Raw genomic sequence first — 144179 nt, 5'->3', positions numbered from 1 at the left:
TATGCATCGCAAAGCGCTGTGTTACTGGTGTCTCGATTAATCTGTGTCTGAAAAAGCTATTTATTGGGATCTGATTTATTGAATGCACCTCCCACAAACAGCTCAATTCCACCAGCAGCAGTAATTTTCTGCTCAAAGGCTTCACACTCGGCCTGCAGGTTGCTGGCGTTGCCGTCCAGTATATGGGTGTTCTGGGGTTCGATGTCAACGTGCTTAAAGAAGTTATTCCACATGTAGGAGTGATAGCTCTCGGGATGCTCCCTGGGCAGACCTGAAGATGAAGACAAATGTAGAAAGAAATTATGATGCAGCTTTTAATTATTACAGTATGTTCTACTCTAACACAGTCGTAAATACTGCATTCATTTAATGAGAATCACCACTGAGAATAATGTGAATTCTAAATAAATAAAAAAAAGTAAACAAACTAGATTCATTACAATGAGAGTTTGATGGAAAACATGCTTCTTTTTTTTTTTAAATGTCACAATGCAACTATAATGTTTATTAAATGTTTTCTGAACTAGACTAGAAAGGGATGAGGATGAAGGGGCAGTGTGTAAATGCTCTTTAGCATTGTTTTGTGTGTTATGCGTTGTTTTATACTGACTTGTCTCGTTCTGCAGTGTTTTGAGAGAGTTTGTGGAGATCTTGCGTACTCAGCACTTTTGTGAGAACCGATCTGTGCAGTTCACACTCACCCACATACTCATCCATGTTAAAGGTCTTCACGTATTTGAAGGACAGGTCTCCATTCTTGTGGTATTCGATCAGTTTTCTATAGCAGCCGAGGGGTGTGCTACCTGCAAACAATCAGATTAATCTTCCTGATATACAGAATTGCCAGATTCTGATGTATAAACAGGATATTTAACAAGAAAGACATACATAGGGCAGGACTGGATTTTATACATTGGGAAACTTTTAGTTCACCTGTTGGAAGTCCTAAAGTGAAGTAGCGGTCAGCAGTGGGTTTGAAGTGGATGATCCGGTTGCAGATGTACTTTGCAGCCCATTCGCTGGCCAGATCATAGTCGTCCAGAATCACAAGTCTCATGACTTCTCACAGATAACAGGTCACCTTAAGACTCTAACAAATAAAGACAGATCAATACTTTATTGACCGACACTGAACAATTCAGATGACCAATCAAAGCCCAGTCCAATGAGGAGAAAAACAACCATTTTCTTTAATAAATATGATCGAATGACAACGTGTAATCAGCATGGCAATATATAACGTTAATCATAACACTGCATATGTTTGCTTTTGAACTTATATTAATAACATCAAATCCTCTAGCATTATTTTACAGCCAGCTGCGTTTTAAGTGTCGTTAGTTGTCGAATGGTTATGGCTATATGATAGGTAATAAAGTGTTTTACTTACAGTGATAAAGCGCAGGATCTCAGCCGCGTCCGTGTGAATGGATCCAAGTTTTCTTTGAAAACACTGATCATGTGATCGAGTTCCGGTCATGTGCGCCGACGACACACTTCCGGGTTGGAGCACCTGCCCATGTATGGAGAACGACGAGGCTACTCGGTGGTTTTCAAACTTGTTCCTGGGACCCACAATCTGCACATTTTGCATGTCTCCCTAATTTACACACCTGATTCAGATCATCAGCTCATTAGGAAAAGCACCATGGACTCAAATGAGTGTGTCAGATAAGGGAGACATGCAAAATGTGCAGAGCAGCTCTAGAATATGAAATAAGCAATGAATGAAATGATATCGTTTAAATCTGAAAATATGTGAATTAAGAAATATTAGTATTTCATATCGAACTGACACTGTTGTTTATTAAAGGAGACATATTGTTTGATCAAAATGTATGTTTTATTAGCATGACAAACTGTACATTTATAGGTAAAATAACAATGGCATCTAGCTATGTTTTGCGTAGCACAATTATAATTTTGTCCAATTTTCTCTTCTGTCGTTTAATTTCCTCCTTTTCTTCCATGCCTGACCTTGCAGGAGGACCCCAGGGAGGCAGACGGCTGTGAGAGAGAGGAACAGAAGGCGTCGGATTGAGGGATGATAGCGTGCGGAAATCTGAATCATTTTGGCGAATCGGTTCGTTCGGACAGTTCGTTTCAAGCGGTTCACAAATTGTTCAGTCGATTCGTTTGAGACGAAACTGTGAAGTGTTTACAGAAACAGCCGCGGGACGTTTGTTTGTTTGTTTGTTTGTTTGTTTGTTTGTTTGTTTGTTTGTTTTTCTCTCTCTCTCTTCGTATTTGTACATGATTAAGTATACTGTTATATTGTCGTGACAGAATTGCATAGCCTACAGGTCATATATTTGGACCCTGACACAATTTTCATCATTTTGGCTCTGTATGCCACCAGAATATAATTAAAATAAAACCATCTAGATTAAATTGTAGTGCAGACTTTAAGCTTTAATTCAAGGGGTTGAACAATTAAGGATTAAATTTAATTCTTAAATTAAGAATTAAGGAATTGTTTTTATACACAGTCCCACCATTTTCAGGGGCTCATGTAACTGGAAAAATAAATGTAGCCTAATCATAAATAAAATGTTAATTTTAAATATTTTGTGGAGAGTCCTTTGCAGGCATGACTGATTTAAATCTGGAAGTCACGGACGTCACCAGAGACTGGATTTCCTCTTTTGTGATTCTTTGCCAGGCCTTTGCTGCAGCTGACTTCAGTTGTTGTTTGTTTGTGGTCTTTCTGCCTTTAGTTTTGTCTTCAGCAAATGAAATGCATGCTCGATTAGGTTGAGATCAGGGGATTGGCTTGGCTACTGCCAAATATTCCACTTTTAACTTCAAAATATCCTGGGTTGTTTTTATTGTATGTTTTGGGTCATTGTCCACTTGTACTATGAAGTGCCATCCAATCAACTTTGCTCCATTTGGCTAAATCTGGGCAGACATCCCAGTACACTTCAGAATTCATCCGGCTGCTTCTGTCTTCTGTCACGTCAACACTAAACACCAGTAACCCAGTGCCACTGGAAGCCATGCACGATCATGCCATCACACTGCTCCACCATTTCACAGATGATGTGTGCTTTGGATCATGAGCTGTTCCATGCTTTCTACTTTTTTCTTCCCATCATTCTGGTACAGGTTGATCTTAATTTCTGCCATCCAAAGAATGTTATCCAGAAGTGGTCTGGCTTTATTAGATGTTTTTAGCAAAGTCAAATGGCCTTGTTTGCACCTTGTGGTGAACCCTCTGTGTTTTCTCTGGTGAAGTCTTCTCTTGATTGTAGAATTTGACAGTGACACTTCCTCCTAGAGCATGTTCTTCTCTTGGCTGGATGTTGTGAAAGAGGGTCATCCGCTCATCCACCACTGTTGTCCTCAGTGGATGTCCATGCCTTTCTATGTTGACTGTTGATTTGACCACTCAGCACTCCTATGCTCCTGCTATCTCTCTTTAGTGCTTATCAAAACGAAAGCTGATCATGGTTTTATTGTAGTAAAAGTGTATACCACAGTTTTTTGGTGTATTGATTACTATTTGTTTAACCACAGTTTTACTACAAATGCCATGTTTAATATGGTTAGGGTATGATTTAACTGTTTTTGTTTTTTGTTTTCATTATCCTATAGTAAAACCATGGTTAATTTTCGTAAGGTTTATTTGTTTATATTTTTCATGTTTGTCTGCATCTCAATATATAGGCATAGCCTACATTCATATTGGACATTCATGCAATTTTCGTTAATTTTTCTAATTTTCTTAATAAATACTGCTGTTTAAATTTTCGACTAAGTCACACAAATTGTGAAATCATGTTCTCTCATAACAGTCGAGATTTACAAACGCTTTGCGAATCGGTTCAACTGAATCAATACAAAGAAGCGTTTAAAAACAGCGATTCCTTTGCGAATCGGACCTCGCTGGGAAGGGATGAGGGAGGGGTGGAGTGGCCGAGGAGAGGCTGTCTGCGTTCAGATGGAGGATTAAGCTGGTCCCTATCCTGACAGCATCCAGCACCGACACGCAGGCCAGACATTACCCCACACCTGTCTGTCCCGTCTGTATCAGCTGGATCCTGCTCCCTTCATCCCGTGCTGGCTCTCCATCGCCGGACCGCACCGGTGTCCTTTCAAACCACGAGGTGGGTGCAGCTGTCTCTGTTGTTCTTCTGCACGTTCATTCACTGGACATGTGTTTGTGTGCCAACATGGAGCATTTTTAGAGGATCAAGGGTTGTTATTTTTAGGGTTCTATTGTGCGCTCACTGCTGTTCGGACGGGGAGCGAGATTCAGATTAAACGGGAGAACCAACAAAAGATTGAAAAAATTTTCTTTGCTTACTACATTACCACACATGACGACTTCTCTCTCAAATGAGATGACATTTATGCATTTGGAAGAAAACAAAATGCAGTAAGTCTGAGCGGAGTATGTAGGTCATTTTGGGTTTCGCGTCGGACGTGAGAAATATTTGTTATTCAAAATGATAATTAAAAATGGTCTGCTTTTAAGTATGATTGTTATACTAGTCTAATCATGATTGCTTAAACGGTGATTAGGGATAGTGATTGTGTGTATGGAGTGCGTTGTGGTGATTCGTAAATGAATCATTCGTTTGAATCGGTTCCTTGTAATGAATTGGTCTGAAGCGAATCTAGTTATCAGATAAATAAATGTGTGTTTAATGAATTATGTCTATAATACGTAAACTGCACAAGACACCAAATTAGTATTTCCTGGTATGGAAATGGATGGAAGATGTATGGAAGATTTTAGGTGAAAACAGTATGGCTACAATACAAAGTAGCTGCATTGTCACGTTTGTATTTTTTTTAAATAAACAGCGCGTTGACTACTGAGATAAACATAAAAACTCAAGCAGCTCTGTTACGCTCAATATATTAAATATTAAATAATTAATAAAACTACTTTAAAACCTGTCATTGAATCGTTTTAAATGAATGAACAGTTCAATAGAATCGATTCGACTTAATGACTCGGATATGCCTAGCACTCGTATGTTTACTATTGTTCAGTGAGCGCTGGTTATTTTGGAGACGCGCTCTTGACGCACTGTGGCTTTTGTGTTGCGTTTGGACTATATTTGCGTCAGACTGCACATATGTTGTGGAAATGAACTAAGATTTACTCTGGAGTTGTAAATCTCGTAGACCGTGTGATAATGTCTTACAGTGGGAGAGGGAGCACTGCTGTTTCTGAATGAGTGAGGTGTGGCATAGGCACCCTCTTTCTCTCCCTCGCCTTCTCTGTTTTTTTATTTATTTGTTTGTTTTGTTTGTTTTTGGGCGCTTGGGCACACTATGTACACTGCACTAGATTTTATGCCCTATTCCTGCTATGCTTAGATATTTTGAGCTTTATTTTGCATGCATTTACATGGGGAGTGGATTGTAATTATGTGCGCACGCACGCCATAGCCAAGTGTACTAGACAGATGATCTCATTATGTTAGGAGGAAGTGTAGAGAATAAGGCACATGATTATTTAGTGGTGTGTAATGTTCTGTACATACTGAATCTAGAGACAAAACAGGCTACAGAAGTGAAACTTGGTGCATAATACCAAAACATTATTTAACATTAATCTTATCAACTTTAACATACATATGTTTTATTATTTTACTAGGGTTTACTAGGGCAAGCTTTCTTATGAAACAAAGTGTAGGGACACAACTGTGAATTTAAATTATATTTAACATGAAGTATTGAGTCATGGTTTGTAGACAAATGGTTTGAGGGGTGAAAGATATTGCCATTATTTAAATCCATTTACTTTATCTATTTAAAATTAAAATATAGTAAATAAAATGAAACTACAATTATCTAAATAACTAATCGATCTAATAATCTGGGGCTATTTTTCATGGTTAGTAAAGTATAATACAACAATATAATACAATGGCAGTATTACTGTATTTGATTTGAAAAAAAAAAAAAAAAAAAAAATATATATATATATATATATGTATTTGAAAATCAAAGACAAAAGAAAAATACTTTTTGAAGCAATAACTCAAAGTAATCAAAAAACATAATATACTATATAAAACTGTATAATTTGGCAATTAAACATGATTTTTAAAAGTTGAAGTAACAGTGACTTATGGTATTTAGAGAGGGAAATACCACTGTTTATCTTCAAGAGCTCATAACAGGTTTGTTTTGAAAGTTTCACACAATATATGTTATGCCAATTGATTGCCATTTTTGCTTCCTGAACCATGACTGTAGTTTTCTATTTCAGGATAATGTCTCACATCTCAAGAATTAACGTGTGGGAAATGTGTGTGATCGTGTCTTCTGCTCGGTGGGTGGGTATATGTGTGTGTGTGTGTGTGTGTCTACGTGTGTATTCTTAGCATTTTATGTGGCTTTAGGCTCAGCTGATGACTTGGTGATGAATGGAGAACATATGATGTAGTTCCAGTCCAGAGAAACAACCTGCTGTACTTACACATCAGGAAATACAGGAAGCTCCTGTGACCCAAATTCACTCTGACTTCATGATGCACACACACAAACATGCACTGGTTTTTCTACCTATGATTAGCCTCTTTCATGGCCTCTGGCCTCTTGTCTACATAATTGGATCATTTGTGTCTAAATGAACCACTTTGCTTAATTGAACAGCTAATTTGAATCACTTTTTGTAAAGTATATATACTTACAGTGTGAGTTTGTTTTTAAAAATTAATGGCCTTTGTGGTATTTTTTGTACCATAGAGATGTTATTTTTTATTTTAGTGATATTCATTTTGTGTCGTTGTCTTTTCATTATGATTTTTTCTTTTTATATATATATATATATATATAAGTTTTTACAGCTTTAGTTGTAGTTATTGTAGTACTTCAAGTGAACTAAATGAAAATTATGTTTTGAAGTTTCTACCTTAAGGTTTTTTAAATATATTGTATAGTATATCCCTTAACATTTATTTTATTTTAAGTAACAGGTTTTTTATGGTTTTAGTTTTAGTTAATTATAATTACCCACTTTAGTTTACGTCACAGCCTACTGTGAAACTATAATTTGCTACTTGCTATTGCTATCAGGTGGTGTTTATAATTTAGAGGGAGTGGCCTTTTCATTGTATAGAGAATTTTAGACGAAAAGCAGCCTGACTTTCAGTGTACTTTTGAAATCCAGTCCCAACTTATCATGTCCCAAGACACAGACCCCTGGAAGTCTCTACATTCTCTAATTACCAGATGTGAGTCATTAATAAGTGCAAATGCTGAATATTAATCTCCAAATGGTGCCTAGATTTACCAGCATGCTGGAAACTGAAAGCCCTCTGTCCCCGTCGCCGATGGAATTGAATTGAGAGGTTGCACAAAAGGTTCTTTCTTTTATTATGCTAATGGATGGCTCTGCAGGCAGAACGGGGAAGAGAAGGGTGATTTAATTAGTGCTAAAGAGGAAACGTGGAATCATTTTCAACACGCACAACAAACTGCTGACTGGCACAGACAAAGCAAAGGAAACACCATTATACTAGGGCTCAGCCATTTATGTGGCTGTTAGTTAATGGGTATAGGATGAAGCAAATCTGACCTAGTTACAGACTGAAGCTGTGAACCGCAACGTGTCTGCTGCATTTCTTTGGTCCTCAAGTGCAGTGCCAACCCGGGACTGAACCCTCGTTTTAAGAGCATATGCCACATCTTATCACGTTATTCGGGAATGTGATGCAGCAGAGAACATCCAATAGACCTGGACGCGATGCATTACATTTGACGTGCATTTTTGCAACGTGAAATGTTTGAAATCTCGGTGGAATCTCTAAAATTCAGTGGCATTTAGACCTGGAGGGCATCCGGTTAATAGCTTCTTTCTTTGAGTCTCTCAGTGTGCAGAACTACTCATGCACAAACCTACTATTGGAAAGCAGTCAAGTATTATATCAATATGTCCCTCTTAAAGCCTTTTTCTCTTTCTAAATAAGAGCTCGTTTCTAAAATGCATGTCTAAATAATGATTAAGGATTAGTGCTAAAAGGAATATTCATTTACTTCCTGTTACTCCAAACCCATATTATTTAGATTGTTTTAGGAGCTGTTTTATATGCTATGAAATAATTTTGTAACTATACTCTGACAAACTCCAAAAATGGCAAATAAACCATAAATGTCTGAAGTTTTAAGTTATCAGAACAGACTCCAAGTTATCGTTTACTAAAGTCTTGCATGCATATTTGTTTTCAATCTCAAGGTTGAATATGTGTGAAACAAATGCAATTTGAGAGCTGAGACAAAGTTTTTCATTGTAAAATGACTTTTCAATCATTTTTGTATAGAGTTTGACCGCTTTCCCAGTCAGGACATTACCTAGCTTCAACATTGAAATGTGGCTGGAATAAAGTTTTTGTTTCAATGCTAAGAAAGTTGAAAGAACATTAATACTGTAAACGTTAACAAAATACAAGGGGATAGATTTACTATCAGTTTGCTTCAGCGCAAATCCTCATTTTGCTTTAAAAAAACTACTGTCAGGATTTACCAAAGACACGCAGTGGGAAATTAGCGCTGAAAAGGCATGGAAACAGTTATTTTTGCGACTCACCTTATTGAATATGCATTTGTAAAAGTTTCCCTTTCGATCTGTAAATTTATGGGAGGAGGGTATTTAAATTAATCACACAACGCAGTTTACTAAGATTTGTGCTTGTCAATTCACTGGTATTTGCAGAATTATTTAACGCCCAAAAAAGCATATCTTAAAGGGTTAGTTCACCCAAAAATGAAGGTATCCTAGGTGTATAAGAATTTCTTCTTTCAGACGAATCCAGAGTTATATTAAAAATTGTCCTTGGTCTTCCAAGCTTTATAATGGCATCCATCCAGACCCACCTATGCCATTATAAAACTTGAAAGAGCCAGGACAAATTTTAATATAACTCTGATTGGATTCGTCTGAAAGAAGGAAGTCATATAACCCTAGGATACCTTGAGGGTGAGGAAAACTTCTCCTTTAAAGCAGGTGGTAATTTGTGCTGCTCTTGGTAGACTGTGCTGGTCATTATGGAAATGAGATGCGTCTGTGTTCTTTAAGGTGCACCTTGTCAGTAAATCACCTGCAGAATTTTCCCCTCCCATCAGCACTTTTATGGAATTTTGCTCTAACACTAGTTTGCCCTGTTTAGTAAATCTGGCCCAAGATGTGTAAAAGACATTAAAACTGTGTCAATATCAACATTTGATTCAATTAGTAGAATCTAAATACTATTCAATATAATTTAAGTCGTAATATTTACACAAACTGAAACACTTCACCTGTGAAGAAATGTTGGAATGCCACCCGGGTTCTTTGTATGGTAAACAGTGGCTTGGACATTCTTCACAATCTCTTGTCCTATTTTTCCATGAGATGAGTAATTGATGACCATTTTAATTTGTCTACTGCAATATTAAACCCAGACACAATAGCATAATACAGATGCAAGTTTAGCTCTTGCTAAGTCCCTCCAATTGTTGGCTGCTGTGGTGCGGCCCATCTTGGCCCAGTCTTGCCTTGTCTTTTACTTGCCTTGTTCTCAGTTCAAATTGGATTTGAACATTCAGTGGCAGAGCCCACAGAATCATCCTCCTGATTCCTTGCAATCCCTCAATCCTGCTGAAAGAGAGCGAGGTCGTTGGGGGAGGGGAGAGACGGGATTGTGTCAGCTGAGGGGAAGACGGGTGAAAGTAAGGACAAATGCAATGAAAGAGTGTCCAGATGGACAGAGTGTTCTGCGTTCTGATGCAGTTTAACGCAGTTGCGACTTGCGATGTTTGGGGTGGTTGCTTGGGGGGAGTTGCAAATGCAGTAGACCTACTCTTTCTCAAATTCTGTGTGTGTGTGTGTGTGCGGGTGTTCAATAATCAATGCAAAAATACAATTAAAGTTTCAAAAAATTCAATAGAGAGCATGCACTTTTATAGACCACCCAGAAACAAGTTAGCATTTTAGCATTTACGGTTCCTTCGTCTGGACATTTGCAGCCCTTTTCTTCGACTGCTGTAGGTGCGGTTTAATGAGAGCTGTAAATGTCAGAGTTACAAGCAAACATCCATTTAAAAATTGCTTATTTTTAGAGAGCCAGGCTGTTGAGGTAACTCTTGCGACATGGGTCGAGCAGCACAGGTCAGACTCGTACCCAGCCTGTTTATTTGCCAGTTTCTCATTGACTGCTTCTTGACAAATTTGTTACTGAGTAGGAATTCTGCTGTATTGCGGCAAGGTGCTGCACCGCTCAGCTGATTCTCGCAGTCCTTCTCTAGTTTTCACATCTATTTCAACTATTTCCAAATCATCCTCGTCCCCTTCTGCATGCTGTCCTATTTATCTTCTCTGCAATTTTTTTTTTAATTCATTTAGCTCTTGCGTTATATGTCTGTTTCCTCCTCCTTTACCTTTTCTTTTGTCCACCCAGAATAAAACCACAGATGTTGCACACATGATGGTCTCATTTATATTTCATAGAAGCATCTGTTGTTTCTCATAAAGGTCTAGATGTAATCAAGATTGTTCCTGGTGAAATAGATTTCCATTTCGCAGACATCACTTAGGCTGTGAGGGTTATTTTATCAAAATCTTACTTGATCTGACTTTATTTCTCCATAAATCAAGAAACATGTTTCTCATATATAGGTTGCAAATGGCAATTTGCATTAAGAAATGAAAACCTAGTCAGAGTTATTATTGTTGGTATTTTATATATTCAAAGAAAACAATGAACACAAAGTAAACTAAAAGCTGTAATGAAACTAAAAATAGTGGTTTAATTTTAAAGTAAAATTAATGCAAAATTATTATAATCTTGAATATTGCATTATAAAATTTAATGCAGATGTTATATTAGCTAATATTAAATAATAATAATTAATAATATTAAATATATAAAATTATAGCTAATATAATTACATTAAATAATTTGGTCTTGAAAGAAATTTATTAACAATTTTGGAGTTCATATTGAGTTCACATTTCTGAATTTGATTGAGTGACTTTTGGCATCTTCACTGTAAAATACTGTTTTTCTAAGTTTTTTTAAGATTATTTGAGTATGTGTTGTAAAAAATACAATTTCAGTCTACTTCTAAATTTCATGTTTAATGTTATTAATATTTGCTATATCCTTTGTAATTGTTTCTGAAATTTACTAGCAGTTTCTTTGTGAAATGTGTTTTGAAGCAAGCTTTTCAGCACTTTTTGAGTTCAGTTACATTGTTGAGGTCCCTCCTGAAACTCTTTTGTTTTTTCAGGAAGAAGCAAATGATTTCTCAATTGAATCTCTTTTCTATATTGAGATATTAAAGAGATCTCATTGTGATAATTCTTCAGTATTGGAGCACTTCATCCGTGGTTCTGTGTGTTCTTGTCTTTATCACACCTTCTTCTCGCATTGGCTGTGAAGTGCATGAACTGCAGCAGTCTTGCTCAAGTACAGTAGCTGCATTATTGGAATTCATTATTCATGAGTCTTGCAGTCGGTATATGAGCTAGTTACCCAGCAGCACAGCATGCTAAAGAGGGCAAGCATTGAAAGGCTGGACCTCAATTCCACAAGGGCTGCAGGACGGGGATATTGGGAAATGGAAATCACATCCAGGGGGTCGAGATGTATGTTTGCTTACATCACAAGCCTTGCAGATGCTTTGAGACGAAAGAGCCCAATGTATGCGACGCAAATGCAGAGAGACAACCTGAGGACGGCTCTCGTGACTGATTTCATGTGCACTGGAGTGAAAGTCACAGAGCTACACACTCTGAAATGTTAATAAAGCGTGCTCGATGGACAAGCATTGCACATTACCGCAGTGAGGCTCAGCACAGAAAATAGATTAATCTATCAGGATTAGTGCAGAAATGCAGATTTATTTGCTGATTCTGATGTAGGCCAGGTGTGCAATTACACACAACGTAAAAAAGTCTATCCTTTGTATTTCAGATGATATAGGAACTATAGGACTGACAATTTTAAGACTCAATATTTACACTGAAATGGCCTAAAAGTTTAGTTTTTTTCTTCCCCCAATCAAGAACCATCATTTAAACCAAATACTGTTTTTCACTAAAATAAAAACACGAGGAACGTTAATGAAATATTTGTATTCAATTGCACCAATATTACAATATACGATAATAAACAGCATTGCACATATTTTAACTAAACCATTTTAACATATGAAAAATGACACATGGAAACGTTTTGAGCAATAATGGAAATATATTTCATACAGAGTTTGTAATTGATACATTTAATCAAAGTTTGAACTGATTATTAAAAATGATTTAAATGATAAATAAAGCTACAGTCTGTAACTTTTACGTAATCAATTTTTCCGCTAGTACATAACCAGCCAGTGTTCAAAACTATTGTCTTTAGCTCGACTCACAACGGTAAGCTTATAATAATGTTTTCTAATTTGAATGATACTGATAGGAATTTGCGGGAAATTCGAGCATGCTGCTGCATCATTACGTCACGTCTGTAAACATAAAGAAGATGTCCCGGCTAGTGGGCTATCGCATGTGAGCTATCGCTATCGTTTATAGCCTTTTTCCACATCAGCTGGAATAATTAAACTTTATTATTTTGATGGTAGATTGTAATCCAAAAAGGTTTATGTGATTATAAAACACAAGTGACTGAAATTAAATTATATTCCAATTTTAAATGTGCATCTGATTACAGATACGTGGGATTACACAAGTTTTGTATTTTAAAGAGAACCAGTTCCAATGAAGAATAATTTGCTTTTTGGGTTAAAATAATTTCTTAATATGAAATTTGAGTGGTATGACAATTAGAGATTAGACTGTACAGGAATTGGAATATGTAACACTACACTACACGCATTGCTGATGCTGTTAACATGAACAATTTGAGAACAAAGTATAACAGTAATAATAATTTGCACGGTTTGATGTGATATGAGTTAACCGATCGTTAGATTTAATCACCATTGTTGAACGATTTATGGTAATGATTTTTTCCTCAGTTGGTCAGAACAAAAGTGTCAGACTTGTTGCTTGCTTGTTCAGATGAAAATTCTTATTTGGGTCTTATATTCCAAGACGTAGGCTAGAATCTGTGATTGCGAAGTACAGTAAACATCCACACCGGTGCGGTGACTGACAGCTACACATTCACCTCAAAACATTAGATTCATCCACACGGAAGCCGTGACGCTGCACAACACACGCAAACAAGGTTTTCAAATAGAGATGGCGACAAAGAGGCAAAACTTACGGACTGCAGCTTTAATAATTCTCATGCCACTTATTAATCAGGGACACTTGTAACAAAAATATCTTTTTTATTTGGCTTAAAAAAACAAAACAATTTTAACCAAGTGGTCTTCACTGCAAATTTGAAGTAAAATACAGAAAAAGAAGAAACAGCAAAACTAATCTGAAAAATATCCTTAGAAAATTTAGGTATTTAGCCATTAAAAAGTACATTGAAATCATTGCCATATTCACAATATTGCTACATTTTTTCAGTGACAGAATCATTATGAATATTCAGCTCGTTGCCCAATCAAAATACAAGTATGAACATAATCAAATATAGTCAGTAATATACGTTATATTGTAGGACATACAGTGGTGTGAAAAAGTGTTGGCCCCCTTCCTGATTTTTATTTTTTTTGCATGTTTGTCACACTTTAATGTTTCAGATCATCAAAAATTTAAATATTAATCAAAGATAACACAAGTAAACAGTTTTTGAATTAAGTTTTTTATTATGAAGGGAAAACAAAATCCAAACCTACATGGCTCTGTGTGAAAAAGTGCTTGCCCCCTAAACCTAATAACTGGTTGGGCCACCCTTAGCAGCAACAACTGCAATCAAGCGTTTGTGATAACTTGCAATGAGTCTGTTACAGCGCTGTGGAGGAATTTTGGCCCACTCATCCTGGCAGAATTGTTGTAATTCAGCCACATTGGAGGGTTTTCGAGCATGAACTGCCTTTTTAAGGTCATGCCACAGCATCTCAATAGGATTCAGGTCAGGACTTTGACTAGGCCACTCCAAAGTCTTCATTTTGTTTTTCTTCAGCCATTCAGAGGTGGATTTGCTGGTGTGTTTTGGATCATTGTCCTGCTGCAGAACCCAAGTTCGCTTCAGCTTGAGGTCACAAACAGATGGCCGGACATTGTCCTTCAGGATTTTTTGGTAGACAGCTGAATTCATGGTTCCATTGATCACAGCAAGTCTTCCAGGTCCTGAAGCAGCAAAACAGCCCCAGACCATCACACTACCACCACCATATTTTACTGTTGGTATGATGCTCTTTTTCTGAAATGCTGTGTTACTTTTACGCCAGATGTAATGGGACACACACCTTCCAAAAAGTTCAAAAACCCACTTTTTCACACAGGGCCATGTGGGTTTGGATTTTGTTTTCCCTTCATAAAAAAACCCCCTTCATTTAAAAACTGCATGTTGTGTTTACTTGTTATCTTTGATTAATATTTAAATTTGTTTGATGATCTGAAACATTAAAGTGTGACAAACATGCAAAAAAATAAAAAATCAGGAAGGGGGCCAAAACTTTTTCACACTACTGTATATGTCAGACTCTAATTATGAATATGCTCTTATCTCTAACAGATCAGTTCTCATTGGTCCTGATGGTTGTGAGGGCCCGTCTCCGCCACCTCTCAACCAGTCCGCACAAGAGAGATGTGACATTCAATCACATGCTGAGATTTCTGCATTCTGGAGCTGTTAGGACACAAGCCACACCCAGGTGATCTACATTTCATCAAGCTAGTCTGCTGTAAAAGATGTAGGTGTAACAAATGGATGCATCCAGTTGTGACAAAGTATATTTTCAATTAGAAACACCCAGGGATTTATCTTTCTGAAGATGCTGAGCTTTCATTCCCTCGGGGATTCGAGCTGCTGTGGCTTTGATTGTGAATTTGAATGAATGAAAACCATACCTGTTTGATTTTTCTTGCACTACGAAAACAGGTGGTTAAAAATGGAAAAGTCAGGTATAACTGGCTTTTTTGCTTATGTTGTTCATATGCTATTTTCCTACATTGAAAGCGAGCAAGAAGTCACTTTTGCTCTTAAAAGGACATAAATGCACCATAAAAGTAGTGACTAGACTATGACTAGAGTGCTGTACGTTAGCTATGTGAGGAACTGGCAATGGAACTGGAAATTTAAGTTAGTCAATAATCAACCTATAAATGGTTCCCTTAGCTGCCACTCGATAGTGTGGTGGGATCTGTGTTAAAACTGAAATAAATAAATGTACATAATTCAGCAATTATATTAAATGAAACTAAAATGAATTAGTATAAGTACTACAATAACTTTAATTAAAAATAAATTGTCTAAATTAAAATATAAAAAATAAAAATAAAAAATATAAAAATGATAAAACAAAATTAAAATGAACTAAAATGATAAAAATTCTAATTGAAAATATGAATAAATGATACGAAAATAACACTGCATGGGATAGGAGAAATAATTCCGACATTAAAAAATAGGGAAAGTTGGCTGTTATTGTGTCAACTTACATTTAGGTCAGCTTCACAGTGCAGTGGGTCACAGTCACATTGCATGACTGTTGATGGCCAGTGCATTCAACCAGCAATGTGAAGCACTCAAGCAAGTATAATAAATACTAATGGAGAATGTCCTCTAGCAGATTAACATCTAGAGTCATTCCTGCATTGGTGAAGAGCCTCTTGAACATTTGACCTAGTGACTGAGCGCATGGGTTACGGTTACATATTAAAAGTGTTTCTTTCTGTAATGGATCCTGCATTTAGAACGGGATGGAGAGGAAGTGTGAGCAAGACATCAAGCGGTCTTCCTTAAGAGCATGCATGGTGCTTATTATAGGCTTCTGCTTTAGTGCAGGAGGAGATGGGGGTTGGGAAAGACATGGGAGGGAGGGAGGGAGGGAGGGTGTAGAGTTACTGTAGGCAGCATTAATAGATGCTTTGAGGTGGTTCGGAGCTGAGAGCAGCTTTCCGGTGCTATCTGGACCACACGGTCAGAGGCTGTGGAGATCCTGTAGCTGTACGCCAAGTAGCTGTTAGGATGACTTGTAGCTCTGATTATAGATGAATAACAGTAAGATGTTACTTATTGTGAGTGTCATGATGTGCCAAGTGCTTTGATTGACAGCACTACAGTAATTCCAAGACTATGATTTAGCATCTTTCATGTCGGTCTTTTCGGTCCAGCTATGAAGCTATAGGGAGGAATTACAGGGCTAAATGAATATGCACACCAAGAACAAAAATTGTAACAATAAATATAAAGTTCTGGCATGAAACTCTAGATGGCGCAGTCCGATGGCTGTAACTGTTATGAAATAATGACATCATTATCATGTCACAGCTGATTGGTTCTCTTCTGTATCGGTAGCCAATGAGCTCGCTGCTCGACATTCAGATACTTGGCCAAGTGTTTGCTTTAGCAGTAGCGGCACACTTCAGAAACCCTCCACCTTCCCCAGCTCCACCTGTATAGATCTGCTACAGGGTGATCATGTATGCTTTGGGGGTTAGTCATATATGTTATATGTGCAACAGCAGTATTTCCTACATGTTGTGGATGTATTGGCAGTAGCAAGTCTCGCCGCAGTAGCAGCAGCAGCGTAGCAGATCTATTCCACCAAGACCAAATACATTATTGTTGTCATGTACATTACCATGCCAATCCCTCCAAGAGTTGTCATGACATAGCTATAATAACTAGTGATGGGCGCTTTTGAAACACTGCTACATTTATCAATATATTTTGTTTCAAATCGGTGGTTCAGAGCTTATTTCAAACCCACAAAAGTCACATAATTTCAGCAAATGAACCTTCTTTAAATCATATTATGTTGAACATTGGTTTAGTGTTCATTGCTAGATGGTGTTGATTTGGTGAACCCATGAACGAGTGTCTAATGGCTTTTAATTGATCTCATGTCAGTTTTATAATTTTAATGAATGCTATGAATTTTAATACTTTTGTATAATGCAAAACGGAAAATATTTAATTGCTTCTAATTGACCTAGTTTGCCACTTTGAAAAAGTGACTCATTTTTTAATTCAGGGTTTCAAAAAGCTTTGTTTCTCCCATTTACTGTAGAGTTGTTTCCATTTTTTAAGAAAAAGACATTTTTAATGACATTTTGGCTCCATGAAGGGCACCTGAAAATAAAATAGATACCAGTTTTATTTTTATTCTATTTTCACTTTTTAATGCAATTTGGTATTGTATAATTTAGCATTAGGCTCATGAGGATAGCGTTTTTCTTCCTCAAAGCTATTCAAATAATCTTTAACATATCATTTAAGGAACCAGAACCATCAAATCTCTAAATGTATTACTGTAAATACATTTTTGAGGGATGATTTTCTGTCATAAATGCTAGCAATAGAGCTTAAATTGTATTGTACCTGGAATATTCTTTTTAATGGATCGGAAGATGAATGTTGGCTTCTTTCAGCAGCTTTCATCTGTACCCTGCGGTCATCACTTACAAAAATGAAACATCGTCTTTTTTGTCTCAAAAGAGACATTTTGGCCCTTTTTGGTTATATATTGAAGCAAAGAGACTATACAGAAACCTGGAAACTGACGCTGTGAAACTACAGTCATGGGGCCAAACTGTATAAAAGTCAAGTTAGCTTTATTGTCATTCTCTTCATTACAGGCCAAGTTAGGGAGAATGAAATATTGCTCTTCCTGATCCATGGCCCAGTGTATAACAAAATAACAAGACGGCTGACCCTATATGTCAATAAACAACGCGTACATAAATTTAAAACCATATACAAAAAGTAGTACACACTTGTAGTGTGCAGTAGTGGGAAGTTATTAGAGCATAAGCTTGAGGGACACTAGTAATGCTGCATTAAGACATTATTAGTTGAGTTTGAGTGTGACAGTCAGTGCTTTTGACTGAATTGTGCAGTATTAGTGGTGTGAGATTGTCAGAGAATGACTGAATGAATTTGGCAGAAATCACTTAGCCTAACAGGAGTGCTGAGTGATTGTGAACGGGAGCAGCTGAGTGTGAGTGTCTAAATCTGAGCGCTCTTACTGTACCGCTGGAGGCTGATGACTGCAGTGTCATTACAGGAGCTCTCAAAGGAACTAAATGAAATACTGAGGCTGAATGTAGTTTCATAGAGCCAGACTTCTATCAGCATGAAGTCTCGTTGCATTGCATCTTATTTTGGCCAAGAACTGTCTAGTCTCAGCTTTAGACGAACTACTCGAAGCCCATCTGTTGATGCATATTACACAAAAGTGGCAGGAACTTGTTGAAACTGCCAGTTCACAAGGTTTGTCTATTAGATGTTTGCAAGATATACTTCAAAGTTTAGAGGCTCTTAGTGGCACATAAATTAGATTTCAAGTTATGTCTGCAAAATAATCTTTAAATTATTAATTTTGGATAGAAATTTTAAACACATACACAATTTCTGTGTTTCTAAACAGCCATATATAAACCTGAATATGCTTTCCAGGCCTGGATATGTCACTGAAATTAATAACATTTTAAAAATCATGTACATTTTCAATAGTGAATATGCATTTTTTTTTTTTTAGTTATGCTAACTTTAAACTACAGTAGTCAACATTTGAAGTGGATCAAAAAAGTTAATCAAAGTTCGAACGCATTTTGGTTTTAGCTTTTTGGACAACTTTGATGAAAGGTTTTGATCCACTTCAAATGTTGACTACTGTATTTTAAACAACATTGAGCTGAATAATCACACTGTTGTCTGTAGAGCTGTTTTATATCTAAAATTGAAGTTGTTTCATAATTTATAAATTTTACTAAATTATTTTCCTGATTATTACTGTAACCTAACTTGAAAAAATTGTGGGACTTAACCTACCTTAAATTCTAACAAGTTCAATTTTTGCCTTGTTCAGTCATTGCCTTATTTTGCAAAGCAAACTTGAAGGGAAACTTTAATTTAAAGTAGTCAGCTAAAAGTAAATAAAGAATAAATAAAATAAAGTTAAAGAGGTACATTTCAGGTAATTTACGCTAGAATGTTGACTAATGTTACCTAATATTTAATAAGATTACAGTACATTGTTAACATTGTGATATTTTGTACTGCAAATATCCTAAATACTATTATTATCAAAATGTATTTTACCAATGGATACTTAAAAAAAAAAAGTGCAATCTATTTCCAACATTATATCTTGTTTTATTACAGCTAGTACAAAAGGCAGTCAACACAAACTGTTTATTTTTGCACTAAGTGCCTAAAACAAAACTAATAATGTAATTCAATAGATTCAATTCCATCAACCTAGCCAACTTGGTTAGCTTTTTGCTTTGAGAGCTTTCTCCAGTGTGTTTCCGCTTTAGGAAAAACCTGTTGCAATATGACTTTATTAAAAATCAATACACAAGTGTGGATGTTACACATTCTCTTGGACAGAAATCGAGAGCTGTGCTTGATAGTTGTTTGATTTGAGTCTTGCAGAAATGCAGGTGGAGAGAGAAGAGGCCTCATGTTTTTATGGATGAAAAGGACTTGAAACTGTCACCGCAGACATCTTCATGACTCCACAAGGCAGCGGCTCTTACCTGACTCAGCACACACACACAGACAGGTGTGCTGTATTCAGTGAATACATTCTCAACACAAAACCTTACTGTTTTATTATCTGCAGTCACTTTACTTGCATCCACTTAACTTGTACTTTTACTGTGAGGTATGAAATATCAATAGCATCTCCTGCTTAATGCAGAAGCGCAGTGCAGCTGCCCGTCTCAGATCTGCAGATCCGGATCAATCCGGATCAGCACGAGTGACTAAATGACACCCTTACTAGGTGGGCGTACTAATCCACTAATACCTCACACACACGCACATGTTCAGCGCTCTGATTGCACGCTGGATTAATCACGTTTGTCACAGTACTATGAGAGCTGAAAATCTAGCTGCACTCGAGGAGCCTTGGAGGTCAAGAGGTCGTCTGAACTGGGTTTGCATGCGTTTTCAATTTTACAGACAGCATAAAGCAGCATTTGAATATTCATTATGAATATTTTTTTTTTAAATAAAGTAGGTCAGTACTTCATTTTATTCATCTGATCATGGATGTTGTGAGTGGAGCATTACAATTATCGTTGCTCATACTATCATATGTCCGTTAATCCTAACTATAAAACTTAAGTGAGTAACTCACACAACAGCATTTCTGCTCCAGGAATGGTGTGCTGCTACTTTACTAAATGAACACAGTTTTAACATTGTGCACAACAAACCAATCAGAACAACGCAGCAACTGCATAACAACCCAATAAAAATGCTCCAAAACATTAGAAACTGCAAACATTTCATGTGAATGGTGTATACTAAAAACCAGGGAAATTTATTTAGGTGGTGAATTGGAAATGTTGATCTGTTTATTTCTAGTATTCAGGCAGCTTCATGTGTCAGTCGAAGCAGTCCGTATTCAAAGGCAAAACATGCTGGTTTATGATCACTGTTCTGTAACACAGACCAAACATAAAACAGGGTCTGATCTGGTCTTTTGTCAGTCATATGAATGAGCTCTTTCTTTCCCTGCTTCAGCAGCTTTGAAGGAGGTTGTGCTCTACCTAATTTGTTTGTGTAATTCTTATTCTGTCTGTTTGTCAACATTGTAAGAATGTGAATATTTTTCATTTAATTTTAGTTTAATGTTGTTATTTGCTTTTGTCATTTTTATTAGTTTTTAGTTAGTTATTTATTTATATATATATATATATATATATTAGTACTTCATAATATATTACCATTTAATAAATTAGAATTTAAAATTATTTTATTTCAATTAGTATGACTTTTTTATTTTTTCTAAATTTTGAAAATATAATAATTACATTTTATTTGATTTCAACCTTTCATTCAAATCAATGAAAATCATTTATAATTGTTTAAGTTAACAGTAACATCACTGTATAGTTACACAACACACTTATTTGAATTAATTGTTCTCCTCTACAGCCATTTTTCTCTGGTAATGATAAAACCGATTTGCTTGGAGTGAATCTTGCTGAGCAAGTTAGTTTAAGTTTGTTCATTGTCAACATACAGCTGGCTAAAGGATGCTGGCCATAAATCTCCATCTGCGTTTGTGTACTTACATAGACTATGTGTCGGGTTTTGTTGATTAATACTCTTGACGGGCATATCATACAGTAGCGTTCATGATATTTCATTATAGTGACCAAATCAGGATTTAGACTGAATCTGTATGCAATTGTTGACTCAGAGCAAAGGTAAAAGGTCACATGGCCCTCTTCAGCATGCAATGCAACCAGTAAACCAGTGCATAATCAGGTAGATTATTCTGAGCATGATGAAACGCAGAAGAAGAAAACTGTGCATATTGATCAGATGTTCAGAATGTGTTTGATAGCACACATGCACACACACAGAGTGTGGTTTAGAGAAGTTGTGGTTTGTGAGTGATTGAGTGAGTGTGCAAGGGCTCCCTTGCGTCTGACTGCAGAAATAACACACACTTACAACAGTGTGTGGCTGAAAGAGAGACATGCATGTGTGTTTGTAGCAGCAGATGTCCAGAGGAGCGAGAGAAGATAATGAAACAGATTGAATTTGTGTGTGTTGCATAGGTGCAGTGTGTGTTTCTATTATCTGTAGATGGCTGATGTTATTATGCATGTGATATCTTGTCTGCTGTGACGTAGATTGTCCTCTAAATGCCAGGCCTGGTGTCACCTCATGCCTGTGCCGCTGTTATTAGCATATATAAAACCCAGCACACAGACAGGACAGAGAGAGTTTAGATCTGAATTAAGAAGGATGAAATAAGCTGCATCTGAATTTGAAGTAAATGGATTTGACTCATTTACAGATGTAAAATGGATTGTGAATGCCATTTCATATTGGCTCTATGAAATCATTGATGAGTTTTCTTTCCTGTGTTGATGCATTTCCTTTTGAAACATGAAGTTGCAACAAGGTTTGTCCCTGTTTTTTTTAATGCTCAGTAGTCTTTAGATTAAATCACAGAAGTAAAATTAGTACTTGTCAGAAGCAGGTGGTATAAGAGGGAGGGACATTCCCATTCTAGAGAGCATCTGATTGGACAAAAATTTGTATGAATTGAATATGAAGCAGCACAACTGTTTTCAATATTGATAATAATAGTGTTTCCTGAGCAACAAATCAGCATAATAGAATGATTTCTGAATAATCGTGACACTGAAGACTTAAGTAATGATGCTGAAAATTCTGTTTTGCATCACAAGAATAAATTACATTTTAAAATATATTACAATAGAAATCCATTCTTTAAATGGTAATAATAAAATATCACTGCTTTTACTATATTTTTAATCAAATAAATGCAGCCTTGGTGAGAGTAAGTATCTTCTTTCAAAAACATTAAAAAATCTTATCAACCCCAAACTTTTGAACGGTAGTGTACCTGCTTTTATGAGTGTGTTGCAATATTAACCCCAAAAATGACTAACATGGACAACATGCCACAAAAATTTGGTTTTGACTTCACAGGTCTTTAAAAACATTCATATATGGTCAATTCTGATGTTGATATAAAAAATAGTGTTTTACACTGTATGATCCTCATCCTTATTCTCTGTTCGCTCATCTCTCTGTCTGTGTTTCTATCTCTCAGTTAGATGGAGGAGCGAGAGAGAAGCAGAAGTCGATCTCCACGCAGGGTCGGTCGGGTGGAGCAGGTGGTGGGGAAATGGCTGCGCCGTTCTCGAGACTCTCTCAGCAGGTGGAGCAATCTCACACACACACAAACACGCAGACATATAATATTATAATCAGAGCAGAAATGCTTTTCTTGAAGGATAGAAAAGCCATAAAAGTGAAAACGCCCTTCACATTTGGAGCTCCAGAACATCAGAGGCAGTTCTAATGTTATTTAGCCACGGAAGACGGTTGGCTTAGGCTTTGTCCCAATTGGTGCTCTCAGCCTTTGTAGTCATCTTTTGATGTAGTGCACACTTTGATGATGCAATGTGTCATGGACTGTGAACAACACACAAACCAGTCAGTCCGAACCATGACGGATCTCCCATGTGTTTAACAGATTGTGTGGGTTGAAGCCATCTTTTAGTTTTCTCCAAACCCATATAGATATAGGGAAGGAACACTAATCAGATTATAGTACAATTTTCCATTAATTAGGGTTGCAGGTTTTATGGTTCCCGTATAATATATTGGCCTTGGTTTCCAGATGGGCCCTACCATAAACTCCAGCTTGGTGAAGCTCGCAAGATTTAGCGTTTGTTGAGAGTGGTGTAGAACTAGTTAGAGATGTTGTTTGTGGGCTCTTTTTCTTCAGAAAATGCTAAAATATACTTCACTTAATTAATATCTGTATCTACAGAAATGTTTAGATGGCAAATAATTCCTTGTTTTCTCATGAGAACTGCTTTCGAGATTGCCATCTGCTGTGGGCTTGTAGTTCATTTGTCTTTCACCCACTGGTATAAACACAGTCGTCTCCTGCCATGCAACCACACGTTCATCAGGCAATTATCATCGCCGTGTGTTTTAGAGTCTGTCGGCATACAGTGACGTCAATTCATGTGGTTTTCCACTGATTTGAATGGGATATTTTTGGAGAAAATCTTCAGTAGTTTAATTAGGACTGTAGTTGTTTATTTTAGGATTTTCTGTTCCAGAAAATGCTAATTAATGTTATCACACTGGAGTAAAACTTACATTCTTTGCTCAAACAACCCCTCCAAAAAGGTAATTTTTGTACTTTCTGTGATTTCTTTTTTTTTTTTTTTTTTTTATGTTTTCCCCCTATTGTTTATTTTTCAATTAGCACAGGTTTTATATTTCTTTCTGGGACTGACTGATCTTAGGCCAGCCTCACTGATCTGAGCTTATGCACCTCAGTTTTGGAGTGAGCATTGACAAAACGATTGATTTTTCACTCAAAAACTGAGGTGCATAAGCCAAGATCGTGAGGCCTACTATAAATCATTTCCAAAAAGAAATAAAAAACCAGTTCTGACTGAAAGAAAAAAAGTTGACAAAAAGATTGAATCCAAGATTTGTTGATAATATAGCATAATGACAGAAAAAAAATGTCTGTCCAGGCACACCAAATTAGGTAAAGGATTTTCAGCACAACGCAATAGTTAAAAAATGCAAAATATAAATATTTAAAAATGTACACTACTGTTCAAAAGTTTGGGGTCAGTAAGATTTTAATACTTTTATTCAGCAAGGATGCATTAAATTGATCAAACGTTACAGTAAAGACAATAATGTTTTAAAATAAAAGTTGATATTTTGAACTTTCTATTCAACAAACATAAAAAAAAATCATGGTTTACACAAAAATGTTAAATAGCACAACTGTTTTCAACATTGATAATAATAATAATAAATGTTTCTTGAGCAGCAAGTAAACATATTAGAATGATTTCTGAAGGATCATGTGACACTGAAGACTGGAGTACCGATGCTGAAAATTCTGCTTTTCATCACAGAAATAAATTTTATTTTACAATATACTTAAATAGAAAACATCTATTTTAAATTGTAATAATATTCCACAATATTGCTGATTTTACTGTATTTTTAATAAAATTATGCACAAGTTGTACTCCAAGTAAAGTTTCATTCAATTTTTTATATCCGTAAGTCTCAAGTTATCTGTCAGTAAATATGTTAATAGATTTGAACTATACTTAGTATGAAATAAATGTATTTTAAATATATTACTTTTATACTTGGGAAATGTAGCCTTGGTTAGCAAGTTTGTCCTCAAACCATTGAACAGTAATGTATATATTTTACAAATTTGTAAGTTATTAAAAAATTGTATGGCAGTAGTAGATCAAGCAGTACACTAGTATTTAATTTTGAACCCAGCTTGTGTGTTTTTATCTATCTGTCTGATTCTGTGCTCGCTCTGTCTCTCAAAGGGAGCGTATTTTAGGAGGCAGGAGGTCGCGCTCTGGGGATTCGGGCCAGCAGAACTTCCCTGTGAAGGTGACAGTGGAGGTGATCAGAGATGCTGTCCTGGACTCCCATGGATTCACTCTCTCATCACAGCACCCCCTGCTGGTCAGGGACGTCACTCCAGGTACACACACACACACACACACACACTTCACATTGGAGTTTGTGCAGGAGCAGGTTGTTTTTAAACACAGATTATGATCTAAGCGAAGCCAGGTTTGGATACTGTCCTGGTTGTGTGTGAGAAAATGTGCCCAGAGGAACGAAACAACACAAATGAGATCCTGTTATGATCTCTTATATTTCTCAGAGACACCAATAAAATTAAATGGTGACTTCTAAGAAGCACTGTCCTGCTTCTCAGATGTTTACCCTGAGAAAAGGACCCTGATTTATAAGCTTTTCCTCTGGATGTTTGTGTCTAGATTGAATTTTCAATTTGCATCAGATTGAATTTTCACCCTCTGTGCTGCTTTGACAGAGATGGTGAAACTGTGAGAAAGGACATGACACTTGAGCTGGTGTGTGTGAGGTGGCCACCTGCTCCTCTGTCACTTATTTAATTCATTACGATGCAGGTGCACAAGCTCCTTCACACATAATATCTGTCTCTCACACACATACACACACTGACACAAGCTAATTATATTTATTGTCATTTTGAACCAGCAGCTACTGACACACAATCTCTCTAGTTAGAACACATAAAAACCTAACTAGATAGTATTCAAGTCAACATAGTCACATTACTGATGTTTCAAATGTCCTTTTTCAAAGCAGCATGTGTTGCATGTATCCTTGATAGAAGTCAATCCCAAAATTGAAAATATCAGAAATTCCTCATCCTCTCATTTAAAAAGTCTCTTATTCTCACCGAGGATTTATTTGATTAAAAATACAGTAAAAATGGTAATATATGGTAAAAGAATATAAATAACTTTTCTATTTGAATATATATATATATATATATATATATATATATATATATATATATATATATATATATATATATATATATATATATATATATATATATATATATATATATAAAAATGTGTGTGTGTTTGCAATTTATTCCTGAGTCAAAGCTGAATTTTCAAATCATTCTAATATACTGATTTGCTGCTCAAGAAACTTTTTGTTGAAAACAGTTGTGCTGCTTCATATGTTTGTGTGGAAACCATGATACATTTTCTTCAGGGTTTATAACAATGTAAATGAAGCTATGACAATATAAACTGCTTTATGCATTAATTTAATGCGACCTTGCTGAATATAGATATTAATTTAAAGATAAATTGTACTGACCAAAAAACTACATAAATACCTTTATTCTTGTGTAAAATATTACAGAACAAATACAGAGCACCACTTAACAAAAGCTATAATAAAATGTCATATTGAGCAGAAATATATGTAGAGTTTTTTTACCTTTAACTGAAGCCATTACTGTTTTGGTCACAATAATCAAGTTTGAAAAATTGAAACTTTCATACAATTCCAGTTTATAATGTAATTCCAAGTTCAAGACAAAGACCTGAACTGTTTTATTAGCAAATAATTACCATAATATCAGCTACACTATATTACGGTATATCATTTTTAGCTTAGCAACATGCTAACATCAAACTCTGTCTGAATCAATTGTGAGTTGATTCTGTCATTCATTGAATCAATGGCATCCCAGTTTTTTTTTTTTTTTACAAATTGTTTACTGTCTTCACATTAGGAAAATAACATAATAAAGAATAAAAACGATTTCACAAGAACATAGGAAGGCAAGATTGCGTGAGATTGTACGTCAACAACAATGCCCTAGTTACAGAGACTCAGCTGACATCTTTTTTAATGTCTTCTAGCAAGTCTGCCCATGAATCACAAGCAATAAATCCCTGAATGGATGTTTCCCGCCTTTGCAGAGCATTCCATATCTAAATCAGCCACTTATAAGGTTTTATTTTAGTCGCCTTAGAAGGCAGCTGTGTATACAGAGCAGACGGCATGGCAGCACACTGGATCTTGCAACAAAGCTATTGTGTGCATTCTTACACACACACACAGTCATTCTGCAGTGCTGACTTCTCTCTTTTTGCAGCAGAAACAGCTGATAAAAACCCAGAGGGAGAACCTCACAGCCCTGCAGCACATAATTATGTGAAAGGAGAAGGAGAGAGAGAGAGATCTGCCAGGCTTTGGTGGTTGGTTCTGGCAGGGCAGAGAGCCATCAGGGACTAAGGGGATGTTGTCGGGGCAGAAGGGCAGATTGTGTGTGTGTGTGTGTGTGTGTATAGTTTGGCTCGAAGACAAATGAGTGTAAATGGCAGAACAGAGCAGTGCAGAGACAAACATCTCAGAGTCAGACACTCCATCCACAGAAGCACCAGACGTGACATGAATAATGAATTAACAATGCAACTTTCGCAATCGCATGGCTGTAACTATAATAACATAGTTATTATAGTTACAGCCATGGTAACATATTGTTGGTAATTTGAACAAACCCATAACGCATTCATTGATAATAACTGAAATGTTTCTTGAGCAGCAAATCAGCGTATTATCATGTGACACTGAAGAGTGATGATGCTGAAAATTCAGCTTTAAAATATATTCAAAAAGAAAAGTTTTTGAAATTGTAATATTTCACAATATTACTGTTTTTACTGTATTTTTGATCAAATAAATGCAGCTTGGTAAGCATAAGAATGTCTTTCAAAACAAATGTTTGGCTTTTTGAGGTGTGTTCTTCATTTTATCAGTGATCAGACTCTTTGCCTGCAAGAATATAAAGCAGACATTGACTTATTGAAGTTTCAGTTCAGCATGCATGAAACTAGAGTTGTATTTTAATAGTTGCATATATGTGTGTGTGTGTGTGTGTGTGTGTGTTTATTTGTAGGAGGCCCAGCAGACGGTCAGCTTTTTCCTGGAGATCAGATCCTAAAACTGAACAATAAAGCCATAGAAGATCTTTCACCTGAAAACGTGGAGCAGATGATTAGGTGACTGATCAGATTAGAGGAACACAGCTAAAATAACTTTGCCGAGTTGATATTGCTTGCTTGTTTCTTGCCCCACTTGTAAATATGATGATGTCATGACCTCATGATTTGGTAACGATGGCATTGTTTTTCTTTCATGTTTTGTGCTCCGCCCTCAGGGAATGCCAGGACTCTGTAACCATGACGATCCTCAGAAATATGGCGGTGTGTAATGAAGAGTCTTCTTGCAATTTGTTGTTGGGTCAGATAGTGGTAGGGTTGGGAATCAAGAGCCAGTTCTTATTGAAATCTTTTTTTATATATATATAAAAAATATATATAATATATGGGAGGGGGGGGGGGGGGGTGTTCTGTTAATGGTTCTGGATTTTCTACTGGTGATTTTCTTTCAATTGTCTTTCTTTTTTAAGTCGATTTGAGTCTAATTTATTTATAGAGCAGTTTATACAATATAGATTGTTTCAAAGCAGCTTCACAGTGATAAACAAAAAAAATCTTCAATTATGAAACGTCTTAAGCCCGGCTCACACTGTGTGATTTTGGCCAAGATTTGGTCGTCTGAGACAAATTTTGAATATCCTAAAACAAATATTTTTGATGAAATCCGAGAGCTTTCTGACTCTGAATGCCACGCAATTTAAACATTCAAGGCCCAGAAATGTAATAAGCACAATGTAATAAATATTCCATGTGACATCAGTGGTTCAACTTTAATTTTACAAAGCTACGAGAATACTTTTTGTGCGCAAAGAAAACAAAATGTATTAAATATTTTTTTCTCTTCGGTGTCAGTCTTGAAGGCTCCTGCGTCAGCAGCACCGCACGCTTGCATCCTGGTACTCTTGTGAATGTACATCGAAGACTAACATGGAAGAGAAGAAAATATTAACTACAGTTGTTATTTTTGTTTTCTTTGTGCACAAAAAGTTTTCTTGTAGCTTCGTAAAATTACGGTTGAACCACTGATGTCACATGGACTATTTTAACGATGTCCTTGCTATGTTTCTGGGTCTTGAATGTGGTAGTTGCGTTGCTGTCAATGCAGGGTCAGAAATCTCTCAAATTTCATCAAAAATATCTTACTTTGTGTTCCTGATGATGAACAAAGGTCTTACGGGTTTTGAACGACATGTGGGTGAGTAATTAATGACAGAATTTTCATTTTTGTGTGAACTCTTTATAGAAGACCCTTTAAACCCTTTAAATTTCAGCCATAAGGCAACGCTACAGAAGACCAGAGTGTCATCGTCCAGCTCAGAATTTAAAGAAATATTTGTTTTTGTTTTTTGCCTTCAGAATCCTAAGTCTTCATTCATAACAGCAGAGAAGAGAGCTCGTCTGAGAAGAAACCCCGTTAAAGTGCGCTTTGCAGAAGAGGTGGTCGTCAATGGACACACTCAGGTAAAGCCACACACATACTCTCACACCAACCCTAGTCAGGATTACACATGGGCCAAAAAGGTGTGATGCAGCCTGGTTAATAGTTTTGTACTAACCAGCCATGACCACGAGCAGCATTGCATGACAATACATTTGTTGTTGGTATATTTGTATTGCTTTTTTCCTAATCCATGTTTCATTCATTGTTTCCAGGGAAACTCTCTTCTCTTCCTGCCCAATGTTTTGAAGGTGTACCTGGAGAACGGCCAGACCAAAGCCTTCAAATTTCACAAGATCACCACTGTCAAGGTTTTAGATTGCTGTTTTACTTTTCTGTACTCTATATTAACTTTATCTTTAACTTCAGTCATGTGGGGCCCTGCGATACTGCAAGAAATCCATCAGTTATTGCTTGATCTTAACTTTATTTTTGTGAAAATATGAAAATATGTATATGGTGTATACTCTTCAAAATAAAGCTTCCTTATTAGTATCTGCGATTTAACATCCATGAAAACTTTCCATTCCACAAAAAGTTATTTACAGTGGAAAAGGGTTCTTTGGATCATTAAAATGTTCTTAACTAAGAAAAAATGGTTAGTTTAAGAACTGTTCACTGAAAGGTTCTCTTGTGAACCTAAAATCTGCTCTTCAATGGCATTGCTGCTCAAACCCTATTTTGAAAGCTTTATTTTTGAGAGTGTAGTAGGCTATTAAAGTTTTCTCTGTGTGCAGCATATCTTGTTGACTCTGAAAGAGAAGCTGTCCATTCAATGTATTGAGCATTTCGCACTGGTGCTGGAACAGCAATATAATATCACCAAACTACTGCTGCTGCATGAGGAGGAACTCATACAAAAGGTAACACACACACTAGCTAACTAAAAGTAAAAGTAACAATGCTATTAACTTCAATATATCATTTTTCATGTTACAACAGTAGCTTGGCTACATTCAGAATAATGTTAAACATTAAGAAACAACTTTTAAGAAACTTTCTCCAGAGTCCTCAGGACCTCAGACTGGGCCGAAGGTTTACCTTCCAACAAGACAATGACCCTAAGCACACAGCTAAAATAACGAAGGAGTGGCTTCACAACAACTCCGTGACTGTTCTTGAATGGCCCAGCCAGAGCCCTGACTTAAACCCAATTGAGCATCTCTGGAGAGACCTAAAAATGGCTGTCCACCAACGTTTACCATCCAACCTGACAACTTTTCCAACAATAAACTTAGCAGGACAAATAGCTAAATGTAGCATGACACTATATTGTGCACAAATGAGCATTGATCAAATACATTACACAACTAAAATGCCTCTCTCAGGTAGCACTGGGAAGTCTGATTCATATTTGTGTACTGGTTAATGTGGACAGTTCATTTCAATCAGCCAATTCACTGATTCTTCCCATCATCCTTCAGTTTTTACTTATTGAAATCTATTTTTAATTGCTACTATTAATCACTTAGTTTTGGTCTGGTATTAATTACATCTAATATAAATTAGGTGTTTTTTTTATTAATTGTATCTTGTGTAAATATTTGTTCAAATTAGATGTTGTCACCCTCATTGTGCTGTGATTTTGTAAATAAAATGCTCTGATAGTTGTATAATTAAAATAAATGACTGTTTTAAACAGCTTGAATGTAATTATCTTATATTTTGTCAGTAGGTCTTGACTACTGTATTTTTCTGGAATATAAGTCAAGTTTTTAAATCATCTGAATATGCTGCAATTTATATTCCAAGCGGCTTACATAATGTGCAAAACGCATTTGAATAAGGAGAAATAAAATGTTCATAGTGTGTATAATGTTTGAAAACATTTAATATACCAGTATTTTACAATATTTCTGAATTTAATAATAAAATGTGACATACAATGCAACTTATCTTTTTTTTTCTCTAAACAAATGCAATATTCACATAGTCAGGTGTGACGTATTTTCTGGAAAATATGGTAGTTCAATTGTGAGTAGCTTGCAACTAGTCAAGTTCTAACACATACATAAAGACGCAATTGTATTACAAAGAAATGTCTAATTTTCTAACATATGTAAAACCATATAGAACTATTAATTTTGTGAAATATATCTACTTGACTGGAGTTTGTAATAAAGTACTGCTCTTTCAGGTGGTACAGAAGAAGGATTCCCATGACTACAGGTGTCTGTTCAGAGTCTGCTTCATTCCCAGAGACCCAATGGACCTTCTGCAGGATGATCCTGTGGCCTTTGAGTACCTCTTTCAGCAGGTTCCACAATTTGATTATGAACTGCAAAAAATAAAGTGGCGTAGTAGTAAAGCAATGCTTTTAGACTGCAGTGTTAAGTATCAGCAAGTAAGGTACTATAACAGTTTATCAGTATTATGAATGTTTATTTTTTATATTGCATTTTCATGTTAATTTTAGCTGTAGCAGTTTTGTTTTTTGTCATTTTTGTTACTATTTTTTTACAATTTATAAATTATTTCAGTTTTAGTTATTTTAGTACATCAAGTAATGTCAAGAAATGCTGCCTTGGCAACTAACGGAAATATTTATTTATTTAATGTCCGTTAATGTTTATTTCATTTAAAGTAAGGAAAATGTTTTATGTGGTTTTAGTTAACTGACGTAACCCTGGTGTGTATATGTGTGTAGAGTGTGGCAGATGTGTTACAGGAACGCTATGCTGTAGAGATGAAATGTAACACAGCGCTGAGACTAGCCGCTTTGCACATGCATGAGAAACTGGCAAGCTGTGGACAGACAACAAGAGCATCTGTTAAGAGCGTTGTGTAAGAGCGCACGCATACACTCAAAATACTCGTGCTACATTAGAAAACAGGCATTTAATGCATGTGTGTGTCTGTGTGTCAGCAAGGAGTTTGGTTTAGAGAGCTTCATCTCTCCCACTCTGCTGAGGAACATGAGAGAGAAAGACCTACGGAAAGCTCTCAACTACCACATGAAGAAGATCCAGTCGCTGCTAGAACCATGTCAGAAGGTGTGTGTCATTTAAATTTTTCAGAAAACTATTAACAATATGTCGCTGTAAACAGAAAATAATATAATATTTTAAATATATTTTACATTTACATTTTTGTATTTAAAATTAGTTTATAGATGATCCCTTTGAAAATATAAACATGGTAGATTAACATACTGCCTACCACACAATATAAACTGTACACTGCCTACTATTCTTTTCATAAATGTATGTGATATAGTATGCAGTGTAAATGTTTGTTGGTTACTGGAAATATTTTACCATCCAGTTTTCCCATAGGGATTTTTTTTAAGTCTTTGTTAAAGTGAGTTAAGCCATAAACCAAACCAACCAGCTATGAGATGAATCACAACATTACAAACTTTGATTTGAAACAAAAAGTACTATATACGTAGCCGATTAAAGAGCTACAATCCCACTGCAAATTATATAATCAAATTAAAAACAATGGTGAAATATAAAACAATATATTTCAAGTTGTTGATATCTATAGAAACTATATTAAGTTTAATGCTAAATGTAATGTATAAATATTAAATATATATACATATATATATATATATATATATACACACACACACATATATATATATCCCTACATGATCAGAATACTTAAAATATATATATATATATATATATATATATATATATATATATATATATATATATATTATTTTTTTTTTTTTTTTTTTTTTTTTTTAAGTATTCTGATCATGTAGGGAGACTGACTAAGTTACTTCAGTTGTAGTGCATCTTGCAGAACTTTTTTTGCTCTTCACAACAACTTCAGAGCTCACAACAGATCTGTCTATAAAGGTTTATAAGTTACCACTGAAAATCAGTTTTCCTATGGTGAAAATGATTGGATTTTTTGAGGAGACCAACTGTCGCACTGTATTACTGCTGGTTCATCTGTCACACTGTAAATGTGGGATGCAATATTCAATGCATTGTGCTCTGATGATATCCTGCACATTTTACCAAATGTAGTTGAGAACTTGGTTTTCTATACCAAACATGAATTTGCATACTGTGCACTTTATACATATTATGCACTGCAGCAGTTGTAAAACCACTTTTCTTTGTCCTGTCCATGTTTTTATTACTTCAGTCATAATGAAAATCTATTTGTTTATCTTTTCCATTTCCCTCTCTCTCATTTTGTTCAGGTGATTTCTGTGTCTCAGGCCCGGTTGGCTTATCTGACCCAGATGGCGGAGCTGATTTCATACAGCGGGAGAAGCTACAACGCCACCATGCTGGTGAGAGAGTTGTGTCCATCTGCCATGTTCATCGCAAATAACAAACAAAATCTGCAGGGCACGGATATGTTCCGTTTATTTTCCTCTCTTGTCTGGCGGCAACCATTTGTTTTTTTTAGATACTGTTATGCTGGATAAAATCTTGACAAGCATCCTCCTGTTTTTAAGGATATGAATTTAAGCATGTTATATAATATGGCTATTCTAGGGAGTGAGAGATTTGGATAAAATAGCAGCATCTCTTGCAATGACATAAAAATAAACCTTGAAATGACGTAAAGCCTGAGACCAATTCATTATAAAGGACTGACTCATAAGATTCACATGGGACCATTTTAAACATCCTGTTTATGTCCTTTATATGTTGATGTATTTCCTTGGTAAGACTGAGTCAGATTGGAGGACATATGTGTGTGTGTTATAGTTGCAGGACAGGGAGTCATTGGTGAGTTTGCTGGTGGGTGCGAGATACGGGATCAGCCAAATTCTAAACCACCAGCTCAACATGATCTCCACCATCATAGACTTCCACTACATCACCCGAATAGAGGTGCTCTCAGAGTCCGACAGAGTCAGCATGCTCAAAATTTACCTGCAGGACATCCAGGTGTGTACACGTCTACCAACAGATTAAAATAAACTGTTAAAATGCTGAAACTGTACCTTCGGGACATCCAGGTGTGGATAAACACCCAGGCAAGGAAATATGTTTTTCCTCTCTCTTCTTCCCTTTCTCTCTCTATCTGACCATCTCTTTATTCTGCAACTTCCAGCCAATAGCCCTGTTAATGGAATCGGTAGCAGCTAAAGATCTGGCCTGCCTCCTGGCTGGATACTGCAAACTGCTGGTTGACCCCAATATCAATGTGTTTCGCTGGGGACCCAGACCTAAAATGCGACGCATTCCGGCAGAAGAAGGTAGGAGATTAGGGAAGATTGTGTCATTAAATATGTGCCATAACATTTAACTTTTTTTCTCTTAACACCCTGCCCACACTACAAGTGATTGATGTTGCTCTGTGTAGGGAGAAGTGTTATTATTGTTAACTAAATCTGTTAAAGCGGAAATAAAATAAACTATAAATTAGGGATGCACAATATTGCATTTTTGCTGATATCAGATATGCCGATATTTTTCAAGTCATTGTGGCCGATAGCCGATATATTTTCTTTTGATTGGAAACAACACCAAGTCCCGGCATCAGGACCCGGGGGAGGCTGCCTCTGCTGCACACGCTAGTGACTGTTGACTCTCTCGCACCCAGGATGCTCATTCTGTACTTGCATTCTCAGATTAAATGTGGCGATCCAAAACAGTGAATCTATCACCTTTCAGGCAAAAGTTAGCATCAAGAATGACCACACTGCTTGATCTTATCGCTAGCACACCCTCAGCAAATGCGAGTTGCTTATCGGCAAGGCATATTGGCATAATTTTTCATATTGAGCAGATGCCGATACATTTTAAGCCACTTTAATTAAGCAGATTCCGATAATATTGTGCATCCCTACATATAAAGATGAAAAACTTCAACTGAAAAAACTTTCTGATATGTTGCCTTTAACTAAAATAACACTGATCGGATGACTAGGCAGCCCACAATTTGCTACCCAAACAATAAAAAAACCAAGAGACAAAATTTTGCACATTGCATGTTGTGGTTGCAACAACATGAAAAAGTACTATGGTGGTACCATTGTACAGTGATGGTGCCAGACTATGGCACTTTGAAATATACAGAAAATTATGTACCCTGGTGTATACATGGTACTTCCAAGAATATCACGGCACTACTATGGGACCACACTGGGTTACAATGTATATGGTATGTACAGTATGTTGTGTTATTTAAGATTTACAGAATTTATGAAACGCCTTTTTGTAAGATTTCAGTTATAACATCAACCAGTTGTATTTGTAAATGCATTAAATTACTTATGAAAAAAAATCACTTGTACATTATATTATACTAAATGCTACATAAATTATGTTTTGTGTAGGGTATGTTTCTCGGTGTGGGAGCGATTCAGAAGACAGTTCGGAGGATGACTATGCCATGGAGGGACTGTTGGACACTCAGCTGTCAGAGGACACTATGTCTACTCATACAAATGATGGCACAGAGGAAGGAGAGGAAGCCGAGGGGAAAAGTGAAGCAGAGGCAGAAAAGGTCAGAGTGATTGTAACGCATCCCTTTTTAGAAGACGAAGGAGATGAGGCAAGCAAGAGAGAGTCTGTTGGAGATGAGGATTACGCCATGACAATGGATTCCCTTTTGGAGACAGGTTGGTACACTGACCCTCGAGTCAACAGCAGCTTCTCCAGTTTGTCCAGTAACTCGCTAAATGCACTGGAGGAGAGTATTAAGGCAGCCATTGGTGGGCTTGGCCATATGGATATGTCTCTGGAAGAGAAACACATTTCTGGTGCCTCGAGTCTGGATGTCCACCACCCTTACCTCCTGGAGGAGCCAGAGCGTTTGGATGAGAGGGGCAGTTCAAACAAACTCAGACGAACTTCAGACGTGGCCTATGATAATCACTCAGGTCTGTGCTTCTCTGAGCTCTCCCAAATATCTGACAGCTTGCCAAGCCCGCCAGCAGCCAGCGACGATGCTTTGAGTGAGGATGATGAGAATGAAGGAGGAGGAGACAGTGGAAAAGACGGTCGCATTTCCGCCATGTCAGCGGAATTTGAGGCTGTGTTAGCCTCTTGTACCCCTAACAGCATAAATGTTAAATTAGCAGGAGTGAACTTCCAGGCACTCTTCACCAGGATTCACAACCATCCAGCATGTAGACAAGAGGGAAAAAGCTTCCCACAGAAAAAGATAAATGAAGCTAAACAACAGGGGCCATCTTCAAAATTAATATCACAATCTGTGCTGATGAGAGCTGTGCTCCCAAATGTCCCTGAAAAATCAAAGGACTCCAGAGACAGTTGTTCAGAATCTGAGGATGAATTTTTTGATGCCCAAGATCGATTTACCCCTCCCATCACAGAGCAAGGCCCCACAGGTCAGTGAATCATCTATTTTTACCACAAAACACTTGTGCATTCCGTAGAAGAATGTTCCAGGTTCAATACAAGTTAAGCTCTATTAACAATATTTATAGCATAAAGTCCATTACCAGATATAACTTTTTTCGACAGGTCCCCCCAATTGCTAAAATAACTATTACAGTGAAGCTCTTGAAATAAAGCAAACATGGCTGTGCACTTTGAGGGTTTAAAAGCAGAAATGTTTTTAGGTTTTTTTGTAAAAGTATTTCTTTAAAACGTGTTATGTCATCTGTAACATATTTTTGTGTTTTACACAAAGTCATATTTCTTGTATCTTTGTGCATGTCAGAGTAGCAGGGTTTACTGCCTTTAGGTGGTCATGACACAAGTTGGAAATATAGGATATAAATTTGCACAAGGTTAGTAAACAATAAGTAAGAAGTTGCACTGGCCTGTTTACCTGCATTGTACTGCGATTTTTGCTTTTGATTAATTTTTGGAGGAATTGAAGTGAAGTGACATACTGCCAAGTATGGTAACCCATACTCGGAATTCGTGCTCTGCATTTAACCTATCCAATGTGCACACACACAGCAGTGAACACACACACACACACACACACCGTGAACACACACCCCGAGCAGTGGGCAGCCATTTATGCTGCGGCGCCCTGGGAGCAGTTGGGGGTTCGGTGCCTTGCTCAAGGGCACCTCAGTCATGGTATTGAGGGTGGAGAGAGCGCTGGACATTCACTCCCCCCACCTACAATCCCTGCCGGCCCGAGACTCGAACCCGCAACCTTTGGATTACGAGTCCGACTCTCTAACCATTAGGCCACGACTTCCCCTGGGAATTGAATTCAATTTAATTTAATTCAATTTAATTGAATTTGAAGGTAATCAACATTGTTACATGTGTCGATACCGATAGCCTTGTGGGCAGTGCTCACGTATAACGGTGTTATGCTTTGGGCTAAACAAATTCCTTTCCAATCCTGTACCCCCTCTCTCTCTCCCACTTTTTTCCCTGTCAGTATATACTGTCCATTCTAATAAAATGCAAAAATGGCAAATGTGTCGATACCGATAGCCTTGTGGGCAGTGCTCACGTATAACGGTGTTATGCTTTGGGCTAAACAAATTCCTTTCCAATCCTGTACCCCCTCTCTCTCTCCCACTTTTTTCCCTGTCAGTATATACTGTCCATTCTAATAAAATGCAAAAATGGCAAAAAAAAAAAAAAAAAAACCTTACATGTAACGTATTGAACCCGGAATATTCTTTTAAAATGTTAAATATCTAGGTTTTTGATTTTTTTCAACTTATGTACACCTCTCTCTTGCCTCTTACTTTTTTGCAGAGAAAAGCTCAGATTCTGAGAACAAACATCCTTCTTTTAGTGACATTAAGGTTAGTGTGGACAAGAAAAAAGCTCCAGAATCCAGAGACAGCAAAGAGAAGGACAGCACCACACCAGAGACCCTCAAAGAAAAACCTTCTCTTGCCAACCATTTCACCCCTGCAATCCCTGAGACTAAAAACCATGAATTGGAGGTCCATCAGCCCTCACTGATTTTTCTTCCGAAACCTACACCTGTGGAACCTAAAACTTTCTCTGCTAACCACTCCATGGGACAGAAAGCCGAGCACTGCAATGGAGACATCCCTGGCCGAAATCCACACCTATCATCACAGCTTCTTGAGATGGAGCCAGACACCATGGAGTTTAAACCAGTCACAGGGCCTGGACCACCATTGTCTTCCTCATTAATAACAGCTGTACGCCAAGCTACCTTTCCCCAACAGACCTTAGTAGACCCAGAGACTGTTCAAAATAGACTGAAACCACAAAATGGAATAACTGACCAGGTGTCAGACAGTCTAGATAAAGAGACTACTCCAAATCATCTGGATCTTGAGAGACTTGATAGTCCAGATATTAAGCCAAATCAGAAAGAGCCAACAAATGCCAAAGGAACAACTGAATTTGGGAAAATAACAGCAGACAACAAGAGTCCTCTACAACGACAGTCATCAGACTCTCTTGAAACCAGAAAATCTGAAAATAAAGTGCCCCGGATGAACACAAAGCCCCCAATACCTCCCAAGCCATCATTCATTGGTTTACAGCCATCCTCAAAGGCAGTTAATGCCCAGTCACAAAAGCCTGAGGAAAAGACAAAAGTTCCCCCCAATGGTCTTTCTCTACACCCCTGGTCACAGAGAAATGGTACCAGTACCTCCTCACCCTCTGCACTGAGTAAGGGTGTTTCTCTAAGTCATGAGAACTTAAGAACTGAACTAAAGGCTGAAAGCTCTACAGTCAAACCTACAAGTGCTTCAACCACTCCTACTCCATCTCCATCTCCCTTACCTTCTCCTTCAGTTCAGTCTGTAAGTATTGTTCCTGAAGATCCAGCTCAAACTGGAACTAGCTTCTACAGCAGAACAGGCTCGTCTGGACGTCTGTCTGCCACAGCCTTGCGGGGAAAAATTCAGGATATGCCCTGGTACCTCACCCGTTCCCAAGAGATCTTGGGGACAGTGGCAATCAGCAACACTATTTCATCGACAGGCAATATAGCAACTATTGCAACAGATGTGAATCATGATTCCAAGAAGGTATCTCCCAAGTCCACTTCAGTGCCATCTTTGATTGACTGGAAAGAGAAAGATGCTGAAGTAGTCATTGTGAAGCTCAAAGATGGACCTGAGGAAGTGACCCCAACTCCTGTGAAAGACACTAACGGGAAACCTCCAACATCGTCAAGCCATCCTGACCTGAGGCAAAAATTGTCCACAGAAGCTACTGAGTTGCACATGCATTTTGGGACCTGCAAGTCCGAACAGCCTCAGTCACACAAAGGTAAACCTTCAGAGATTCATCTTGACAATGCGTCCTCTCTATCCTCCACAAGTCCTTTCCATCGTGATGCATGTGGCTGCCATACAGTCTATGCCAACTGTTTCAGCGGAGATACAGAGGACAACTGCAACTTTGATGATGATCTGACTGTTTACGAGTTCTCCCGTCGAAACCAGATCAGTAAACCACCACAACCCACCCCGGTTCCCTCCCCTGCAACCCTCTCTGGTCCCTCACCAAATGTTCTCTCCCTACTCAGAGATTCCCCTCGTCCCCTATCTTCATCCTCAGAACTAAGTCCACTCCTGGTCGCTCCCAGACCTCTGCAATCTCTGCCTCTAGACTGTGGACCAATGAATAATCCCCTCCGTTTTTTGCAAGGCCACCGTTATGTTACCAGTCAGAAAGGTGCAGGGCTTAAAGATGGCTATGCCTGTTTGCAGCGAGATATTGATGAACTTCTTATGGTTTTGAAGAAAGGACCTTCTGCGGTATACCCTCCAACCCACAAGGGGGAATGCGAAAACGGCAATGTGAATGGGAATTCGCTTTCAGAGACAGAGAGATGCCTGGTTCAGGCAGAGGCACGGAGATTGGCATCAGGATGTCAAAGAGCCACACGGGTAGGATGGGCACCTGATGATGCTCTTCTGTCCCTCGGAAACAGCTTTGGAGCTCTAGTGCAACTTACCTCAACCTGCATGCGAGTTCCCTGTTCGGACTGCGGAGGCTGTCATGGGGATATTGATGCAGATGAGGCCCTGAGGAAGCTTGAGGAGATTGTGGACCTGTATAAGGAGTTTGTAGGTGCTGTAGAGACGGCGAGAGAGGGCGAAGGTGTCAGGCTCTTAGCCAAGCAGTGTACTGTTCTCATTTCAACCGTCTTCTCGCTAACACAACTGTTTCGGACAAGGACACCAGACATAGACAATGGAAATGTACCTCTGAACTTTTAAATTTTACCTTCCGGCACCCTCTTAAGGGATTGTAGAGTGCGAGCATAGAATTGTACTTAAAGTAGCGATGCCTTTCTGGCATCTAAAAACTGTTTGTGTGCTGGCACACAAGAATAATAGTAAGTGCCGTGAACGTACACACACAGTTAGAAAACTAACATGTCAGAACTGTTATGTGTTAACCTGTTTGTCTTGCCAAGTCTCCCTATAAACGTACTGGAATTATGCATTCAGACATAGCTATTTTCTAACGATTCTTTAATTCTTGGTGTACAGTCTGTAGTATGTATTTAATTTTTACATACAGCATATGCGCACCGTGGTTTCTAACCTACTATACCTGCATTTTGTTTGTTTTTTGGGTATATGTGAATCCCTACCTCTTGCTCTAATAACTGAGATAAACAGTGTTATCAAACTTCACTTGTTTTCATGTTTAGTTTAGTCATGCTGCTCTAACAGATTGAAGGAACAAAGTGAACAGACACTCCACTAACCCCTAACAATGGGACAAACACTAAGAAGCCCAAATACTTATGCAGTAACGTTTCACCGGACTATCCAAAGGATTTTCATTTCATTTTGTCTATGATACCTTTCCGGCTGTAGAATGAGAGTCGATGGCAATAGAAGTGCGGCAGTTTGGCATTTTTGTACCTGTATGTTGGCGTGTCAAGTTTGGCTTTTGATGTTAGTTTTTATATTGGCCTATCAGCTGACTGTTAACCACAGAGATCGGTGTGGTCCAAAGACATAATAGCACAATTGGGGCGTGTTTACACAACAACGATGTGACCATGTTACTGTAGCACCCTGTAAAACCGATCCCAATGATAGCCAAACCACACAATTTCTCACTCGTCTGTCATTTTTGACTATGCAAGCATCACGATTTGTACCCAAATTTTTCCATGTATTATACTTTCTTAAATTTTATACATATTAATACATACATAATTTTCAATTTGTTATGAATCACTAATATTTGTTATGAATCACTAATATTCGACATCCCTGAAAAGCCTAGGCCTTATATTTAATCTTGGAAGATCGTTGTGAAGTTTGTTGGATTGCATTATGCGAATAAAGCATATATACAGTGCCCTCCATAAGTATTGGAACAGTAAAGACAAAATTGCTCTGTGGAGTCAAGACATTTGCAAATATGATTAAAAGATAAATATGAGACAAAACTATAGAATGTCATTGATGTGAACATAAGTATTGGGACAGTTGAACATAAGGCAGATATAAAAGATTATAAGCTATTATTTAGTTGCCGATCCACTTGCGCACAATCACAGCAGTGAGTCTGTGACCCATAGACATCACCAGACTCTTGGTCTCATCCTTTGAAATACTTTTCCCAGCCTTTAATGCAGCCAATTCCAATTGTTGCTTGTTTTGGGGAGTTTCTGCCTTTACTCTCCTCTTCAGCTGGGGAAATTCCTGTTCAATCAGATTTAAACGGGTGTCTCACTCATACTGGAAATTGAAGCTGCGGGCTCTTTGATCGCCCCCTGGTGGCTGGCTGCAGTACAGGTCATAAACCCCACCCTCTCCGTGTAAACGAATGGGACTTGAGTCATAACAAAAAATTAATTACACTTCCAATACAATTTTCCAAAATATGATTTTGGTAATTTAAGGTAGTTGTTATCACACTGATATATGTTCAATTGTTCGTTTTTGTGGTAAGTTTGATTTTATCTAGTAATTTGATGCTATAAAAACGGGGCGTGTCGTTATGGTTGATTGGGTCCGCGGCTCCACCTCACGAGACTATTGTGCAGACTCGGGCTCCAAATGACGCCATTTACTCACGATGGCAGCGGCCAAACTGAGATGTTTTGGCTTCACTTTTCTATAATGGAAGGAAGCGGAGATGCGTTGTCCATCTTTTTTTACAGTCTATGGATTTAAATCTGGAGATTGACTTGGGCAATCTAAGACTTTCCATTTCTTTGCCCTTATAAATTCTTTGACTGAACTGGCAGGGTGTTTTGGGTCATTGTCCTGATGCAATATGAAGCACTTCCCAATGAATCTGGTGGCATTTTCTTGAATATTGTAGGCAAGATGGTTTTGTACTCTTCCAAATTCTTTCTGCTACTGTCGTCATGCATTAAGTCATCAGTAAAGTTGAGAGGGCCTGTTCCAGAGGCAGCCATGCATGCCCATGCCATGACACCACCTCCACCATGCTTTACAGATGAGGCTGTATGCTTGGGATCATTTGCAATTCCCTTTTTTTCTCCACATTTTTGCTTTCCCATCACTTAGATAAAGGTTCATCTTTGTCTCATCGGTCCATAAACACAGTTCCAAAACTCTTCTGGCTCACCTTTGTGCTTTTTTTGCAAACTCTAATCTTTCCTTTCTATTTTTGGTGCTGGTCAGAGGTTTGCATCTTGCTGTGTAACATCTGTAATTCTGTGTCAAAGTCTCCTGAGGACAGTAGATTGTCAGAGCATCACCCCAGCTTTCTGGAAGTTGTTGGTGATTTTACAGACACGTCTTTTAGGGTTCATTTTCATAGATTTTTTTTATTTGTCTGTCATCAACTACTGTTGTTTTCTCATTCGATCATGTAGTTTTTGGTTGCTAGTGGTTTCCAAACTCTTGATTTCTCCATGCCCTTTGTTTTTGCTATAGCTCTAATTGACTTCCTCTTGTCTTTTAGCATCCAGATTGCTTGCTTTTCTCTCAAAGTTAGCTCCCTCATCTTCATCCTGGTTTGTGTGTGTCATCACCGAATGCAAGATTCAGAATGCAGAAGTAATGGATATAACTGATACGACACATTCCCTGCTTTAAATATCTGAAGAATTAATGCAACAGGACACAGCTGATCACTTAGAAAGACCCGTGAGGCAACTGTTCCAATACTTATGCTCACATCAGATAGAGGGATGAAACTCTAAAAGTGCTGATCTTCTTAGCTGGTAAAACATCTATGTGTTGAATCACCCAACAATAAAATGTGACATTCTGTAGTTTTGTCTCATATTCATCTTTTAATCATATTTGTAAATGTCTTGACTCCACAGCCAACAGAGCAATTTTGTCTTTACTGCTCCAATACTTTTGGAGGGCATTGTATTTATTTTGCCTTCTGTTTATTCAAACAAAAGATTCAGTTGGAAATGTTTTTTCTTCCACTTTTGTAAGTGGTGAACTGCACTATATTTAGCATATATTAAATACTCATTAGTGTAAATCATCTTTGAGTAAGGTCAGAAACATACTCCATGCAAGTATGTGAACGCAAACGCTTCTAGAGAAACCAGCTCAATTTCATTGCGTAATACATAAACGCAGTGCATGTTGCCTCCCTGAGAGTTTGTTTGGAACTGCACAATTGCAATGCATCGTTCAAGCCTTCAAATCTGCATTTCTGTACTTGCATAGGGTATTGCATTTCTGATCTAAGAATGACAATTTTGGATTTGGCTGTCATATTCACAAAAAATATGATTGAGGAGATTATCAAAGACTATACTTGGAATTTTGAGTAACTGAGTCCTGGTGATTCATTTGCCCGTTGTTTCTGATCTCAGACCAGTATTTTGTGGTATAACAGCCAAGGATGAATATTCTCACTGGCTGTTTCTAGATCAGGTTTCAAAAGGCAACTTGCACGCAGAATACATAATTAAATCGCCCCGATCACATGACCAACTTGAGGTAAATGGATGGATTATGACATCAGCCTTGTTCAGTTCTAAGTAACTTTAGATAAGTGCTTCCAGATGGCAAGAATATCATCCGTATTGGACACATCCCTCCCAATAAACACACTGCCAGATTGTGGTTATCAAGTCAGAAAGCTAGTTTGCATTAAGAGAAAAGTCATGAGAAGGAAAGAGACAAATATCTGTTATTATTCAGTCTTTTCACAGGAACAATTTTCATATCGGACTATCAGAGAGCAAACATATTTCTGTATTAAAATCTTCCTGTCAAATGAAGGTTCTAAGAACGATGAAGACTTAAAGGAACTGCTATTGCATTTGTAGCAACTATGAAGCAAAAAAACTGCTTGTAATGACCATATGTATTGAGAGATGTTGTATGCAGATGATTGTTTCAAAGTGCATAAAATCAAATCTTAAATGTGGCTTCACGTGAATATGAAGGCAAACATCTGAATAAAATGAGAAGGGACAATCGAGAGTGTGTTTTGCATTCCCTCTACTGTGTTCATGATAATAAAGGTTTGATTTTGAATGACAAATGTTACTGGAACTAATGCAGCTTTTGTGTTGTGTGGCTTTTTCATTTTCTTTTAGTCAAAATATAATTTCTTACATATTTCTTTTGATTTGGGGTTGAAATATGACCTGGATATGTTCTTGGCAGATTTTGTTAGATTTCAGTGAGTGATTTTAGATATTTTGGGGTTTAATCTCAAAAGATGTAATATCTGTTATTTTACAATGTTTTGTCTTTTCTAACAGTCTAATTTCTAGTTTACCACATGTACTAAAGCACTAAATTGTCAGTCAGACTGTATTTGTTTTCGAGTTCGCAGGAGGAGATTACAGATTAGGCCTGGGATTAAACTCAAGACGAAATCTTTCACAGTTCAAACTGAGGGAATGATGGGATTGTGCTGAAGCTGTTTACAAGCAAACACGCTCACTGTAATCTGTGGCTTTTCAACAGAGGGAGTGACTGAGTTTTAATCTGTAGTTACTCTGAAAGATGTTTTCTGTGGCCTTTTCTCTTTTTAATTGTAAGTGGAAACTATGTGCTTTAGGTAATTTAACACTCAAAGAATAGTTAACCAAAAAATAAAAATTCCGTCATTATTTACTCACCCTCATGTCGTTTGTTGATAACCAAACAGGTTCAGTTCCCATTGAGTTCCATTGTATTTTTTTGTCCATATAAAGTCAATGAGGACCATCACCGGTTTGGTTACCAATGATCTGCACAATATCTTCCTTTGAGTTCTGCAGAAGAAACAAAGTCATACAGATTTGGAATGACGTGAGGATGAGTAAATGATGATGGAATTTTCAATTTTGGGTGAACTATCCCTCTAAGTGATGCTTTTATTACAAAAATATTAGCCATAAACTAGATTTTCACATTTTCTGTGGATGGTACAGTTGTATAATGTTATTCAGTAGTTGCGAGGGTGTTGCAATGTGGTTGCTAAAGTGCTCTGAGTGGTTACATGCTGTTATATGGTTGATAGGGCATTTTGTGCAGTTTTACTACGGTTTATTAATTTTTAATTTCAGTTCACACAGTAGTGATATCACACTGTCAGAGCAGCCAGAAGGCAAATATTTGAAGTGCCGTTGTAGTGTTTAGTAATACAGGACCAATTTTTGGCAAATGCTCATGACATTTTCATCATCTTGCATGTTGAGAGGGCAGAAATTGCATTTATTTCCAATCCACGGAGTGTGCTAATTGTTCAGCATGTAGCTTTATACTTGAGTGGATTTCACCCACTGATGTCCATTTGTATGAACATCAGTGGGTGAAATCGAAATATTCAATATGGCCACTGTAGTCCCACTTTAAAAGTTAAAAGAACACATTTTGGTTTACTTTTGAATGCGCACAAGCTTGAACAGCCACAAAAACATGATTTGATCTTAAAATCAAAATGTATAACATTGCTGTCATATTATTTTCCCACGTTGTGTTAAATATATAAAAATATATATTTTAACCCAGAACAGCCAATCAGCCTTATAGCATTACCCTGTTAATCTAGAGGCCAATTTTGCACTACTTAAATTTGCTAAAGAAAACATAAAAATCTATTTAAGTTTTTAAATTGCTTGCAATTTGTATGAAAGGCAGGAATCAAAATGTTTTTAATTTAAATAAAATGTCCGGTCTACTGCCTCCATCAACATCGAATCATTTTGGACATTTTTCCAAAACAATCCCTGGGATTTACTTACGGCTCAAAGAAGGAAAAGCCACCCACATGATGCCCTGAGATGGTGCTGCCATAAGGCTCTAAAAGCACCTGTCCTTGAATGCCATTTCACCCCTTGTGATGGGATGTTTCTGTGTCTTCCTCTGTCCCCCCCGGAGGTTAACGTTGAGCAGAATGGAGGGAAGTGCAATTGAGCCCATTATGTCAGCCATAGTTAAGTACAGGGCTTTAAAGTGTGTGAATGCTGAAAAGCTTGAAGAAAAAGAAAAATTGCATTCAGAAAAACATGCAAATGTAGAACAGAAAGGTTTCAAATGAATTGAATTCTATGGCTCGGACTTCTTGATACAACTGCAAATGCAACTGGGTAATTTTCAGGGCAATGATACATAATATAATCTGTAAAGCTGCTTTCAAATATGTATACTGTGAAAAGCATTATGCATATAAACCCTGTCTTGACAAATAACTCTCCTCATGTCAAGTGCATGGTGTCAGCATGTTGCTAAGCTATTATAATATTATAATGGTATAATATTTATACCAATAATACAGGTGCATCTCAAAAAATTTGAATATCGTGAAAAAGTTCATGTTTTCTTGTAACTTATTTCAAAAAGTGAAACTTTCATGTATTTTAGATTACATGTAAAGTAAAACACTTCAAAAGTTTTTTTGTTTTAATTTTGATGATTTGAGTTTACAGCTAATGAAAGTCAAAAATCAGTATCTCAAAATATTAGAATATTTACATTTGAGTTTCAATAAATGACCATCCATACAGTATAAATTCTGGGTATCTCTTGTTCTTTGAAACAGCACAATAATGGGGAAGACTGCTGACTTGGCAATGATCCAGAAGACGATCATTGACACCCTCCACAAAGAGGGTAAGTCACATAGGGTCATTATTGAAAGGAGTGGCTGTTCAAGGAGTGCTGCATCAAAGCATATTAAATGCAAAGTTGACTGGAAGAAATTGCGTAGGAAAATGTGCACAAGCAACAGCGATGACCGCAAGCTTGACTGCAAGCTTCAAGCAAAGCCAATTCAAACACTTGGGAAAGTTTCACAAGGAGTGAACTGAAGCTGGAGTCAGTGCATCAAGAGTCACCACGCTCAGACGTCTTCAGGAAAAGGGCTACCAAGCCACTTCTGAAACAAAAACAATGTCAGAAGCATCTTACCTGGGCTGTGGAGAAAAAGAACTGGACTGTTGCTCAGTGGTCCAAAGTCCTCTTTTCAGATAAAAGTCAATTTTACTTTTCATTTGGAAATCAAGGTCTGGAGGAAGACTAGAGAGGCACAGAATCCAAGGTGCTTGAAGACAAGCTTTATGGAGATGCTGATTTCCTTTTCCAGCAGGACTTTAGCACCTGCCCACAGTGCCAGAACCACTTCCAAGTGCTTTGCTGAACATGATATTACTGTGCTTGATTGGCCAGCCAACAAGCCTGACCTGAACCCCATATGGAATCTGGGATATTTTCAAGAGAAAGATGAGAAACAGTCAATCCAACAATCCAGACGAGCTGAAGGCTCAATAGTGCCTCAGCAGTGCCACAGGCTGATCACTTCCATGTCAAACCTCACTGATGCTGGAAATAGTGCACTGTGTAAAAAAATAATAATAATAATAATTTAAAAAAGTTGAGCCAACTTAAAATTTTAAGGCAACCAGCTTTTTGAGTTCTCTTAACTTATTTTTGTATAAGATTCTCAACTTTGTGTTGTATAAACTTAAGTTCAAGTTCAAGTTGAGCTTTATTGTCATTCCGCTACATGTGGGGACATGCAGTGGAACGAAATGTCGTGTCTCGCAGGACCACGGTGCTAATACAGACATACAACAATGAAGTAAAAAAAACCCACTATAAACCTATACACTACTAACAGATTTAACTATAAGTATACTATATATAAGTATTTACCCTATACAAACTAAAAGAATAAAGGATAAAAAATACAACTATACGAATGCTTCACATAAATATTACCCTATACAAACTAAAAAATAGAAGATAAAAAATACAAACTATACGAATGCTTCACAAATACTGTACATGTGCAAAGAGAGACATTTGAGTCAGCAGCTGGTTGGGGAACAGTGCAGGATGATTTGTAGTGCATGAGCATGTAAACATACATATATTGCTGAGTCTTTTGTGAGATTGTGCACACGCAGCAGTGTGTGTAAGTGTAAGTGTCCATAGTGCACATAGTGTAAAGTGTGAGTGTCCATAGTGTAAAGTGTCCATAGTGCACATAGAGGAGAGTGTCCATAGTGTAAAGAAAAATAAGAATAAAATAAATAAAATAAAAAAATAATTAAAGTTCCATACAGTTTTTCTTTGGTGTGGTAAGGTTTGGGGTGGGGGGTGGTCCATGTTCAGGAGGTAGGGGTTTGCATGGGGTTTCAGAGGGGGGCGGGGTGGTTTGAGTTCAGGGCTCTCACAGCCTGGGGGAAAAAGCTGTTGAGCAGTCTGGCGGAGCGGGCTCTGATGCTCCGGTACCGTCTTCCTGATTGTAGGAGCTGGAAGAGACTGTGGCAGGGATGGGTGGAGTCCTTCACGATGCTGTTGGTTTTGCTGGAGCATCGTGTAAGGAAGATGTCCAGGATGGAGGGGAGAGGGGCACCGATGATCTTTGCAGCTGTGTTCACTGTCTACTGGAGGGTCTTGCGGTCAGCAGCACTGCAGTTCCCGTACCAGACAGTGATGCAGCTGGTCAGCACACTCTCAATGGTGCCTCTGTAGAATGTGGTGAGGATGGGTGGAGGGAGACTTGCTCTTTTCAGCCGGCGGAGAAAGTGTAGGCGCTGTTGTGCCTTTTTGGAGAGTGACATGGTGTTGGTGGTCCAGGTGAGATCCTCTGTGATGTGCACCCCCAGGAATTTAGTGCTGCTGACTCTCTCCACAGTCGAGCTGTCGATGGTCAGTGGGGGGTGGTCAACGGAGTTTCTCCTGAAGTCCATCACAACCTCCTTTGTCTTCTCCACATTGAGGGACAGATTGTTTGTGCCACACCATTCAGCCAGCTGTGCCACTTCCTCTCTGTAGTGCGTTTCATCGTTGTGGTTGGAGCTGAACTTGGCAGTGCAGTCGTGGGTCAGCAGTGTGAAGAGCAGCGGGCTGAGCACACAGCCTTGTGGGGCACCTGTGCTCAGTGTTGTAGTGCTCGAGGTGTTGTTGCCGACACGGACTGACTGAGGTCTTCCAGTTAGAAAGTCCAGGATCCAGTTACAGAGGGAATTGTTAAGGCCCAGCAGGTTTAGCTTATTTATGAGCTGTTGTGGGATTATTGTGTTGAATGCCGAGCTGAAGTCAATGAACAGCATTCTAACATAGGAGTCTTTATTTTCTAGGTGGGTAAGAGCCAGGTGGAGGGTGGAGGAAATTGCATCGTCCGTAGAGCGGTTTGGACGGTATGCAAACTGGAGCGGGTCGAGTGTGTTGGGGAGGCTGGTTTTGATGTTATGCATGACTAGCCTCTCAAAGCACTTCATCATGATTGGAGTCAGTACTATGGGACGGTAGTCATTGAGACAGGACACAGGTGATTTCTTTGGTACCGGTATGATTGTTGTGGATTTGAAACACGTGGGGACGACTGCCTGACTCAGCGAGGTGATGAAGATATCTGTTAGGACATCTGTCAGCTGTGCAGCACAGTCTCTCAGAACACGGCCAGGTATGTTGTCAGGACCCGCAGCCTTGCGTGGGTTAATCCTAGATAGGGTCTTCCTTACGTCGGCTGGAGACAGACAGAGCGCCCGGTCGTTGGGAGGTGTGGGCAGTTTTTGTGCAGGTGTGTCATTCTGCATTTCAAACCGTGAATAAAAGTGGTTGAGTGCATCGGGGAGGGATGTGTCCTCATCACAGGCCTGTGGCGGGGGCTTGTAGTCAGTGATGGTCTGAATGGCTTGCCACAGGCTCCGTGTGTCTCTGCTGTCTGTGAAGTGGTTGTTGATTTTTTGGGCATATGACCGTTTTGCTTTTTTGATGCCACATGACAGATTGGCTCTTGCTGTTTTGAGGGCTGCTTTATCTCCTGATCTGAATGCTTCATCTCTGGTCTTTAGCAGCCCACGAACCTCTGCTGTCATCCATGGCTTCTGGTTTGAACGTGTGGTGATGGTCTTGGTGACTGTCACATCATCAGTGCACTTTTTGATGTAAGCAGTCACAGTTTCAGTGTACTCATTCAGGTCTGTGTGGTTGTTGTAGGTGGCTGCCTCTTTAAACATATTCCAGTCTGTGTCCTGGAAGCAGTCCTGCAGTGCTGAGGTGGCATTGTCTGGCCATACTGTGATCTGCTTTTCAACCGGTTTGGTGAGTTTGAAAAGTGGTCTATATGCTGGGATTAGCATAACAGTGATGTGGTCTGAGTACCCGAGGTGGGGGCGGGGTTCAGCCTTGTAAGCGTTCTTAACTGTTGTGTAAACAAAGTCCAGTGTGTTGTTTCCCCTTGTTGCAAAGTTCACATGTTGGTAGAACTTTGGCAAAACTGTCTTTAAGTTTGCGTGGTTGAAGTCACCGGCTATGATGAAAAAGCCATCGGGGTTTTTTGTTTGTTGTTCACTGATGGCGCTATACAGTTCACGAAGCGCGTCTTTAGCGTTTGCACACGGGGGGATGTAAACCGCAACGATAACAATGGCCGTGAACTCCCGCGGCAGATAGAACGGTCGACACTTCACAACCATAAACTCCACCAGCGATGAACAGTGTTTTGATAATATCGCAGCATTGTTACACCAGACTTTGTTGATATAAACACACAAGCCACCTCCGCGTGTCTTACCAGACAGTGATGAATCTCTGTCCGCTCGGAAGCTGGTTAGCCCGTGCTGCTGAATGGCGGAGTCCGGGATGTTGTCGTTTAGCCATGTTTCGGTGAAAACAAACACGCAACAGTCCCTTGCCTCATGCTGTGTAGATCGACTGAGTTGAATTAAGTCCAGTTTGTTTTCCAGAGAGCGGACGTTTGAGAGCATGAGTGTTGGAAGAGCCGGTCTTGAGGGGTTAGCTCTTAGCCTAGCTCGTATACCTCTGCGCTTACCGCGCTTCCGTCCTCTCTCACACCGCTTGCGACGCTGCCTTGTGCGGGTAGCGTCAGTAGGCGAGGCCGCGGTCTCGAGGTCCGGCTCCAGCAGTAGACAAAGGCCTCGTAGCTTCTCAATAGCCGCCGGCGAGAGTTGGTGTACGTAAGCGTTTCTGATATCCAAAAGACTGGCGATCATAGATGAATTCTGGGGTGATTTCCTTAAGAGTTAACGGTAAACTGACACTATTTGGAGACGAACAGACGACATTAAACGACATAAAAGCACCGTCTTTGGGACCCGGAGCAGCCGCAGCGATCGATCGCGCCGCCATCTTCCTTGGTTGCCTTAAAATTTTAAATTGGCTCAACTTCTTTTCTTTTTTTTTTTACAGTGTGCTAAAGGAGCACTGACCAAGTATTGAGTGCATAAATGAACATACTTTATAGAACTTGAACTTTTCTGTTTTGCAAATCCTTTTTTTGATTGATCTTAGGAAATATTCTAATATTTTGAGATACTGATTTTTGACTTTCACAAACTGTAAGCTCTAATCATCAAAGTTAAAACAAAAAAACTTTTGAAATGTTTTACTTTACATGTGATGAATCTAACATATATGAAAGTTAGACTTTTTAAAATAAGTTACAAGGAAAAATTAACTTTTTCACGATATTCTAATTTTTTCAGATGCACCTGTATATCTAATATTTAGGTATACAAAACCCCAAATTTTTGGTCATATTTGGTGTATACATGATGTATATTTTTAATTACACGTAAAATAACAATGTTTACTACAAGACGTGTAATAAAAATAAATAGTCTGTTTTGAACTGTTCAAAAATGACACCCAGAATGCAATAAATTGAATTACTTGTTTACTTTCCACCCACAACAATGTGAAAATGTCATTCATGTCACAAATCACTCGTTACATAAAAACAGCATTTCATGAAAATGATCACACTTCTTTGAATACATCAAGATTTTTTCTGTTGGGCAAAAACACCAACACCATGGGCTTGTACAGACATCTCTCGCTTTGTGTGGTCCACAATCACACCCATTTACGAACCCTCGGTCAACCTGCACGTAACACTTACTATGACACATGGCTATGACACATGGCTTGCAATGCTCCAGTCCAGAGTTTGTGCATCAGGTTTTTTTAACAAAACAACAGAAAATAAGTAGAAATGTACTGTCAGTAGTGCAACACTGTGCTTTCTCCATCCGTGTCCCACAGACCCCCAAAAAGTGAGTAAAAGATCCACTACAAAACTGATACAAGAGCCACAGCATGTGGCGATACATTTCACAACACTTATAGTAACCGAGTAATATGGATGGACTTTATATGTAGCTATCAGAACATGAATACCGTCCATCCATAATTATGCACATAAAGTGTTAAAGGGACAGTTCACCCAAAACTCATTTACTCACCCTCATATCATTCCAAAGCTGCATGACTTACTTTCCTCTGTAGAACACAAAAGAAGGTATTCTGAAGAACAAACAGTTTTGGGGCCCATTGGCTTCCATTGTATTTTTTGTCCATACTATAGCAGTCAATGGGAGATAAAACCATTTGATTACTTAGATTCCTCAAAATATCTTCATACAGATTTGAAATGACATGAGGTTGAGTAAGATGAATTTTTGGGTGAATTATCCCTTTAAGTGCAGACGTTAAGGAGCTGGCAGTGTCCAGACCTCTTTTAAAGAGGTAAAAAACCCTCAATTTGGCTTGCTTAGGAAAAAGTGCACCCCGGTCTTCAGAAAATTTTCAGGAGAAGCTCGTAAGTCGCATTGATGATCCCCCAGGACAGAAGAGATCGGTGGTAGTTGAGCGTTGCTCCGCGGAAGAGCAGCACAATGCTGCCGCCTCGTTCCCGCCACACCGTCATCAGCACTTGATGGCAAGGAACAAACTCGCCACCAACTTGAGCCTGAGCTCGAGATTTGACCACATTCAGGGGGTAAAACATGATACCCAGCGCCGCCCCCAGCAGCCCACCGCACACAAAGTCATTGGCCATGTGACCCATATGGGTTCGGGCATCCGGCAGATGCTGTTTAATTGGCCCACGCAAGCCAAAGAACAAAATGTTACTAGGCCCGTTTCGCAACAAAATTGGGACCAGCCCGCGGTAACACTCACTCACACCATAATCCCGCAGGAGAGTCCGGAAGGTGTGGGCGGTGTTATTGAAACGCCCGTTGTGCCTGTGATCCTGAAGCAGCGTTTGCACCCGTTCGAACGGCGTAAGGGCGGCCTCAGCCGTCCCGGCCAGCGCAGCAGCGACGCTCCGCGTAACAAGCTCAGGCGCACCACTTCTGTGAGCGCGATGCAAAAGCAACCGGGAAAAATCCTCATACAGACCAAACATGATGGCCACGGTGGTGGTCTTCTGCAGTAGCGGAGGCAAAAGCCCTCGGTAGAGATGTCTCAACCCTTCCCTCTGCAACTGACGGACGGCTTCGGTCGCTCGGACCCCATGAAGCTGCTGCCGGAACAACACTTTCTGAATAGGAAAGGTCACGATGATGTTGGTAAACGCAGCAAGCGAGCCGCACACATAGTGTTTTCCCCGAGTGCCCAGATTGGCCCCAATTAGTGCGTGGCCACCTTTACCCAACTTGGCCTGCGGTTGCCGGGCTGAATCCGGGTCCATAGTAGTAACCACACCCATAGGAAAATAAGCATTGGACTGATCAGCAGAAGCGATCCAGGTAAACACCCATCAATAGCATTTTAAGCTGTAGGAAAGAGAAAATAAAGCATAGGAACAGTCAACAAACATATCTTGAGGAGCTGATCCAATCAAATGTGTTTTATTGGCCAGTGCTTGCAGGTAAGAGTCTAATCTTTGAAACCGTTTTGCGTAATTTACTGCTGAGATAAGACATGTTACCTAACCACAGATCAAGTGAACCAGACAGAAAGAGGGCAGGAGGACATCAGGCTACTGAACCTTATCAACCTAAAACCAAACCTTTATATTGTTTGTTATATGGCAAAATAAAAAAATAAAATAAAAAAGATGATAAATGCTGTGCATTATGATCTTAAGGCAAAATTAAAATACTGGCAAAACTAATGTTTCTTCTTGTACTGGTAAAATAAATTTGAGTTGATTTTGCTTGTATTTTTTTCTTTTCATTGGAATAAAAACAGAAATCCCAAATCCTTTCTGTAAAAACTTTAACTCTAATTGTCAACAAATTTTACATTTAAACAAGAATTTTGAGCCTGGCTTTATCCAATGTTCAGATTTCTGTTCTGGAAACTTATGCAAATTAGTGCATAATTAATTACATAATGCCTCATTTGCATAGTTAAACACTTTAGAAAACTTGCAACACTAAAAACTTGCCTTAATGTACTGTGATCTATCAACTAGGAAAGTATGGTGATATCTATATGTTAAATTTTTTACCCAAAACTATTTACTCATCCTCATGTCAATCCAGATCTGTGTGACTTCATGTGTAACACAAAAGAAGATATTTTGAAAAAAGTTCACACTGATCTTTTCTGTTCAGTGCAAGTATATATTTAACATGGACACAAGATATGATGTGCAAGCTTTTGTTAATCATGTCAAATCTGTCAGTCACCTGTTTAAGTTTACAAATGCAGCAGAACAAATTAGGTTTTGAAGGCATGTTTAATACCTATAATTACTCTATGAGTCTTGAAATATAGTGCATATATTGTCATACAAGTTGTTTTATTGTGCTTTTTGGAGCTCGACAGCTCCTGTTTGCTCTGTGCTTTTGCCTAACATGAAAGAGCAGCGTCACTTTACTAAACATCTCCTGCTGTGTTCCAGGAAGAAAGAAAGTCTTATGGATCTGAAATGACATGAGGGTGAATAATAATAGCAGTTCTCATCATGACATTGACTCCTTAACACTGTTAAAAACCATGAGTTAATGCACAGAAATTGAGTCGTCGAGTGAATGTAAATACAACCCATGTGCAAGACTTCTCCAAAAATAAAACGGCACATGTGGTGGTGAGGGAAGACACTAGAGGGACTTTTGAAGGTCATATTGAGGACTGGGTCATGAAATAATCTGTTGCCATCATAACAAGACACATTCATAAGACTTAAACTGTCCAGCATCATATATCAGACTAAAACGCTGCACGATCATGACCCAACAGTGATGACAGGTAAGTGTTAGCCAGCTGGACAGTTGCCCCAACTTCACTACTCATTAAACACTTACATATGTAGCTTTTAAGAATGCCACAATAGTTATAAAGGACTTTAAGCATGTGTGGCTGAAATGCTGTGATCAGCAGTGAAATGTCCTTGATATGATCTGACTTTATGTGAACCATCTCTTTCCAAGAGTATCTGAAAGCCTGATTCATTCAGAATACGTACAAATTACATCTGCATGTATGCTACATATACATTGTTTAAAATCTAATGTCATATGTACAGAAGAAATGTTTCATTTGCATTACATTCCATTATTAATCATAACATGTGCTGGATACAGCTAGCAGGCTACAGCTAGCACTACAGTGCCAAAAACAGTGGATAGACCAAATCAAACACCAATATCACGAATATATAAGTATTATCTCATGTGGCACCAATATAAGTGTAAATAACGTTACATAAAATATAATATTTTCTCTATATAAACTACATTATGTTGCTCTTTTTGACTACAGCATGTCTTATCAGTAATTATTAAGAGTCAATAACTTTCAAGTACCACTTCAATAAACATAAATGGCCTGTATTTTATGATTTAAATGTGTTTCATGTCACTTATTAGCGCTCCAAGAACACACCCCTACGCGAAGCTAATGCTAATACTGTGACAGCACAAGTTTAGATGATTACACCGCGAATTTATTTACTAAAAGTGTTTATGTTTGTGATTATATAAATCTGAGGAATTCGTGGCGCTAAATGTATATAATTAACTACCTTCTGGTTGTGGTCCGGGGGAAAGTCACGGCTCTGTTGTGGCCCAACAGTACGAACTCAGAGCTTCTTTGGTTTCTAGTGTTTCCACTTCAGACTGACAGAGTGATAAACCGGAAGTGGTTACGAAAGAATCGCTTCTAGTGTTTCCACTCGCATGGCGACTTTACCACTTACTAGTTACTTCAGTGAATTTTCACATGAGGGCGCCAGAAACCATAATACACAACATGAGAAAGGGTTATTTATTTATTTATTTAGCCTACACAAAAGAAGAGGATATATAGAACAACAGAATGGATTCAGATTAAACATTAGAATGGACTCACAAACCCCAGAGTTGTGATGACTGCAAACAGACATCATAGATTACTATAAACAGATTTATTTTGTTTACACATAACTAAGCAGAATTATGCATAAAACGAACAGAACATAATAAATAAAACAAGTACATTTAAAGACTATTTTATAATTAATTTAAATGTTTGTGGCGTTGTGCAGCACCAGAACAGCAGAGGGCAGTCGGAAAGAAAATGACACGTTGCTTCCACGAATCAGGGAAGGAATCTTCCATAGTAGATTATAGGGGTAACATAAATAGTATATTTTATTCTGTTAAAAATTAATGTGTGAAAAGTTAAATACTTTTCTTAATTTCCATTATTAAGAGTTACATATACAATTTAATTGTAAAATCTAATTTCTACTTGTGTATAAATAAATTACACACCATAAAGTTGTTAAATTACCCCCGTGTCTGAGATGGTCCAGTTGAAAAGCGTTCAAACATTCGCGGTAAAAATATTATCAGACTCTGGAGATTTTGTTTTACTTTGTGATTAGGATATTGTTTTTGTTTATACATATTGTTATATAATTAAATTAATGCAAAGATGAGTAGGATGACGAAAACTTTGAAATCTGTTCAGCGCGAGCTTCTGGTGAGTGTTTAGTTTTTGTCAGCGGTTTAATGTTTTGAATCCTAATAACGTTATATTTGATCAAGTAAGTTAACGTTAATTCTTGAAACATAACAACATTTATATTAGGTAATAACAAATATTTTATTGTTACTATTATTTAAGAGATAACATATACCGTTCATATGTAATATTTGTATTTTTTTACTTTTAATTATCTAAACATGTAGTTTTAATGTCACCACTATTTATAATTAATAAGAAATTGTTTTTGTTCTTTATGATAATATAATAAGATATATTAATTTGGCATGAATACATGTATTATGTTTTATTTTTTGATAAGCTGTTCCTGAAACATAATATTAATATCGTTATGTAATAATAAATATTCTCTTTTTATTGTTGTTGTTGTTTAGTATATAATATAGTATTTACTATAACTTATTAATGATATATTTTATATCTACACAGTATGTGTATTTGTATTATATTATACGTTTATGTTTTGACTTGTAATAATTCCTAAAGCATGTCATTTTGATAACAGCAATATATACATGTTGTACGTATATACATACATTATACATAGGCTACATATATACATGTGTGTGTGAATATATATATAAATCGATGGAATAATCGGTAGAATACTCGATGACTAAAATAACCGATAGCTTCTATTTTAGTAATTGAGTATTCTACCGATTATTCCATCGATTAATTGAGTAATCGGGTAAGAAGTCATTTTTCTTTAAGAGCAATATTAGATATACAACAGAAAATAAGATGGGTATCTTAAAATAAACAACTAATTGGTTTTATTTTTAGAAAAATAAATATTTTTACTGCTGAAATTGCATACATTAATAACCATTCAAACTAAACCCATTTAATGCATTTAATTGGCAAATTACATTCAAAATACAAATATATCAATAAAAAATAAAATGCAATAAATAAAAATACAATCAATTTCACATTACTTTAAAAAAGGTAAACATTACATCCTAAAATTAAGGCATACTTTGAGAATCAGTGGACTAAACGATGATTTTTTTTGTGTTTGAGTTTGAGTGTTGAGTAACCCATTTTCTGTTACGATTTCCTGATTGGTCTAGGGGAGGAATGAAACAGTAAAAAGTGGATGGTGGTGAAATGAATGTGCAACAGCATAAAGCCACCCCGTCTCCAGACCCAGAGTTGTTTCACAATAACCACATAGTGATCTCATTCAAGAAAGTAGTTTTATTTACAATTTAGGCAAAAGAAAAAGAGGTATCAAGTTCAGAAGAGGGTATAGCCAAAATAACAAACATAATCAATCTTACTCCTCATTAATCATACTACCTAAACTAAAAACAAAGAAAACCAAAGTACAACAAAATAAGCTTACTCCCTTGCTAGCATAAACAGGAGAAACAAAGTATGATTCAAAATAAATGGCACCCACCTCCCTACTAACCTCACAAAATAAAGAAATAATTAAATAACAAACTTCAAATAAACCAAGAGAAAATGATCCATTAAGTCAAACAATGATTAACTATTAACGGTAACACTCACTTCTGCCTTTAAAGTCTCAATCAGGGATTGAAATAGAAAGAGACTAAAAAGAAAACTACTTCACCAAGTAGTACACACAATAAAAGGTAGAGATACACGGTTCACTACTGGCTTCAACAAAGTCTCAGATCTGGGGTTGAAGATGGGTCCTTCATTGCTGCTGCTGCTGCACACAGTCAAGCCACCACCAACACAGCTCTGATGGTGTTTGCAGTTTAAATACTCCCAGCATCCAATCACAGCAGGCCATTGATTATCTGTATCAGGTGGAACCACTTCTCCTATGAAGAGAGACAGCACAGCTGAACACACACAAACAGAACCTTACGGCTCTGGACGTAACACCCCCGCCACCAAAGACTATAACCACCCACTGTTATAAGTCAACATACTAATTCACTAATCAAAACATATTAACTGTCTAAAGAATGAGTTCTAGACAGGGCATCGGCAATGATGTTGTCACTTCCTTTCTTGTGCCGGATGTCAAGATGGTATTCCTGCACAATTAAAGACCACCGCATTAAACGTTGATTAGTGTTAGACATGCGAGTTAAGAACACCAATGGATTATGGTCAGTGTAAACCACAATGGGGCTATCACTTCCACCCAGATAAACTTCAAAATTTTGAAGGGATAGTAACAGAGCTAAAGCTTCCTTCTCAATTACACTGTAATTTCGCTGACACTTAGTGAATTTCTTTGAGAAAAAAGATACAGGATGGTCAATTCCTGCGCCATCCTCCTGAATCAAGACTGCTCCGGCTCCTGCAGCGCTGGCATCCACCTGTAGTTTGAAAGGCCGTGAGAAATTAGGAGCAGAGAGAACAGGTGCAGTACAGAGAAGATCTTTGGCAGCACTGAATGAATCCATGCACTCTGAAGTCCACACAAACTTCCTGGATGCACTCAAAAGATCAGTGAGAGGAGAAACAATAGCAGCAAAATTCTTGCAAAAGCTGCGGTAGTAGCCACTCATTCCTAAAAAACGGCGCAACTCACGTTTATTAGTGGGCTTGGGAAACTCAACAATGGCAGCTATCTTGGCTTCGATAGGTCTTACTTGTCCTTGGCCAACACATTTACCAAGATAAGTAACTGTTGCTTTGGCAAATTCGCATTTAGCCAAATTCAGAGTCAGAGATGCTCTCCTCAACCGTTCAAAAACAACATTTAACTTCTCAATGATGTATGGGCCAGAGAACTTAGCTTGCAAGGCTGTTCCAGGCACAGGAAGTAGAGCCAGAACGGATTCACCTGGCTGAAACTCACGCTTCACTTTGTGGTCAAAACGAGTTTTCATTTTCGCTTGAGACTCCACCAGAGGAGTCCGAGCTAATTGACAAGCTTGGTGAAGACGTTCCCTGAAAGAAGTCACGTACTCAAGTACAGATACAGGTGCAGAAGACTGTGCAAGCAACTGTTCGCTCAGTAACCTTAGTGGGCCTCTCACGGTATGGCCAAACACCAATTCTGCAGGGCTGAATCCGAGTGACTCTTGAACACTTTCTCTTATTGCAAACATCATTAAAGGTAGACCTTCCACCCAATCTCTACCAGTCTCTGTACAAAATCTTCGGAGCATAGTTTTAAGAGTCTGGTGAAATCTTTCCAATGCACCCTAAGACTCTGGATGGTATGCACTCGCCAATTGATGTTTAACTCCCAATTCACTCAACATCTGTGAAAACACTTTTGATGTGAAATTAGAGCCCTGGTCAGATTGAATAACCTTAGGCAAACCAAAGAGAGAACAGAAGCGAATTCTCTCTTTAACCACAGATTTAGCTTTTATCGTGCGGAGAGGAATTGCTTCTGGATAGCGAGTCGCAGTGCACATGATGGTTAAAATATACTGATGCCCAGATTTAGACTTGGGTAAGGGACCTACACAATCTACAAGCAGCCTTTCAAACGGTTCATGAAGAACAGGAATCGGTTTTAGAGGAGCTACTGGAATGGTCTGATTTGGTTTCCCCACTAACTGGCATGTATGACATGAGCGAACAAATGTAGAAACTGCAGACTTCAAACCAGGCCAAAAAAAATATCTGCTGATTCGAGGGAATGTTTTTGTTACTCCCAAGTGTCCTGCTAAAACATTCTCATGAGCTAACTCTAGTACATGATGTTGATAATCAGTGGGTAAGACAATCTGACGAACCTCTTGCCACTTTGCATCACAATGCAGAGGTTTCCACTTACGCATCAGAATTCCCTCTTCCCAAAAATATGCTATTCTAGCTTTAGGTACTTGAGTGAAGTCTACTACAGCATCTCTACAAGTAGCCAGGGAAGGATCAGTAATCTGTGCAGCAGCTAACTCCACCTTACCTATTTTCAATGTGATTTTCGGTAATTTAGGGGATTCAATGTTTTCTAACTCAACCTTAGATGTGACTTTTGTCCCCCTCTCTATATCCTCAGGTTGAGAAAACACGGTATCTGAAAGATCTGAAACATCACCAAATTTCAGTGACTGAGCTCGTGTTACAGCACAGGCAGGGAACACAGATCGATATCGAGTCGCAAGTTCAGATACTTCAGTAGCAACAGGTTCATGAGTAACAATAGGACGAGGAAAGACTTTGCCACCGGCAAGATCATTTCCTAGAATGAAATCAACTCCATCTACAGGTAACTGTGAACATACCCCCAGCGTCACTAAACCAGTAACAAGTTCCGACTTCAAATACACTTGATGAAGAGGAACATTGACACAAACCATTCCAAAACCACGAACTAGCACATCAGTACCTGTATACGACTCAACAGAAAAAGGAAGCCTGTCTTCTAAAATAAAAGACTGTGCAGCCCCAGTATCCCTTAGAATCCTTAACTGTCGTTCCTCTGACTCCGATGAAAGAGAGACAGTACCAGTACAAATAAATGGCTGATAAGTGGTAGCATTCACATCATATGCTTTTGGAACAGATTGCACAAGCGCCACACTTTTGGACTTGGAAGCAGAATTTTTTTGCTTCCACGCCTTACATTCCGAAATTAAGTGATTGGGGTCAAGGCAAAAAAAACATGCTCGCCCATCACCTGCACGTTTAGGACTCAATTTACGTCGTGAACTATAGTCTTGACCGGTGTTAGTATTACGACTAGGTGATCGGAAAACTTCAGAGCTTCCCCCCATGGAAGACTGGCTTTTGTACGATCGGATTCCTGAAAACACATTTCGATGGGTTAACACAAATTCATCGGCTGCAATAGCAGCATCAGCTAGAACCTGCACTTTTTGTTCGTTAAGATATACAACAACGTTTTCTGGTGCACACGTTTTAAAGTCTTCCAGCAGGATCAACTCCTGAAGCTGCTCAAAGGTTGTGATCCCACTGGAAAGACACCACTTATCAAATAGTGTTTTCTTCTCTCTGGCAAATTCAACATATGTCTGTCTGGCTGATTTCACATGCGATCGAAATTTCTGACGATACGCCTCAGGCACTAATTCGTATGCTCTCAAAACCGCCGTCTTAACTACATCGTAATCGAGAGCTTGCTCAATTGGCAATGCAGCTGAGACCTCTTGCGCCTTCCCTACAAAATTACTTTGCAAAAGTAGAACCCACATGTCTTTAGGCCATCGCAGCTTAGCAGCTATCCGCTCGAATGCTGTAAAATAAATAATCGTTTCAGCCCATATAGAGTGTGTGTGTAATATACTGTACATGTAACTACTGTACATACAATAATATGCACTTTTGGACACAATTAGCAGAATTTGTTGTTAATTTCTGTCTTTTCTTAGAGTGCAAAACAGAGCAGAACTGAAGCAGTGGAGTCTCCACAGCCCCTGGACATTTCATCCATAGAGAAAGCCAGTTTATTTCAAGGAGATCAGTATTCTCCTCATGGTATGACAATCCAGTAATAAGTGTACTGTAGTTTGGGGAAAAAGCAAAAACTTAATAGTTGTTATAAAAAGCAAGTAATCATCACTTTTTGAAAACAAAGTCTGAAATGAACTCTTCTACATAAATCCAGAAAGTGACTTTCAGTTCTTGCTGTCTTTTGCAGGGAACCCCCTTCACAGCACAGCTTTGGAAGAAGATCTCAGTCCTGGACCAGAACAGAACCAAAAGTCTGCTCCAGAGAAGTTGGGTCGACCACGAGCTCGGAAGCCTGCTCTTGGTGTAATGGACACTGAGAAGACCGCAGTTACTCGGGCTAAGAAAATAGGCAAAGCGGTTTCTGAGGCATTGAATAAGGAAGCTTCATCCAAAGAGAACCAGGAACCACCTCAGCCAACAAATAAAGGAGCAAAATCAGTAGTAAGGTATAGTGTGGTCCTGTGAGATCATTGGGTTTGAGAGGCATTTCTGGTATGCAGCTGTGGTTATGCATCAGTATAATAATGTAATGCTTACTGTGTCATTACAGAAAAGTTAAAGGCAGACCTTTGCCAACCATATCAGAAGGCAGAGAGGATGCAGGCAAGAAAAGAACATCAATCCCCACAAGCTACACAGCCAAGGTGAGAGTTTAAAGGTGACATATCATGAAAATCAGACTTTTCCAGGTTTTAAGTGCTATAATCAGGTCCCCAGTGCATCTACCAACCAAGGAAACGTGAAAAAGATTAACCTAGTAACGTTGTTTTAGTAAGCCTTTTTCTGCAAGCGTCTGAAAAAACGAGTGCGTCTGATTTCGCTCCCTTGGTGATGTGGCAAAGGGATCTCTTTATAATATTACCACCCTTTAATCTGTAAGTTTCCACCCACGGCGCCATCATTTTGATTTCACAAGCGACAACGGTGTACCAGTTCTAATGCCACGGTGAAAGTTTGAGCAAAACATGCTAACTGTTGAGTCCCAGCCTCAGAGGAGACAAGAGAGCAGTGGATTTATTGATTTATTTACTGTATACTGCTGCCACAGATCTAAAATAAATGTGATTTATTTCCCAGCTGTTTACTGTTTTTGTAACTTGTGTGTTTTTAATGTGAACTTGTGTGTGAATGAGAATTTAGTTTAGTACTCACATGCTGTGAGAGCCGCTTTCTGTCCGTGTGCTTCGGATGTGTGCACTCAGAAAACCATATATCAGAAGTTTAAACTAATATATGGTTTAAAAGCATGATTTCAGTGCGATAAACATGATAATCAGAACCAAAACAGATGTTTTTAGCAGGTACGAGCTGTAATGGCGCAGCTCTATTTAAAGAGACAGGCATGAAAATCAGACTGTATCTGCTTTCACTCAAAATAGGCATTTTCAAAATGATATAATAAATGATCTGTGGTGTATTTTGAGCTGAAACGTCACAGACACATTCTGGGGACACGAGAGACTTATATTACATATTGTAAAAAGGGGCATAATATGACTCCTTTAAAGGAATAGTTCACCCAAAAATGTAAATATTCTCACCCTCAGGCCTTCCAAGATATAGATGAGTTTGTTTCTTGATCAGAACATTTTTGGAGAAATGTAGCATTACATCACTTGCTCACCAATGGATCATCTGCAGTGAATGGGTGCCGTCAGAATGAGAGTCCAAACAGCTGATAAAAACTTCACAATAATCCACAAGTAATCCAAACCACTCCAGTCTATCAAGTAACGCCTTGTGAAGTGAAATGCTGTGCATTTGTAAAAAAAAAAAAAAAAAAAGAATCCGTTAAGATGTGTATAACCTCAAACCATTGCTCCCTGCTAAAATACAAGACCATAATAACATTGCCTCCTCCAGTGAAAAAGTCCATCTAAATGTCCTCTCACATCATAATCCAAAAAAATATTTGTTTAGAACTGTTTTGGACTGTTTTCACTTTAAACTGTCAATGTTTGTCTCATGATTCAGTGAATATTTCTATCCTGATACCACCAGGCCGCTTTTTCACAGGAGAAAGCAATATTGTGGATAGAAGATTAATATTTTAGCCAGAAGCAACCTTTTGAAGTTAATACATTTTCATGATGGATTTGTTTCTTACGAACACGCAGCGTTTCTCTTCACAAGACATTGTTGGGCTGGAGTCGTGTGGATTATTATGATGTTTTTATTTGCTGTTTGAACTCTCTTTGTGACGGCACCCATTCACTGCAGAGGATTCATTGGTGAGCAAGTGATTTAATGCTCAATTTCTCCAAACCTCATCTACGCCTTGGATAGCCTGAGGATGAATACATTTTCAGCAGATTTTAATGTCTTGAGATTTTCAACATCATCTGCATTTTTTCCTGACATTTGTTAAAATCTTTTTAGCTGTCTAGACTTCTTAAACTGTTGTGAATTCATGGCAGATATGAAAAGTAATTTATTTGGAATGCATGTTTTTTTTTTCCCCCTCATTTTTCTAGGAAGCAGTCAAAGGTCGGAGGTCAGCAAAAGAAACATCTTTGACCCTAGGAGCAGCTCAGAGACAGCAGAGGTCACCGCCATCCTCAGAGGAGCTGACAGACGAGGATGAAAGTTTTGTATGCCTCATATCTTCATTTATCAGTATCTACATGTATGATATATGAAATATTGCCCTTTAATTCAGTTTTTCTTTTACAGCACCCAAGCATGGAGAAGTCTAAGCGGGTAAAGAGGAGATCGTCCAGTCAACGGCAAAGTGGCCACAAACAAAAAAGGAAATCTTCATCTTCGTCAGGTACTAAACAAGACCGTTGTAAAGTTTGTTAAATTAAATGTGTAGTGATTTTCTTTTACATGCCTGAAATGCTTTAATAGTGTGCATTGAAGCTTGTCTTGGTTCTGGCAATATTGTTCCCCATTCATTTTCCACTTCAAAAAACATTGAAGAGCGGCACAGAGATTAATCACAACATTGCAAAACTTTTAATTCAATAACGTATTGGGAATGCATGATCTGGTAAAACGTTTACCTTGAATGAAATATTAATTATTTTGAATAAAAATTAAATAAAACATTGACCAACTTGCAAAAACATGTCTTTCTCCAGAAAGAGCTGGCCCCTCTAAAAAACCCAGGGATTTGAGAAGTCCAACTGATCTTGATGTGGTGCTCGATAGTTTCCAGGAGTTTGTCACTCAGTATAAGTAAGTGTGAATTGCACTAATCAATCCAGTATCTTCATAATTAACATCAGTAATTAAATATTTGACTCTGGTTTCTGCAGGCAGACCATAAACTCTGAAGCAGTCAAACGCTCCATTGATGCTGTCAGTCGCTCATTTGAGGAGCAACTCTCAGAGATAGTGAGACTGTTTTCAGATCTTTTCACATAAAACAAATGGACATGTTGCTGATGTCATAATTATAAAAATGTGTCATTTATTCATAGATCATAGCAACAAAGGAACTCAAGAATGTGAAAAGAGAAAATAACAAGGTGATTCTCCATTACTTGACTCATCTGGGCAATATACAACCAACTACACATCAAAAGTTTGAAATGATTATGATTTTTTTAAATGTTTATAAAAGAAGTGTCTTATGCTCACCAAGTCTGCTTTTATTTGATCAAAAATGCAGTAAAAACAGTAATATTGTGAACTATTACAATTTAAATGCATATTAAAATGATTTGAGACTGGATGCTGACAATTAAGCTTTGCCATCAAATAAATAAATTACATTTAGAAATATATTCAAATAGAAAATGGTTATTTTAATCATTTTTCACAATAGTTTTTCCAAACTTTTGACTGGAAATTTTGAATAGCAGAGTTGCTTTTCAGACATTAACTGTATTGTTCTTTCTTTCAGATCAATAGCACTATTAATAAGAAGAGGACAAGACTTGTGGAAGCCAATAATGAGCTCATTAAGTAAGCACTAACAAGTAAACATGCAGTAATTGATGTTAATTTTGAGGTCTGGTATTCTAAAGGGACCATATCAAGGGAAACTGGATCTTTTATTCTATTATATAAAAATTGATTGTTCAATTCATAGTAATGAATTTATAACTATACAATTGAAATGAGTTTCTTGTCTCAGGGGAAAGACAACGCTGAGAAACCTTCAGAAAGATCATGATGAGATGGAACAGAGACTCAAAGCTCTGAGAGAAGGTTCCTCTTTGCTCACCAGCCTGCAGGAGCTCAACACAAAGTACCTGAAGCACCGTACAGCTCATGCAGACGAGGTGGAAACGGTGAGGAAGTCTGCAGTTAATTGATTTGGTGTTGAGCTTTCATTCCTATTGAGCTCTAATCATAAAATTACTGTACAAGGAAATCATATCATCATATTTTATAGGATTTTTGGGGTTTATTGTTCTTTGGTCCATTACTCATTTCGTTTCTGTCTTTTGTCTGGCAGTATGGCCCATCCTGTATGCCTGCTATGTTGATGGAAGCCAGGTGCATCATGGGAACAGAGCACCAGCTAAAGACTGTCAATGACCATCTACAGCAGGTCTTAGATGAAACAGAAAATGAATAACCAACACACACTGTACAGCTCAACAAATAAACAATTTTAATGTAACGGTACACTTTGTCACAATGTTTGTTAGTTTTAGGAATTTATGCTAATTTTATTATTGTATATATATTTTTAAACTTGAGCTTTTTTATCTTCAATACTGTTGTTTAAAGTTTTCTGAAAATACATTTGACATCAGGTCTTTTCACTGTTACTTATGCATCAAGAATATATTTTTTTTATTATTCATGGTGCATTTCATGGTTGTAAAGTTTGAAATGTTGCTTAGTCATGTAGACCCTTTGTCCTCTAATGCCCCATCTGAGCTTGTCTGATAAGAGGATCATAAGATGCTTTAGGCTAGAAATGATCACAGTGGTGTTTCATGGGCTGTTTTATGTAGACTTTCAAGTTTCCCACTTGTAAATATGACTCTGTGTGCTCAGAACTCTGCCTGAAGGACACATTAATATACCAAAAGAAAGAAATACCAATAATTTTCTCACAGCAGTATGTATGTCTGTGTATTCAAGCCATGCCACATAACTTCTCACTAATATCCCACAGTTTTTTGGCGATTCCATCATCTCTGGCCTCAGGTTTGACTTGCACCAGCTGACTGTCAGAAAAGTATCGTCCGCTCAGGTGCTCGATGTTCTCTTGTAGTGTGCAGTACAGCGTCGTCTGAGCCCCAGACACTGGGTCGGTCGCCCAGAACTTAATAAGGATGGCCTTGATAATGCGCATGTGCCATTCATTGATGTCACGGGTGAGCTCTGTTCTTACCGACCCTGAAATAGATCAAATATGGAAAACAAACCATTAGAGGATTTACCATCAGCTCCAACTCACACCTGCTTGGAAGTTTCTACTCATCCTGAAGAGCTTGATTAGCTGGATCAGGTGTGTTTGATTAGGGCTGGAGCTAAACGGTGCAGAGCTGTGGCCCTCCAGGAATTGAGTTTGAGACCAATGCTTTAAATGGTCTTAATGTTCTAAAAGGTTTTTACATTTGCCCTTATAAAACTTGCAGAAACCCTGTGTTTTGTGGCAGTAATGCGTATCTCATCGCTAATGTTTATGCAAAGAAACACTTAGGAATCTTTGTTGTACTATTAAGCAGTATACACTCACCTAAAGGATTATTAGGAACATACTAATACTGTGTTTGACCCCCTTTCGCCTTCAGAACTGCCTTAATTCTACGTGGCATTGATTCAACAAGGTGCTGAAAGCATTCTTTAGAAATGTTGGCCCATATTGATAGGATAGCATCTTGCAGTTGATGGAGATTTGTGGGATGCACATCCAGGGCACGAAGCTCCCGTTCCACCACATCCCAAAGATGCTCTATTGGGTTGAGATCTGGTGACTGTGGGGGCCATTTTAGTACAGTGAACTCATTGTCATGTTCAAGAAACCAATTTGAAATGATTCGAGCTTTGTGACATGGTGCATTATCCTGCTGGAAGTAGCCATCAGAGGATGGGTACATGGTGGTCATAAAGGGATGGACATGGTCAGAAACAATGCTCAGGTAGGCCGTGGCATTTAAACGATGCCCAATTGGCACTAAGGGGCCTAAAGTGTGCCAAGAAAACATCCCCCACACCATTACACCACCACCACCAGCCTGCACAGTGGTAACAAGGCATGATGGATCCATGTTCTCATTCTGTTTACGCCAAATTCTGACTCTACCATCTGAATGTCTCAACAGAAATCGAGACTCATCAGACCAGGCAACATTTTTCCAGTCTTCAACCATCCAATTTTGGTGAGCTCGTGCAAATTGTAGCCTCTTTTTCCTATTTGTAGTGGAGATGAGTGGTACCCGGTGGGGTCTTCTGCTGTTGTAGCCCATCCGCCTCAAGGTTGTGCGTGTTGTGGCTTCACAAATGCTTTGCTGCATACCTCGGTTGTAACGAGTGGTTATTTCAGTCAAAGTTGCTCTTGTATCAGCTTGAATCAGTCGGCCCATTCTCCTCTGACCTCTAGCATCAACAAGGCATTTTCGCCAACAGGACTGCCGCATACTGGATGTTTTTCCCTTTTCACACCATTCTTTGTAAACCCTAGAAATGGTTGTGCGTGAAAATCCCAGTAACTGAGCAGATTGTGAAATACTCAGACCGGCCCGTCTGGCACCAACAACCATGCCACGCTCAAAATTGCTTAAATCACCTTTCTTTCCCATTCTGACATTCAGTTTGGAGTTCAGGAGATTGTCTTGACCAGGACCACACCCCTAAATGCATTGAAGCAACTGCCATGTGATTGGTTGATTAGATAATTGCATTAATGAGAAATTTAACAGATGTTCCTAATAATCCTTTAGGTGAGTGTATGTTTGTTGTAAATATTTTAATTATAGTTATTGGCAAGTAATACTCACATGTTGAAAACTCTCATTGACCACTAACCTGGATGGAGACTGTAGCATGTGACGTTGGTTCCCTCCAGTCTCTTGGCCAGTTCATGGGTGAAGAGCACATTACAGAGCTTGCTGTTGGCGTAGGCCCTGAATAAATCAACGTCAGATGATCCCAGAGCAAGCTTCTTGTGTGTGTTGATGCAGTCGAAATCAATAGTGCCCAGATCATGACCACAAGATGACACGTTGACCACCCTGCTTGGTGCACACTCCTTGAGACGCTCCAACAGAAGACTGGTCAACAGGAATGGACCGATGTGATTGACACCGAGGATCATCCCGAGGCCATCTTCAGTGCGTCCTGGAGCGACCAGTGCTTAACAACACAACAAACAGGTATCAATCATGCTGGTATCACAAACCACAGCTTCCGCTACCATTCAGAATTTGGATTTTTACATGTTTTTGAAACAAAACTCTTTTGCTCAAAAATACAGTAAAAACCTAAATATTATTTCTATATATATATATATATATATATATATATATATATATATATATATATATATATATATATATATATATATATATATATATATAATTTTTTTTTTTTTTTTTTTTTTTTTACAGTTTTAATATATATTTAAAAATGTAATTCATTCCTGAGATGCAAAGCTGAATTTTCAGTAGCTTTTCTCAGCATACTGTTGTAGAAATTTTCAAGGTAGGATTGAAATAATAATTATTATTATTATTAAAAAAATCAAATCAAATCACTTTTATTGTCACATCACCACAGCACATGTGCCTTCGTGAGTGAAATTCTTGAGAGCGTGCTCCAGACACTGCAGAAACAATTTACATATAGACATTACCATACATACGTACAGACTTATACAGATGACAATGTGTAATACACACATACATATACTCAGTACACACAGTGTACTATTAGACAGACATACAGTTACCGATACACATTATACACAGTATGTAGTACACATTCTACGTTATATACACACAGTAATATGCGAAGATGCAGCAGATTATATATAACCGGATGTGCAAATGTCATGGATGTGCATTGGATGGTATCCAGTGCTGGCAAAAAGATTGTTGTATTTGTGCAGTAGTGTACTGGTAGTCCAGTTTTGAACTGTATGGAATTAAAGTGCAGTGCGTGGTATATTGTAAAGTGGGAGTGTGCTGTAGGGTGTATTAATTTCGACTGTTCATTAGCCTGATAGCCTGAGGAAAAAAGCTATCCCTCAGTCGGCTAGTGCGGGATCGGATGCTGCGGAGACGTCTTCCTGAGGGCAGCAGAGAGAGCAGTCTGTGGGACGGGTGGCTGGAGTCATTGATGATCCTCCGGGCTTTCTTTATACACCGCCTGGTGTAGATGTCCTGGAGGGAGGGAAGCTCACCTCCAACAATGTGACGGGCAGTTCGCACGACCCTTTGCAGAGCTTTGCGGTTGCCAGCAGTGCTGTTTCCAAACCAGGCGGTGATGCAGCCGGTCAGGATGCTCTCCACAGTGCAGGTGTAGAATGATCTGAGGATGCTGGGGCTCATTCCAAACTTCCTCAGCCGTCTCAGGAAGAAGAGGCGTTGGTGTGTCTTCTTCAGCACTGCATCTGTGTGAGCGGACCATGTGAGATCCTCAGTGATGTGAACACCGAGGAATTTGAAGCTGTTTACTCGCTCCACAGGTGTCATGTCGATGGTGATGGGTGTGTGTTCTCTGCTCTGTCTCCTGAAATCCACCACCAGCTCCTTGGTCTTGTCGATGTTGAGTGAGAGGTGGTTCTCTTGACACCATTTAGTCAGGGTTCTCTTTTATTATTTTAATACTAAATAAAAACTAATAAGAATTTGTATTATATTTTGATATTTTATATTTATTACATATATACAATGGGGGAAAAATATTTAATCCCCTGCTTATTTTGTATGTTTGCCCAATGACAAATAAATTATCATTCTATAATTTTAATGGTAGGTTTATTAGAACAGTGAGAGACAGAATGACAAAGAAATCCAGAAAAACGCATTTAAAAAAAGTAAAAAATTGATCAAATTTGACCCCTTCGCAAAACATGATTTAGTACTTGGTGGCAAAAGCCTTGTTGGCAATTGCAGAGGTCAGACGTTTCTTGTAGTTGGCCACAAGGTTTGCACACATCTCAGGAGGGATTTTGTCCCACTCCTCTTTGCAGATCCTCTCCAAGTCATTAAGGTTTCGAGGCTGACGTTTGGCAACTCGAACCTTCAGCTCCCTCCACAGATTTCCTATGGCTATGCCACTCCAGGACCTTAATGTGCTTCTTCTTGAGCCACTCCTTTGTTGCCTTGGCTGTGTGTTTTGGGTCATTGTCATGCTGGAATACCCATCCATGACCCATTTTCAATGCCCTGGTTGGCTTCAATGCCCTGACCCTGACGGTACATGGCCCCGTCCATCGTCCCTTTGATGCGGTGCAGTTGTCCTGTCCCCTTAGCAGAAAACCACCCCAAAAGCATAATGTGTCCACCTCCATGTTTGACGGTGGGGATGGTGTTCTTGGGGTCATAGGCACCATTCCTCCTCCTCCAAACGCGGCAAGTTCAGTTGATGCCAAAGAGCTCAATTTTGGTCTCATCTGACCACAACACTTTCACTCAGTTCTCCTCTGAATCATTGGCAAACTTCAGACAGGCCTGTACATGTGCTTTCTTGAGCAGGGGGACCTTGCGGGCGCTGCAGGATTTCAGTCCTTCACGGTGTAGTGTGTTAACAATTGTTTTCTTGGTGACTATGGTCCCAGCTGCCTTGAGATCATTGACAAGATCCTCCCGTGTAGTTCTGGGCTGATTCTTCACTGTTCTCATGATCATTGAAATTCCACGAGGTGAGATATTGCATGGAGCCCCAGTCCGAGGGAGATTGACAGTTATTTTGAGTTTCTTCCATTTGCGAATAATCGCACCAACTGTTGTCACCTTCTCACCAAGCTGCTTGACGATGGTCTTGTTGCCCATTCCAGCCTTGTGTAGGTCTACAATCTTGTCCCTGACATCCTTGGACAGCTCTTTGGTCTTGGCCATGGTGGAGAGTTTGGAATCTGATTGAATGATTGCTTCTGTGGACAGGTTGTCTTTTATACAGGAAACAAACTGAGATTAGGAGATTATTGCTCCTAATCTCAGCTCTTTACCTGTATAAAAGGCCACCAAGTACTAAATCATGTTTTGCGAAGGGGTCAAATTTGACTCAAATCAATTTCTAACTTTTTTGAAATGCGTTTTTCTGGATTTCTTTTTTATTCTGCCTCTCACTGTTCAAATAAACCTACCATTAAAATTATAGACTGATCATTTCTTTGTCAGTAGGCAAACGTACAAAATCAGCAGGGGATCAAATATTTATTTCCCCACTATGTATGTATGTGTGTGTATATATGTATGTATGTGTGTGTGTGTGTATATATATATATATATATATATATATATATATATATATATATATATATATATATATATATATATATATATATATATATATATATATACATGCATCCATACAGTGTCTCACAGAAGTGAATACACCCTCACATTTTTGTAAATATTTTATTATATCTTTTCATGTGACAACACTGAAGAAATTACACTTTTCTACAATGTAAAGTAGTGAGTGTACAGCTTGTATAACAGTGTACATTTGCTGTCCCCTCAAAATAACTCAACACACAGCCATTAATGTCTAAACTGCTGGCCACAAAAGTGAGTACACCCCTAAGTGAAAATGTCCAAATTGGGCCCAATTAGCCATTTTCTCTCCCCGGTGTCATGTGACTCGTTAGTGTTACAAGGTCTCAGGTGTGAATGAGGAACAGGTGTGTTAAATTTGGTGTTATCGCTCTCACTTTCTCATACTGGTCACTGGAAGTTCAACATAGCACATGAGGATCTGAAAAAAAGAATTGTTGCTCTACATAAAGATGGCGTAGGCTATAAGATTGCCAAGACCCTGAAACTGAGCTGCAGCATGGTGGCCAAGACCATACAGCGGTTTAACAGGACAGGTTCCACTCAGAACAGGCCTCGCCATGGTCGACCAAAGAAGATGAGTGCGCGTGCTCAGTGTCATATCCAGAGGTTGTTTTTTGGGAAATAGACATATGAGTGCTACCAGTATTGCTGCAGAGGTTGAAGGGGTGGGGGGTCAGCCTGTCAGTGCTCAGACCATACACCGCACACTGCATCAAATTGGTCTGCATGGCTGTCTTCCCAGAAGGAAGCCTCTTCTAAAGATGATGCACAAGAAAGCCCGCAAACAGTTTGCTGAAGACAAGCAGACTAAGGACATGGATTACTGGAACCATGTCCTGTGGGCTGATGAGACCAAGATAAACTTATTTGGTTCAGATGGTGTCAAGTGTGTGTGGCGGCAACCAGGTGAGGAGTACAAAGACAAGTGTGTCTTGCCTACAGTCAAGCATGGTGGTGGGAGTGTCATGGGCTGGGGCTGCATGAGTGCTGCCGGCACTGGGGAGCTACAGTTCATTGAGGGAATCATGAATGCCAACATATACTGTGACATACTGAAGCAGAGCATGATCACCTCCCTTCGGAGACTGGGCCGCAGGGCAGTATTCCAACATGATAACGACCCCAAACACACCTCCAAGACGATCACTGCCTTGCTAAAGAAGCTGAGGGTAAACGTGATGGACTGGCCAAGCATGTCTCCAGACCTAAACCCTATTGAGCATCTGTGGGGTCTCTAACATCCACCAGCTCCGTGATGTCGTCATGGAGGAGTGGAAAAGGCAACCAGTGAAGCTCTGGTGAACTCCATGCCAAAGAGGGTTAAGGCAGTGCTGGAAAAATAATGGTAGCCACACAAAATATTGACACTTTGGGCCAAATATGGACATTTTCACTTAGGGGTGTACTCACTTTTGTGGCCAGCTGTTTAGACATTAATGGCTGTGTGTTGAGTTATTTTGAGGGGACAGCAAATTTACACTGTTATACAAGCTGTACACTCACTACTTTACATTGTAGCAAAGTGTAATTTCTTCAGTGTTGTCACATGAAACGATATACAGGTGCATCTCAGAAAATTAGAATATAGTGAAAAAGTTCATTTTCTCTTGTAACTTATTTCAAAAAGTGAAACTTTCATATATTTTAGATTCATTACATGTAAAGTAAAACACTTCAAAAGGTTTTTTTTTTGTTTTAATTTTGATGATTAGAGCTTACAGCTAACGAAAGTCAAAAATCAGTATCTCAAAATATTTACATTTTAGTTTCAATAAATGACCATCCATACAGTATAAATTCTGGGTATCTCTTGTTCTTTGAAACCAAAACAATGGGGAACACTGCTGACTTGGCAATGGCCCAGAAGACTATCATTGACACCGTTCACAAAGAGGGTAAGCCACGGATACCCCTTTTCCACCAAGGCAGTTCCAGCGCTGGTTCGGAGCCAGAGCCAAGTTTCAAACTGGTTCTTTATCTTTCGACACCCAAAGCACCAGCTCCGAACCAGGAAAAGCGGTTCGTAAGTACCAAAACATTGCTGGGCTAGAAGGACGAACCGCTTGCGTCAGGGGCTGGGGGCTGGGTTTACTGTGACCAACAAGACAACAGAAACTTTTGACCGGCATATTTGAAATAGCAGCTAAACACGAACACGTTGGATTCGCTGTGTTGGGATGCCGATGTAGGTTTGCAAAGCCATGAACATCAATAGCAACACAACGTCCGCCATTGTTGATAGATAGGCTTGTTCGGGATGGATCGGCGCTGCGCGGAACTGAAACATGAAACGTATTCAGTGATGTAAGACTTGGCTCTGTATTGGCGCTCTAGTCTGTGGAAAAGCAACCGGTTCTTAAAGGGCTTGCCAGTTGAACCAACTAAGAACCGTCAATAGCACTGGCTCTGAACTAGCACCTGGTTCCTGCTGGTGGAAAGGGGGTAAGAGGGTCATTACTGAAAGGAGTGGCTGTTCAAGGAGTGCTGTATCAAAGCATATTAAATGCAAAGTTGACTGGAAGGACGAAATTTGGTAGGAAAATGTGCACAAGCAACAGGGATGACAGCAAGCTTGAGAATACTGTCAAGCAAAGCCGATTCAAACACTTGGGAGAGTTTCACAAGGAGTGAACTGAAGCTGGAGTCAGTGCATCAAGAGTCACCACGCTCAGACATCTTCAGGAAAAGGGTTACCAAGCCACTTCTGAAACAGAAACATAATCAGAAGCATCTTACCTGGGCTGTGGAGAAAAATAACTGGACTGTTGCTCAGTGGTCCAAAGTCCTCTTTTCAGATAAAAGTCCATTTTATTTTTCACTTGGAAATCAAGGTCTGGAGTCTGGAGGAAGACTGGAGAGGCACAGAATCCAAGGTGCTTGAAGTCCAGTGAGAAGTTTCCAAAGTCAGTGATGATTTGAGGTGCCGTGACGTCTGCTGGTGTTGGTCCATTGTGTTTTATCAAGTCCAAAGTCAATGCAGCCGTCTAACAGGAGATTTTAGAGCACTTTATGCTTCCATCTGCTGCTTTAAGGAGATGCTGATTTCCTTTTCCAGCACGACTTTAGCACCTGCCCACAGTGCCAGAACCACTTCCAAGTGCTTTGCTGAACATGATATTACTGTGCTTGATTGGCCAACATGCCTGACCTGAACCCCATATGGAATCTAGGGGATATTTTCAAGAGAAAAATTAGAAACAGTCAATCCAACAATCCAGACGGGCTGAAGGCTCAATAGTGCCTCAGCAGTGCCACAGGCTGATCGCTTCCAGGCCACACCTCACTAATGCTGGAATTTGTGCTAAAGGAGCCCCGACCAAGTATTGAATAAGTAATGTTGATGCTTAGCCTAAATAACAAATATTTTATCAGGAGCGTTTATGCTGAGATGTTGTGGAGCTAAGGAGATGTTACAGGATTTAGTCTAAATTTATTCGATGTACTGAAAAAAAATCTATATAGATTACATGAATGTCACGGGCGGGAACGGGACAAGATAAGATATGAAGAATTTATTTGCAAAAACAGATTTTTTAGAATTCTCAGAAATGTTTTTTCTTTGTGCCTTCCAATTAATCTCAATCAAACTGCAGTTGGGTTATTTTGACTAGGTTAAAAAATAACTATTAAAAAACAGCTAACTAACACAGTAAACAAAATAAAACAGGATAACATAAACAAACGTGTTTTTTGAAAATTAAGAGTTATCTGTTTTTGCAAATAAACTCTTCATATATTTCTGTGGGAGCAGACGGGCGCAGGACTGAAAAATCCGTCCCGCGCAGGTAATCTTCTTGATGTTGAATAAAGCAAATCTGCAGGACCAGGTAGTTTTAGCAATGTGGTCTGAGAAAGTCAGCTGATCATCAATCACAACTCCAAGGTTTCTGGCTGTTTTTGAAGTTATATGGTTGATATGCCTAACTGGATGGTGAAATTGTGATGAAACGATGGGATGGAACCACAGGCAGTTCTGTCTTGGCAAGGTTGAGTTGAAGGTGATGGTCCTTCATCCAGCAAGAAATGTCTGTTAGACAAGCTGAGATGCAAGCAGCTATTGGGGAAGTCGTGGCCTAATGGTTAGAGAGTCGGACTCGTAATCCAAAGGTTTTACAATTTATTTTTTTTTACACTCGGACCAGCAGGGATTGTAGGTGGGGGGAGTGAATGTCCAGCGCTCTCTCCACCCTCAATACCACGACTGAGGTGCCCTTGAGCAAGGCACCGAACCCCCAACTGCTCCCCGGGCGCCGCAGCATAAATGGCTGCCCACTGCTCCGGGTGTGTGTTCACGCTGTGTGTGTGTTCACTGCTGTGTGTGTGCACGTTGGATGGGTTAAATGCAGAGCACGAATTCCGAGTATGGGTCACCATACTTGGCAGTATGTCACTTCACTTCACTTCACTATTGTCGGATCATCAGGATGGAATGAGAGGTTGAGTTGAGTGTCATCAGCATAGCAGTGATATGAAAAGCCATGTTTCTGAATGACAGAGCCTAGTGATGCCATGTAGACAGAGAAGAGAATTGGTCCAAGAACTGAGCCCGGAGGCACCCCAGTAGCTAGATGTTGCGACTTGGACACCTTACCTCTCCAAGATACCTTGGAGTATATTTCACAATATTACTGTTTTTGCTGCATTTTTTTTAATCAAATATATTGACTTGGTTAAGCATAAGTGACTTTAAAAATCTTAATTACTTAAAGTTTTTGTCAGGTAGTGTATGTATGTTGAAGTTAACCTTAGGTTTAGGAGTTGGTTAGGTTTGCTTTAGTTTTACCAGCGTTATTGATGAGCAGGTCCAGTCTGGGCTCAATCTTGAGGAAGGTTTCGGCAAAAGATCGAATGGATTTCTGACTTGCAAGATCCAGTTGCATAAAGATCACAGCATCATTCCCAGTTTCCTATTAGGAAAATATCAGAAAGTTTTATCAGACACTGTTTGTACAATAGATAAATCATGAAGTTGTAGCTTAATTAATGAACCGGGACAAAGCGATTTTTCATGTCTTCTGTGTTTAATAGTTTTATTGAACACAGTCCTCTAGAAATATTCACTGTGAGATGTAGCCCCGGTCTTCCCAGATCAGAGTAGACTCAAAGCTGTCACTCACTGTCCTGATTTCTTGTGCTGCTGCTTCTCCTCTCTGTTTGCTGCGGCAGGCCAGAATCACTCGGGCTCCTCTCTTGGCCAGCTCTGCAGCAGTCGCCTTCCCAATGCCAGTGTTGCCACCTGTCACACACAACAGATGGAATTCTTTATTGTTCCAGCATAGACAGACACAGAGTCATAACTTCATGTTGAGTATTTGCACTAGCTGAACTTTATTTAGAACAGTAGCTAATTCTTTACATTTTGACTCCAAAGCCCCTATCGTCCACATTAATATAAAAAAAACTAGAAAAACTTTATATTCATAATAAATTATTCATAGTATATTCATATTTGTTTCAGTGATATTTTAGTGTTACTGATATAGTTCTCATTAATATTTTTAATTACTTTTTATTTTTTAATATCAATTATTTTCATTTTAATTTTAGTTACATTTTAGTAATTTTGTTATATGCTTTTGTTTGTTCTTTTTATTAGCTTTTTAAAATTTATTTTAGTTGTTTTTTAGTAAATTTAGTGCTAACTTAAACTTATTTCAGGTTTGTTTGTTTTTTGCCCAGACTACATTTTACGTATTTTATTTTATTTCTGCTTTATTTTAATAAAGTTTTTTTTATGATGATAAATATTATAACCCTAATTAATTTAGAAAAGAATCATCCAAATATCCCAACTCCGTTACATACAGTTCTGTGAATTTATAGGAAAGAAAAATTATGCGACATCTTTAATATCACAAAAATATTACATTACATTAAATTCACTGAAACGCAATAATTTTTAGACTCTTGCTGCTCAGATTTTTAACGTAGAAAAAATAGACTCCAGTAATCTTAAACAAGATATCTCAGTGTCTCAAAATGATTCTTGTCATATTTGCTATATTGCTTGTCATATTCTATTTGCATTTCTTCTAAGGAATTTTAGGAGAAACATCTAAGACGTTGAGCCCCAAAAGAACAAACCCTGAGAAATCTTGCAGTGTAAACTTTTGAACAAAGGTCACCTACCCGTTACAATGACAGTTTTCCCATACAGTTTGGCAGTGCCGGTGAAGGTCTTCCTATGAACAAAAATCCTATGAGCAATAAAATATCCAACCAATAAAACTACAATAAATAAAAAGGAAATCATATTTGCAGTTGTGAGCGCAGCAGTCAGAGGTTGAGCCTTGATTCTTTATATCCACATACAGAAACTGAATAAACAGTGCAGAAAAGTCACGCCCATCTGTAAATGCTGCCTGATAGTCTGGAATGTGTGTAGTCTGGAACATTTACTCTGGCTCTTTTCAACACAGTGATGCTTTTGTGAAATTAAAGAGCTAAAGTCACGGATGCATGATAAAGAGAAATATGCTGTGTTTGTAAATAATTCTGTGCCTCAGGACATTCCTCACCCTTTTCTCCAGTCCGTTTCTCACAGAACTGATGACCGCTTTAGATGTTTCACTGACTGTAATGTGGTGAAATATCTTGTTTTCTCTTTGTTAGTGCCTACAAAGGATTGCAAAACTGTCACAGTAGGCTATTTTTTGTGTACAGCTACTTTTCCTTAAGCTATAGCTACTTTTATAAGTGTTTGATAAGACTTCAAATTTGTTTATGAATAATTTTGTCTGACTCTTTGTCAGTGAACTCTATTAGTAGAAGCTAAGCCTGTTTCAGTAGCCTATGTGTTTATTTTTGCTATAGCCTACCGCTCTAACAATCCTTTTTCCAATCTAATAATGACTTTGCACTTTTCTGTGTCAGAGGTTTTCACTCCAGACGACCTCCATAAATCAAAGAGTCACTAATGAGTTCACTTTTTTGTTCGGCCACTACTATTCAGTACACAGAGCTATTATACATACCGCCACACTCTGGTTAAATGAAGGTGTTTCAGCGAGACGTGCTCAAAATGTATGTGCAATGACAATCAAAAGTTTGGAAAAATTAAGATTGGAAAAAAAAAATGTTTTTCTCGTGCTCAGAAAAGGTACATTTTAAACAAAGACCCTGTTGTTATCAGAAGAAATGGCGCCGCAGATGGCAGCTACTGTGCTTTGCTCTTCAGTGTTTGTACTGTTTTTGTTTGCTTTTCCTGATTTTTGTTTCTCAAACACGAACATTTTTACCAGGGATGACCATTCTTTTACCGGTTTCTGATTATTCTGACGTTTTGCTGGACATTGTTGTTGGCGGAGCCATATCTCTGGTCAAACGCTTTGGACACGCAGATGGGGGAAGCGAGCCGGCACGCTCATGAAGCTCAGACAGCACGGATTTCAAACGGCATTGCCTAGCATCCATCTGGCGAATCTCTGCTCTCTACCCAACAAAACGGATGAACTCCTTCTGCTGTCCTGGACAAACAGGGATTGTTCAAACTCTGCTGCTCTGTGTTTCACGGAAACCTGGCTGAACAATGCCATACCGGACAGCGTGCTATATCCGCCTAACTTCCAGCTGATCAGAGCAGATCGCGAGGCAGAATCAACAAAACACACATATCCTGGATTCGGACGGCATTAAAATCACCAACTACCCCCTGTAAATGGTGACAACCACTTACGTCCCCCAAGAAACAATTACTCTCAGAATAGAGCTTTTGCTGAATTATATGCCAATGGTGACCATTCAAACTTTTGGATTTTTTCTCCAAAGTGTACATGCAACTCCATAAGTATTAAAGATATCATAATAACCTTTTAGATTTTGGGTCTGAACAAACTTTCCTTTTGGCATCTGCATTTTTTAAGGCCCTATGTAGTACAGTTCCAGAGATATTGATATCTAAAAATGGCACAGAGAATAAATTGTTAATTTGCACACATTTTCAGTGTTTGAAAACCAAATGTTACTTTATATAAAGCTGATACTTATCATATTTAAAGGGGAATATCTGAAGAATAAATAAAGTTGAAACTAGAATTGTAGCTTGTTTCCCTCTATCAAAAATGCACTGGTATGGTCAAGCTGTTTTTTTTTTTCTTGAGCAGAACAGTAGAGAAGATTTTGAACTGAAAGCGTGCTCCTCTGTGACTCGTATAATGAAAGTCTATGGCTACTTCCAATTTTGAGAGTGAAAAAAAAAATACTGTCAAAAAATTAATATGAAGCTTGCTTCAAAAGACATTTGGTTTTCGCCCACCAAAAATGTGCACTATTTAACAATTTACACTTGTATATATTGAGACATATTGAGATCCCATCATCTCTAGAACTGAACAATATAGACCAGGGCTGTCCAAACTCGGTCCTGGAGGGCCGGTGTCCTGCAGAGTTTAGCTCCAACTTGCCTCAACACACCTGCATGGAAGCTTCTAGTATGCCTAGTAAGCGCTTGATTAGCTGCTTCAGGTGTGTTTAATTAGGGTTGGAGCTAACCTCTGCAGGACACCGGCCCTCCAGGACCGAGTTTGGACAGCCCTGATATAGACCCTTAAAAATGTAGATGCCAAAAGGAAACTCAATATCTAAAAGGTTAAGATATCTCTAATACTTCTCGAGTTACTGACAGAAACATTGGAGAACTGTGAACTGTCACCATTGAAGAAGATTGAAGTCAACAGATTTATACAGCTACAAATCTCTGTGTAAAAGTAATGTGATGCTGCCATCTTTCTGAAGTCATTTTACCCCCTGTAATTTGAAAATCAAATAATAAGCTGAGAAACTCTGGTTGAGTTGACATGGAATGACCCACAATGGTATTTATCAACCTGACTTCAGTGTTACACTCAGTATTACCTTTAAATGCTTGTTGGCCTTCACAGATCATTCAATCTTTCTCTGCGTCGTCTATGACTTTACACACAGAAGCTGCATCTGAAGTGGCATTAGATATTTAAACAGACTGTTTAATGCAGCTCAAGGGTGGCATGAATGCACTTAAAGACATTATAATTGCATGAATAATGCTATGAGATGTTTTAAATATAACATTTTGGAATATAACACAGGAATATAAAAAAAAATGATGGGGGAAAATGAATGTACAAGGAATGTTTATTTGGCATATTATACGTATATATATATATATATATATACTGTATATATCTCCATGTGTGGGCCCCACAGGCACGCTGGTGCCCCAGGAGACCGCCTGTATCCACTGTTGGACTGGATTTGCTTGGCTATGAAAATTCTGCTGCGATCTGTAGCAGAAATCAGTCTCTCCGCCCAAACAAAAAAGGTTATCTGAATAATGATCTGTAAGAAAAAGTGATGTGTTCGTAGAAGATCTTGATGAAGATGTTTATTGCAGCATAACAGTGACAAATTACATGTAGTACCTTGGGTTCAACGGAGTCAGAATGAAGCCCGAACATCCTAAGCTCAAACCTTTTATACCGTAACAGTTTACTGCCATTAATGTAAATGAAGTTGCTCCTGTTGTAACAGCTGTGTTCTGTATGTTAATGAAGTTCTCACACCTAATTGTCTCAGATGGTTCTCTGTGTCCCACATCCATTCCCATTCTACAACTGGTCACCATTTGCTCAGGATGTGATCATACCAAATGATGCAGAAACAACATAACTGTTGACTTTTTTCTTCTCAATAATAATTAAGGCATTTTGGGAAATAAGCATGATCAAACATATATTGTGGAGTGGAATCTGGGTCAGGGCAGGCTACAGTTTCTTACAGCTGCTTACTTTATCCAGAAGATGGTTAAGCAACATTCATACACCATCCTTTCAGTGATTCAAAAAAGGGCACTTATTGTACCCCTGCTGCACATGCACTCTTAGTGTTGTGCAGCTATGGGCTGAAAACGCTTAGAAATGAGTACTAATGAGTACATAAATGAAAACTAACGCTGAAGTCTGATGATGTTCCATAAAAATAAAAATAGACGAAATATGATGCAATATGATGCAATATGACCTGGGCCTGTATTTACAAAATAGCTTAAGGCTAAAAGTAGCTCATAACTTTCCGATTTAGGAGAAAATCTTCATGGGTGTATCAGTCCTCAATTTAGGACTCCTACATTTTTGCTCTAAGATTATTTCACAATGCAGTTTAGCGCTAAAACTAGCTCCTAAATCTGTGGAATATTAGGAGTAGTGAAGAGTCACTAATAAGACCAAACCACAATCTAGGCCTATCCTCCCTGCTGAAGAAAACAATAGAAACCATCACGAATTTTAATGGTTTCCACTATAAATATCATTACAAACGGTTTGCTGTTGTGTGTTTTGGGACATGTTCCATTAGGATTTTGTGGTTTTAACAAGCCAACAATAGTAGGCGACCAATTACCAGTAGAGACCAACAGGCACCATTACAGTTACCATTAAAACCAGTACAATTCCCATTATGACCAATAAAACCATTAAAATAAAAAGTTATGTTTGCTGTTGTTTTTTCCCAGCCGGGCTAAAATGGCTGTTGCTGGCAATCGTACCATAAACATTTTAGAAAAACACTTCATTTATTTGCACACATATGTTTTCCCATGCATCTTTTTTGGTTTTGGAGGTTATCCCAACTTCAAATTTTCCTTTGATTTTATCATTGTTTTCATTAACACTTGTTTTCATTAACAAGTTGATTAACAGCTGTTCTTGCGTCCATTTTGGTTTTCTTTTTAAGTTTGCATGCTATATATATCAGCCATGATTATTCTACTCTGTTAATTAAAAAGTTGTTTATATGCATATCTGCTAACTGTTTACGAGAAGCACAAATGTAAGAGGCTGACAATTAGCTGAACATATACTTGTTTAATTAGTGACACTTAGCCTGCATTTTAAAATCTTTATTATAAAACGGATAGTTCCGGTCCTATATATATATATATATATATATATATATATATATATATATATACAAACGCACACACACACATATTTTTTTACATATATATACATATATATATATATATGATATTATTATTATAGTATTATATTATTATATGTTGTATACTATAACATTGTATATATTATATGTTATATGTTGTTACTAGTTGTATCCTCCAACTAGTCCATGTCTGCAATAGCTTATTTAAACATATTTTTTATTATTATGCAGTATATTATTAACGTTAAAGCAGCTAATAATACGTTTTCTCCATCTCCCATTAAAACTTAAGTTTAAGGAATAAACGTCTATTTATTATTATTATTATCAGAATCAGAATGAGCTTCATTCGCCAAGTATGTTTACACATACGAGGAATTTGTTGTAGTGAGGAAATATACTGCATGACATGAGGAGAGAGGGGAAAAAAAAAATAATTCACAGACTATATTCTTATGAGAGTACAGTGTGAGAACAGAAAAAACACCCCAGCAACAAAAAGCACATAGTCAATCGACAACATAGTCACACGACTGCAACGGGGGAGTAATAATCCAGTTCCGGCAAGCAGCCATTCTCGGCGCCGGTCAGACCCGCTTGTCAGGCTGGCGGAACAAAGCGGCGAAGGCGAGGGATCGGGGTTAGGAGGTGAATGCATATCTGTGTATGTGCGTATGTGTGTGTGTGTGTGTGTGTGCCTGTGGAGCCGCCAACCTGGCGTACAAATCAAGTTGTCTCAGTCCGCAGAATGTGATAGCAACACAGCACGTTGCTATGGAGACATGCTATGGAGAGATATTATTATGCTTTAAACGACAGATATTAAGAAGGTCTGCAAGGGAACAAGGGAGAGAAGAGAGAATGAGAGAGAACAAAATAATCACAGACATGCACTTTATTTAATTCAAGGATTTTTTAGATAGAACACAAGTGGACAGTTTTAATTGTTTTTTCATTCTTTATAAACCACTGTAAAAACAGCTTTTTGTTAGAAAACTTTACAAACGCAAGGTAAACACGTTTCCGTTTTTGACTACATCATCGCTGTGTTATGAATGTGCAACTTGACTAATAAAATAAGCAGATTAATAACAAAAGCTTGGTTATTCACATTATATTTATCATATTTAGGTGCAAAGAGCAAAAAGAGAAACCTAACATCAATTTCCTTCTTAAACTAAGAAAATGTTTAAAAAAGGATTCAATTTAGAAATTATTTTTAAAGATATTACTTGTGAAACATTAAGATTATTTACAAGTCTGGACCAATAAACTGGTGCAACCATTCTTCACCACAAACACACACACACAAATGATAAAGAGACCATGGTATAGCAATACATAGGCAATAACAAAACTCAATAATTTAGTAGTTTGGAGTGTTTTGTGTGGACCAGGAACGCAATTTACATTTACATTGATTTATGCATTTAGCAGATAACAACAATAACACCAACAATAAAAACCAGTTTAAAAAAACTATATAGGAATAATTGCTCTTTGAAGATAAAACTCGCACTGGATTCAGGAAAAATGTTTGAGTGTTGTTTATCTTTAAATAACAGCTTGGCTCCTCACCTGGTTAAAAACTAGCTCATTTCAATACGCAGACGTCACGCCAGGTCGTCAAGTGGGTCACCCGCCCAATAAGATGCTCAAAGCAGAAGACGTTAGGATAGACTTTCGGTCGGTCGGTAATATCATTCATTCTCGCTGCATAAGATGCCTGTCTGTGATGCAATGCCCTGTTACACTGCATTTCTGTGAGCCTATATGCATTAGACTATATGAGGAGATCTTAAAAGGACAGTTCACCCAAAAATTAAAATACTGTCATCCTATACTTACCCTCAAAATGTTCTAAATCCATATGCATTTCTTTGTTCTCAACATAAAAGAAGATATTTTTGAAGAATGATAACCAGTTTCTGCTCCCCATTGACTCCAATAGTGTTTATATATATATATATATATATATATATATATATATATATATATATATATATATACTATGGAAGACATGGGGGCCCAGCAACTGGTAATGTTTGATTACCAGTATTGTTCCAAATATATATTTTTTGTGTTCAACAGCAGAAGGAATCTCATAAAGGGTTAGAACAACAAGAGAATTTTCATTTTTGGGTGAACTATTCCTCTAAAGCAGCCTAATATAGCTGCTGTTGTCATTTGTGTCAATAATGCAAATCAAACATCAGAAAGAAAATCACTTATACTGTCCTTGACACTTTTGTAAAATAAATAAGAATGAATGTATATTGAACTTTTACAGTGAAGAATATTAAGTCTATTTGTAAATTTTCTTTATATAATATATTTATTATTCCGTGCTTTAAGTTGATCAAGTAGGTCGATTTCTTATGATCTTTGTTCCTAAAACACTACACTCCCCAGAATAAGCAAGAGATTTTCTCAGATCCCATTCATCCACCAACTCCCAGTGAACTTCAGCTGGTCATTTGCTGTCTAATTGGAGAAGAGATGCTCTAAATGGTTAGGTGACTGTGTATTTCACTGTTCACTTTAATGTTCACTTCTTAATTCATAGTTACTAGAAGCTTTCATTGTGCATACAGTATCGCTTACTGATTATGATGTTATTTTATTTATGTTTTAGTTGTATTCCTTCTCTCTCTCTCTTTCATTTTTTTAAATTGAGATACTACCTAGTCAATATGAAATATGAACACATATAAAAACAATAGTGGAGAATAGGAATATTGTAGTTCTAATATTGGTGCAGAAGACTTTAAATATTCAGAGTGTCTAATTACACTTAGTGTAAATAGCATATTGTTAAAAATACTGGTATTTTCACTTGGTGATAATAATTGCTATTTGCACTTAGTGCAAGATAAAGGTTGTGATACAGATGGTAGAATAACGCATAAAAACAATAGTGGAGAATAAGAATATTGCATTTCTTTCAGTTTATGCCCCTTGTACTCATAACCCTACTTTTTCTCTGTTTTGTCAACTTATCTCTTGAAATTTTCGGATTTTGAAATTGTATTGGGTGCAGATACGAATTCTGTATGTCGCATATGCTAGATAGATCTGGACCAAAGGAATCACACTCTCAAGCTTTTTTTTCTGAATATGAATCGGTCGTCTTCTCCTAACTGTAATCTCTGTTCGCAAAGATTGATTATGGATATGGGGTGCGCATGCTTTCTATCAATCCAAGTTCCTTGAGAATGCAGAAAAACTGCCATGTCACTGCTGACACTTGATCTGAATGTTAGTTTGATTGTACAAAACTAGCATAATGTCTCCTGCTTGTATGACTGACTGCAGATCTATTGAATTAAACCACTTCCTGTTGCTACAGGTTTCATCTTACATGTCTGAACATGTCCTCTGCACTGTGCCAGTCAAGATAAAAAGAGAGAAGGGGGGGGGGGGGGGGGGGGGGCTTGGGACTTGTTTTTTGGGCTTGCACAACGGGAGAGTCTAGTGGTGCATTTTGTGTTTGCCATTTAAGGAAGTAGCATTTAAAAAGCACTTGATTCTACCATTTAAGCGGCATCTAAAAGGCAAATTGCAAGTTTAATACACTTACAAATGGTTTTATCATTTATTTATTCATTTATTAAATCATTTATTTTATTTATTCATTTATTTTAATTTTTTTATACCAAAGAGCTGTACATTGTACAGTGTGTGTGTCTTTGTATTCAAGCCATGCCACATAACTTCTCACTAACGTCCCACAGTTTTTTGGCGATTCCATCATCTCTGGCCTCGGGTTTGACTTGCACCAGCTGACTGTCAGAAAAGTATCGTCCGCTCAGGTGCTCGATGTTCTCTTGTAGTGCGCAGTACAGCGTCGTCTGAGCCCCAGACACTGGGTCGGTCGCCCAGAACTTGCTAATGATGGCTTTGATAATGCGCGTGTGCCATTCATTGATGTCACGGGCGAGCTCTGATCTTACCGACCCTGAAACAGATCAAACACAGAAAACAAACCGTAAGAGATTGAGAAATGTATGCAAGAGGCAAGATGCTTCTGACTTTTCCGTTTTTTGGATTATGTATTAAGGACTTAGGTCTCAAATTGGAGCAAAAGTCTTAAAGTTCAGAAAGTCATGGCATTAAATGTTGCATACACTCCAAAAGTAATAAATTATATTTTTGTCCTGTTTTCCAATACAAACATCTAAACATCCTTGTCATGATACAGGGAGCAGACCACTCGGTGAACTCAGTCTCAACTTTATTAACACGCACTTAGAGGAAACTCTCTTTTTAGCCTTCAGTGGTAGACTGCCTCACTGGCACCGCCCCCGTTGCCCAGCAACCCTGGACCCTGACACAGAACAGCCAATCACAATAAACCGTTCACATTTCACCACATCTCCCCTCCTTAAATTTCAGGTAGTCCCTCATTATTTTTGTTTTCTTTAAACAATATAAAACAAAGCCAATTACTTCCTCAACCACGTAACGGGCATCAACATAAACATCAGATATCAACAGATATCAGTAATAATATTCACTGATCACAATCTCTTCACCATAACTTGTCGCTTCAACAGAACATGTTAGCATTTAACAATTCACTTTTCTTTTCTTTTCTTTTTTTCACAATCTTACAGTGCACAATAGAAGTTAACATGCAAGGAAACTCTTTGCATCAGTATGGTTGTTAACAACTACCCCAAAACATAATCCTTAAACTTTATGGGCTGTTTTACTTCCCTATCAGGGTTCTTTTGCAGGTGGGTGTATGAGTGTGTGGTGTAATGGAAGCTGGGGTACTGGACCCATTCCTAGAGTCTGTGGTTAAATCAGGCTCAAGAGAGTGTCCATCAGTTACTTCACTGTTCTCAGTTACAGTCTGTCCAAGTGGTGTCTCAGATGTTTCAGGAGTTATAGGTGTTTCAGGGACACTCTGAATGTGTCTCCGGTTCCGGCGAGAGATTGTGCCTTCCTTTGTTTGCACAATGTATGATCTGGGTTCAGGAGCTTTTCCGACAACTGTCGCAGATGTTTTCCACGCTTTTTCTCCATCCAACTTAACTTTCACACTTTGTCCAGGATGTAGGTCAGATAGAGAACGTGCTGAGTATCGTCGGTTATAGAAGTACTTATAAGCTTGTTTGGTTTGTTTGTCTTTCAGTCTGACTTGTTCATAGTCAATTGGGCTGGGTAGCAGGTTCTTTGGTAATGTCGGAACTGTCGTTCTGATCTGACGTCCGATCACCAGTTGAGCTGGACTCAATCCTGTGGCATTGATAGGTGTAGCACGATAGCTCATAAGAGCCAGCTGTGGATCCGGTTGTCTCAGCACTCTTTTTGAAATAGCAACACTTCTTTCAGCAGCTCCGTTAGCCTGTGGGTAATGAGGGCTGGAAGTAGTGTGAGCGAAGTTGTATGTAGTTTTGAACTCAGCAAACTCTGTAGACGTGAACTGAGTAGCGTTGTCTGTCACAAGCTCGTATGGGATCCCCCACCGTACGAACATATTTTTCAGATGCATTATCACCTGCTGGCTAGAAATAGATTGCAGATGTGCAATCTCAATGTCACGAGAATAATAGTCCACGACTATCAGGTATTTCTTACTATCTAGTTCACAGATGTCCGCAGCGATCTTTTGCCATGGCCCGTCGGGAAGGGATGTAACCATCAAGGACTCTCTCTTTTGTGTCACTTTATAGACTTGACAGAACTCACATGTCTCTACTGTCTTTGTGATGTCCCTGCCTATTCCAGGCCACCACACCGACATATTAGCCCTCTCCCTGCACTTCGTGAGGCCCTGATGACCTGTGTGAAGCTGATGCAACACCTCCAGTCTCTGAGAACCAGGAATCACAATTCTATCCTCATCCATCAAAAGTCCGTCAATTTCAGAAAGGTGAGCTCTAGCTGCATGAAATCTGTGCAGTGTGTTTGTCAATTGAGATGTCTGACTGGGCCATCCTTGGCAGATGTACTTGGAAACCGACTGGAGATCTGGATCTTGTTGTGTGGCTTTCCTTATTGCATTTAGCCTGTCTCCACTCACAGGCTTAGTGGACAGTACTGCTTGTACAAACACTGTCACATCACGCTCGGTGTCAGACTCACCATGATGAGTCAGTGGATTTCTGGAAAGAGTGTCTGCCACCACGAGCTGTTTGCCTGGAACGTGCACTGCTTTGACATTAAATCTCATCAAGCGCATCAGTAGGCGCTGGCATCTTAAGGGAGCTTTGTCGACATCATAGGAGTTTATTAAGGGCACAAGCGGCTTGTGGTCGGTCTGGAGTTCAAATTTGTCCATACCTTGCAAGTACCGTGAGAACCGCTCACATGCCCACACACCAGCTAGGCATTCCTTCTCGATGAGTAGCGGCGTTCGGTCTCTGTTAAAGTCCTTGAACAGAAAGCAATAAGACGTAGTCCATTTTCCTGCTGCTGAAACAGGGCAGCCCCTAGGCCATAACTACTTGCGTCTGCACTGACTACTGTGGTCCTGTTTGCATCATAGAACGCTAGTGCTGGTGCTGTAGTCAACATGATCTTGACCCTGTTAAATGCCTGTGTCTGTGCTACACTCCAGGTCCATTCAGTGTCACCCTTCAACAGTTCAGTCATTGGATGAAGAACTGACGAGAGACCCGGGAGGAATTTGCCCAGGTAATTTATCATTCCTAAGACTTGTCGCAGTTCAGTCAGATTCGTAGGGCAGGGGAGCTCAGTTATTGCTCTCACTTTGTTAGTGTCTGGCCGGATCCCATACTTTCCAATGACATGTCCGAAGAATTGAATCTCAGATTTTCCAAAGTGACACTTTTCTTTGTTTAACTTTAGACCAGATTCTCTGATGGACCTTAAGACTGCCTTGAGGTTGGGGTCATGCTCCTCCTTGTCTCTACCGAACACCAGTATATCGTCCATCACCACTACCGTGCCGGCATGGTCTTTGAGGAGAGTGCTCATTTCTCTCTGAAATATCTCCGGAGCTGAGGAAATTCCGAAGGGCAGTCTCCGGAAACAGAAGCGGCCAACTGGTTTGATAAAGGTGGTGAGTTTCCTGTAGCTCGCATCCAATGGTATCTGCCAAAATCCACTGGACGCGTCTAATGTGGAAAATATGCATGCACCAGACAGTTGTGGTAGGATATCCTCAAGTGTGGGCAGAATGAATCTCTCACGCTTTACTGCTTCGTTCAATTTCTTGAGGTCAACGCAAATTATGTGTTAAAAAAAGCTATTTTTATGTGTATAATTAATTCGTAATGGAGATAGGTTGGAAGTTGTATTTTCTAACTATTTTGTGCTGCTAATACTCCTTGAGTTCTCCCTTGACATTTTCATTTTGAGAAAATACTGGCGTATTGTGTTTGTATACACTTTAATTTATCCCATACATTTTCTTAAGTTGGTCTTGAAAATGACTAAAATGTTCCTTCAGAAAACTTGCAGATTTGTGCTAATAAAACCAACCTCATAGCTAATGTTTCTGCAAGGGATCACTGAAGAACTTTTGTTGCACTGCTCTATTAAAGGGGTCATATCATGGGTTTTTTATTTTAATATGTTACTTGAGGTTTAATTATAATGTTAATAAGGTTTTTGCACAAAATAAATAAATACATGGAAAAATTATTATTTTCAACCCTCATTCTGACCCTTTGTCTAAAACGACCTGTTTTATGGGGTGGGTCCTTTAAGGTTTGTCAGGAACCGGCCACTGTTATGATTGGCTAACGTCATTGCACATGAAACAGTATGAACACTCCCTCACTATTGCATGTGAGTGTTTTGACAACATGATAAAAAATGGTCTTTTCCAGACAAAGCATTATGAAATAATTTACTTACGGTTTGTGGCGCAGCTGCAGTCAGATCTAATACTTCACACTTCATCTTTAAACAAATGTTTCTAAACTCGCTATGACAGTGTACCTCATTTACAAAACAAAATACTCCTTACAATCCTCTAACACGATCTGGGATGCCATTAAAAATAAACTATCGGCTTGTTCTTTACGTTGGGATCCTTCTGATATCTGTACAAAGATGCAAACGAGCTGTTTAAACCAAAAACGCGTCAAAACGAACGTTTCTTCACAGCATTTGACCTGACGACACACTCGAGCGTATGGACTGTGTCAGAAAGTGAACACGCATCTCTATACTGTATCCAGTGTAGACAAGATAGCAGCAGTGATTGTAATTTCTATTTTTGAAGCTTGATTAAATACATGCTTTGTTTATAATGAGGAGGATGTTTTAAGTTATGAAACTTATAGGATCTTTTAATGGTACAAAGACTTCTTATATACCAAAAGATCAAGGCAAATTTGATTTCTCATGTCTTGACCCATTTAAGCATTACATGTTAGTTTTACATTTATGAATAGTTTTTGGCAAATAATACTCACATATTGAAAACTCTCATTAATCACTAACCTGGATGGAGACTGTAGCATGTGACGTTGGTTCCCTCCAGTCTCTTGGCCAGTTCATGGGTGAAGAGCACATTACAGAGCTTGCTGTTGGTGTATCCCCTGAATAAATCAGCATCGGATGATCCCAGAGCAAGCTTCTTGTGTGTGTTGATGCAGTCGAAATCAATAGTGCCCAGATTATGACCACAAGATGACACGTTGACCACCCTGCTTGGTGCACACTCCTTGAGACGCTCCAACAGAAGACTGGTCAACAGGAATGGACCGATGTGATTGACTCCGAGGATCATCCCGAGGCCATCTTCGGTGCGTCCTGGAGCGGCCAGTGCTTAACAACACAACAAACAGGTATCAGTCATGCTGGTATCACAAACCAGAGCTTATGCTACCAGTCAGAATTTGGAATAAGATTTTAAAAACAAAACAAATACTTCACATTTGAAAATACATTGTGAGTCCAAATATACTAATTAACACATTACAGAAAGGTTTCATTTGTTCACATTAGCATGCACTAACAATAAGCATTTACAGCGTTTATTAAGGTAAATTATAGAATAAATATTCATTGTTAATTCATGCTTGCTTTAAATTTAATACAGCTTTAAAAGTTAATAATATATTAACATGTATGTCTGTAGAGATTCTCCTTAATCTATATTAAATGCTGTAAAAATATTGTTAACAACATGTTAATTAATGCATTAGCTTATCTTCAAGGAATGGTTCACCCAAAAATGTGTGCTGAAAATTACCCTCAGGCCATCCAAGATATAGATCAATTTGTTTCTTCATCAGAACAGATTTGGAAAAAATTTAGCATATTAAGTATCGCTTTTTATTTTAATTTTATTAATTTATTTTTTTCCCATTTTATGTTTATTATTGAAATGTTGTTGTTGTATGCATTTGTCAATTTTATTTAATTTCTGTATTTTCTTAAATGGGTGTGTATAGAGTATTTACAGAGTGTTAACTTTTAGTTTTAGTTACTTTTTCTTATTTGTAAGTCGCTTTGGATAAAAGCGTCTGCTAAATGACTAAAAGTAAAGTAAAGTAAAATGTTTTTGAAAGAAGTCTCTTTTGTTAAAAAATACAGTAAAACATTGATGATATTAAAAAGTTTTATTTTTTTTTCTGTTGTAATATATTGCAAAATGTAATTCATTCCTGTGATGCACAGCTGAATTTTCAGAAGCTTTTCTCAGCATACTGTTGTGGAAACTTTCAGAGTAAGATTGAAGTAATAATAACTATATTAATACTAATTAATGAACTTTATAATAAATAAATAATTATATATATATATATATATATATATATATATATATATATATATATATATATATATATATATATATATATATATATATATACAGTGCCCTCCAAAAGTATTTGAGCAGTCAAGACAAAATTGCTCTGTTGGCTGTGGAGTCAAGACATTTACAAATATGATTAAAATATGAATATGAAAACTACAGAATGTCACGTTTTATTATTGGGTGATTCAACACATAGATGTTTTACCAGCTAAGAAGTTCAGCACTTTTAGAGTTTCATCCCTCTATCTGATGTGAGCATAAGTATTGGGACAGTTGCCTCACGGGTCTTTCTAAGTGATCAGCTGTGTCCTGTTGCATTAATTCTTCAGATATTAAAAGCAGGGAATGTATCGTATCAGTTATAGCCATTACTTCTGCATTCTGAATCTTGCATTCGATGATGACACACACAAACCAGAATGGAGATGAGGGAGCTGACTTTGAGAGAAAAGCAAGCAATCTGGATGCTAAAAGAAAAGAGGAAGTCAGTTAGAGCTATAGCAAAAACAAAGAGCATGGAGAAATCAAGAGTTTGGAAACCACCAGCAACCAAAAACTACATGATCGAATGAGAAAACAATAGTAGTTGATGACAGACAAATCATAAAAGCTGTGAAAATGAACCCTAAAAGATGTGTCTGTAAAATCACCAACAACTTCCAGAAAGCTGGGGTGATGCTCTGACAATCTACTGTCCTCAGGAGACTTTGACACAGAATTACAGATGTTACACAGCAAGATGCAAACCTCTGACCAGCACCAAAAATAGAAAGGAAAGATTAGAGTTTGCAAAAAAAGCACAAAGGTGAGCCAGAAGAGTTTTGGAACTGTGTTTATGGACCGATGAGACAAAGATGAACCTTTATCTAAGTGATGGGAAAGCAAAAATGTGGAGAAAAAAAGGGAACTGCAAATGATCCCAAGCATACAGCCTCATCTGTAAAGCATGGTGGAGGTGGTGTCATGGCATGGGCATGCATGGCTGCCTCTGGAACAGGCCCTCTCAACTTTACTGATGACTTAATGTATGATGACAGTAGCAGAATGAATTTGGAAGGGTACAAAACCATCTTGCCTACCAATATTCAAGAAAATGCCTCCAGATTCATTGGGAAGTGCTTCATATTGCATCAGGACAATGACCCAAAACACCCTGCCAGTTCACTCAAGGAATTTATAAGGGCAAAGAAATGGAAAGTCTTAGATTGCCCAAGTCAATCTCCAGATTTAAATCTGATTGAACATGAATTTCACCATCTGAAGAGGAGAGTAACGGCAGAAACTCCCCAAAACAAGCAACAGTTGGAATTGGCTGCATTAAAGGCTGGGAAAAGTATTTCAAAGGATGAGACCAAGAGTCTGGGGATGTCTATGGGTCACAGACTCACTGCTGTGATTGTGCGCAAGGGATCTGCAACTAAATAATAGCTTTTAATCTTTTGTATCTGCCTTATGTTCAACTGTCCCAATACTTATGCTCACATCAATGAGTGGGATGAACTCTAAAAGTGCTGTTCTTTTTATTTGGTAAAACATCTGTGTGTTGAAATGGCTAATAATAAAATGTGACATTCTGTAGTTTTGTCTCATATTCATCTTTTAATCATATTTGTAAATGTCTTGACTCCACAGCCAACAATGTGTTACCAAATTTTAATTAATTTAAAACATTAAAAATCTTAATTACTTAAAGTTTTTGTCAGGTAGTGTATGTATGTTGAAGTTAACCTTAGGTTTAGGAGTTGGTTAGGTTTGCTTTAGTTTTACCAGCGTTATTGATGAGCAGGTCCAGTCTGGGCTCAATCTTGAGGAAGGTTTCGGCAAAAGATCGAATGGATTTCTGACTTGCAAGATCCAGTTGCATAAAGATCACAGCATCATTCCCAGTTTCCTATTAGGAAAATATCAGAAAGTTTTATCAGACACTGTTTGTACAATAGATAAATCATGAAGTTGTAGCTTAATTAATGAACCGGGACAAAGCGATTTTTCATGTCTTCTGTGTTTAATAGTTTTATTGAACACAGTCCTCTAGAAATATTCACTGTGAGATGTAGCCCCGGTCTTCCCAGATCAGAGTAGACTCAAAGCTGTCACTCACTGTCCTGATTTCTTGTGCTGCTGCTTCTCCTCTCTGTTTGCTGCGGCAGGCCAGAATCACTCGGGCTCCTCTCTTGGCCAGCTCTGCAGCAGTCGCCTTCCCAATGCCAGTGTTGCCACCTGTCACACACAACAGATGGAATATGTATTCTTTATTGTTCCAGCATAGACAGACACAGAGTCATAACTTCATGTTGAGTATTTGCACTAGCTGAACTTTATTTAGAACAGTAGCTAATTCTTTACATTTTGACTCCAAAGCCCCTATCGTCCACATTAATATTCAAAAAACTAGAAAAATGTATATTCATTATAATAATGCACATGACATTTTAAGATTTCATTAATTTACATGACTTTCCTATAAGTCACACTTTTCATATTAATTTAAGTAATTTGAAATAATCTTAACCCTCCCCTTGCAAGTTTGCTAAGGGTTTTTAGTAGGTTTGGTTGCTTTTTTCTAAAATTCAGTTTAATATTATCTAGTATTATTTGTATTAAATGACATGTAATGTATGTTTTGTTTCAGTGATATGTTGGTATTACTGATATATTAATATTTTTAATTACCTTTTATTTTCTTAATTGCCATTAGTTATTTTAATTTTAGTTACATTTTTAGTAATTTTGTGACATGCTTTTTTTATTAGCTTTTTTAAATTGATTTTATTTTTCGTTTGGTTTCTTTTTTTTTTCTTTTAGTAAATTTAATGCTAACTTAAACTTATTTCAGTTTTTTGCCCAGACTACATTTCTATTTAACTTCAAATTTATATTTTACTTTATTTCAGCTTCATTTTAATAACAGTCTTTTTTTACTGAAACGATTATAATATAAACTTTCTAATTCATAAGAAGAAAAGAATCATCCAAACATCTCAACTATTAGTTGTATATAAATATATATATTTTTGGTCATGACCGTATATATATATATATATATATATATATATATATATATATATATATATATATATATATACGGTCATGGCCAAAAATAATATCGGCATCTTTGGTAAATATGATTGATCAAAGAAGACTGTGAAAATTAATTTGTATTGTTAATCCTTTTGATCTTTTATTTTTTTTAAATGCACAAACGTTCACAAATGTTTTTAATTTATTTCATTTTCTATGTGTGGGGGTGATATGGGGGTGCTTTGGTCTTTCTTCGGGGTGCTGGAGCACCTGCTAGACCCTCCCTAGCACCGCATGTTTGTTACAATTATGAAAAAATTATTCTGCATCTATTTTTAGGTGGCACACCCGTGGCTACGCCCCTGATATATATATATATATATATATATATATATATATATATATATACAAAATGTTACATTAAATGAAATTAAATTCACTGAAATTTAATAAGCTATTTTAGTTTCCTGCTGCTCAGATTTTTAACGTAGAAAAAAAAGTCTCCAGTAATCTTACAGAAGAGATCAGTGTCTCAAGCTTGGTCATATTTGCCATATTTCTTGTCATGTTGTATTTTCATTTTAGGACAAACATAAGAAGTTGAGCTAAAAGAACAGCCTCTGAGAAATCTTGCATAGTGTAAACTTTTGGAAAAAAAACTACAAAAGTCACCTACCCGTTACAATGACAGTTTTCCCATATAGTTTGGCAGTGCCGGTGAAGGTCTTCCTATCAACAAAAATCCTATGAATAATAAAATATGCAACCGATAAAACTACAATTAATAAAAAGAAAATCATTTTCACGGTTGTGAGCGCAGCAGTCAGACGTCATCGCCTGATCTGAGCTAAACCTCGATCCTTTATATCCACTGAATAAACCACATAATCCACGCCCATCTGGAATGTGGGTGTTATAACCATATATATGTGGCTATAACGACAAACTACATCCAGGTGAAAGTACATTTACTCTGGCCCTTCCAACACAGTGAGGCGCTTTTGTGAAATGAAAGAGCCAAGTCACTGATGAATGATAAAGAGAAATATGTTATGTTTGTAAACGATTCTGACATTCCTCACCTTTCCTCCAGTTCCTCACCTTCTTCTTTTTACATCCTGGTTCAGAACGTGCTGGAACTGACTACCATTAAAGATGACAGCTTTACATGTTTGCGATGTGGTGAAATATCGTGTTTTCTCTTTGTATTTTTAGTGCAGTTTGCTAAGACAAATGCCTAGAAGTTGTTTTCATAGGAGCAGGAGTGTAATACTGTCACATTATTTTTTTATATGTACAGCTACTTTTAATATACTGTTATAAGTGTTTCATAACGCCTTACATTTGTTAAACACTATGAATAATTGTGTCTGACTCTTTGCCAGTGCAGAAAGCCTGTTTCAGTAGCCTATGTGTGTTTATTTTTGCTATAGCCTAGCTCTAATAGTCCTTTTTCCAATCTAATAATGACTTTGCACTTCTCTGTCAGAGGTTTTCACTCCAGACGACCTCCATAAATCAAAGAGTCACTAAGTTCACTTTGTTGTTTGGCCACACTACTATTCAGTACACAGAGCTATTATTATTATTATACATACCGCCACACTCTGGCCAAATGAAGGTGTTTCAACTATATGTGAAATCAATGGCAGTCAAAAGTTTGGAAAAATTAAGATAAAAAAAAATAAATCTCTTGAGTCTCTTGTGCTCAAATAGGTTGCATTTATTTGATGACAAATGCAGTAAAAACATTAATATTGTGAAAGACACTGTCTGGCCAAAAAAAAAAAAAAAGGTTAGGGTTAAAAAGAATTGTTGCCAGACATACAACATGCCATAAACTTATTCATCACTACAATAATGATCCAATCTATCTGCCTTTTTAAATCCAGACGAAACTTTTATTATTATTATCATTATTATTATTATTACTACTATTAATATTTGAAATAATGTGTTATTATTTTATTGGTTAAATATATATAAAAATGTAATTTATTCTATGAGGCGCCACGTAGGATTTAAATCAAACTTCGCTTATCAATACTATAAACACGTGCATATACACCTATAAATTACTCCCATATACATGTATACAATTGGATGTTCAATATACAGGTCCTTCTCAAAAAATTAGCATATTGTGATAAAGTTCATTATTTTCTGTAATGTACTGATAAACATTAGACTTTCATATATTTTAGATTCATTACAACACAACTGAAGTAGTTCAAGCCTTTTATTGTTTTAATATTGATGATTTTGGCATACAGCTCATGAAAACCCAAAATTCCTCTCTCAAACAATTAGCATATCATGAAAAGGTTCTCTAAACGAGCTATTAACCTAATCATCTGAATCAACTAATTAACTCTAAACACCTGCAAAAGATTCCTGAGGCTTTTAAAAACTCCCAGCCTGGTTCATTACTCAAAACCGCAATCATGGGTAAGACTGCCGACCTGACTGCTGTCCAGAAGGCCATCATTGACACCCTCAAGCAAGAGGGTAAGACACAGAAAGAAATTTCTGAACGAATAGGCTGTTCCCAGAGTGCTGTATCAAGGCACCTCAGTGGGAAGTCTGTGGGAAGGAAAAAGTGTGGCAGAAAACGCAGCACAACGAGAAGAGGTGACCGGACCCTGAGGAAGATTGTGGAGAAGGACCGATTCCAGACCTTGGGGGACCTGCGGAAGCAGTGGACTGAGTCTGGAGTAGAAACATCCAGAGCCACCGTGTACAGGCGTGTGCAGGAAATGGGCTACAGGTGCCGCATTCCCCAGGTCAAGCCACTTTTGAACCAGAAACAGCGGCAGAAGCGCCTGACCTGGGCTACAGAGAAGCAGCACTGGACTGTTGCTCAGTGGTCCAAAGTACTTTTTTCGGATGAAAGCAAATTTTGCATGTCATTCGGAAATCAAGGTGCCAGAGTCTGGAGGATGACTGGGGAGAGGGAAATGCCAAAATGCCTGAAGTACAGTGTCGAGTACCCACAGTCAGTGATGCTGGTGTTGGTCCACTGTGTTTTATCAAGGGCAGGGTCAATGCAGCTAGCTATCAGGAGATTTTGGAGCACTTCATGCTTCCATCTGCTGAAAAGCTTTATGGAGATGAAGATTTCATTTTTCAGCACGACCTGGCACCTGCTCACAGTGCCAAAACCACTGGTAAATGGTTTACTGACCATGGTATTACTGTGCTCAATTGGCCTGCCAACTCTCCTGACCTGAACCCCATAGAGAATCTGTGGGATATTGTGAAGAGAAAGTTGAGAGACGCAAGACCCAACACTCTGGATGAGCTTAAGGCCGCTATCGAAGCATCCTGGGCCTCCATAACACCTCAGCAGTGCCACAGGCTGATTGCCTCCATGCCACGCCGCATTGAAGCAGTCATTTCTGCAAAAGGATTCCCGACCAAGTATTGAGTGCATAACTGAACATAATTATTTGAAGGTTGACTTTTTTTTTTGTATTAAAAACACTATTCTTTTATTGGTCGGATGAAATATGCTAATTGTTTGAGAGAGGAATTTTGGGTTTTCATGAGCTGTATGCCAATATCATCAATATTAAAACAATAAAAGGCTTGAACTACTTCAGTTGTGTTGTAATGAATCTAAAATATATGAAAGTCTAATGTTTATCAGTACATTACAGAAAATAATGAACTTTATCACAATATGCTAATTTTTTGAGAAGGACCATATATCACGAATCCTGGCCATGAACTTCCATTCGTTCACCACCAGAGGTCACCCGCTCACCACATAAACTATTGCACTGCACTACACTACTGGCACTTCACCATTGAACTACAGTCCCCATCGTCCATTGCACTGACAACACACACAGCTGATTTCACTGATCACATGACGAGGGGGCTTTCAGCGTGAGCGCTTCAGGTGCATAGTCACAAAAATGTGTAATTTGCACGTCTTTTTAAGCCAATCGGTACTGGTGCGCTCCAGATGCTGTTTCAAGGCTGAGCTCTGGCAGTCACATCCAAAGCAGCCTAGGGAGTATCATATTGAGTTATTTTTCGTAGTTTGTTGTTGAGTTTAAGTGGCCAAATACACACAAAATTACGCAAAAATGGCCGTCCTGGCCAGTCTCCAGGGTTTTTCTTAAGTAAATGTGAACAGCTGAGAAAGTGTGTATAGGCTATGGATCCGTGCATTATGTCTTGTAAGAGCAGAGCAGTTCACATGTTGTGTCTTTTGCGTGCCCAGGTTCTTTATTTCAAATGTAGATGTGCCCCAAGCGCGGTCATTATAGAGGATTTTTCATATTATGCACATTATAGGTCAGCACAAACGCCTTTCATTGGCGCATGAGGAGGGGGATCCGTCAAAATGAGGTGCCTGATCGGATTTCGGAGGTTCCGGATCCGGGTCCGGCTTGTTCCAGCACAAATTAAGCCCTGGGTGTCGCGGAGGAGGAACGCGACACTGCGTCTGTGATTGAGATGGTGGATGCAGTATGCACTCACCAAATGGCGGACACAACCACGCACCGTCATTTCTCAGCTGAGTACAGTCACAGTTGTTCTTCATGAATCAAGTAAAGTTGCAGCTGATTTTAAAGAGCTAATTAAAGTCACAGTCAACGATAATTAATCCAGCCAAGCCACAGTCGATCTTCGTGAGTCAGGCCAGGCCACAGTTGATCCTGGTCATCCAGAGTCACGCCTCGTCACAGCCGACCATCCAGAGTCTTAGAGCCTATAGCTTCCAGACTGGGCCAAAACCAGAATGAATGTTTTAAAGGCCAATTTTGATTGTGCGTGTTTAAATTAATAGTTTTAGTTGCTCTTACAGAAATGCTTGAGTGTGCTTGTCCTGTCTGTCACCAGGCTTGCTGAGGCTCAGGTCTGAATGCTGGCATTGAGTTCGACTATGAAAGTGAAGAGGAAACACAGAAAATTTCTGTTGAGGCAGATTTTTTTCATGCCTGCTCCACTGCACCAGGTAACAAATATTCTGTTCTAAGTACCTTTGAGGACCACATTATAGAAAATATGCTGATTAACTTGCTTTAATCATCTTGTTTACCATCTGTCCTCAGGTTATTACTCCTGGTGGAACGTTGATAATGGTTCCTGGTTCATCATCTCATTGTGCGAGATGTTGTCAAAATACGGCAAGCGACTAGAGATCATGCAGATCATGACACGTGTCAACCAACCAAAGTTGCACTGGACTTTAAATGCTCCTCCATTTTTTTCACGGTTTGATGGCATGAAATAGATACCGTGTATTGTGTCTATGCTGACCAAAGAACTCTATTTCCCTAAATAATTCTTGTGTATTTTACTGATTATGGTGCAGAGGGATACAAATACTTTTAAATCATATAAAAAACAATACTATGTAGCCATTTAAAGCACTGTAGAGTGCAGTCAAAACGGGTAGGGATATAAAGAGAATTAATAATTAATCATGAATATTTGAAATGATCTGTATTTTTTTCCATACTGGTGTGTGATATGTTTACAGTGCTGGATTTGACATTTCTTTTATGATCTTGGCTGGGACACACATTGATTGTGGTTTGTTCTGCTAGAGTTCGTATTTGATCTGTGGAAAGTATTGACATGAGTATAAGTGACTGTAGGTTTGTTACCTATGAAATTAATGTTATGTTTTCCCGATCTTTGTCTGAACGTAGCATTACATTTTGTAATATCAAGCAAATATATAACAAGTATAAACAAGATGGCGCCGCTGTGTTCGGACGCCGTTAGGTTCGCTCCACTGAGAATTTGCTTCTACCTTCCTTTTTACTTAGTTTTACTTTCTCTTTTTACACATCTCACGTCGGCACTGATCACCTACAACATAGAAACACTTTTGGACATTGGAAACCGCTACACCAACCTGTTTCAGGACACTTTATCCACGAATCCTGCGTGGCCTCTGGAGATTCTTCGGAACGCGGAGATAAACAACACCCCCCCGAGGCGACGGATCAAGAAACACCGCGGGAAGCGCGCTGGAATTCGAGTCAGACTCAGGAAAAGGGCTCACAGTCCTCCTCTCCCAAGCATTCTCCTCGCTAATGTCCAATCCTTGGAGAATAAGATGGACGATCTTAGAGCCAGGATTAGTTTCCAACGGGACATTAGGGACTGTAACATCCTTTGTTTGTCAGAAACGTGGCTTTCGTCCTCGGTCCCGGACACTGCTGTAATGCCGAGTGATAACTTCTCTGTCTTTCGGACGGACAGAACAGCAGAGGCCGGTAAATCCAGGGGTGGAGGAGTATGTTTCATGATCAACAAGAAATGGTGTGATCCCAGGAATATCTCCATTCTGTCACGTTCCTGCTCGCCTCATCTGGAACATCTTTCCATTATCTGCCGCCCATTTTATCTGCCCCGGGAGTTTTCATCGATCATAGTTACTGCTGTGTACATTCCACCACAGGCGGACACTGGCTTGGCTTTGTCTAAGCTTCACGATGTGCTCAGCGGCCACATTAACAAACATCCTGACGCTGCCTTCATCATCGCGGGGGACTTTAACAAAGCCAACCTCAAGCAGGTCATGCCGAACTTTTATCAACATGTATCCTGTCCAACTAGAGGACCAAACACACTGGATCATTGCTACACTCAGTTCAAGGATGCCTACAAAGCCCGCTCACTACCGGCTTTTGGCAAATCGGACCATGCCGCCATCTTTCTAACACCGAAATACAAACAAAGGCTCGTTCAGGAACCTCCGGTGCAGAGAGTAGTGACGCGCTGGTCCTCCCACTCAGAGACTATGCTGCAGGCGGCGCTTGATGACGTCGACTGGGACATGTTCCGGGCGAGTTCTTCTGACGTCAGCGAGTTCACGGATGTAGCATTAAGCTTCGTAAACACGCTAACCGAGCAAGCTACAGAAACAATAACGATAAGGACATTCTCCAATCAGAAACCGTGGGTGGACAGAACAATCCGTGCCGCGGTTAACACACGCACCGCCGCTTACAATGAGGCTCTTCTGTCTGGGAATACGAGCGAGTACAAAGCATCGTGCTATGCTCTCCGACGCGCAGTAAGAGCCGCCAAACACAGATACAGAGAGAGAATTGAGTCTCATTTCCAGCTCAACGACTCTCGACGGATGTGGCAGGGACTGAGGACCATCTGTGACTTCGGAAACAAATCCTCCGCGGAGGTGAGAGCAGATCCGTTGCTGGCCGACGAGTTAAACATCTTCTACGGCCGCTTCGATGGCAACGGCGGCGGCGCGTTTCTGCCGACCAGCGCGTCTGGAAGCAACAGGCAGAGCAGCGATGATCCTGTAATCACCGTGTCGGAGGATGAGGTTCGGAGGGCGCTAAAGAAAGTGAACGTCAGGAAAGCAGCCGGACCTGATGGGATAACCGGCCGTGTTCTGAGGTCCTGCGCCGATCAGCTCGCTGGTTTGTTCACTTCTATCTTTAATGAGTCCCTTGCTACCGCCGTGGTTCCCACCTCATTCAAAAAAATCCATCATTATCCCTGTGCCAAAGAACAATAAACCCTCTTGCCTGAATGACTATCGCCCAGTTGCCCTCACATCTATAGTCATGAAGGTTTTTGAGAGACTTGTAAAGAGCCACATTTGCTCCTCCATCCCTGATACTCTGGACCCTCTTCAGTTTGCCTATCGCCCAAACAGATCCACGGACGATGCCATTTCTCACGTTCTCCACTCTTCCCTCACACACTTGGATAGCAACAATGGAAATTATGTAAGGCTGCTATTCATTGACTATAGCTCAGCTTTCAACACTATAGTCCCCATCAAGCTGGCATCTAAACTCACAGACCTTGGCCTAAACTCCTCACTCTGTGACTGGATTCAAGACTTCCTCACCGGCAGACCTCAAGTGGTGAAAGTTGGCCAGTTCACCTCAAACTCCATCACTCTGAACATAGGAGCCCCACAGGGCTGTGTCCTGAGTCCCCTGCTCTACTCTCTCTACACGCATGACTGCGTGTCCTCTCACAGCTCCACATCTATTGTCAAATTCGCTGATGATACTGTGGTTCTGGGCCTCATCTCCAACAACGATGAGACCGCATACTTGGACGAGGTAGAGAGACTCACATCATGGTGCCAGGACAACTGTCTCTCTCTGAATGTGAGCAAAACTAAAGAGCTGATCATGGACTTCAGGAAGAGACAGCAGCAGCCCTACACTCCTCTTATGATCAGTGGGACCCCTGTGGAGAGGGTGAGCAGCTTCAAGTACCTCGGTGTAAACATCTCCGAGAACCTGACTTGGACTACACACATCCAAACACAGGTAAAGAAAGCCAGGCAAAGACTGTACCATCTGCGACAGCTGAGGAAATTCAGGGTCTCACCAGCAATCCTGAAAACTTTCTATTCAGGGACCATATAAAGTGTATTGACTCAGTGCATCTCAGTGTGGTATGGAAACAGCTCCAATCAGGACTGCAAAGCACTACAGAGAGTTGTGCGCTTAGCTGAGCGCATCTCAGGGTCTGCTCTCCCCTCTCTGCAGGACATCTACCTCAAACGCTGCAAAAATAGAGCTGTCAAAATAATCAAGGACTCAAATCACCCTGGTAACCAGCTATTCACTTTGCTTCCATCTGGTAAGCGCTTCCGTAGCCTGATGGCAAAAACTGAGAGACTTAGGAGGAGCTTCTTCCCCCAGGCCATCAGGCTCCTAAACTCTAACTCTGTGTCATAACATCACTTGACTCCATGTAAATATCACCATATCAATAAGCTATTCATAATTTTTCTCTACCTCATATTGCTGCTATTATATACCCTGTACAACTTTTTTGCACATTATTTTGCACATTCCTCTTAGTACTATTTAAGTCAACAACATACTGACCTGCACATTTATATTTATATTTTTTATCGATCTTTTTATTTTATTTATTTATTTATTTATTTTTTTCTACTTTTCTTCTCTTAATATTTGTATACTTTATAATTGCACTGTCCTTGGAGCGGACCTGACCTACATTTCACTGCTGGTTATACTCTGTATAATTGTGTATGTGACAAATAAAACTCTTGAATCTTGAATCAAATGGGCTGCCACTAACTCTGTCAAGTCTCTGTTTAAGGGCCTGATTTACTAACAGCTTACGCCAGCGTTGAAAAGACATGGACACAGTTATTTTTGCATCGAGTTATTTTTTTTTTTTTATGTATTTTTCTATTTTTTTATGGAACATTAGTTTGCCCTGTTTAGTAAATCTGGCCCTAGGACTGTTAATAAACTTCTTAAACAAGCTAAGGACATTGTTTACTCCTCTGTTGAGCCTAGTTTAAATCCTCCAATCACTACTTTTCCAAACTTTAAAATGGTTGGAATTTACTTTCTTTAAATTCAACTACCAGTATATTAGATCCACTTCCCCTTTCAGTTATTAAGAACTGTTTTGCTTCATTCTGACTTCACATGGTTTCAACTGTTAATTTATCACAGATTTGTGGAATTGTTTCTCCAAAATTAAAGTTAGGCCCAACACCGAACCCTGAGATTTATGATTACCCAAGCTAACAAACTGGGCACAATTGGTTAAATAAGACTGGAGCCAATTATGCAGCCTTTCCAACAGAACAGAATGGCATATGGTGTCAAAAGCAGCAGAGGTTTTACATGGCAAAGATATTGCATGTGTTGTAACCAAGCACAGCTTTGGACCCAAAAGCAGAACACAGACTAAAAATTATGCAAATACAATTAATTTATTGCCAAATGTCAAGCAACACAATCCATCTCTCATTTGCTGTTGAATATTGTTGATTAAGGTATGCAGGAAACTAAACAGGCCAGATATATGTTGGTAGAGCTGAGAGAGACTAGTTTGTTGATCAGTCGTGGCAGGCAATATGTAGGATGAATGAGTGAGGTCTGAAGAACAGGAGAAACAGAATTAGAACTCCAACAAAACACACAACACAAAAACTGGTCTAAAGACACTGGGAGGCCTTAACACAGTACTACATTACTGAACAATCTGGTAGTGAATAGTTGAAGACCCAAGGTTTAAATACTGGAGGCAGATGAGTTGATTGACAGCAGGTGATTTAGATTCAGCAATCAGCCACAGAGAGGACTGCATAGACATGCCTCGGGATGCATACGCACAGACACACAAAAAAGAAAAAAAATCAAAATCCCTGACAGCATGCATCACAAGTCACAACATGCTCCAGTAGTTTAGCCAGAAATTGAAGGTTAGAAGTAGGTCTATATCAGCTTCAGTGGCACAGATAGTAAAGCAGAAATAGGTCTATAATGAGACAAATAATCAAATTCCAGGCTTCTTTGGGACTGGTTTAATGGCAGCTATGCTTCGGCTTGGGCAGATTATCAGAAAATATGGTCTTTGTATCCCTGCAGTGCAGATGATGTTTGTTACTTTGAGTAGGTGTCTAGAAGAGATCAGGAACTGTATACAGAATGACTTCCTGAAGCTGAATGGCTCCAAAACTGATTTGATACCGATTTGTATAGAGGCGACTAATCATAAAGCCGATCAGATTAGTTTAGTTGTTAATTCCAACACGGTATTTCCCATTTTACAGGTGGTGAATCTTGGTGTTATTTTTGATCCACAGTTAACATTTGATGCACATATAAAGCACATTCATAAAACTGCTTTTTACCATCTTAAGAACATTCTCACTATCACTGATTCTGAAAGGTTTATACACACCTTCATTATGACTAGGTTGGATTATTGTGATACCTTGTTCTCTTGCCTTCCAGCTAAATCTCTAAGCAGGCTACAGTAGCCTATATTCAAAATTCTGCTGCTTGTGTGCTTTCTCGTACTGCTCCTCAGGAACACATTACAGCCAGTGCTTTCCAGTTGCACTGGCTTCCTATTAATGCTAGGATTGATTTTGAAGTTCAAATTTGAACATATATGGGACTGCACGGGACATATCTTTGTGATTTTATTAGTCCTTTTATTCCACCACACTCTCTTTGTTCTGCCTACTCACTTTTACTCTGTCAGTCTTCATGTAAACTCAAGACCATGGGGGAAAGAGCTTTTTCATTCAATGCCCCCATGCGCTTCCTCCAACCAAAACACTTCAACTTTGGGACACTTTAAAAAGCTGATTAAGGTGCATTTATTTAAGGTTGTTTTTATTTAACTCTAGTTTTGTACTTCATGTTGTTTTGTTTTATTTAACTTACACACTTTGGATTTAAGAAAAGTGCATTACAAATAAAATGCATTATTATGTGCACATTTAGGCTGTCAGGCATTATTTGAGCATTACATGTAGGCCTGCATCTTATAGCCTGCATGTGCAGACATCTGTGAGTCTGAAAGTTCACAGTTCTCAGGTTTATCCTCAGCAAGCATTAAAGAGGAAGTTCTGAAACATAAGCACTAGCACAAATTAGTATAAATATATATATTGCTATTAAGTTTGTGTGTTTGAGCAAGGAACGAAGACAAGAAATTAGTCGAGTTGAGCAAAGAATGAAGACAAAAAAGTTTAGATTTGTTTAGATAACGCTCAACAGTCCGTTAACTTCTCACTTTTGTTATTAGATACTGCTGAGTTTACTGCGCATGCGCAGAGCCAAACTTCACGTTGATAGTGGGTGGAGCCAGTCTCATGTAACTATTTATGTATGGTTCTCAATATTCATAAGCCTTCGTGACCAGAATCTAAAAACGCAACGTGAGCTCAATTAATAGTTATGAGTAAGATTTCGCTATTGAAAGGAAGTTAAGAATATTACTCAATTAATATTTATAATCTAAAATTGGTCTTGGTACGTCCTCCCCGCTAAAGAGAAAGTTCCTTTGGATTCGTACTGGGAGTGGTTAAATAACTTTACTTGTATGTTATTTCTCTTTCAGAAGGAAAACACCCGACAGCACAACTGTAAGTTATTTCCCTTATTCACATTACGGATCACCTTAATATATTTTTTTAGTGTAAGAAAGAAATGTGCTTTTAAAAAACGAATTAATTAGTTCTAAATGGGATTGAGTGTTTTAATGACAAATGGATTTAGATGTGACTTCATTGATTCTCTTTAGTGGCATTTAGAGTCTGTGTTGTTTTTGGAAATGTAACTCTGGTAAAAATGAGGGTTTGTCTCATTTAGGTGGCTGTGATAGTCTAAGACTAAAATTCACAAGTTACCATAACTCTTCATAATAAGTCTTCTTTCATAATGTGCTGTCATCATGGGCTTGTCCCAGCATGAAAGACTGGCCTACTTTCTAGAATTACAATCTTAACACTAGAACCGCCACGGGGTCAATTTTACCCGTGGCTGTTTTTCAAATGCACATAACAGATATTCAATGAAACATTCAAGTCTCCCAGTCATTGACTTTTACTAAAATTGTGTGATTTACAATCCCCTGTTGTTAAAAATTGTTTAGCTAAAACCAGATAAGAAAACAGAACTGAAAGGGTATAAGCAGCACTAAATACCATGAGTGATGGAGAGTCTGATGGTGGGGAGAGGAAGCGTCCTGCACTGTAAAAAATGATCGTGATTTAACGGTAAAAAACTGTGAAAATGCTACGGTAAAAACCTGTTACATGGTTAACGGAAACTTCCTGTAAAATTTACAGGGAAAAACCGTAAACTGTTGTTCCCAGAATTCCCTGCGTACCATTTCAAATTCTGTTTGAATTTGACGTTTTTTCTTTGCAATAACTATGTTTCTTCTTAGTTTTTTCTTATCAGTTATGTTTATTAGGGTTGTATGTTACATCTAATGTTGTTAAATTAATGTGTATAGCATATTTCATTTTAAGGAGTCTCACCATGATGGTGTTTAGTGCTTGTATGAATGACACTGCATCTGCACCTTCTGTAAATGCTATTGTTTAAAAGTTGCTTGTGATGGGCTTTGGCTCATCATGTGACTTTCTCATCATCACCTGCATTTGGTGGTTATCAGTGTATTTCAAAAGAACAAAACAGATTTCAGTACTTTAATAGGTTGGTATATTAAGATTATATCTGTTAAAGAAATTAAGGTATTTAACTGTAAATTTAAGTTAAAACCGTAAAACCTAAAACGTTGCTACTGTATTTTATACAGTAGAATTCTGGCAACCACAGCTTCCAGTATTTTACCGTGAATTTGACAGATTTTTTTTTACAGTGTGGGTCAGCTCAGTGCCCTGACAAATCAACATTTGTTGCCTAATGTTACTCGTAATTGTTCAAAATTTCGATTATTTAATTTTTGTTTTGCCATTTCTATCGTTCATTGTGCATTTCTGTGGTGCTTTTTAGTCTGAAAAAAAATCCAATCTATGATGTAATGAACAAAACCATTTTCATTGGTGTTGTTCTCTTATTCAAATGATATAACTAAACAAATGAATTATTAATTAGGTGAAGCTGTGCTTGAATTTGTCACCACATCATGCAGTGTGGTGAATTATTGCTTGTCTATTGGCTATTTTTATAAATTAAATAACATAAGTTAATATATTACCTAATATGATTATAGTATCATATCTTAATATGTTAATTAATGACATTGTAGTATAATATTACACCACCCAAATATGTATTTACTTCCTTCTAATTCTCGCCGTCAGTGCAGGCTTGTTTATATTGACCTATATGAAAAGTGATTAGTGGCCTGCATAAAAAAAGCCTTGAACATAAAACAGGACAAAAATATAGTTGATGACTAGACAATCATTTCATTCTAGACACTTCTTTGTGAAGACAGTAGCATATAATACAGTGAAATAATATGTTCTTTAGCCATATAAAAACGGTTTTAGGTATACAGCGACCCCTGCGGTTCTAGTTGACACATGTGAGAGGCCCAGCCTTCAGTTATCAAGCTGTTAGATTTTTGTAAATCCAGATGTTTGTGATCATTATGGATATTAAACATTTAGACTAAGAAAGAAGCAAACTAGTTAGCCTATCTTTTGGGGCTTTATATGAACTTGCTACACCTGTTGTTTCAAAGGACAACGTTTAGGAGAAGTGTTTTTGAAAACAGATATTGTATTTCTGGGTAATTTCCTAACAAGAATACAGTAGTCATCCTACAGTATTGTGTAAGTCATTTTTATCAATAGTTGTAGTAACATAAGCGTGTGTTGGGGTGTGTGTGTGTGTATTTTAATACGGCAAAATCAGGGAAAAGGGAAATAATGTTTACCGTAATTCATAGTTCAAAACAATTACATAATTTCCATATGTTATATTACTTGGAATTGCTAGAGAATGTGTTGATCAGTAGATTTTGTTTCTTTGTGTCCCTTCTTTAGTGACCATGTCGGACTCTGTGGATGCCAGACAGTTGCATGCCAAAGAGTATGTGTGATTCAAATGTACATTGATCATTTATAGAAATGTTATTACAAGCAACAGGCATATGAAAGGGATAGTTCACCCAAAACTGATGAGTTTGTTTCTTCATCTGAACAGATTTGGAATTGCTCACTGATGGTTTCTCTGCAGTGAAGCCATTGTTCAACAAGTAATGTAATGCTAAATTTCTTTAAATCTGTTCTGATAAAGAAACTCATGCCTGGGGGTGAAATAAACTTTCACCTAATTTTCATTTGTGGGCGAATTATCAAAATTAGTCAAAAATAGAGCAAACCGCAGTTGTTAAAGGAATTACTGACCAAAATCATCACATTGTGAAGTTAAAGTATATACTAACTTACCACTTTAATTACCACTTCCTGAAGTGTCTGTAAATCATTTCCACGTTAATTATGAATGCATCATAAAAGTCTCTTTGTTTGCACAGGGGTTCGTGTCCCACAGATCGCGGAGTCGATCATACGGATGCCAAACCACATTCAGATGATTTTCAGTACAACATGGACTACCCTAGTCTGGGACAATGTGTCATCATCAACAACAAGAATTTCCATACAAAAACAGGTAAGAGCTAACACTGACGAGTTGAACTATAATGTTCCCTTTTTTTTGTTGGATTGATCCATTTTGTTGTTTTTTTTTAACAGGATTGGGAGTTCGTAATGGGACAGACGAGGATACAAAGAATATGATACAGACCTTATCAAAGCTGGGCTTCAAATTCAATATTACCAATGATCAGACTGTCTCACAGATGAAAGATTTGTTAACTAAAGGTATTTTTTGCAAGGCACTGACCGAGTCTGAATAGTGTTTGCTTACAGTAATTGAATCGATCAATCATAAACTTATCATAACATTTTTCCATCCTCAGTGTCTAAGGAAGATCACAGTAAATCGGCCATGTTTGTGTGTGTGTTGCTGAGTCACGGAGAAGATGGAATGATATATGGCACAGATGACTGTGTCGAGCTGAAGGAACTGTTTGCGCACTTCAGAGGAGACCGTTGCAAATCACTGGTGGGGAAACCCAAGCTGTTCTTCATTCAGGTGAGCTGATTGATAATACAGAAGAGTAAAAGTCTTTTCTTGCTGAAAATGCCATTATTTTAGTACCATTTATGCACTTGATGATAGACAGTCTTTGTTAATATTTTTAATTAGATTTTCATATACTTTCTGTTTTTGTTCATTTTTATTTAAAGTTTTAATACTTTTGTTGTGTGCTTTTGTTATTATTATTTTTGTTATAATTTTATGTATGTCATATAGTTTTATCATTACTTTTATTTTATTTATTAGTATTAATTTATTTAATTTAAGTTAAATTAAATTAATAAAAAATGGGAAATGTCTAATTTTATTTTTAAATGAGGTGTAATATAATAAAATTAGTAATATATCATTTTAATTTTATTATTTCACTTGACGTTTATTCTTTATGTTTCAAATAACTTGAATAATTTTTATTTTTTTAGTTTTAGTTAACAAAATAACTCTACTTGGCAAGATATTAATTAATAAAACAAAAAATATAGTTTCTTATTTATTAAAAGGTATTTAAAAATTACATATTAATAAAATTATTTTAAAAAACTAGTTTTAAAAGAAATAGTTCATCCAAAAACAAAAATTTGCTAAAAAATGTATTCACCCTCAGGCCATCCAAGATGAGTTTGTTTCTTCATGAACAGATTTGGAGAAATGTAGCATTACATCACTTGCTCACCAATGGATCCTCTGCAGTGAATGGGTGCCGCCAGAATGAGAGTCCAAACAGCTGATAAAAACATCACAAGACATTAATTGATAGCCATGGACTTTTTCACTGGAGGAAGTGTTATTATGGACTATGGACTCATATATTGATCAGAATCGATGGTTTAACATCTTAATAATTAATTTGTTAAAACATTAATTGCAGGATTGGAGTCATGTGGATTACTTGTGCATTATTGTGATGTTTTTATCAGCTTTTTGAACCCTCATTCTGATGGTGCCCATTCACTGCAGAGGATCCATTGGTGAGCAGTTATCTGCATATTGGATGGCCTGAGGGAGAGTCCTTTTTTGGCTTTAGTTGCTCTTACACAGATGCTGGAGTGTGTTTGTCCTGTGTGTCTCCAGGCTTGCCGAGGCTCAAGTCTGGATGCTGGATGCATTGAGTGTGACAGTGTAAGTGAAGAGGGAGCACAGGAAGTGAAGAGGATTCCTGTTGAGGCAGATTTTTTGTATGCCTACTCCACTGCACCAGGTTACAAAAGTTCTGTTCTAAGAAACGTTCTTGAGAACCAAATAAAAAAATGGCCAGATGTAAATGCCCTAACTATCTTGTTTGCTGTCTGTCCTCAGGTTATTACTCCTGGAGGAACGTTGCTAATGGTTCCTGGTTCATCTCGTCACTGTGTGAGATGCTGTCAAAATATGGCAAGCAACTGGAGATCATGCAGATCATGACACGTGTCAACCACAAGGTGGCGCTGGGATTTAAATCCAGCTCCAGTCTTCCAGGGTGTGATGGCATGAAACAGATGCCGTGTATTGTGTCTATGCTGACCAAAGATCTCTATTTCCCTAAATAATTCATGTGTATTTTACTGATTATGTTGCAGAGGAATACAATCTTTTAAATCATTATTTTACGAATTGTAGCCGTTTAAAGCACTGCAGACTGCAGCCGAAACATATAAAGACAATTTTAAGGGAAACACTGGATTTGGGTATTTGAAATTATCTGTATCTTTTTCATCCTGGTGTGTGAAATGTTAAAGTGCTGGATTTGTCACAGACAACTCTTTTATGATTTTTCTATGCACATTTAGGCTGTCACTCATCATTTTTACATGTGTAGACATCTGTGAGTGTGGAAGTTCTCAGGTTTTTTATCAGCAATAAATGCATTAAAGATTGTTTGACAAGAGGAAGCTCTGAACATAGACATTAGCACAATTTCTATTATGATAAATGAACATTTTAGTTTGCTATTAAGCTTGTCTGCTTTGTGTAATTTGCGTTGAGACTCTTAAAGCTTAGCAAAATGCAGAAAAAGATACAGGTCTACCTCTCTCTCTCTCTCTCTCTCTCTCTATATATAGGCTACACACACACAGATGCACACACTTTTTATTTTTAAAGAAATTAATCATCTTATTCAGCAAGGATGTGTTAAAATGATCAAATGTGACAGTAAAGACATTTATAATGATTACAAAAAAATTACTCAAAGAATCCTGAAAATGTATGATTTCCACAAAAATATTAAGCAACGACAGTATTAATATTGATAATAATAATAAATGTTTCTCACCAAATAAGCATAAGGTTATTTGCACCAAACATTGATTTGATTTATTTAAAAGAAGTGAAGCAATAAAAACTACTAAAGGAATTATTTTTCAGACATTTTATTTAAAGCATTTTTCATAAGTGTCTAAAACTACTATAAGTGTCTAAAATCTCAAAGAGTTACTTTAGGATCGTTAAGATACTATAATAGTTTTTTTTATTAATATTTTCAATTTTTATTTATTTGTATTTTCTATTTTTTATTAGTAATTTAGTTGTGCTTTATTGGCATTTTTAGTTGTTTTCTTTTCAATATGTCTATATATATTTTTTTTCCGTTTTAGATTTGTTTATTTTATTACATCGTTAAAATAATGAAAAGTAGAAATGCTGCATTGGCAACTAGATGAAATAAGAGTAGTTTTTATTTTTTATTTTATTTCAGTTAACGTTTATTTATTTATTTACTTTCCAAGGAATGAACTTTTAGTTTTAGTTAATTATAATAACCCTGTTTGGGAGACTTACGAGGTCACACCAATATTAAGCACTAGGTGGTGCTCTGTTCTTAGTGCTTAAAAACAAGGTGTGTTCCTGAGAAATGCGACAGAAAGCAGAACAGCTCCTGAAACTTTACCTTATTTCTGTTTCAGTCTTGTTTCTCAAGCATCCGTCAAGCTGTTTCCTTTTCATGTTTAATTAAAAAAAGAAGCATTGCTATACAGGGGGAAAACATGCATGATTTAAGAAAAGAAGATTGATTTTAGAAATGCTTTAGGGTTGTTTTGTAATTATGGTACTCTAGCAAAGAATATCTGAGTCCAATGTATTATTTAAATGGGGTTTGTGTTGTTAGAGTCGGTGTGTTGCATCATACGCTGGGAGTTGCAGGGCTTGGCAGCATAGATAAGATATGAGACTCTCTGTGTGGGTGTGTGTGTGTGTGCGTGTGTGTGTGGAAAGACAGCGAGGATAGGATTGCACAGCTATAATGCTTTTAACAACTTGCATTGCTTCTCTGATCTCAGCGCAATAGCTTTCTGGAAATGTCATTGCAGCTACAGTCATGGACAGAACTGTTGCACATCAGTAGTGCACTTAATAAAAACATACAAAAGCTCAATGCAATTTTACGCAGATGCATACAGCAGTACACAGCATTTGCATATAAATATATGTGAAATAGCACAAATGAAAAGCAATTTTCTAACCACACACTACCAGCTCTAAAGCTTAAGTTTCTTTTCTGCCTGCTTCGCCTTTAAGAAGCAATAACGAAACAACGAGGAAGTGAAAATGAAATCGACTTTCGCATTTCAGCCAGCAGCCAATGAGCAAACCAGCGCAAAAACTACTATGGCAAAGATTTAGCTTATTAATATTTATTAGGTTCAAAGACGTTGCTCGGGTTAAAGTCTCTGGAGCGTGCGGTAAATGTGGATTTCAAAATATTTAGTAGTATTGCGAAATAAACTATACACATAATCAAAGCTGTGAGAGGGAAGAATAATAAAATAAGGTACAAATGATGTTAAAAAAATATCAACAAGACACTGAATTTTATTTGTTCGCAATATTTCACGAGCAGTATTATATATATATTTTTTTCTTGTGATGATTATTAGGCTGTCATTTGGAAAATAAAATTAATTATTAATACTACCAAAGACTAGGGACTTTGATGCTTCTCAACAATAGAAAGAGTCGTTCGTTGACTGCCACCCACATTTCTGCTTCTCAGCCAATCAGTGCGCGAGCGTCTCGCTGCGTAATTAATATTCATTAGCTAAGCCTCCCCCCTCACTGCGTTCTAACGTTGACTGCCTCCTACTTTTACCAATAGATACACGCCCACCTACGAAGTTGTCTCTACGCCAGCCAATCAGCTCGCGAACGTCTCGCCACGTCATTAATATTAATGAGCCAAACCTTGGTCGTAGTAGGATTTGTAAACACGAAGTAAGCGCACAACGCGCACTCACACACACACACACACTGGGGATTTCCACCCAAGCGCTTGTTTCCTTCACTTGTTTTGCTTTCGATCTGAAGAGCGAAATCAAACCCATTTGACTTTTCGTTTTGTTATTGAGAACTACAATTTGTCAATTCTCTTCACACACTTTGCCTTTATTCCTGGACTGATTTCCACGCGTCGCAGGTAATAAATAGCATTTCCGCATGTATTTATGGGGCTCATATGAATATAAGTGGATGTTTACGCTGTAGGCCACGTTGAGTTGCTGGGGTGAGTCTAAAATCGAAAGTCATGGGGTGTTTGGATCCAATGGGAATCAAGGAATGTTTATTTTCACTTTTGAGTTGACTTGACAACACTATCATACTTATTTGGGGAGGTTGAAGTCAACTGGTTTAGTGTGCTGTAAGAATGATTGGGACACCGCAATGTAACTCCACCGTAAGTCCTGAGGAGAACTAATGAATAACGTGTTTTAATATCAGAGTCTGTTATTGAGACCTGTGGATATTATTATTGCTGTTATTGACTTACTTTGACATGCACTGGGTGTAACATGGGCACTGTAATGGAAAGTGTCTGTCATAAACTGGTGCACCAGTGTCTGAATCCAAATTATGTTTTATTATATAGCTTCATATTCTTATTACATGATTTTGTGTTAATAAAACTCACAACTAAAGTTAATAGTTTATATATTAATTTAATTTTTTTGGTCATGATGCTTCATTGCATCTTGGCTTTACAGTGTTATAATGTACAGTATGAAATACTAACTTACAGATGTGTAGAAAGTTAAACAGTTGCTATAAATAGTTTTGATGAGAAGTGTCTTCAAGAAACAGTGCTGATTCTTTGCTATAATCTAATGCTATTCATGTTGGCACAAGATGATGGTAAAAACAGTCTAACATCTAAAACAAATGTCCGCACTTAAATATTATTCAATAATATTACATATTCTATATACATAATTAAAAACTCACTAACATCAGCTATATGAGACCAATATATCATGCATTCCTACTTATTGGGTTATGGTTTTGTGTTGTTTTATGCCTGTATTTTAAACTGTAACTTTTTTTTTGGCTTATAATTGTGCCTGTCTGTGCTTATGTTAGTATGCAGTGCTTGTATGTAGCTGTTCTGTGTTTTGATTGCCTTTGTTCGCTCTCATTTCCTAACGGACCATAAAACCTCAAAGGTCTGAGCGACAAACGGATGATTTTAAAGCGCGAGTTTTCATTGTGATTAACTATAAACCTTTTTATGAGCTTGAATTGGTTAATCGGTAACTTGTGATTTGAGCTTTGTGAAATGAAAATGGATTAAGAAACTTCTTCTCATGTCTGTCATGTTGCATGATTGATAATACAGGTCGGACCACATGCACTCTTTCTTAGATAAACTCTCTCTGTCACAGAAACACTCCAACATCCTATATTCGTGTTGTCATTCACATCCTGACTCACGATCCTGACTCTTGACCTCACAAAAGCCCAAATACGAATCATATCTCATAATCATTGTGTTTGCATTAACTTTCAGTAAATCGTGATTCAGATTGTCTTCGCTGGAGGTTTGCTTTTAGAAATGGGGTTAAAGTTTGTCATCGTGCTTCCTGGACAGTCATATAGGAATGTACAACCTGTTGAAGGAGGAAAAGTTGCTGTCAAACTTTGACACATTCCAGATCTCTGTTTCTCTCTCTCTTTCTCTAGGCCAGCATGCCGGTGGAGAGAATGCGTATGAGACCATGGTTGGAAGAGCAGATAAACTCTTGTAAAATACCGGGGCTCAAATGGGTCAACAAGGTACTGTGACTGTGGTTGTTTAAACTTGTCTTTTTGCAGCATTGTTTTGTTGAAAATACACTCGCTGTGAGCAAGATGCTATAGTTTGTGAAGTATTATGCCATGTAAATGTGACTGTGTGCACAAACGCAGTGCATTTTGGGTGTGTCTTGGCTTGTGACATGTTTTGCATGTTCTTTGCCTGCAGGAGAAGAGAATATTCCAGATTCCATGGATGCATGCTGCGCGACACGGCTGGGACGTGGAGAAAGATGCTCCGCTCTTCCGAAACTGGGCCATCCATACAGGTGCAGTCAGCATGCAAACTGTCATATGTGCATTTAAATGCGCACATACTACATGCTGTACAAATAGAACGTTCTTGAAATGTTGGGATGTGATTGTGACTATTCAAACTAGATAAAGATCAGATTAGATTCAAACTATGTTTCATTTTCTGAACAATTTAATAGGTAATTACCTGTGCAAAATCCACTGCTGCAATGTAAAGATGATCTGAGGAGTTGTTGGCATGCTGCTTTATGGTTGCTAGGGTTTCTACTAGATTTATTTTAGGGTGTCCTTGGTAGTCGCTAGGGGTTACTTGGGTGTTCTAGGTTGGTTGGTTGCTAGGGTGGTTACTTGTGGGTTGCTAGGGTTTACTTGTTGGTTTCTAGGGTGTTCTGGGTTGTCGCTAGGGTTTTGTTTGTTGGTTGCTTGGGTATTCTGGATTGGGTGGTTGCGAAGGTGGTTACTTGTTGTTTGCTAGGGTGTCCTGTGTGGTTGTTAAGGTTTTGCTCTTTGGTTGCTAGGGTTCACTGTGGTTGCTAGGCATTTGCTAGTTGGTTGCTAGGGTCTTCTGGGTGGTTGTTAGAATTTTGCTAGTTGGTTGCTATGGTGTTTTGGGTGATTGCTAGGATTTTGCTAGTTGGTTGCTAGGGTGTTTTGAGTGGTTGTTAGAATTTTGCTAGTTGGTTGCTAGGGTGTTCTGGGTGGTTGCTAGGATTTTGCTACTTGGTTGCTAGGGTGTTCTGGGTGGTTGTTAGAATTTTGCTAGTTGGTTGCTAGGGTGTTCTGAGTGGTTGTTAGAATTTTGCTAGTTGGTTGCTAGGGTGTTTTGGGTGGTTGCTAGGATTTTGCTAGTTGGTTGCTTGGGTGTTTTGAGTGGTTGTTAGAATTTTGATAGTTGGCTGCTAGGGTGTTCTGGGTGGTTGCTAGGATTTTGCTAGTTGGTTGCTAGGGTGTTTTGAGTGGTTGTTTCTGTTATACATCAAAAGAGTCCAGCACAGTGTCTCCCTGGTATTCCTATAGTTTTCTATAGTTTCATTGAAAGTTTACAACTAATAATGTCAATACAAATATAAAGAGCTGAAGAGGTAGTGAACTGCCATTCTGCATTATAAGTGTATCTGCATTATAAGTGGTTTTTGACTGCCATTTTTTAGGGAAATATCAACCAGGTGACAAACCGGACCCCAAAACATGGAAGGCAAACTTCCGCTGTGCGATGAACTCTCTGCCTGACATAGAGGAGGTGAAAGACAAAAGCATCAAAAAGGGAACAAACGCCTTCAGGGTGTACAAGATGCTGTCAGCATCTGAAAGGCATTCAAAGAGAGGTCAGTCGCTCATACATCCGCACTGACACAGCTTCACTTTTTTTTTTTTTTTTTCCCCCAAAGTATTTTCATTGAATATTTTGTCAAGCATGAGACATATAATAGAGTTAGACATCAATTTCATTTTTTAGATAACATCCTTACCCACAACAATTCCCCCTGTTGCACGATTATACATTTAAGCTTTCTAATAGGAAAAAAATAAAATGACTACTCTTCTAAGATAACTGAGGGGTCCATCTTCTTTACCTGATATAAAACAGGTTGCCAAGTAATATAAAAGATGTTGGTACAGCCTCTTATAGTGTGCGGTATTTTTGGCTAAGGCCATATAATGGCCTTTTAAAAATTTTCTAAGGACCATAGTAGGTCCTTAAGCCATCGCTTAAGGGTTGGAGGGGATTTTACTTTCCATTTGAGCAGTATTAACCTCTGGGCTAAAAGCATAGTAAAAGCGATCAGATTTTTCTTACTTTGATTAAAACATAAGGGTCGTGGTATAATACCAAATATTGAAATGATGGCCTCAGGCTTTATACATGTCTTTAATGTATCAGAGAGAAATTTGAATACCAACTGCCGGAAGTCTCCAAAACATGTGCGATTTAGTTTCACACCTGTCACAGTTAGGGTCTAAATTTGGTTTGAATTTGGCTAACTTCACTTCGGACCAATGCAGTCTGTGAACAATTTTAAATTGAATTACTCTGTTTTAGACAAATTGAAGATAAATAAGTAATAAATATTATTTAAGACAGACTACATGTCTTCCGAGAATTCTATATCTAATTCCACCTCCCATTTTCTTTTTAATTGAGCTAGGGGTTCCAGGTTATGAGAATTGATTACAGAGTAAATTTTACCAATGGCTCCACTGCAAAAAAGGCTTTTCTTACTTAGATTTTTTGTCTTGTTTCCAGCCAAAATATATAGAAATTCTTAAATCAAGAAGGATTTTCTAGATAAGTAAAAATTGTTTTCAGAAAAAAAAAGTCAAAATTAAGTGAGTTTTTGCTTAGAACAAGCAAAATAATCTGCCAATGGGGCAAGCAAAATAATTTTGTTTTCTGTTTGAAATAAGATTATTTTGCTTACCCCATTGGTAGAAAAAAATTTGACTTTTCTGAAAAAACAAGACAATATTTTTTTTCAAATAAATTTCTGAAAACAAGACAATAATTTTTACTTGTCTAGAAAATCCTTCTTGATTTAAGAATATCTAGATATTTTGGCTGGAGACAAGACAAAAAAAATCTAAGTAAGAAAAGCATTTTTTGCAGTGTCCTTTGGAATATGGACTCAGGTCCATAATAGACTCAAGAAGGGAACAGGGAGGCAACGAAGGATAGTGGCTCTGCTTCACTTCATTCTTAATGATGTGCAGTTAAAGACATTTCTGTCGTGTTTGTTTAATCACACCTAAGAATGGCATGACTCCACTTAGTCTGCCTGTTATGTTCACAGAATCTCACAGAGGCTGACAAAAGAAAATGTAAAGCATAGAGAATCCTTAAGATAATAAAAATGTTTACATTATAATAAAACTACTATATAATAGCATATTGTGAAACGCGCTTTTAAAAAGTTACAAATTTCATAAAAGCTTACAAGAAAATCGATTTTTCATTTTTCACCTAAACAGTTACTAGAAGAAATATCTCCCCCCCCCACATTATTTTCATGAAATTTGAACACATTTTTCATATATACATATGTGTACGCTTGTGTGTGAATAAACATGCTTAATTATTATTAAAATAATGTCATATTAAACTAAAATAATTGCAAATAATAATAAATAAAATGTAAAGCATCCAGAATCATTAAGATAATAAAAATGTTTACATTACAGTAAAACTAGTATATACAATAATCTTTATAATATCTTAATGGCCCTAAAAATTGTTTCTTTGACTTTAAGATCAAATAAAATTTCCTGCTTTTTGTTTTGATTTTGGGGTGAAATAGGACCTATAAATGTTCTTGACAGGTTTTGTGACATCTGCCGTGTTGATACTTTCTTAATGGTTATTTATTTGCATGCACTGATCTAGATTTGTGTGTTTTGTTTCTCAAAGGAAAAAAGAGAGGAATTGAAAAAGAAGAAAAGATAAAGGTATGGATTTTCACTCTTGTGTATATTTTGTTGCTGTCAGAAATGCTCTAACGTGTCATGTGTAATAGTGTGTGTGTGTGTGTGTGTGTGTGTGTTAATTGCAGGCAGTGCGACAGTGCCCTGTGCCTTCAAGTTGGGAAAACAGTAATGGCTCTTCGTCGTGTAAAACCCCAGTCACAATCAAGCAGGAGGCAGATTACTCTGGTACAGGTAGGTAGTGGACTTCCTGCTCCGCCCTGCACACCTGTGCTCGGGTCACATGAGTATATACAGGTGGAACCTGTTCTTTACAATCTAGCAAGAAAGGAGTTACGATCTGAAACGCTATCTGCTCTATGGATAAGTTTTTATCTGTGCACTTTCTCTCTCTGGCACATTTTGTTTCTCTGCTCACCAAAACAGAGTCATCTATTAGCAACACAGTCAAGGTGTTAACATAATCTAGCAGATCTGTTTACTTAACTTTTTACACAACTAAGGCCCGGTTTCACAAACAGGGCTTAGACTAAGCCAGGATTAGGCCATAGTTTAATTAGGACATTTAAGTAACTTTTATAAACATGCTTAGAAAAAAACATTACTGGGGTACATCTTGAGACAAAACAAAGGCACTGATATATTTTAAGATCAGTCAGTGCAAGTTTATTTCAAGTTTATTTTAGTCTAGGACTAGGCTTAAGCCTTGTCTGCGAAACCGGGGGTAAGAGTATTAAAGGGAGTATTAAAAATTTGAGCCTTTTTAAACAGAAACTTAAAATAACCCGAAACTTAACACTTTTGAATGACTTCAAAGGTGCATTTATTATTATTTTTATTAGTTTATTTTAATAATAAAAATAGCAACAAATTATTAAAAAAGATATTTGATATAAAAACGCAAATATAAATGCTACTAATAATAGTAATAATAATTAATTATTATTAATGTTATTAAAATAATTATAATAGATCAAATTATTCTAATAGAAACTTGTTATGCTAGGTATTGTTAGCTATTGTAAGTGTTAGGTTTTATGTTTTGTTTTTTTTGTAAGTTTCTCTTTAAAAAAAAAATATGAATTTTATTAATATAGTATTTGTTATAAATATATTACCCTTTCAAATTCAACCAGAGAACAAGTCATGCTTTTGTTTAAAGAAAAACTTAAAATAACCCTAAATTCTTTTGAACATTTATGTATGGATCAAATATGAATTCTTATGTATTTTTTCAATTGTATTATTATTACACATTAAGTTGTTAAAAGATGTTATCTCTCAAGTTTATTTTAGAAATCTCTTCAAAAACGCATGACTGGTTGTTTGAGAGAATATGAAAAGGTCTTTGAAACACAGCAGTTTTTTGTTCTGTTACTCAGCCACTTTTTGCAAATACCCAAAATGCTTCAGGCTTCTATCACAACAGCCTGAGTTTATTTTCCTGTGCCTCTCCTATCCTAGTTTGACACATGCATCACTTCACAGCTGTTTGACTTCCTCTCACATTTCTCTGCCTTCGCAAATCTCCAAAATCAAAAACTTTATAGACGTTATCTAATATGACACTGAATTTGACCTATAGAGTAGGTTTTATTCTTCATGCCAGCAGCTGTGTTCATAGCACCTACACGTAAACCCAGTGAGTCATAATGCTGTCAGTTTGAGTAAGTAAAGAGCCTTTTGATTTGCCTACTTTTGAATTGTTTGAATGGCCGATGTTAAATGAACAGTTAGTGACGTAATGAAGGAACTGTTTTGTAAAAGGTTACATCATTAGAGATTGTGGAGGTCAAATTCTGGATCATATTTCAACCCATGATAAATAAAGAAAGAAATAAAAAGAAAATCAATTATTTTTGCTTAAAGAAAAAAGAAGAACATATTATGCTGTTATCTTCATGTCAGTTTCCCCCACTAAATTCCCATACTGTAATAATAGTTTTATTTATATTAATGAAAACCATCCTATCCAGACACAATGAGTTTTAAAATTAAAATCAACATGAATTTAATTCAGTACAACAAGTGCTACTGCAACATAAATATGCATATGTAATTTATGGAAAGTACATATTTAATTAAAATAATATTTTTTTTGAGGTGACATACAAAACATACAAAAAGGCATGTTCCTTTACATTTGGGATGGGACGTGATCACACTACATCTATCATTTTGTCGTGGACCTGTTTATCCAGATCTCCTCGTTACTGTGTTTGTTTTTTCTCTTTTCCCCCTTCAATCTCACTAAACGCACTCGATCGGGGTAAAAGGTGAGCTTAGCGTGTGTTTGTTTTGTTAGCCATGTGGGGTTTGTGATACACATGGAATTGGCAAAGCAAAATCAACTGCAACGTAATTGATTTACAAAAAGCCTTACAGCTGGTTAATTTGTTTTTAACCTCGTTTCCACTGCATCATTTCATTACGGAGCCAAGGGGAATAGAGTTCAGCTACGTGGACCGGAGGGTTTGCGTCCAGAGTGAAAAATGACACAGATCTGGCTCACACCCCCTTAAGAAACACGTTCACTTCCCACTTCACTGTTCTCCATATTCACTCTCTCTTCCCTGTTCTCCTTCCTCAGATGCTGGTGGGAGGAGCCCTGCAGACGACCACCTGATCATCAGCGATCTGCCGGACGTGTGTCAGACCATCGAGGTGGTGACGGAAAACGAGCAGCAAGCGGTGACCTCCAGCGATCTGTACCCCTTACAGATCTCCCCCGTCTCTTCGTATGGAGGTTGGCTTGACAAACATACTCACCATCCTTTAGCCATGACCGTATTCACAGTGCAGCATTGCTTTGAGATCTGGTTTTGCACTCATCTAGTTAATAAATTGTCGGTTTGAATTTGCCCCAGTCCAGTTTGACTTTTTGATTCATATAAATGTCCAGTCCTCCAAACCACCCTATTGTTTGCTTTTCAGCAGCCAGTGGAAACCGATACAGGTGGTAGATTTGATCTTGTGTCTGCAAACAAACGAGCATGACATAAAATACCCCGGAAAAAAGTTTTCTTACTTGCTGTATTTTTTTCTTGTTTTCCAGTACAAATATATTAAAATTCTTACATCTAGATATATTTAAAGGAAAATGTCTTAAGATATTAAGTCTTGTTTTCTAAAAATGTTTTATCAAAATTAATTTTGTTGTTTTTACTTTGAGTGAAGTTTATTTTTCTTTCCACATTGACAGATTCAGGCATTAACTATGATCTTTTTTTTCAGTAAACAGGACTTAATATCTTTAATTATTGTGCTTTTCAAGTAAATTCATGTTGATTTAAGAATTTTAGGTATTTGTATTGGAAAACAAGACAAAAACAACGATTAAGAAGATTGTTTATTGCAGTGTAGATCTTTTTTAGTGAACAAAGGTACTACAGTACAAAAAAAGATTTTCGTATATTTGTTTTCCAGTAAAGCTATCTAAAAATTCTTGCCAGTTGAGTCATAAAAATATGGAGGCCAGTTTCCGCCACTGAATACAAAATTCTAAGAATTGCGTGATACAAACTTGCAATTATTTTTTCTCTCAATTGTGATGTTATTTCTGGCAATTGCGACTTTATATCTTGCAGTTTTGACTTTATTACTCGCAATTGCAAGTTTATATCTCACAGTTTTGAGAAAAAAAGATGTAAACTCGCAATTATGAGGGAAAAAAGTCAGAAGTGTGAGATAAAAAGTCGCAAGTAGCTTTTTTATTTTTTATTAAGTGGCGGAAATAAATGGGCTGCCGTAGAAAAGGAATCTTGTTTTCCGTTAAAAATAAGTTTTTACCTTTACCCTTTCTTTACCTTCATTTTAATGTTTTTTTGTTTGTTTGTTTGTTTTTGGAAAACGGGACTTAATATCTTCAGTCATTACTTCAGTCAGTACCCTGATTTAGGAATGTTTAGATGTTTGTACTGGAAAACAACAAAAATACTAAGTAAGAAATTCATTTTTTGCAGTGTATCTGTTGTTCTTATTTGGAAAAAATAGTTAGTTTAAAATACGATTGAAAACATCACTCCTAAGAGTGATTGAGATCATTGAGATCTGTGTAGGCTGCGTGTGTTGGTTGTCCATTAGATTTGAGCCTCAAGGACAGACTGTCTGTGTCACATCGGCTGTATCTCTGTACTATAACTCCGCTCTGGCCAGATGGAGTTAATATATAACAGTGAGGTGCGAACACAGTTCACTCTCTCACTTGCATGTGCTCATCTTCATAAAGTTAAAGTGTGCCTTCAGTTTGTTATATAGGCCTGACACAGTTATCCACTTATATCGCTATAATGGAGTTATTTGATAGCAAGATTTGATATTTTATGAGTGGTATTTACCCATGCAAAACTGCAGCTGCAATGCTAAGGTGTTGCTATGGAGTTGCCAAGGTGTTCCTTGTGGTACTGTATTTAGTGCACTACAGTGTGGCTTCTAAAGTGTTCTAAGTGAGTTGTTAACATATTGCTATGTGGTTGCTAGAGTGTTCAATTGGTTGCTGGGTAGTTATTAGTAGCCACAATTTATTAAAAAACAGGAACAGATAATTACAACATGGTCACAATTTATTAAAATTTACATATTCCATTTTTTTTCTAATATTTAATCTTTGTATTTTATTTTGTCAACTTTATTTCAATGACCAAAAAGCAATTTTTAATAACAATAACAACACTGTCCAGAATATTATGAGGCTTGTAAGATAAAATGTTGAAGATCTAGCAGTGATAGTACATAGCTTGATACAACGGATTCAGAAGAATCCCTGAAGATCCTAAACTCAAACTTTTATCATATTACAGGTTACCACGCCTAATGTAAATGAAGTTGTTCCTGTTGTAACAGTTATGGTTTGTATGTTCAAACAACCCATTGTCTGAATTGGTCCTGCACCCTTTCCCATTCTGTTCCCATTGATAGCCTTTTGTCACTTTTGTTTTGGAGAATGAGCTTGTTCTAATACTATCTTGGAGTGGAATCTGGGTTAAGCAAGTAAGTCTGAGTAAATTTGATGTAATGTTTTTTTAAGTGAAGTTGCTAGGTATTCTAGCAGGATTCTATAATATCATTTTCTATTCTAAGACTATGAGAATTTTTCATTTTATTGGCTTCTAAGCAAAAGTCTAATTGCATGAATCATTCATTGGTGGTTAGTAGCGAGTTGCATGCTGAAGTGTAAAACTCTGGGTTAGAAGTTTATTCAAATCCTTATTATGTTACAAACTGTAAAAATAAGTAACAGAGTGATTTTCTTTTTTTTTCTCAGTCATCTCAATGGCCAAAGTGTCCCAATTGACCAGAATTCACCCTAGTAATAATTCTTATCTTCGCAAACACCACTAATTAATTGTTGTTGACAATGGCAGAGGCCCGCTCTGAAACACTGCTTCCTATAAGAAGCCATGCAGCTCGCTGCTAAAATCACGAACACTACTAGATCCAAGATTACAGCTAGAACGTTTCTGCATTTCCATCTATAAGTGTTGCTGTTTTATTCAGTTGCCTCTGGGAGCTAGTTACGACTAAGGAATGCAAATGACTCCCTAGAGTAGACGAGAAATACTCAAATATATCCTTTATCTGCGGTGTTGTCTGCATTTTATAGTAGCTACTCTTCTGTCTGCTCATTGACTGTGTGTGGAGTATTGAGATGAACTCTTGGCATTGTTGAAATTGTGGGGCTTGGCTTATGAAACTTGTTTTTAGTGGCGTGAAATTTACCGTACAGTACCACTTGTCAGTGCGTTTGTCCACGGATGGGAATGTTGACTCATGTCCTGTTGTTCCGTGTTTTCCAATCAACAATCCTTTTTTTTTCTCAGAAGTCCCTGGGGCTGAAAGCATGTGGTTTACGGCATGAAATGTCTTGTTCAAGTGTTGAGTTATTCATAGTAAACACAAACACAATGCCACACTGCCAAAGCTAACAATCTTTTTTTCTCCTGATATTTCTGATTTACATGGTCTTAACAGCAATTTAAACTGTATTTCCTCATCTAAAACGTTAGAAATGACTGGCCCTGAGGATATCTTTCAGTCATTAATTGGTGTAATCAGTTGAAACTTCTAAACCTGTAAGGGTTAAATATAGATGTACAGGCAGGCTATCGGTTGAACATTTTATATCTGATGATCCTTTGCATCGTGTCATCCAGCCATACACGGTAACCTGTCTATCAGGAAATCCCTGATGAATCAGTCTGACTACTTTGCTTTCTCTCTATCTTCCAGCAGAGAGCGATACAGACAGCGCCAGTGAGGAAGACTCCAAAGAGGTAAGTGCAAAATCCATTCAAATTATTTCCTTTTGTGAAACTGGACAAGTTTAAACACAGATTGTTATTGTGTTCACATGTGAAATTATTGCAGACTACAGTTGCTGAGTGATTGTGTGCAAAAGGAATAACCAGAAGAAGAGTGCTTTTAATGGGTGCGTCCAAGCAATACCCAGAATCCTTTTGTGTATGTCTGTTTATTGCAACGACTTTAGGGGTGTGAGGAAATAAATTGTGCTTCTCGTACAGACGCTAAAGGCCAGAATATGCTCTATGACATTATTCAAAGACAATTTTTATTTGATTTCACAATAGTTCACTTGGAAATTGAAAATTCATGGCAATCCAAAATGAGTTTGTTTCTTCATCAGAACAGATTTGGAGAAATGTAGCATTACATAATTTGCTCATCTATGGATACTTTGCAGTGAATGGGTGCCGTCAGAATGAGAGTCCAAACGGCTGATAAAACATCACATTAATCCACGAGTAAACCACACCACTCCAGTCCATCAATTAACATCTTGTGTCCTCTATTCATAATATTGCTTTCTCAAGTGAAAAAGTTGTCTTCTCTGAATCAGGAGCGAAATATACACAGATCAAGCACCTTTTACAAGTGAAACAGTCCAAAACCGCTCTAAACAAATATGTCAGTGGATTTTGATGTGACAGAACAACAAGAGATGGACTTTTTCGCTGGAGGAAGTGTTATTATGGATTATGGACTTATATTTTGATTATATTTTTGAACCAGTGGTTTAAAGTTAAACGTCTTAATAATGGATTTATTTCTTACAAACAAGCAGCTTTTCACTTTCACTTAATAGACTCATCGTGTAGATTACTTGTGCAATATTGTGATGTTTTTATCAGCTGTTTGGACTCGCATTCTGACGGCACCCATTCACTGCAGAGGATCTGTTGGTGAGCAAGTGATGTAATGCTACGTTTCTTCAAATCTGTTCTGATGAAGAAACAAACTCATCTACATCTCGGAAGGCCTGAGGGCGAGTAAATTTTTCATATGGGTGAACTGTTCCTTTAAAATTAGTGCTGTTGCATTCTCAGCCACAAGAGGCACTATCATATAAACTGCTTGCACCTGTGCTGACTTTCTGGTCAACTACAGCAAATGCAACAGTTTGAGGAGAATCTTGCTGAGCGAGTTACTGTTTACATGTTTATAGCAGCTGCCTGAACAGCAACATTCAGTTTAGTGGCTCAGACATTTAAACAAAGCTCTTTTGTACAGAGATTTTTTGCTGGCATAACAAAAATATTTTTAGATTAGATTAGATTAGATTAGATTAGATTAGATTAGATTCAACTTTATTGTCACTGTGCAGAGTACAAGTACAGAGCACAAGTACATATGCAGGTTAACATGCTTGCAGTGCCAAAAATGTGCTTTTGCATGCATGCACAGAGTACGTTTCTAGAAGAGCACTGATCCAGAGCCTGTGAAGTCTTTTTTTTTTTGTGCTTTTGAATTTTGCAGAGCAAGTTTTCACAGGCTGCTTTCTCACTCTGCCACTCCGAGGGCCAAATATATCAAACGCTGTCAGTGCTTGTGCAAATGTTTTCACAGCCCATTGCAGTAGTAAGATTACAGACTCAAATTTCCTTGATAGTCTAACAAGTCTAAGTACTCGCTCTCTTTGACTTTTTGCACGATTAGTCTGGCCTGTGATTGTCTCTAGTGACGTCACAGCTGTTTTTGAGTAAACTAGTCTTGGGGGCCATTTCCTGAGCTTTGCATTTAGTTTTGTACAAGCGTGCCAGATTATATAAATCAACTGTAGCATGTTATACAAACTGATGCACACAGAATATAAACAAACATTTTTTCTTTTATAAGGAAATTGATTTTTTTTATCCAAGGACTGGATAAGAAAACGTCGATTTTGGCAATTTTGCAAAAAATTGATTGTAAAGGTGCATTTTAAGCATAATTCATTTAAACATGCTTTGCTACTTGCTACTCAAATAATGATGCAATTATCATCCTAGAGCACAATTAATTGGATAAAAGTTTGGATGAGTCAGTTTTTATTCTGGAAAAGGAAGACTAAATGGCTTTATCTGCTAAAAGATGAGTTTTAAGCAACAGACATGGACTAAAAGCTACAAAACTCAATTAGATTTTAAAATACCAGGTCTTGTGATTTATTGTTTCATGCCTGAAAGATTGTGGCTTTTCCTAGTTCCCGTTTATTAGCGCACAGTATCTATCCACACATGTAAGTTCCAGCATGCATCTGGGTAAATCTTACATGGTAGACGCTCTCAACCCCCTGTTTTCGGTTCCTGTACCTCAGAACTCTGATGCAAAACAAGACAGGGGAAAAAAAGAGAAAGAGCAAGCAGTGACGTGACGCGTCTCTCGGATTCCGGCAAATGTGCTGCGGCTTGTTAGAAAACTATTGAAATAGAAAAACTGAATCTCTGATTCACCCATAGAGTTACTGTAGCCCAGAAGACCGCTGTCAGTTTTGACGGGTGATTAAAAGGTCATTTAGGCTTCGAGGGAGGGGAATTTTGCTTCACCTGCGAAAAAACAAACTTCATGGCAGGATATTAACACCCTGAAAAGTTTATCATGATCTTACCATTCTAAAGGCTGAGGGCTTTAAATTAAATTAGACATACTTTTCCCCCGTCAGTTTATTAGGAATGTAACCGCAGCATCAAATAAATAATATATTAAATTAAAAAAATTATGATGATAATCATAAAAGAGAAATAAAACAACGTAATTTAGTATTTACAATATATTGTCATAGAATAATAAATTTACTAAATTTGTCCAAGAGCAATGAGTGTTTTTACATTGTTTTTAATTCATTTTTAATGTCAAAATGACTGCATATTTTATTTTATATGAATTTTCTATATTTCACATAAGCATATTTTATTTTATATTATTGTTTAATTTATTTTTACATATACTGAGCAGGTTTTTCTTTGGACATACATAATATTGTCGAGTACTTGCTTTAAATCTAAGAACTTAATGTTTGATTTTAAATGTTAGAGTCTTTCAGTAGCTCTACTGAAAGATCTCGCCCTCACTTTTTGTCTTCAGTTTTTGTGATAAATTTGCCCTCACATGGTGCCAGGAAGCCAGCAGATCCTGCAGTCCGATGATAGCCAGTCTGTCGCCATAATTCTGTCAGTAAAAACAATAGAAGCTATAAATAATCATTCATTTTAAGTGCTGTTAGACAGACTGTTGTATGTGCCAGTTATCAGTCTAAACACAGTTGAGATGTATGAAGCAAACGTCTTACAGGCAGCACGGCAGTTTCTAGAGAGAACAATCAAAGGCATGAAGTTGAGTGTCAGAGAGGAAATGCAACTGATGGCGGTGAGCTGTGTGTGGTGGGGCCCGTGGAGATGTGGGCGAGAACGCTCTCATGCAATTTGGGATTATCATAATTTGAACACAAGGAAGTGTGTGTGTGTGTTTTATGGCATGGCCTCAGGTTGTAATTCATGAAAATATACTGCTAGTTCCTGGGTAGAAAATTTACAGATTGCAAGTGCAAACTATCACCTCTGTGCTCTTGATGAAGACACTTAACATCAGCGGAGATTACCAGACTTTTTGATATATTTGCATATATTCTGATGTTGGCTAAAAAGGAAAAGTGAATTTTATTTTCACATTTTTGTTATTTAAATATTTAATGACTGAGAGGGAATTAACCTAGACTGAGAGCGTCTGGAAGGGAATTTAGAGAAAATCCTTTTAAAAAACGTCAAACAAATAAATAATAAAATAATTATTAAAGAAATGTTTTAAATGAATAAATAAATACATTTGATTTTAAAATAAATATCAACTAGTTTAAAATAATGAAAAATTAATTAAAATAATTATAAGTCAGATTAAAAATAAATTAAATTAATTAAAATAAACATAATTATTTTAGTATTAAATAAACAAATAATTCCTAAATGGTAAAAACGATTCAAGTAAATATGTAAATTAATAAATAAAAACTACTAGTTTAAAATCAACAAAAATGAATTAAAATATAATACATTCAATACATTCAAATGATTAAATAAAAACATTTGATTTATAATAAATAAAAGTTAAATAATAAACTTTAAAAAAATTAAATGAATATATAATAATAAATATATATTAATAAAATTTAAAAAATTAAATAAATATAATTATAATAGATTAAAATAAATATATAAGCAATTCATATATATATCAGGACAGTATTATAATGTAATATAATAGTGTAATAGAACACACACACACACACACACATAATATATATATATATATATATATATATATATATATATATATATATATATATATATATATATATATATATATATATAATATATACATATTTATATAATATATATTTTCACACTATAAATTTGGTGTTTATGAGTATATAGTTGCATTTTACATTTTAGGATGGGGTCCCTTACATGAGGATGATTAAATTTGGGAGTCCATGGCATCTAAAAGATTGAAAACTGTCACATTATTAATATTAGAATTGGTCATTTCTTCTAGTGTCCTAATCACTGACATGGCTTCGTTTCACCCTGCAGCGTATTCAGGCCGCGCTCTTTGGACATGAAGACAAGAAGGTGAGGATGGCGCTGCCTGGCATGTCCTCTTTCATTTCTACCGACAAGCCCAACTTCAAGATAACCACTGTCCGAGACAGCACACCTTCGCCCTTGCACGCCTCCTTCACCACTGGGACGACCTGGAGCCTCTTAAACACCCCTTTGCCCTCATCCTCACACAGCCCCGGACCCTCCAGCCAGCTGTCGGCCCACGAAAAACGTGCCAGTGTCATTATGAAAACCTCAGACGTGTCCAAATCCTCCGTCAAGACTTGCTGATAAAACTTGCATGCGACGTCCAGCCGCCAGAACACTATCATCGCCTTTGATAAAGGACCCTCGAGCTCACAGGACAGCGATGGACCACCCTATGGGAGGTTGACCCAATGCTCCCAGACAGGACGTGACACGTGAGCTTACATTCAGGGAGTTTTTGAGCGCAGTGATGTGTATCCGTAAGCTGCCGTAGTGATCCGCAAGCCATTGTGAATGTGTGTATATAGAGGGGTCATTGCCTAATTGCCTTTAGTCGCCCGAGCTTAAGGATGAGCACTGGCTGCCATAATCAGTGACTTTTGTAGCTCGCAATCAAGGATAGACGTTCTACGAGAAAAAAGCATATGCACATAAGTGGCATAATATTAATTTATCTTAAGACCTTCATTGTGAGCAAATCAATTTTTATAGTTTCAGTTTGTGGTTTTTATGACAAAACAAAGCACTTGTTTTATGATTATTATTTTTTTATTAAGAAAATGTAAGTTAGACCCTTTTAATGTGTCTCTTTCTACTGTATATGTGAATGTAAAGATGTAAATATATGTTCTGCTTGTCTTGTGTCTACATCTGTGTATTCAAGTCCCAGATAATGTGTGTGCCCATCAGATCTTTATTCACATTCAAGGGCTTCTTTAATCATTTCCACAAGATTCTGGTGTATAAAAATCATGTGATCATAGGAATAAATGATAGATTCTGTTTGGGTCAGATTTCTGTTGGTTAGTGTCGTCTGTACTGTCAAAACTGAACAATCACTCTATTTTGAGTGAGTCATTTTCCCTGCTTTCAGTCTAAATCTGCTTTTGTTTAGTTTTGATGTTGGAAAGCAACTTATTTTTTTTCCCTCTCCTGTGTCTCGTTTCATTTCTATCTCTCTTTTTCCTATCTAGGGATTAAATATAGTGATTCATCTTTCCACCTTAAGATATTGGTAACTCGAATGTGCGAGACTTCCGGTGTCATTCTTCCCGTTAGTTTACCTGTACAAGGCTACAGCAATTCTGCTTGATCCATATTACTTTAGATTCGTTATCATAATCATAAACACACTATTTTGTAGCGCAAACAGTGTTACAGTTCACTGTTCTTTGTCGTTGTTCTAGTTATATAGCAGCTAATTAACTGAACGTTTCGCACGTTTATAGAAAATAGCTACTTCCTTGTAGCAAACTAAGGTGAATACAATACAGGCCTATTGACTTGGCTGTAAAGTTGCCAAAAGTTAAACTGTTCAAACGAATCTGCCACATTAACAACATTTTACATTGCAAGTGGATTCTCAGCATGAGTGAAATGTTAACATGAAAACATGAATTCTGATCTGTCAACAAACTCTGTAGTAATGTATTTTTTTCTTCTGTGACAACAACGAAGCAGAGATAAGATCACTGTAGCAAACATATTTCTGAACATTATTGCACAATTTTATTGCATTGGGACAGAGTTCTACCTCTATCTTCTGAATCCATCTCTGCAGAGTTGAGTGTAACTAATAATCTGCAGCGGGTGTTTGTTGGACCATTTATATTGGGTTGGTTTCTCATATTTGTTGTTTTTCTGTAGACTAAGTTTTCAATGAGAGCATTAAATTGAGGTTATTGCACAGCCTAGTGGCAGAGGAATTACACTTCTGTTTGTTTCGATAAGGGCTGTTTTATCAGTTTCCAGACAGCAGAGGTCAGTGCAGATCATGTAACGTGTGAAGCAAACGTAAGCTAAAACTTTTCGAGTTGTAATAGTGGACAGAGTTCAACCATGAGCCAGGATGTTTGGGATGATTCAGTGAAAACGGGGTGGCAGGTTTTAAATATGTCCAGGCAAGAACATGAATGAATGAAATAAAAGAGGAAAAATAAACTAATTTAGAGTGTCAACAGGGAGCTCAAGTTTATCCGTTTATCTGATTTATTAACTTTCAGTTGGGTCAACGTTTTGAAAAGTATTTTTAGGTTCTGTTTATCATTCTGTTTGATCATTCTGAGTTTAAAACTGTCAGCTGCTTTAAAACCTTTCAGGAATCCGCATAAAAAAATAAAAATAAATTATATATATATATATATATATATATATATATATATATATAGTCCCCTCCACAAGTATTGGAACAGTAAAGACAAAACTGCTCTGTTGGCTGTGGAGTCAAGACATTCACCCCAATGTCAAAAGCCAATGCCAAAGCTTTCTGGAAGTTGTTGGTGATTTTACAGACACGTCTTTTATGGTTCATTTTCATAGCTTTTTTTTATTTGTCTGTCATCAACTACTGTTGTTTTCTCAGCCGATCAGGTAGTTGTTGGTTTCTGGTGTCACTGGTGGTTTCCAAACTCTTGATTTCTCCATGCCCTTTGTTTTTGCTAGAGCTCTAATTGACTTCCTCTTTTCTTTTAGCATCCAGATTGCTTGCTTTTCTCTCAAAGTCAGCTCCCTCATCTTCATCCTGGTTTGTGTGTGTCATCATCGAATGCAAGATTCAGAATGCAGAAGTAATGGATATAACTGATACGACACATTCCCTGCTTTAAATATCTGAATAATTAATGCAACAGGACACAGCTGATCACTTAGAAAGACCTGAGAGGCAACTGTTCCAATACTTATGCTCACATCAGATAGAGGGATGAAACTTTAAAAGTGCTGATCTTCTTAGCTGGTAAAACATCTATGTGTTGAATCACCCAATAATAAAATGTGACATTCTGTAGTTTTGTCTCATATTCATCTTTTAATCATATTTGTAAATATCTTGACTCCACAGCCAACAGAGCAATTTTGACTTTACTGCTCCAATACTTTGGAGGGCACTATATATATATATATATATATATAGGCCTCTCTCCCTCTCTCTCTCTCTATATATATATCCTTTATGGAAGTGAATGAAGATAAACTAATTTAGCTTGTTGTTCGTAATGGAGGGGTTAAGTAGTTAAGTATTCGCCAAACTAACTTAAACTGAGTTAAACACAATCGTCGGATATTATAAGTAACCAGAATTGTGAATTGTGGAATTAAATAAGCTAAACATTCCCAACAAATCTGGTAAGAGATTTTGTAAACAACGGAGGTTATTGAGATCCCTGCTGAAAAAACAAACAAACAAATAAATAAATATACAATAGAAACCAGCACAGAATTTGTAATTGTTTTACTGGTTATAAAGGTGACTGTACTGGTTTTAATGGAAACTTAATTCCTGTGGGTCTCTATATTGGTCATTTGTCGCCCTCTGTTGGTGGCTTGTTAAAACCACTAAATCCTAATGGAATATGTCCCAAAACACACTACCATTTTTAATGGTTTTAATGGTTAATAGTTGATGGTTTGATGGAATTACAATCACAGAATTTCTGTGAAGGCTTCTGTTGTTCTGTTTTTGTTGTTGTTTTTTCAGCAGGGATGTTGTCAATGGTTCTGTGGTGCCACATTAAAAATTGTTGTTCACATTGATATAAATGAAAATATTTTTGTAAATTCAAAATTTCAAAATAGCTATTAACAATATATACACACATTTACCAGACGCTTTTATCCAAAGCGACTTGCATGTTACAGTTTTTACATTTTATCAGCTCTTGCTTTCCCTGGGAATCGAACCCATGATCTTGGCGTTGCTAGCACCATGCTCCACTATTTGAGCTACAGGAAAGTTAGTATATATATATACAATAAAAACACTTTTAAAGAGGAGAACGGCTTCTTTTGCCCCCACATGTTTCTCAGAATGCTGTCTGTGTCCCTGCAGTGGTAGTGGACTGCCCCGCTCACGCCCCAGTTTTTCCCGAATCTCTCCATCAGTCAGTTCAGTTCTGCTCTCAGTAACGGGGCATCATGACTCCAGCCGCGCTGAACATCCTCACCGTTATTATACTCCTTCTGTCCCGATGCTGCGACGCAAACCGCAAACTCCTGGTGTTTCTGATCGATGGCTTCCGTTATGATTACATGGACGATTTACAAAACTTGGCCGGATTTAGAGAAATCGTGGAAAACGGTGTTAAAGTGGATTACCTGACTCCAGATTTCCCCAGTCTGTCCTATCCCAACTATTACTCTCTAATGACAGGTCAGTTTTTACCAATCATGACTACTCAAGACTTTTTAATATCCTATTTATATGCAATCTTAGCTGCAAGTTTATTTACTTTGAAGCCACTCCCTGTGTTGTCACTGATTTTCTCTGTTATGATATAGCAATCTAAAATGTAAGATGATCTCCTGGAGCTCTAAATGATTTCCATATGCATTTGAAGATTACACATACAAACATAATCTTTTTTTTTGGTACAGTTTAATAGGGCTTTACCACATAATGCACATGTGTGACATTGTTGCACATTTATATACAAAAACAGTTCACAAAGAGTATAAAGGTCATTAAAAGTACTCTTACTGTAGAACAATAGAGATCTGTTGGATCTGAGATCTGCTCGTTCATTATTGTTTGAATAGGGCCATTGATCACAGGGGCCAGGCACAAATGATGAGTCCTTTATCCACAATGACAACAGAAAAACAGCTCGCTCTCATTTAGATTATTTGTAGAGACATACATAATATAATCATTTTATTTTATAGGTGTCCATTATGCACTATTTCTGTTTTTGATTAAATCAAAACTAAATATTTAAAATATTATCAAGATTCATATTGAATGATTATTATTTGTAGAGACATTTAGTTTATTTTATTAAATATTTTATAAAAATTGCACAAGTATTTCTGATCATGTCCACTCAGGTGACTCAGTGAAAGTGTTGCTGAATCACATGGTGATACAGTGTGTGTTGTCTGTATGCTGGACTTCAGTAACAAAGGCCATGCAGCACTGAGGCGCTTTGACTCGACGTCCACCAATCACAGCAGCTCAGAGCCAATGATTTACCCCTCTGCTGATGGCAGTTGTTTTGTTTGGGCACATTCCCCTCTCCACAAAGCTTCAGAAGTCACCTGGGCTGGAGCTTTGACAAAGAAATCAAACAATGAGAGCAAAGCTGGGACATCGTGAGGAACATCCATAGTGCAAACTGTCTTAGAATAACTGTTATTAATATCATTAAACAAACTTTATATAATACTTAAATGCATTTAGCTTTCCTTTATTATTAATAATTATTTAACAAGAATGCATTCAATTCATCAAAAGTGACAGTAAAACGTGTATAATGTTACTCAGATTTTCTACAAAAATATTAAAAAACAGAAAAGCATGTCTAACAATATGAAATATTACTTGAGCATCAGATCAGCATGTTAGAATCATTTTTGAAGGATCATGTAACACTGAAGACTGGCGTAACGATGCTAGAATTCAGCTTTGCTTCATTTTAAAATATATTCAAATACAAAACAGTTCTTTTGAATTGTAATATTCATATATGCAACATATGCAAATATTACATAAATGCAGCCTTCTGAAATGCTTCATAATTCATATTTAAGTATGCATGAACTACCTGAGCTGAATCTGTTGAGCATCTTATAATATTTGTGATTTGTTAATGAACGTTATACTATAAAGTAGTTCTTAGGGCTGTACTCTTAAAAATAAAGGTGCTTCAAAAGGTTCTTCACAGCGATGCCATAGAAGAACCATTTTTGGTTCCACAAAGAACCGTTCAGTCAAAGGTTCTTTAAAGAACCATCTCTTTCGTACCATTTTATAATGAATAATGAATAAATTAATAAGAACCTTCTTTCGCCACAAAAAACTTTTGTGAAATAGAAAAGTTCTTCAGATGTTAAAGGTTCTTTATGGAACCAATTAGACAAAAAGGTTCTTCTATGGCATCGTGAAGCACCTTTATTTTTAAGAATGTAGCATGCAGGGACGGCCAAAGGTTCTTGACATGCTAAATGTTTTATAGCAGGTCTTGTTTTGTTAAAGGAGGGCGTTTGTTTGTGTAATGTTTGCATTTCTTGGACGTGCTGACCCTGCTCTTTGTACTGTGCACAGTCAGCGGTTTAAATTTAAGACTTCAGTTTAAAATTACACCTAAACATTTGTTAGTCTTGTCCAAGCAGTCAAGGATCATTACCATCAATATCCCAAAACTAAACTGAAATTAAATTAGAAATTAAAATTTGCATGGGCGAGTACGTTAAAATGAATTGTGCTTGCCCATGCAAAACTCGTCACTGCTATAGAGTAGGTGCTCTGGGTGGTTGCCAAGGCCTTGCGGTTGATATTGTGTTTCTGTGATCACTAAATTTCATCTCTTTTTTAATGTGTGTTTATCAATTTTTTGGGGGCTTTACAACATCCCTTAGAACAGTCATATCACACTTCTCCTTAAAAGAATAGTTCACCAAAAAAAAAAAATTTTCTTACAGTTTGCTCACCATCAGAATTTGTTTCTTCATCAGAACACATTTGGAGATATGTATTACTGCATAACTTGCTCACCAATGGATCCTCTGCAGTGAATGGGTGCCGTCAGAATGAGAGTCCAAACAGCTGATAAAAACATCACATTAGTCCACAAGCAATCCACACGACTTCTGTCCATCAATTAATATCTTGTGAAGTAAAATGTTGCATGTTTGTAAGAAACAAATGCACCATTAAGGCATTTAAACTTTATATCCATACTCCATAGTCCCTAATCCATAATAACATTGCCTTCTCCAGTAGTAATAAAGTCCATCTGTTTTTATCAGCTGTTTGGACTCTCATTCGGACGGCACCCATTCACAGCAGAGGATCCAATGGTGAGCAAGTGATGTAATGTTAAATTTCTCAAAATCTGTTCCCCTGGCCATAAAGACAGAAACTCATACATCTTAGATAGCCTGAGGGTGAATATATTCTCAACAAATTTTCACTTTTTGGGTGAACAATTCCTTGATTTGAGGAATCATTCATCCCTTTTGCATAAACGGTGCAGAATGTGTTACACACTCAAATTGAATACTAAGGGCCAGTTTTACTAACAGCAGGTTTTACTAAAGACTCACAGATAAGAATTAGCGCTGAAAAGGCGTGGACACAGTTATTTTTGCGCCTGACTTTATTGAATATGCATTTGTAGGAGTTTCCCTTTCAGATGCAAAAGTTATGGGAGGAGAGTAGGCTATTCAAATGAATCATTTGCGCCATCATTTAACGCCCCAAAAAAGCAAGTCTTAAACAATTTTGCGCTTGAAATGGCTGCAGTTATTGTTTTTAGGAGGTGGTAGAAGGGAGAGGATTTTTTCCACACATATTAATTTATTTTTAATGCCAGAAGAACACATTATCTCTCGCTAATTTGCCCTGCTTAGTAAAACTGGCCCTAAAAAGTAGAAAATATTTTCAACATTGTTAATAATGAGCAATGTCTTTTGAGCAGCAAATCAGCATATTAGAATGATTTCTAAAGGATCTTGTGATGTTGACATAACATCTGCTTCCTCAATAAAAGCATTAGATATTCCAAAACATTAAGACCTGCTTGAGTCCCAACATATTCACATATTTGAAAGATGATGTCTGATGAGACAATATTTTTAGCTGTTGTTGGAAGAAATGAATCTTCTGCTGGGAATACAGCTCATTCCAACTCCAACATCATCAGAAAAATCTGAGCAAACAGCTATGGGATTCCATGTTTTCTGTGTGAGACAAAGATCTTTACTTGTTTCCCGGTGTCAGACACTCACAGAGACACTCATTTTGCTGTGACAGCTTGTTGGGAACATTGTATTGATATTTCTTAAACACTCTTTGTTATTAATATCACGTTGAACACATAGAAAGTGTTTTTTCTAATGCTTTATTTGAACTATTCTTTGTTGTGTGCCTTCATCTCCATAAAGCTTGAATTACATGAGTGTACAAATGATCCATTATTGTTGCTGGGTATCCAAAGATACTGAAACATATCTGAAAGCTCTGTAGAGTCTCCAGAGCTCTAAAAGAGCAACATATGAGCAATGCAATTAAATGAATGAAGCTCTTTAATCAAATTAACCTCTGAGGCGTGCTGATTGAAATCCACCCTCATGTCTGTAAATATTCATTCTGCACTCCTCTAATTGTTTCAGGACGCCACTGCGAGGTGCACCAGATGACTGGAAATTACATGTGGGATAAAGACTCTATGAAAGAGTTCCTGATTGGAACTAATTCAGACAGCCATCTGCCCATGTGGTGGGACGGATCAGAGCCACTGTGGGTCACCATGCAGAAACTAGGGAAGAGAGTCTACATGTACTACTGGCCAGGTTAGTGGACGTCTGTACTGGTTTGTTATAAACAGTATAATGTGGGACTTGAACCTCATAAAACAAGAATATGTTTTGTAATATTCATAAATGGGGTGCTTAAACTTTAGAAAATGTTGTTTGTCAGCTTCAGAGTATATATTATAGCTAATATAAAGTATATACTTTTTAATTTTAATGTATACAAGCAATATCACACGAGTAGCAGTGCGATATGTATATTTGTCAGGATTCTCTGGGATAAAGGACTCAAATGTAGAAATGTGACTCAAACAAATGTATTGAGTAGTAGCAGAGGATCAGAGTCCTGGCAAAAATCAAAGTCCAGACAGGTGACCACACCACACAGGTGTAAACAGCTCACATCAAGGCAGGCAGGATCAAGCTGGTGTCAGAATCCAGGCTGGCAGCCACTATACACAACTAGGAACAGTCCAGAACAGGCAGAGATAAGATTCCAGGTAGACAGTCACTCCAAACAGGTTACAGCAGCTCACTCAGACATAAACCGGTTGAGCTCAAAATCCATAAGCCGCTGGCCAGAGATCGTGGAGATAACAGGCATCAGAAAACAGAACAACAAAACTAACAACTGACTGGGACAACTGAAAAAAAGTAAAGTCAGAATGACAAAACACACAGGCAATGAAAAAGACAAGTTGAGAAACAGCTGTGAACAAAAACACGTGCAGGAGAAGTATGGCGTAGGAACGTAGGAGGTGAGGCTGCTCTCGGCGGGTTCATGAGGACTGAACGACCCCAACGCCATGGAGCTCACGACTCTGAAAATGTTGAAGCCAATTTATTAACAAAACGTCTAAACAACTACATTCTCGCCAATGTAGAAACAATTAAAACAACATTCCGTGACATAAAAACTATACTATTTATAAAATTGTCATGGATTTGGACATCCGCCATGACACTGCAAGCGAAGTAATACAAACATTGAAAGGATTGTCATTCTGTTATCACTAGAATATTGCACCCCTTTTAGCCAATCAGATTTGAGGACCAGAAAGAACTGCTGTGTAAATAAATATATATGAGGTTTTCATCCAATGTCTAAATACCCGGATTTATATAGTTTTGGGTCCAAATGCTTGTAGAAATTGTGAAAATAAGAGATGATGGAAGTTGCTTGCTGTAGTGTTGTAGAAAGGGATCTCATGATGTCATATAAATGCAGGTCACATGGTCTAAACAAGTGTGTTTCTGTCCATTTAGGTTGTGAAGTGACGATTCTTGGAGTCAGACCTACATTCTGTGAAGAATATGTGTACAACCCTTCAGAGAAGAACCTGATCGACTCCATAGAGAGCGCTCTAAATATGTTAAAGTAAGACCAAAAACCCAAGAAATCATTAACACAGATGATGTTGTTGGTTTTTCTGCCTAGATGAAGCCAGGCATGCTAGCCAAAAGCTGAAATGTGTCATGTTAGCTGAAAAGAAAAGAGGGAGTAAGTTATTACATTCTGATGAAAGATTATATAGGCAAAAAAGATTTTATTTGGAATAACATGCATTAATCAGTTATTCACAATAAGATCAAGAACATACAGTAGAAAGTTAAACAGGCAACCACTACCCTACAGCTTCCAGCAGAAAACACACCTATGAATTCTCTGCGGTGAATGGGTGCCGTCAGTATGAGAGTCCGAACAGCTGATAAAAACAGTAACCCACACCACTCCATCAATTAACGTCTTGTGAAGTGAGAAGCTGTGTTTGTAAGAAACAAACCCATTATTAAGGTGTTTAAACTGTCTGTAATCCATAATAATGCTTCTTCCAATGAAAAGTCTCTCCACTGTTGTCCTCTCACATCAAAATGAAGTGATTTATTTGTTTAGAACTGTTTTTGCTGTAAACAGTGTTTGATCTGTGCATATTTCTCTCTTGATTCAGTGAAGATGACATTTTTTACTGGAGAAAGCAATAATATGGAAACATCTTAATGATGGATTTGCTTCTTACAAACACATATTTTTACGTCACAAGATGGATAGACTGGAGTCGTGCGGATTACTTGTGGATTATTGTGTTGTTTTTATCAGCTGTTTGAAAACTCATTCTGACGGCACCCATTCACTACAGAAGATCCATTGGTGAGCAAGTGATGTAATGCTACATTTCTCCTAATCTGAAAAAATAAATAAATTGAATGATATGTTTCAAACAGAAGCGATGAAGCAGACATGGCTGGTATTTATTATGAGAAGATTGATGTGGAAGGACATCACTTTGGGCCACATTCTCCAGAAATACAGCATGCCATTCGTTCACTGGACCAGGCTTTCCAGACCCTCAACCAGAAAATCGAGGTATTTTTACATGGGTGAAAGAAAGAGAGAAAGAACAGTACTTGCTGTCTGTTCTATACCTGGTCATCTAAAACATATACCGGTAATTTATTTATTTATTTTGTCAGGAGAAGAATATGAGAGATGATATAAACGTGGTCCTGTTCTCTGATCACGGCATGACGGACCTCCAGTGGATGGAGAAAGTCATTGAACTGGACAACTACATTGACATGACGCACATCATTAAACTGATGGACAGGGGGCCGGTGGTCAGTCTGTGGCCCAAACAGGACAAGTTTGAAGAGGTAAGCTCAGCCTGTCTCTGTTCTCTTTCCATCTGCATGTTTTCCATGAGACTCGTGTTTACAGCAAGGGCACAGCTCCAAAAACAACTCTTTCTTATTTTCCATCTGCTATTTTGAGGGAAAAATACACTTAGCATCAGAATTTGTCGATGTGAAAAGGCAGTGGTGTACTTTGACCTGCTGTCGGCACCATTTAGATTTAAACTTTAACTTGAGTGATATTTCAGTATGATGTACTGGCCTCTCTGTGTGTGTGTGTGTGCATATTTATGTGGTTTATGAGGACACAAATTTGTATAATGACATGGGTATGACAGAGGTATTACAATATGAAGGTGGTTTATGAGGA

At 37.8% G+C, this 144179-nt stretch overlaps 9 protein-coding genes across 12 annotated transcripts in view; 5 read left to right on the top strand and 4 right to left on the bottom strand.

Moving 5' to 3' along the window:
• The window catches only part of LOC306853089 (glucosamine-6-phosphate deaminase 2), a 5679-nt gene extending 4216 nt beyond the window's left edge, over window positions 1-1463 (bottom strand). The window contains exons 1-4 of the mRNA XM_079390271.1: window positions 1391-1463; window positions 934-1090; window positions 702-803; window positions 89-271 (exon numbers count right to left, since the gene is read on the bottom strand). Of these exons, the coding sequence (XP_079246397.1) occupies window positions 89-271; window positions 702-803; window positions 934-1057 (409 nt within the window). The 5' untranslated portion in view covers window positions 1058-1090; window positions 1391-1463. The remainder of the gene's footprint in view (window positions 1-88; window positions 272-701; window positions 804-933; window positions 1091-1390) is intronic.
• A 21173-nt stretch (window positions 1464-22636) lies between these two features.
• LOC306853083 (uncharacterized protein) lies at window positions 22637-40416 on the top strand (the record flags this gene model as incomplete). Its single annotated transcript, XM_079390265.1, has 15 exons — window positions 22637-22740; window positions 24917-25077; window positions 27853-27955; window positions 28114-28159; window positions 29252-29356; window positions 29549-29644; window positions 30071-30196; window positions 31471-31590; window positions 31981-32117; window positions 32200-32326; window positions 33499-33591; window positions 34016-34198; window positions 34365-34509; window positions 35593-36609; window positions 37955-40416. The coding sequence occupies 15 exons, from the start codon at window positions 22637-22639 to the stop codon at window positions 40414-40416; spliced, it is 5025 nt and encodes a 1674-aa protein (XP_079246391.1).
• An 11342-nt stretch (window positions 40417-51758) lies between these two features.
• LOC306853087 (mitochondrial nicotinamide adenine dinucleotide transporter SLC25A51-like) lies at window positions 51759-56431 on the bottom strand. The gene is made up of 2 exons (XM_079390269.1): window positions 56333-56431; window positions 51759-54134 (listed from the first exon to the last, which is right to left on the bottom strand). The coding sequence occupies exon 2, from the start codon at window positions 54065-54067 to the stop codon at window positions 53150-53152; it is 918 nt and encodes a 305-aa protein (XP_079246395.1). The 5' UTR covers window positions 54068-54134; window positions 56333-56431; the 3' UTR covers window positions 51759-53149.
• Window positions 56432-57101: 670 nt separating this feature from the next.
• Window positions 57102-67650, top strand: LOC306853084 (uncharacterized protein). Its single transcript, XM_079390266.1, has 12 exons — window positions 57102-57273; window positions 62580-62685; window positions 62849-63107; window positions 63212-63305; window positions 65136-65252; window positions 65335-65431; window positions 65745-65841; window positions 65922-66000; window positions 66087-66134; window positions 66512-66573; window positions 66746-66902; window positions 67070-67650. The coding sequence occupies exons 1-12, from the start codon at window positions 57226-57228 to the stop codon at window positions 67190-67192; spliced, it is 1287 nt and encodes a 428-aa protein (XP_079246392.1). The 5' UTR covers window positions 57102-57225; the 3' UTR covers window positions 67193-67650.
• Window positions 67207-79429, bottom strand: LOC306853086 (dehydrogenase/reductase SDR family member 13-like). The gene is made up of 5 exons (XM_079390268.1): window positions 79206-79429; window positions 78194-78312; window positions 77860-77983; window positions 69598-69924; window positions 67207-67965 (listed from the first exon to the last, which is right to left on the bottom strand). The coding sequence occupies exons 1-5, from the start codon at window positions 79327-79329 to the stop codon at window positions 67703-67705; spliced, it is 957 nt and encodes a 318-aa protein (XP_079246394.1). The 5' UTR covers window positions 79330-79429; the 3' UTR covers window positions 67207-67702.
• A 7194-nt stretch (window positions 79430-86623) lies between these two features.
• On the bottom strand, window positions 86624-97766 carry LOC306853085 (dehydrogenase/reductase SDR family member 13-like). The gene is made up of 5 exons (XM_079390267.1): window positions 97433-97766; window positions 95837-95955; window positions 95503-95626; window positions 92415-92741; window positions 86624-87948 (listed from the first exon to the last, which is right to left on the bottom strand). The coding sequence occupies exons 1-5, from the start codon at window positions 97554-97556 to the stop codon at window positions 87686-87688; spliced, it is 957 nt and encodes a 318-aa protein (XP_079246393.1). The 5' UTR covers window positions 97557-97766; the 3' UTR covers window positions 86624-87685.
• A 10577-nt stretch (window positions 97767-108343) lies between these two features.
• On the top strand, window positions 108344-114472 carry LOC306852807 (caspase-3-like). Of its 3 annotated transcripts, none has more exons than XM_079389899.1 (8): window positions 108344-108530; window positions 108619-108643; window positions 111023-111068; window positions 111514-111650; window positions 111734-111862; window positions 111961-112136; window positions 113214-113340; window positions 113439-114472. In XM_079389899.1, the coding sequence occupies exons 3-8, from the start codon at window positions 111028-111030 to the stop codon at window positions 113666-113668; spliced, it is 840 nt and encodes a 279-aa protein (XP_079246025.1). In that variant the 5' UTR covers window positions 108344-108530; window positions 108619-108643; window positions 111023-111027; the 3' UTR covers window positions 113669-114472. The 3 variants fall into 3 exon arrangements, with proteins under 3 accessions (XP_079246025.1, XP_079246024.1, XP_079246026.1); XM_079389900.1 differs by having other exon boundaries at window positions 108399-108436; XM_079389898.1 differs by having other exon boundaries at window positions 108344-108643.
• Window positions 114473-116355: 1883 nt separating this feature from the next.
• Window positions 116356-135040, top strand: LOC306853364 (interferon regulatory factor 2-like). Of its 2 annotated transcripts, none has more exons than XM_079390703.1 (9): window positions 116356-116532; window positions 118071-118163; window positions 118351-118450; window positions 119588-119761; window positions 121840-121877; window positions 121982-122087; window positions 124444-124599; window positions 128082-128125; window positions 132716-135038. In XM_079390703.1, exons 2-9 carry the CDS (start codon window positions 118077-118079, stop codon window positions 133013-133015), a joined length of 1005 nt encoding a protein of 334 aa, XP_079246829.1. In that variant the 5' UTR covers window positions 116356-116532; window positions 118071-118076; the 3' UTR covers window positions 133016-135038. The 2 variants fall into 2 exon arrangements, with proteins under 2 accessions (XP_079246829.1, XP_079246828.1); XM_079390702.1 differs by lacking the exon at window positions 116356-116532 and adding an exon at window positions 116563-116790 and having other exon boundaries at window positions 132716-135040.
• Window positions 135041-136696: 1656 nt separating this feature from the next.
• LOC306853197 (glycerophosphocholine cholinephosphodiesterase ENPP6-like) overlaps window positions 136697-144179 on the top strand; it is a 14484-nt gene continuing 7001 nt past the window's right edge. Inside the window, exons 1-5 of the mRNA XM_079390425.1 lie at window positions 136697-137078; window positions 141038-141217; window positions 142445-142556; window positions 143402-143543; window positions 143651-143830. Coding sequence (XP_079246551.1) covers window positions 136844-137078; window positions 141038-141217; window positions 142445-142556; window positions 143402-143543; window positions 143651-143830 — 849 coding nt within the window. The 5' untranslated portion in view covers window positions 136697-136843. The remainder of the gene's footprint in view (window positions 137079-141037; window positions 141218-142444; window positions 142557-143401; window positions 143544-143650; window positions 143831-144179) is intronic.

Source organism: Barbus barbus, assembly GCF_936440315.1.
Source record: "Barbus barbus genome assembly, chromosome: 33".
Lineage (NCBI taxonomy): Eukaryota > Metazoa > Chordata > Actinopteri > Cypriniformes > Cyprinidae > Barbus > Barbus barbus.
Note: the sequence above shows the minus strand (reverse complement) of the source record. Positions and strands in the feature narration are given on the sequence as shown.

Excerpts from the sequence above, each read along its gene's own strand:
- LOC306853087 (XM_079390269.1), bottom strand. The coding sequence starts at position 54,067 with ATGGGTGTGGTTACTACTATGGACCCGGATTCAGCCCGGCAACCGCAG.
- LOC306853084 (XM_079390266.1), top strand. The coding sequence starts at position 57,226 with ATGAGTAGGATGACGAAAACTTTGAAATCTGTTCAGCGCGAGCTTCTG. Across the intron at positions 66,001-66,086 it reads AGGAGCAACTCTCAGAGATA|ATCATAGCAACAAAGGAACT; the intron begins GTGAGACTGTTT and ends ATTTATTCATAG. Across the intron at positions 66,574-66,745 it reads GCCAATAATGAGCTCATTAA|GGGAAAGACAACGCTGAGAA; the intron begins GTAAGCACTAAC and ends TTCTTGTCTCAG.
- LOC306853086 (XM_079390268.1), bottom strand. The coding sequence starts at position 79,329 with ATGATTTCCTTTTTATTTATTGTAGTTTTATTGGTTGGATATTTTATT. Across the intron at positions 78,313-79,205 it reads GAAAACTGTCATTGTAACGG|GTGGCAACACTGGCATTGGG; the intron begins GTAGGTGACCTT and ends TGTGTGTGACAG. Across the intron at positions 69,925-77,859 it reads CCTGCTCATCAATAACGCTG|CACTGGTCGCTCCAGGACGC; the intron begins GTAAAACTAAAG and ends TGTGTTGTTAAG.
- LOC306853085 (XM_079390267.1), bottom strand. The coding sequence starts at position 97,556 with ATGATTTTCTTTTTATTAATTGTAGTTTTATCGGTTGCATATTTTATT. Across the intron at positions 95,956-97,432 it reads GAAAACTGTCATTGTAACGG|GTGGCAACACTGGCATTGGG; the intron begins GTAGGTGACTTT and ends TGTGTGTGACAG. Across the intron at positions 87,949-92,414 it reads ATGCTACAGTCTCCATCCAG|GGTCGGTAAGATCAGAGCTC; the intron begins GTTAGTGATTAA and ends GATCTGTTTCAG.
- LOC306852807 (XM_079389898.1), top strand. The coding sequence starts at position 108,601 with ATGTTATTTCTCTTTCAGAAGGAAAACACCCGACAGCACAACT. Across the intron at positions 108,644-111,022 it reads AAACACCCGACAGCACAACT|TGACCATGTCGGACTCTGTG; the intron begins GTAAGTTATTTC and ends TCCCTTCTTTAG. Across the intron at positions 112,137-113,213 it reads CCAAGCTGTTCTTCATTCAG|GCTTGCCGAGGCTCAAGTCT; the intron begins GTGAGCTGATTG and ends GTGTGTCTCCAG.
- LOC306853364 (XM_079390702.1), top strand. The coding sequence starts at position 116,761 with ATGATTGGGACACCGCAATGTAACTCCACC. Across the intron at positions 116,791-118,070 it reads CACCGCAATGTAACTCCACC|GCCAGCATGCCGGTGGAGAG; the intron begins GTAAGTCCTGAG and ends CTCTTTCTCTAG. Across the intron at positions 122,088-124,443 it reads GGCAGATTACTCTGGTACAG|ATGCTGGTGGGAGGAGCCCT; the intron begins GTAGGTAGTGGA and ends CTCCTTCCTCAG.